At 50.7% G+C, this 116109-nt stretch overlaps 3 protein-coding genes across 7 annotated transcripts; all 3 read right to left on the bottom strand.

The window, feature by feature from the left end:
* Positions 1 to 16455: 16455 nt before the first annotated feature.
* On the bottom strand, positions 16456 to 48173 carry CACNG7 (calcium voltage-gated channel auxiliary subunit gamma 7). 2 transcript variants are annotated; one of them, XM_033224407.1, is made up of 6 exons: positions 47261 to 48173; positions 43987 to 44211; positions 42420 to 42506; positions 41545 to 41685; positions 18546 to 18691; positions 16456 to 18125 (listed from the first exon to the last, which is right to left on the bottom strand). In XM_033224407.1, the coding sequence occupies exons 2-6, from the start codon at positions 44180 to 44182 to the stop codon at positions 17868 to 17870; spliced, it is 828 nt and encodes a 275-aa protein (XP_033080298.1). In that variant the 5' UTR covers positions 44183 to 44211; positions 47261 to 48173; the 3' UTR covers positions 16456 to 17867. The 2 variants fall into 2 exon arrangements, with proteins under 2 accessions (XP_033080298.1, XP_033080299.1); XM_033224408.1 differs by lacking the exon at positions 18546 to 18691 and having other exon boundaries at positions 16487 to 18125.
* Positions 48174 to 49135: 962 nt separating this feature from the next.
* On the bottom strand, positions 49136 to 79423 carry PRKCG (protein kinase C gamma). 3 transcript variants are annotated; one of them, XM_033224406.1, is made up of 19 exons: positions 79326 to 79423; positions 74442 to 74549; positions 73912 to 73943; positions 72866 to 72948; positions 67345 to 67456; positions 67077 to 67208; positions 65587 to 65743; positions 64775 to 64909; positions 64343 to 64430; positions 64027 to 64056; positions 59648 to 59800; positions 59129 to 59317; positions 57490 to 57581; positions 57334 to 57396; positions 57065 to 57203; positions 54028 to 54108; positions 52093 to 52200; positions 50341 to 50481; positions 49138 to 50090 (listed from the first exon to the last, which is right to left on the bottom strand). In XM_033224406.1, exons 5-19 carry the CDS (start codon positions 67355 to 67357, stop codon positions 49902 to 49904), a joined length of 1710 nt encoding a protein of 569 aa, XP_033080297.1. In that variant the 5' UTR covers positions 67358 to 67456; positions 72866 to 72948; positions 73912 to 73943; positions 74442 to 74549; positions 79326 to 79423; the 3' UTR covers positions 49138 to 49901. The 3 variants fall into 3 exon arrangements, with proteins under 3 accessions (XP_033080295.1, XP_033080297.1, XP_033080296.1); XM_033224404.1 differs by lacking the exon at positions 79326 to 79423 and having other exon boundaries at positions 49136 to 50090; positions 74442 to 75951; XM_033224405.1 differs by lacking the exons at positions 72866 to 72948; positions 73912 to 73943; positions 74442 to 74549; positions 79326 to 79423 and adding an exon at positions 71286 to 71662.
* A 5011-nt stretch (positions 79424 to 84434) lies between these two features.
* MYADM (myeloid associated differentiation marker) lies at positions 84435 to 92735 on the bottom strand. 2 transcript variants are annotated; one of them, XM_033224403.1, is made up of 3 exons: positions 92529 to 92735; positions 88861 to 88944; positions 84435 to 85733 (listed from the first exon to the last, which is right to left on the bottom strand). In XM_033224403.1, exon 3 carries the CDS (start codon positions 85729 to 85731, stop codon positions 84763 to 84765), a length of 969 nt encoding a protein of 322 aa, XP_033080294.1. In that variant the 5' UTR covers positions 85732 to 85733; positions 88861 to 88944; positions 92529 to 92735; the 3' UTR covers positions 84435 to 84762. The 2 variants fall into 2 exon arrangements, with proteins under 2 accessions (XP_033080294.1, XP_033080293.1); XM_033224402.1 differs by lacking the exon at positions 92529 to 92735 and adding an exon at positions 90999 to 91142.
* Between the last annotated feature and the right edge of the window lie 23374 nt (positions 92736 to 116109).

Here is a 116109-nt window from a genome sequence, read left to right as displayed (position 1 = left end):
AAAAAACAAAACAAAAACCAGAACCTAGGTACCAGTACAGGGTGACCTTGGTCTCCTGGTTGCTTCCCAATCTCCACTGCCCCCCACCAGCTGGCCTCAGACTGGGGCTGCTCCGAGAAGGGGCTGTGGAAAAAGGTTGTCTATGGGGGGTGTCTCCATGGCAACTGGGCCTAGTGCCCCACACGTTGTGTTCCCTCCCCCACCTCAACTCCCGTCTGCCCACACACAGCCCTTCCTCAGGCCACAGTTCAGCAGCCCGCTGGACAGGGCATCCCCCAGCCTCCCGGCCTGGGCGCCGGCCCCTTCCTCTCTTTTCTGTCCGCATGCCGAGTTTCCTCTCTTCTTGATCTCTTGGCCTCTTCTCCCCGAATTGGTGCCCCCTCACTACCAGCACGGCCACCTACCCTGTCTTAACAGATTTCTGCTTTCAATGAGGGTAAGCCCGTGACCCCAGGGCCCTAACAGCCTGGGATAAGAGGGGAAGGGAAGAGGAGGGAAAGGAGGGAAATTCTCCTTCCGTCCAAAAAAAAAAAGATTTGAAGATCTTTTCATTTTGTCAATTTGGGGGACAGTCTGGTTTTAGGGACTGTTAGTCCATCGCTCAGCAGCTGCCAGGGAGAAGAGAGCAGGGGACCCTCAATTCTAAAGCTTCCGGGTATGAGGGGATCACTGTCCTTTCTCCTTAGGAAGGGGACCAGCTCTTTTCTCCAGAATTCGTGGAGGGGGGGGTCACAGAACATTAATTCTACCTCCACCCACCTCCGATTAATAAAAAGATCTGTCTCACCTCTGTTAACGACAGGTCAACTCTCCGATGCACGGAGGAGGGGACGTCGAGCCCCCCCGTTGGCACCCCCCCCAGAAAAACCTTTTGGCTCCCAATTCTCGCTGCTTCCCCCTCCCCCAGCAGTGAGGGACCCAGGCGTCCGACCTGGTTGGGGGGGGTGGAGATGAGGAGGCGTATGGGGAATGGGGGTGCTGAGGCCAGGCTGGGGCTGAGGGGCAGCTCTGAGCCTGGGCCCCAAGGGAGTGAGGGTCGGGATATATATATATATATATTAAAAAAAAAAAAAAGGTGAGGAGACAATTTGGTTCTCGTGTCGCTGGGTAAAGTGCGGAGCTGGAGGACGAGAGGGAGGGAGTAGGGAGGGAGGGGGAGGGGAGATGCTGAGGGATGGGGAGCCTCGGAGAGGAGATGGATGGGGGAAGGGAAAGGGGGGGGCAGGGTCGAGTGGCAGAAGGAAGCCGGAGAAGAAGAGAGAGATCCAGAGAGGGAGGGAGAGAGACAGAGAGAGACGAGGAGAAACAGAAAGAGAGAGACCCAGAGACCGCGAAACAGAAATGGGGGAGGGAGAAATTTGGGGGAGGCAGCGGCTGGGCGCCGAAGGAAGTTGGAGAGATACACACAGAGAAATATCCAGAGAGAGAAGGGGACAGGGACAGAGACCCAGAGAGAGAAACCCAGGGGCTGGGGGGAGGGGCTGGGGGAGGGGCTGGGGTAAGTTGGTGGGTGGGGGGTCAGGATCTGGGAAACAGAAGGGAAGAAGAGAGAGGGAGAGAGTCATCCAGAGAGGAGGGAGGAGAGACAGATGGGGAGAGACAGACAGAAAGAGAGAGACTGAGAGGATGGGGGAGAGCGGGGGGGAGAGGGAACGAAATGGAGAGCGGGGAGGGAGAGAAATTGGGGAGAGGGGCAAGGTCTTGCTAGAGAGAAGGACGCTTTAAAGAGAGAAAAAGGTGCGGAGAGGGAGTGGGGGAGCAAGATAGTAAACGAAAGAAATTGAGGGTGGAAGGGCCTGGATGGCAGAAGGTACCTGGGGAAAGAAAGGCAGGTGCAGGAGAAGAAGAGGGAGACCCAGAGGGAGACAGACGGAAAGGGACTGAGACAGGAAGAGAGAGAGACCCAGAGAAACAGAGGCAGACACAGAGACTGGGGAGGCACCCGAAGGAAGCCCGGAGAAAATAACGGAAGAGGGGTCAGGCTGAGATGCCCCGAGGAGGTCAGAGATGAAGGATACCCCTGCCCCCGCCCCCTCCCGCGTCCCCGGCCCCGGATCCCTGCCCCCTCCCCCATTCCAATGCCACCACCCCCACCCCCACTAGCCTCCATCTCTCTTCAGCATCGCTTGCCGCCGCCACCGCCTCTTCCTGTCGTCATAGCAACAGGATCCAGGCGCCCAGCCAAGGCTGGCAGCGGCGGCCGGAAATGAGGGGAGGGCCTTTTCAAAAGGACCCCAGGAATGCGCCCCTTTCCCAAAATCCAAGGGAAAGCGCAACTTCCCGGGGTCTTCCCACCGCTCGTCCTCCAAGTGGCAAGGGCAAAGATGCCCCGCCACCACCCCAAATAAAACAATATTAAACTTACAACGTTAACAAGCCTTGTGACTTTCACCAACAAATTTTTTTCTTTTCTCTTCTCATCCCCCTCCCCTCCCCTAGCTCAAACCTGATGGGGAAGAAGGGTTAAAGTCAGATGCCCCCTACATGGGGCTAGGGCTGGGAAAGAGAGTAGAATGCCAGAAGCTTGGGTGCAAATATATCTTAAAGAAACCCGTCGTGGACTGGGTAGGGGTCTATGCAACAGTTTTGAGAAGCATGGATCTGTCCGTTCTAGAACTAGCTAGTAGGTTGAGGGAGTGGAAAAATTGGAGGTGGAGAGTCTGAGATGAGAGTCTGAAAGTTTAGTCTTGGGTCCAAATTTCACGGATGCCCCCGAGGCATCGTGTGACCTTGGACAAAACACTTCTTCTCCTCTAAACTCAGTTGCTCTTGGTTATAAAGGGCACAGAAGCTGCCTCCCACCAAGTGAGACCGTGGAAGGGAAGTGGGCTTGCACGTGGCTCTAGGCAAGCCGTTTACTCAAGACCCGATCTTCATACAAATGTTATCAGAAACTAAGAACTAGCCCCATGGCTGATTGGAGGCTGTTGGCAAGCCTCACTGTCTTACAGAAATCCTACAGAATCTTCGCAGTGTGAGCACCAATGTTCCTATATTATCCATGAGTAACCTGAGGCTCTGAGACAATAGGGGATTATGGGGGAGGAGGGCAGCCAACAATAGGTGAAATTCATAGTCATGTAACCCAACACACCTTTACTGCTCCTTCCTGGGCTGGCAGAAACAGAAATTCCCTACATCTATTTATCTAGTGTTTGCTCCTGCTGGTCCCTTCCTTTGGAGGGGTGATATCTTTCAGTACCCAGCATCTCACATTCCTACTGAAATTTCTTTAGGTCATTTCACTTAATTCTCACCCCGCCCATGGGAGAAAGTTGAGACATGCATTCCAACACTCCTGGTTTAGAAGCAAAGAAACAGCCCCCAAGGGAAGGGGCCTGGAATGAAATTCGTTTGAGGAAAGTTGTTTATTTTCTGCTCTGTTGCTGGAGGGTGGGGGGGAGATACATCAGCAAACAATGGTGATAACCAATATAAACTGGACATTTAGGCCGGGTGCAGTGGCTCACGCCTATAATCCCAGCACTTTGGGAGGCCGAGGCGGGTGGATCACCTGAGGTCAGGAGTTCAAGACCAGCCTGACCAACATGGTGAAACCCTGCCTCTACTAAAAATACAAAATTAGCCGGGCAAGGTGGTGCACGCTTGTAATCCCAGCTACTTGGGAGGCTGAGGCAGGAGAATCGCTTGAACCGGGGCGGGGGGCGTTGGAGGTTGCGGTGAGCTGAGATCGAACCCTTACACTCCAGCCTGAGCAACAAGAGTGAAACTCTGTCTCAAAAAAATAAAAATAAAAATAAACAAACTGGACATTTAATATTACAGACTTTAAGGAGCCTGAGGGCACTGGTCCCATCTTCAAAAGAAGTGGGTTCTCTTAGCAGCCCCCACTTTAAAAATGTGAAAACTGAGGTTGAGAGGTCAGTTGTATTGGAGGAAACTGGTCAGGACATCAAATTCCAGAGCCTGTGCTGATATAACTGCACTGGTGAGAACGACTATGAAGATAATTTTTTAAAGCCAGGGTTTCTCAACCTCAACATTCTCAACATTTGAGATGGATAATTTTGTGTGGTGGAGGCTGTCCTGTGCATTGTGGAATGTTGAGCAGTACTCCTCGCCTCTATCCACTAGATGCCAATAGCACCTCCAAATAGCACCCTAAAAATAGCATTTGGGGACAACCAAAAATGTCTCCAAACATTGCTCAATGTCCCTTGGGGAACAAAATCTCCCCTGGTTGAGAACTATTAAATTATACGAATTAGCAACTGGGGGGAACTTCTTTATTTTATTTTAAATGAAAATATATTTCCTAGTCAAATCAATATAGGCTCATGGTTTAAAAAAGAAAAAAATCAAATGGTACACAACAGATTATAATAAAAATAATGTAGCCTATTCCACCTCAAATCCTGTTCCTTATTGGAAAAATCTATTAACATTCTTGCTTTTGTTTTTGTTTTTTGAGACGGAGTCTCACTCTGTCACCAGGCTGGAGTGCAATGGCGCAATCTCGGCTCACTGCAACCTCTGCCTCCCAGGTTCAAGCAATTCTTGCGCCTCAGCCTACCGAGTAGCTGGGATTACAGGCACGCAGCAACATGCCCAGCTAATTTTTACATTTTCAGTAGAGATGGGGTTTCACCATGTTGGCCAGGATGGTCTTGAACTCCTGACCTCGTGATCCACCAGCCTCGGCCTCCCAAAGTCTTGGGATTACAGGCATGAGCCACCATGCCCAGTCATCTATTAATACTCTTAGCTATATCTTATCTTACTTGCCTTGACATCCCTAAATAATGATTTTCTTTTGGATGTATCAAAATTATACATTATGTATAGATTTTTTTTCTCTAATAGATAACAAATTAATTCATGCAGCCCTCACTTTTCCTTCCCTTCTTCCTCAAGTGTTAGTTCTTCTTTTTTTTTTGAGACGGAGTCTCGCTCTGTCGCCCAGGCTGGAGCACAGTGGCACCATCTTGGCTCACTGAAAGCTCCGCCTCCCAGGTCCACACCATTCTCCTGCCTCAGGCTCCCGAGTAACTGGGACTACAGGCACCCACCACCACGCCTGGCTAATTTTTTTTTGTATTTTTAGTAGAGATGGGGTTTTACCGTGTTAGTTAGGGTGGTCTCGATCTCCTGACCTTGTGATCTGCCCGCCTCGGCCTCCCAAAGTGCTGGGATTACAGGCGTGAGCCACCGCGCCCGGCCAAGTGTTAATTCTTCTATTGGTAATTTTGTGACACTAAGTCATGCATGATTACATCATGATTTATTTCAACAACTAAAGAGTATATCTCTTTTTTTCACAGCTTTATTGAGATCGAATTCACATATCATGCAATTCACCCACTTAAAGTGTACAATTCAACGACTTTTAGTTGTATAGAGCTGTGCAATCATCAACTTCAGATCACTTTTAGAACATTTTCATTAGTCCAAGGAGAGACTACATACTCCTTACCCTTCGTCCCCAATCTAAGCACCCACACCCCAGCTCTAGGGAATCACTAATGCACTTTCTGTCTGTATAGATTTTCCTATTCTAGACATTTCACAAAAATTGAATCATACAACGTATGGTTCTTTGTGTCTGGCTGCTTTCAGGCTAAGTAAGTAATGTCTTCAAGGTTCATCCATGTTGTAGCATGAGTCAGTACTTCATTCCATTTTATGGCAGAATAATATTCCATGGTATAGAGGGAGATACCACATTTTATTAATCCATTCGTGAATGAACATTTGAGTTTTTTCCACATTTTGGCTACTATGAATAATGCTACTGTGCACATTTGTGTGCACATTTTTGTGTGGACATATGTTTTCATATCTCTTGGGCACATACCTAGCAGTGAACTTGTGGAATGAATTTAAGGAATGAGATAGTATCTCTTGACTTCATTTTGAAAGATGGGAGTATTGCTGGGTGCGGTGGCTCATGCTTCTAATCCCAGCATTTTGGGAGGCCGAGGTGGGCAGATCACCTAAAGTCACGAGTTTGAGACCAGGCTGGCCAACATGGTGAAACCCTGTCTCTACTAAAAATGTAAAAATTAGCTGGGCACGGTGGTACATGCCTGTAATCCCAGCTATGTGGGAGGCTGAGGCAGGAGAATCGCTTGAACCTAGGAGGCAGAGGTTGCAGTGAGCCGAGATCATACCACTGCACTCCAGCCTAGGCAACAAGAGTGAAACTCTGTCTCAAAAAAAAAAATAAAAGAGATGGGAGTATTGAACCCACTGATCATTCCTTCACTTCATGGAAGGCCCCTTCAGAAGGGGTGTCACAGAAGAAGCAAGTTGTGAACTTTTATAAGATCTCATTTTTACATTTGCTCATATATTCATTTTACATCAGCCAAGGCCTCTGCTGGGCTTGACCCAGAGACCTAAAGCCTGCAGACTTAAAGGTAGGTTTGCTAATCCCTTCCCTTGAGAAGGTCCTCGGTCCTCACTTCCAACTGTGATCAGCAGAATTTTAAAATAATCTCCAAGATTCCCACCCCCTGGTGTACAGCCCTGAGAGAATCTCCTTCCCTTGAGTGTGGACAAGACCTGCCACTAGGAGGTGATGCTGTTCCCATGATTATGTGACATTATATGGCAAGGTATGGGGATTTTGTAAATATAATTAAGGTCCCTAATCAGTTGACTTAATTAAAAAGAAATTATCCCAGGTGGACCTGACCTAATCAGGTGATCTCTTAGGAAAGGATCAAGACATCAGAAAGAACCAAAGCAAAGGAGATTCTCCTGAGAACCTTGAGGAAGCAAACTGTCTTATCATGGCAAAGACCTGAGAGTGAGTGGCTACTGCTAACTAGAAAACAGAGACCTCAGTCAAACAACTACAAGGAATTCTGCTCAACCTGTGGGAGGTTGGAAATGGCTGTCTCCCTAGCCAAATCCCCAGCAGAGGACACAGCCAGCCGGCATGTTAACTTCAGCCTTGTGAGACCCAGAACTCGCCAGGTGCAGTGATTCACGCCTGTAATCCCACCACTTTGGGAGGCCAAGGCAGATGGATCACTTGAGGTCAGGGGTTCGAGAACAGCCTGGTCAACATGGTGAAACCCCCGTCTCTACTAAAAATACAAAAATTAGCCTGGCGTGGTGCCGCACACCTGTAATCCCAGCTCCCTGGGAGGCTAAGGCAGAAGAATCACTTAAACCTGGGAGGCGGAGGTTGCAGTGAGCCGGGATTGTGCCACTGTATTCCAGCCTGGGCAACAGAGCAAGATTCCATCTCCCAAAAAATAATAATAAAATAAAATAGGCCGGGCGCGGTGGCTCAAGCCTGTAATCCCAGCACTTTGGGAGGCCGAGACGGGCGGATCACAAGGTCAGAAGATCGAGACCATCCTGGCTAATACGGTGAAACCCCGTCTCTACTAAAGAATACAAAAAACTAGCCGGGCGACGAGGCGGGCGCCTGTAGTCCCAGCTACTCGGGAGGCTGAGGCAGGAGAATGGCGTAAACCTGGGAGGTGGAGCTTGCAGTGAGCTGAGATCCGGCCACCGCACTCCAGCCTGGGCGACAGAGCCAGACTCCGTCTCAAAAAAATAAAATAAAATAAAATAAAATAAAATTCTCCTATGTCTCCTTATTGCCCTTGGGAGCAAATCTAAGCTCCTTACCTGTGTCCTTTTGCTAAGAGCACCAGTCTCATCGTATGCCACCCCCATTGCTGCCTCCGGCAGACTGAAGTTGTCTTCCCTACCGTTCCCAGCTCCTTCCTGTGCTGAGGGTTTCCTGGGCGGTCTCCTTCCATGGAATCCCCTTCCATCTCTCAGTCATATGGCAAACCCTCTATCCACTCGTTTTTTCTGAGACAGGATCTTGCTCTGTCATCCAGGCTGGAGTGTAGTGGCAAAATCTTGGCTCACTGCAGCCCTGACTTCCCAGGCTCAAGCCATCCTCCCACCTCAGTCTCCCCAGTAGCTGAGACCACAGGCAAGCACCACCATGCCCGGCTATTTTTTTTTTTTTTTTTTTTTTTTTTTTTTTTTGCATTTTTGGTAGAGATGGGGTCTCATCATGTTGCCCAGGCTGGTCTCAAACTCCTGAGCTCAAGTGATCCTCCCACCTCAGCCACCCAAAGTGCTGGGATTACAGAGCCACTGCACCTGGCACTATCCACTCTTGAGATTCAGCTTACACACTCCTTCCTCCAGGAAGCCCTCTCTGACCTCCCAAGCCTGCATCAGGGTCTACATCAGTGCTTCCACCCTGCCTGCACTGGCTCCCTTAAGCCACGGCAACGCGACTTTGTGATTGACATGCGGTCGGTCTTCTCTGCACTAGTGCAGGAGCTGTTCAAGGACAGGCACGGGTCTGATTTACTTCTGTGTCCCCTAGATCCCAGCTTAGCTCTGATGGACAGGAGCCCTCGGTCCAGGGTTGCTGAACAAATGAATGAATGAACGAATGAACGAATAAACAAATAAATGAAGGAGTCACGGAATGAGTGTATACATATTCTAGGGTCTCCACCCTCTGTGCAGCCAGTTCCAACCTCTTGTCCCTATCCAACCCTTCTCCTTGCCTCATATCCTGAGTGTGTGGTTTTTCCCAGGTGCTCGAGTGTTTCTCATCAACAACAGCTGGGGCCTTTGTGTTTCCTCAAGAGGAACAGAGTGGTGGTGGCATGTCTTCCTGCTGTACCAGGAAGCGTCGATCAGCGTTTCTTAAACGTCCTCATTCAGGGTGAAGTGGAAATATTCCAACGCTGGGGAGCCAGGTGGCCCGAGTTCCAGCTCCAGCTCTTCTTTGCCTCCCCGAGGAACCCGGAGCCAAACCTTGGTTCTCTCTGCACCTCCCTTCTCTCGTTCTCTCATCTGTAGAAGGGGAGGAGGGATACAGTTAGTGATCTCTCTATTGTTGAGATTGTGATTCAAAATCACACATCCAAGGCATTCTGGAAGAGCTAACGGGATGTCAGTGAAGCCTCTGAAATTATGTACAAAATAGTGTGAGTATGAGTATTTTTTTTCTGGGGGTCCATAGCTTTTATCTGTCTCTCAAAGAGGTCCCTATTCTCCTGCAAATTATCATAGCTGGCAGAGCGCGGTGGCTCATGCCTGTAATCCCAGCACTTCGAGAAGCTGAGGCGGGAGGATTGCTTGAGCCCAGCCTGGGCAACATAGTGAGACCCCCGACTCTACAAAAAAAAAAAAAATATATATATATATATATATATATATTTTGAGACAGAGTTTCGCTCTTATTGCCCAGGCTGGAGTGCAATCTCAGCTCACTGCAGCCTCCGCCTCCCGGGTTCAAGTGATTCTCCTGCCTCAGGTTCCTGAGTAGCTGGGATTACAGGCGTCCGCCACCATATCTGGCTGATTTTTTGTATTTTTAGTAGAGGTGGGGTTTCACCGTGTTGGCCAGGCTGGTCTCGAATTCCTGACCTCAGGTGATCCACCCACCTCGGCCTCCCAAAGTGCTAGGATTACAGGCATGAGCCACCATACCTGGCCAAAAAATAATTCTTTTTTTTTTTTTTTTTGAGGCAGAGTCTCGCTCTGTCGCTTTAAGTAGTGCAGTGGCGCGATCTCGGCTCACTGCAAGCTCCGCCTCCCGGGTTCACACCATTCTCCTGCCTCAGCCTCCCGAGTAGCTGGGACTAGAGGAGCCCATTACCACGCCCAGCTAATTTTTTATATTTTTAGTAGAGACAGGGTTTCACCATGTTAGTCAGGATGGTCTCGATCTTCTGATCTCGTGATTCACCCGCCTCGGCCTCCCAAAGTGCAGGGATTACAGGTGTGAGCCACCGCGCCCGGCCAAAAAATAATTCTTAAAAAATTAACCAGGAGTGTAGTCCTAGCTCCTCAGGAAGCTGAGGTGGGAGGACGCCTTGAGCTCAGGAGGTTGAGGCTGCAGTGAGCCAAGGTCATGCCACTACACTCCATCCACCCCAAGAGACAGAGACCCTGTCTCAAAATAAAAATTAAAAAAAGAGTCACAGCTTATGAATCAATTTAGGAAAAATCTCATTTGTGTCCATAAAAATTAAGGCAAAAAAGAAACAAAAAAGAAATATCTTTTTTTTTTTTTAAGACCTGTTGCCCAGACTGGAGTACAATGGCATGATCTTGGCTCACTGCAACCTCCACCTCCTGGGTTCAAATGATTCTCCTCCTGCCACAGCCTCCCAAGTAGCTGGGGTTACAGGTGCCCGCCACCACGCTCAGCTAATTTTTTGTGTGTTTTTAGTAGAGACAGGGTTTCACCATGTTGGTCAGGCTGGTCTCGAACTCCTGACCTCATGATCCACCTGCCTTGGCCTCCCAAAGTGCTGGGATTACAGACGTGAGCCACCGCGCCCAGCCGCAAAAGAAATATCTTCATAAAGATATTTCTATTTGTTGATTTCTAGATAAAAGTCTGGCACAGGCTTTCTCAATCACCGTGGCACTAGTCGCATCGGAGACCAGGTGATTCTTTGCCATGGGTGGCCGTCATGCACATTGCAGGGTCTATTCCAGCATCTTGCTAGGTTCCCGTAGCACCTCACTCCCCACAACACTGAGTTGTGACATCCAAAAATATCTCTGGACATTGCCAAATGCAACCTGGGAGCAACATGACTTCCCGTTGTGAGCCACTGTCCTAGAGGAAGAAAGTGGGAACAGTCTCTCCCTCTGGGATATGAGGCTGGAATGGAGAAGAGTGAAAAGAAAGCTACTTTCTTTTTCTTTTTTTTTTTTTCTGAGACGGAGTTTCATTCTTGTTGCCCAGGTGGGACCTCTGCTCACTGTAACCTCTGCCTCCCAGGGTTCAAGCAATTCTCCTGCCTCAGCCTCCCAAATTGCTGGGATTATAGGCATGCGCCACCATGCCCGGCTAATTTTGTATTTTTAGTAGAGACTATGTCATGGGATTTCACCATGTTGGCCAGGCTGGTCTTGAACTCCTTACCTCAAATGATCCACCTGCCTTCGCCTCCCAAAGTGCTGGGATTACGTGAGCCACTATGCCCGGCCAAAAGCTACTCTCTTTATACCCTTCTCTGATGCTGAAACTTTTAAATCATGACTGAGTATTAAATTTCAGGGCTAGGCATGGTTACTCTTGTAACCCCAGCACTTTGGGAGGCCAAGGCGGGCAGATCACCTGAGGTCAGGAGTTTGAGACCAACCTGGCCAACATGGCGAAACCCCATCTCTACTGAAAATACAAAAATGAGCCCGGCATGGTAGCACACACCTGTAATCCCAGCTACTCGGGAGGCTGAGACAGGAGAATCACTCAAACCTGGGAGGTGGAGGTTGTAGTGAGCAGAGATCGTGCCATTGCACTCTAGCCTGGGTGAAAAGAGTGAAACTCCATCTCAAGTAAATTAAGCAATTTATTATAGAAATAGAAAAAAAATTGAGATAGAAAAAAATTAAAAATTAAGAAGAATAAATACATAAATAAATAAATTCATAATTAAAATGAGTATATTGTTCAAATAAATTACCTCTCACAATGGACCACTACATAGTCATTAGAGGAATTAGGTAAATCTTACTAACTCTGTGACATACAGCATCGGCATTTAAACCTTTGAATGCAGGATCCCTCCATACACTTAATTGTAGAGAGCTGGTGGCTCACACTTGTAATCCCAACACTTCGGGAGACCAAGGTGAGACAGTCATTTGAGGCTGTGGGTTTGAGACTCCATCTTTACAAAAAAAAACAATTAAAATACTAGCTGGGCATGATGGTGCGCACCTGCGGTCTTTGCTACTCAGGAGGCTGAGATGGGAGGATTTCTTGAACCTGAGAGTTCAAGGTTGCAGTGAGCTATGATAGCACCACTGCACTTCAGCTTGGGCAGCAGAGCAAGACCTTGTCTCTAAAAATAAAAGAAAAAGAAAATTGTAGGGGACCCCGAAGAGCTTTTTACATTTGTGCTATGTCTATTGATATTTTGCATATTTGCAATTCAAACTGAGAAAAAAAATCCAAAATACGTATTTAAGTAAAATAATCAACTTATTGTATATTTACATAAGCAACTTATTTTAATAAAAATAACTATAGTTTCCAAAATAAAAAAATTATGTAATGGTATTGGTTTATATTTTTTAAAATCGATTTAACATTTGACTCAACAGAAGAAAGTCAGTCTCTTGTGTGCTTCTGCATTCAATCGTGTTCTTATTTCTTGTGAAACCTCCAGACTCTATACACTCATGAGAGAATAAGAACAAAAAAAAGGAAAATATCTTAGTATTACGACAAAAACGCCTTTGACCTTGTGAACTTCCTAAATGGGTCTCAGGAACGTCCCGGCTCCCTGCGACACACTTTGAGAAACACTGGTATGTAGTATCGTCCTGTAAATCACTGTGGTCTGAGGGGGGCAATATAGGGTAGGGTGGAAGCACTTAGGTAGACCCTGATGCAGGCTTGGAAGCTCAGGAAAGGCTTCCTGGTAGAAGGAGCATGTAAGTTGAATCTCAAGAGTGGACAGAACCCAGCACTGTGGCTCATGCCTGCAATCCCAGCACTTTGGGAGGCTCAGGTCAGGGATTGCTCGAGCTCAGGAGTTTGAGACCAGCCTGGGCAACATGACGAGACCCCGTCTCTACCAAACACACACAGAAACAAAATAGCCAGGCATGGTTGTGCTTGCCTGTGGTCTCAGCTACTGGGGAGGCTGAGGTGGGAGGATGGCTTGAGCCTGGGAAGTCAAGGCTGCAGTGAGCCAAGATTTTGCCACTACACTCCAGCCTGGATGACAGAGCAAGACCCTGTCTCAGACAGAAAAAACGAGTGGATAGGGAGTTTGCCATATGGCTGAGAGATGGAAGGGGATTCCATGGAAGGAGACCGCCCAGGAAACCCTCAGCACAGGAAGGAGCTGGGAACGGTAGGGAAGACAACTTCAGTCTGCCGGAGGCAGCAATGGGGGTGGCATACGATGAGACTGGTGCTCTTAGCAAAAGGACACAGGTGAGGAGCTTAGATTTGCTCCTAAGGGCAATAGGGAGCTATAGGTCCTTGATAAATAAATGGAACCAGTTGGCTTCAATATACACAGAGGGCCGGGCATGGTGGCCCACACCTGTAATCCCAGCACACTGGGAGGCCAAGGAGGGCAGATCAACTGAGATCAGGAGTTCGAGACCAGCCTGGCCAACATGGTGAAACCCTGTCTCTACTAAAAATACAAAATTAGCCAGGAGTGGTGGCGTGTACCTGTAATCCCAGTTACTCTGGGGGCTGAGGCAGGAGAATCGCTTTAACACAGGAGGTGGAGGTTGGAGTGAGCCGAGATCATGCCACTGCTCTCCGCCTGGGCAACAGAGCAAAATTCGTTAAAAAAAAAAAAAAAAAAAGGCCGGGCGCGGTGGCTCAAGCCTGTAATCCCAGCACTTTGGGAGGCCGAGACGGCCGGATCACGAGGTCAGGAGGTCGAGACCATCCTGGCTAACACGGTGAAACCCCGTCTCTACTAAAAAAATACAAAAAATTAGCCAGGCGAGATGGCGGGTGCCTGTAGTCCCAGCTACTGGGGAGGCTGAGGCAGGAGAATGGCGTAAACCCGGGAGGCGGAGCTTGCAGTGAGCTGAGATCCGGCCACTGCACTCCAGCCTGGACGACAGAGGGAGACTCCGTCTCAAAAAAAAAAAAAAAAAAAAAAAAAAAAAAAAAAAAGCTGGGCACGGTGGCTCACGCCTGTAATCCCAGCACTTTGGGAGGCCAAGGAAGGCAGTATATGTACACACACACACAAAGGTATACAGCTTAGTGGGTAAGTATTGGAGACACAAGAGACTCTCAGGATTCGAACTTTAGCTTGACCACTTACTAGCTGTGTGACCAGGAGACAGCTAATTACCCTCTCTGTGTCTCAAGATCTCATTTATAAAATGAGAATGATTCTAAGAGTACCAAACCTCCTGGGGTTATAGAATGTAAAAGGCTTAGGACTGAAACACACAATGGCTGGCATGTAAGCACTCAATAAATTATGCAATTAATTTATGCAAACAATTGTTATTAAGCAGGCTTGGAAAACAGTCGAGTTATATAACATACTAAACGAGCCCCATCATGCATTCTCATTTGAAACTGGAAGGCACCGAACTATGTGCATTACATGATAAATGTATACAATAAAAATGTGTGTACCACATACTCATCCGTATGTGGATTTAAACACATGCATATATGCTTGACTATGCATAGAGTATTCCTGAAATTAAAAACTAATAATACCTCAGGGAGAGGAGGATTTCAGAATGTTAGGACATCCTGACTCACTTTGGATAAATAAAGGTGGAACTTTTTCACAGCATTTCTTTAAAACAAAACAAAAAACTCACCAATCCTGAACTGTGGGATTGCATTCCATTTTCAAAGTTTAATAAACAAAAGAACTAGCTTGATTTTTTAAAAGAACACAAACCTTAGGATTTTAGGTTGTTAACTTTCCCATAGTGTTAGCAAATATCTAGCATTTGCATCACCGCAGCCCATCCTGCAGGCAAGGCAGACAGCACCAATTGAGCAGCACGGCAGACAGCACCAATCAATGGCGACATTCTTTCCCACCAAGCAGATGCTCAGAATCCTTCTAATACTGGGCTCCAAGCAACCAGTACGAATCGCTTAGTTTTGACAACGAAGCTGAAACATGATTTGCAATCCCAAATCTCAAGCAAGACCTCCAGAAATTTGTGAAATTATTGAAAATGACTCAGAATAGTTCCCTCCGGGAGTCCAGTCCTGCTGACTGAGAACTTTCCCGCTAACTTACCCCCACCAACCTCCCTATTCCAGAGGGATTTGGAATCCTTCTAAACCAACCACTGCCCTCGGTATTTTTTATTTTTATTTTTTTACAGAAAAAAAAAAAAAAAACAAAAACAAACAAACGGAAAGCCCCAGAGATTAAAAGATTTGCTCAAGGTCACAGAATGAGTTTGCACCAAATCCATAGTAGTAAATTATAGCAGCTAAGAGTGTGGGCTCTGAGGTCAGAGAGGCCCGGCATGAATTCTCCTCTGCATCTTACCAGGTGGGTGGCCTCACTTCCCCGAGCCTCCGTTACTTCATCTACAAAATGGGGCTAATTGGAATGCCTGATTCACAGGATGGTTGCAAGGATTCAATCAGCTAATAAATCGAAGGTGCTTAGTGCAGGCCGGGTAGGGTGGCTCATTGCCTGTAATTCTAGCACTTTGGGAGGCCAAGGCAGGAGGATCCCTTGAGCCCAGGAGTTCAAGACCAACCTGGGCAACACAGGGAGATCCTGTCTATTTTTTTTTTTATGTGCTTAGTGCAGTGTCTGATACCCTAATGATGACCTGATAAATGTGTCTATGGTTGTTAACAGTTGTGACTGTAATAGCAAAAATCGTTTTGATGGATCCTTAAGAGGCCAAATCTAGACAAGGCAAAGAAGGGAAAATCTGGCACAGTGTTTCCTTTACAATACGCTGCAAGAATAAGCTTATCAAACATTTAGGCTGTTCTCAGTCTCTCAGTATAGTGGGTGAGACTGCAGATCACGGCACCCACTTTCTAAGCCTGCCTCCTTCACCTGCAAAAATGGGGTGATAATTCCTACATAACAGGGCTGCTGTGAATGTCTAATGAGATCACGTAAGGAAGGAAGGCGTCTGGCTCACGGTAAGTGTGCAGTAAATGGTAGCAGTCATTTCTCAAGAGAGGGACTGAGCCAAGCATTGGGAAAACCCACCACTTCCTGGTGCAAGGGGGAGGAAGCCTGAGCTTCAGAACCAGATACTTGGTTTTATTATGATTATTATTTTGAGATGGAGTCTCATTCTGTCGCCCAGGCTGGAGTGCAGTGGCGAGATCTCGGCTCACTGCAGCCTCCACCTCCCAGGTTCAAGTGATTCTCTGCTTCAGCCTCCCGAGTAACTGGGATTACAGGCGTGAGCCACCGCACCCGACTAATTTTTTTGTGTTTTTAAGTAGAGACGGCGTTTCGCCATATTGGCCAGGCTGATCTCGAACTCCTGACCTCAAGTGATCCGCCCGGCTTGACCTCCCAAAGTGCTGGGATTACAAGCGTGAGTCACCGCACCTGGCCTAAACTTGGTTTTAGCAAATGGCTCTGCCAGTTTCCACCTGCGTGATCTTGGATACGTCACTTCACCTCTCTGGACCTATCTGCAAAATGAGGCCAATAAATTGACCGTGCAGGTTTGGGAGGAAAGTTAAAAGAAGTAAGGCATGTCGAAGGAAGGCGAGTCATAGCAACAGTACTCTATGTGGTCATAAGAATATCAGGAGAAAGTGTTTATTGATCCTGACCAGTATCATTTACGGTCCTGCATGCTTTACACGGACTGAAGTATAAAGCGCTGTCGTTGATAATTATAAGTCATTTAACAACGACCCATCTAATGTTATTCTGCAGTACTTTAGGCCTGCAACCCTAGAAGCAGAGACCTGGACTAAGGCCCCTGTATTCAATCCCTTCCCTCTGGGCAGGCGGAGACGTGTTTGAAATAAAGTTTATTGAAGTTTCTGTCGATATTTACATATGATACACGGTAAATAACAGAGCCAGGCCCCCCACCCCACCCTGTCCCCACCCCAGTGCCCCCCTCCCCCCAGCCTCGTTAAAAATCGCTGCGTAAAGTCAGGTTAACTGCGGCGGGTCCCCCTCCCCCCTCCCCCCTCCCCCCTCTGATGCAAACTAAAAGCCCCCGTCCCTCCCCTGCCCCCCTCCCCCCACCCCGGGGGCCATTCCGGTTCCGTGTACAGCACTGTGCTACCTCGCCCCTCTTTCCCTAATAAGGAGGGGTGGGCGAGTTCCTGGTGACCTCCTCTCCCCCCAAAATCTGTCCAACGGGGCGGACGGGCCCTTGAAAGAGGCCAGAGTTGGGGTTCTGAGGGGGTAAGAGGGACGTCAATGAGGAGGAGAGCCAGAAAATGGAAGACTTAGAGGTTTTGGGGGGGGTGTCGACCCCCGCTACTGCCCCTCCCTCCCTCGACGGGGCCTCGAGGGGGGAGAGGCTGGCACAGGTGTGGAGATGGCGTGTGGGAATTCCCTCCACCCTAGGGTCCCCATTCTGGCCGTCTGGTGTGCGCCTAGGACGGAATGCACCCAGCGGCTTGGGACGAGCAGGTGGAGGCAGGAAAGGAGAGAAAAAGGAGGAAGACGAAAAAGAAGCCAAGAATAGCTGAGAAAGCAAGAAGATCCTTTAGACAAGAGCCCCCTAAAAGGCAGGTAACCTTCAGGAAGCAGAAAAGAGCCCAGCCGGTGAGAAATAACGGGACCTTCCAGGGAAGTCGGGGAGATGGGGAGGGAAGGGCTGGGTTAACCGTACCCGTGGCTTCCAGCCCCCTTCCCTACGCCACCCCGGGGCTGCGGGTGGAGCAAGCCGGCCCTCCCACTGCACCGGAGGACCCAGCAGGTCAGGAGGTGAGATTAGGCAAGGAAAAAGGAAGCCCAGGGCAGAAGGGAGAAGAGGATGGTCGGCATTCCCAGCGGCTGCCCGAACCTGTTCTCCAGCCCAGAGCCCCTGCAGTGAGGTCGGAGGCTGGGGAGCTCAGGGGAGCTGGGCGCCTGCACTGCCGCGGGCTGCTCCCAGCGCAGAGCTGGTGGAGAGAGGGAGGAGCTAATTTTCTTGGAGAGGAGGGGCCAGATGAAAGGGGCGGGGCAACGAAGGGGAGGAGTCATTTGTGAGGGAGAGGGACCAATGAAAAGGAGAGATCCGGAAAAGGGGGCGCGGCCATTGAAATATGGGAGGGTGTGGGCGGAGCCATTGGGGAGAGGGCGGGGTCTAAAGCTGGCGCAGCCTCCTCCGAGTGGGACCGAGGAGTACCGAGGACGGAAGGGGGCGCTGCATTGCAGGGAGACCCCCGAGGACAAGGAGGAGGAGGAGGCATGGGGAGCTCCGAGGGGCGGGCCTCAGCAGGGCGAGGTGGAGATGTGCAGGTGGTCCGGGTACTTGATGGCGGGAGGGTAGTTCTGCGTCATTTGGATGGACACGTCGCTGGAGATGTCGGAGGGGCTCCGACCGCGGCGCCACGCCTCGGGCTGCAGGAACTGGCCCGAGTAGTCGGAGCAGTCGCTGAGACGCGGGCGGTAGAAGGCCGGGTGTGGACGGTACATCTCCTCCTCCGCGTAGCGCTTGGTGAACAGGTACACGGACATCACGCCGGCCCCCTGCGGCAAGGCAAGGTCAGAGTCCCAGGGGCGCCCCCCCGCGCATCCCCGGACCCGGACTCATCTCCTCTCACTCCAGGACTCAGAGTCCCCACCCCAAGCCCCTTCCTATCCCAGGACCCAGGATCAGGACTCCAGCCCTCTCTTTCCCCAGGACCTCAGGAGTCCAAGCCCTCGGGTTGGCCCCTCCCTCAAGACCCAGGAGTCCCAGTCTCCAGACCCCTCCTCCCCCAGGATCCCAAAAGTTGGAGCTCTCAGACCCCTCTTCCTCCAGGACCCAGGGGTTAGACCCTCAGCTACCACCTCCCTCTGACGCCAGAGTCTGCATCTCCAGCCTCTCCTTCCTCCTGGACTCAGGAACCAGGCCCCCAAGACCTCTGTCCATTCAGAACTCTAGAGTCTAGGTCCCAGGGACATCACCTCTTTGAGTAGGAAGGAGGAAGCGGCGAAGGCAAAAGACCACCCGTAGCGATAATGAAAATACTGCTCAGAGCTGCTGGGCCTGTTCATGACCTCGTCGTTGATGCTGGAGATGTAAAGAACCAAGCCCACCACCAAGGAGAGGCCTAGGGGAGCAGAGGGGGCGCCCTCGTCCATTAGAAGTGGGCCCCTTTTCCCAGTCCCAGCCCCACCTCACTGTCTTTCCCTCCTCCCCATTCTGTCCTGGACTAACTTCGCGGAAGCCCCTTGTGTGCTGGGCCTTGGTTGGGTGCAGGGAGCCCAGAGATGAATCAACAACCACCTCCCCTTTTACCCCCTAAATCTGCCATCCAGGAGCTCACAATGCAATTGGAGAAGGAAGATGGGAACACACTGATCAAGTCACATAGAAGGTGATAGGTGCTACAAGGAAGTAGCACGGAGCTCTGTGGGACTCGGGAAGGGGCGCCAAACCCGCCCGGGGCAGGGGCAAGAGAAACGAAGGAAAGATTCCTTTGTTCAAGTCTTAATTTCTTTTTTCTTTTTTTTTTTGAAACGGAGTCTCACTCTGTGGCCCGGGCTGGAGTGCAGTGGCCCAATCTCGGCGCACTGCAGCCTTCAACCTCCCGGGTTCAAGTGATTCTCCTGCCTCAGCCTCCCAAGTAACTGGGATTATAGGCGCCCGCTACCATGCCCGACTAATTTTTTTTTTTGTATTTTTAGTAGAGACGGGGTTTCACCATGTTGGCCAGGCTGGTCTCGAACTCCTGACCTCAGGTGATCCGCCCCCCCTCGGCCTCCCAAATGCTAAGATTACAGGCGTGATCAAGTCTTAAGGATGAGGCCCAGGGAAGAATAAGGGCATACTGGCAGAGCGCACAGCATGGGCAAAGGTTTGGGAAGGAGGGAAAATAGAGCTGGTCCACCCATGTAGCTGTAACATGAGCTGTAGCCACAAGAAATGAGGTTAGAGAAAGGGGAAGGTATAGCCATGGTGAGCCTCGAATGCCCGGCCCAGGAGCTGGACATTGACATCAAAGGTACTAGGGAGCTACACAAACTTTGTAGCAGAGGAAGGACAGGGCCAGATCCCAGTGTTAGAAGAACCCTTGGGGGCTGGTTGGTGCTGGGAACAGACTGGAGGGAGACATATTCCAGGGGGAAGAGGATGAGGCCTGAGCTGAGGCTGTGTGGATAATAATTGCAACAATAGCAATAATAATAGCAACGACTTATATAGGTCTTGGTTTGTGCCAGGCACTGTTCTCAGTGTTGAATATATATAAATTCATTCAAACTTCACAACACCTCTTTGAAGGAGGTACATTTTTAACACCGTTTACAATTGAGGAAATAGAGCATATGGACAGTGTGCAGAGGAGAGGTCCGATCTGAGAATTTCTAAGAGGCGATTATCATTTTCTCCAGATGAAATTTCCTCTAAACAGTAACCATGCCAAGAGTGGCTTAAGGAGGCTACAAAGTTCCCTGCCTTAAATGTATCTAACTAATCCCTATCAACCTCTTCCCCTAGAATCCTACAAATAAACATTCTGTGTGCAGCACACACAGAATAAGCCCAAATTCCTTCCATTGTCTACAGCAGTGGTCGGCAAACCGTGGTCCATGGACAAAACCCAGCTCACCCCCTCATTTTGTATGGTCCCCACCAGCTAAGAATGGCTTTCACATAAGTAAATGATGTTAAAAATCAAAACAAGACTGGTATTTTGTGGCACATAAAAAGTATATGAATTTCCTTTGGCAGTGCCTCAAAAAGTTAAAGATAGAATTCTCATAGGACCCAGCAATTCCACTCCTAGGTATGTACCCAAGAGAAGTGGAAACATATGTTCATACAAAAACTCATACACGGATGTTTGTAACAGTGTTATGCGTAATAGCCAAAAAGCGGCAACAGCCCAAATGCCCATCAGCTGATGAATGGGTAAACAAAATGTGGTATATCCATATACAGGAATACTATTCAGCCAAAAAAGGGAACGATGTACTGATTCATGCTACCATAGGGATGAACCTAGAAAGCAAGCTAAGTAAAAGAAGCCAGATGCAAAATATCACATATTGTGTGATTCCATTTATATGCAATGTCCAGAATAGGCAAATCCACAGAGACGGAAAGTAGATTAGTGGTTGCCAGGGAATAGGAGGGAGGGGGAAATTGTGTCTGGCTGCTAAGGTATGTGAGGTTTCTTTTGAGAATAATGAAAATGTTGTGAAATTAGCTCATGGAGATGGTTGCACAACCTTGTGAATGTACTAAAAATCACTGAATTATATGAAATTTATAGTATGTGAATTACATCTCAATTTTTTGGGGGAAAGGGGGGGTTTGAAACAGAGTCTTGCTTTGTCACCCAGGCTGGAGTGCAGTGGTGCAATCTCAGCTCACTGCAACCTCCACCTCCTGGACTCAAGTGATGCTCCTGCCTCAGTCTCCTGAGTAGCTGGGATTGCAGACACCTGCCACCATGCCTGGCTAATTTTTGTATTTTTAGTAGAGACAGGGCTTCACAATGTTGACCAGGCTGGTCTCAAACTCCTGACCTCAAGTGATCTGCCCACCTTGGCCTCTCAAAGTGCTAGGATTACAGGTGTGAGCCACCATGCCTGGCCTTTTTTGTTTTGTTTTGTTTTGAAGACAGGGTCTTGCTCTGTCGCCCAGGCTGGAGAGCACTGGGGCAATCATGGCTCACTGCAGCCTTCACCTCCCAGGCTCAAGTGATCCTCCCACCTCAGCCTCCCTAGTAGCTGGGACTATAGGTGCACACCACCATGCCCGGCTAATTTTTTGTAGTTTTTGCAGAGACAGGGTTTTGCCATGTTCCCCAGGCTGGTCTTGAACTCCTGTTCTCAAGTGATCTGCCCACCTCATCTCCCAGAGTGCTGGAATTACAGGTGTGAGCCACTGTGCCTGGCCTTACATCTCACAAGGCTGAGCAGTTGCAAGAGAGACTGGGTGGCCAATAAAGCTGAAGATATTTATTATTTGGCTTTTTACAGAAAACTTCGCTGACCTTTTAGACTACAGTACATAAACAATCTGGTATCTGCCCACACCATCTCTGATCAGTTTCTCCTTGTTTCTTCTTCTTTTTTTTTTTTTTTTTTTTTTTTGAGACGGAATCTCGCTCTGTCGCCAGGCTGGAGTGCAGTGGCCGGATCTCAGCTCACTGCAAGCTCCGCCTCCCGGGTTCACGCCATTCTCCTGCTTCAGCCTCCCGAGTAGCTGGGACTACAGGCGCTGCCACCTCGCCCGGCTAGTTTTTTGTATTTTAAGTAGAGACGGGGTTTCACCATGTTAGCCAGGATAGTCACGATCTCCTGACCTTGTGATCTGCCCGTCTCAGCCTCCCAAAGGGCTGGGATTACAGGCTTGAGCCACCGCGCCCGGCCTGTTTCTTCTTCTTAGACCACCAAAGTTTCTTTACTTATTTTTTTTTCTTTTTGAGACAGGGTCTTGCTCTGTTGTCCAGGCAAGAGTGCATTGGTGCGATCATAGCTCACTGCAGCCTCCACCTCCCTGGCTCAAGCGATCCTCACACCTCAGCCTCATGAGTAGCTGGTACAACAGGCATGCACCACCATGCCTGGCTAACTTTTGTATTTTTTTGTAGAGACAGGGTCTCCCCATGTTGCCCAGGCTAGTCTCGAACTCCTGGGCTCAAGCAGTTCTTCCACCTTGGCCTCCCAAAGTGCTGGGATTACAAGCGTGAGCCACCACACTCAGCCTAGAACACCTAACTTTCTTTTTCTTCTTTGCACTCCTCAAGCTCACTTCTGCCTCAGGGCCTTTGGTCTTGCTGTTCCTTCTACCCCAAATGCTCTTCCCACAGATTTCCCCATGTCTGTCTCTGTCACTTAGATCTCTCTTCACTTGTTGCCTCTTTAGAAAGACCTTCTATAGACGGGGCGCAGTGGCTCACACCTGTAATCCCAGCACTTTGGGAGGCCCAGGTGAAAGGATCACTTGAGGCCAGGGGTTTGAGACCAGCCTGGCCACCATGGTGAAACCTCGTCTCTACTAAAAATACAAAAATTAGCCGGGTGCGATGGCACACACCTGTAATCCCAGCTACTGGGGAGGCAGAGGCAGGAGGATTGCTTGAACCCGGGAAGCAGAGGTTGCAGTGAGTCAAGATCGTGCCACTGTACTCCAGCCTGGGCAACAAGAGCAAAACTCCGTGAAGGAAGGAAGGAAGGAAGGAGGGAGGGAAGGAGGGAAGGAGGGAGGGAGGGAGGGAGGGGAGGGGTCTTTTATGATCTCCCTGTTGAAAAAAGTATATTTCCCTCACTCAAAATTTGAGAAATGCAGATGAAAAATATGACGAGCTACCACTTCTCATCAACCAGGTAGTCAGAAGTTTAAAAGCTTCACAGCACACTCTTTTGGGGAGGCTGAGAGAATGGACGTTCTTCTGCATTGCTGGTGGGAATGCCAAACAGCGCCGCCACGTGAAAGGGGATTTAGTAGCATCTAACAAAATCACACACGGAGGCCGGGCGCGGTGGCTCACGCCTGTAATCCCAGCACTTTGGGAGGCCGAGGCGGCTGGATCACGAGGTTGGGAGATCGAGATCGTCCTGGCTAACACGGTGAAAAACCCCATCTCTACTCTAATTTTCTCTAAAAATACAGAAAATTAGCAGGGCGAGGTGGCAGGTGCCTGTGGTTCCAGCTACTCGGGAAGCTGAGGCAGGAGAATGGCGTGAACCTGGGAGGTGGAGCTTGCAGTGAGCTGAGATTGCGCCACTGCACTCCAGCCTGGGAGAGAGCGAGACTCTGTCTCAAAAAAAAGAAAAGAAAAGAAAAGAAAAAGAATGGAGGCTGGGCACAGTGGCTCACACCTGGAATCTCAGCACTTTGGGAGGCCAAGGTGGGCAGATCACTTGAGGTCAGCAGCTCGAGACTAGCCTGGACAACATAGTGAGACCCCATCTCTACTAAAAATAAATAATTAGTTCCTGTTGTCTTAGCTACTTGGGAGGCTCAGGAGGGAGGATCCCTTCAGCCTAGGAGTTCAAGGCTGCAGTGAGCTATGATTGCACCACTGCACTCCAGCCTGGGTGACAGAGCGAGACTGTCTCAAAAAATTAAATTAAGTTAGGCCGGGCACGATGGCTCACGCCTATAATCTCAGCATTTTGGGAGGCTGAGGTGGGCGGATCACTTCAGGTCAGGAGTTTGAGACCAGCCTGGCCAACATGGTGAAACCTAGTCTCTACTAAAAATACAAAAATTAGCCAGGCGTGGTGGTGGATGCCTGTAATCCCAGCTACTCAGGAGGCTGAGGCACAAGAATTGCTTGAACCTGGGAGGCGGAGCTTGCAGTGAGCCGAGATCGCACCACTGCACTCCAGCCTGGGTGACAGAGTGAGACTGTCTCCAAAAAAAAAAGAAAAAAAAACTAAATTACAAACAAAATAAGATAAAATACACGAGTCCACACTGATATATTTAAAATAAGAAAAAAGAGAAAGTTCTTTTCAGTAGCACACCAATTTATCCATGTAGGTGGAATAACAGAGTTAGAAGAAAACACCATTCTGCAATCCTAGTAGTAATGTTAGATTCAGGCAAGAGTCACGAGTGGATGCTCCATCGCTGGATGACAGAAACTCCCCACAGATCTATTAATTATTACAGAGATAAAAAGCTTCCTTTATGCTGAAAGAACCTGGCAGATACTGCCTTAACCAAGCGATCGAAGTTAACATCACCAGCAACAGGGCAGACCGACACCACGGGCCTCCGGAGAAGAGAGCTGAGCAAGCCACTACCTCCTTTATGTCGTGTTCCTGCTGAGAATGTGTAACCTGAATCCACTCATGAGGACAGTGAGACACTCTACAGCCCAACTGGCTGCACGCTTCAAAAACATCAACATGAAAGATTGAAAAAGAGAAAAAAAAAGGAAGCAGAGCTCCATAAAAAATGAAAGGTTCACATGGTATCCTCCACGTACTAAAAAAAAAAAATGAAAGGAGACTAAAGAGACACAATAGGGAAATGCAAAGCGTGATCTTAGATTGGATCCTGAATCAGGAAAAAGTGACAGTTAAAAAGATAGCATTGGGCCGGGCATGGTGGTTCACGCCTATAATCCCAGCACTTTGGGAGGCCAAGGTGGGTGGATCACTTGAGGTCAGGAGTTTGAGATCAGCCTGGCCAACATGGTGAAACCCTGTCTCTACCAAAAATACAAAAATTAGCCGGGTGTGATGGCGCATGCCTGTCTGTAGTCCCAGCTACTTGAGAGACTGAGGCAGGAGAATCGCTTGAACCCAGGAGGTGGAGGTTGCAATGAGTCAAGATTGCACACTGCAGTCCAGCCTGGATGACAGAGCAAGACTGTCTCAAAAACAAAACAAAACAAAACAAAAAACAAAAAGGCTGGGCGTGGTGGCTCACACATGTAATCCCAGCACTTTGGGAGGCCGAGGCAGATGGATCACCTGAGGTCAGGAGTTCGAGACCAGCCTGACCAACATGGTGAAATCCCGTCTCTACTAAAGATACAAAAAAATTAGCTGGGCGTGGTGGTGGGTGCCTGTAATCCTGGCTACTCTGGAGGCTGAGGCAGGAGAATCACTTGAACCCAGGAGGCGCTGAGGTTGCAGTGAGCCAAGATTGCGCCATTGCACTCCAGTCTGGATGACAAGAGTGAAACTCCAATTCAAAAAAAAAAAAAAAAGACAGTATTGGAGAGTAGGAGTGGTGGCTCATGCCTATAATCTCAGCATTTTGGGAGGCCGAGGTAAGTGGATCACTTGAGCTCAGGAGTTTGAGACCAGCCTGACCTACATGGTGAAACCCTGTCTCTACTAAAAACACAAAAATTAGCCAGGCTTGGTGGCATGAGCCTGTAGTTCCAGCTATTCGGGAGGCTGAGGCAGAAGGGAGAGGTTGCAGTGAACCAAGATTGAGCCACTGCGCTCCAGCCTGGGTGACAAAGCAAGACTGTCTCAAAAAAAAAAAAAAATTTCGCATCAGTGAAATTTAAATATAGGACTAGGTATTAGCTATAGTATTTTATAGACCTTAAACTTCCTGAATTTGATTATTGTACTGTGGTTAGGTAAGACGATGCCCTTGTTCTTAGGGAATACTTGCTGAACTAGTGAAGTGTTTGCAACTTATATTCAAGTGGTTGTACCAATGTGTGTATATATATATTTTTTGTGCACACATATGTATATATTTGTGTGTGTATATATATAACATGTGTATACATATGTATATATGTATATGTAATATGTGTATACATATATGTGTATATAGATCATATATGGAGCGAGAGAGAGACAGAAAGGCACATGTGGTAAACTGTTGAAAAACTGGGCTAGGTGAAGGATATAAGAGTTCATTGTATTATTTTTGCAAGCATTCTGTAATGTTAAAATTTTTCCAAAATAAAAAGTTTAAAATATGAGTATCCCAAACCAGAGATTTTTTTTTTCAAAGTGCTAAAGTATTACCTGCACACTAGCATTTCATTTCGTTATTTATTTATTGAGATGAGGTCTTGCTGTATGACCCAGGCTAGAGTGCAATGGCATGATCATGGCTCACTGCAGCCTCAAACTCCTCAAGCAATCCTCCTGCCTCAGCCTCTGGAGTAGCTGGGACAACAGGTATGTGCCACCACACCTGGCTAACTTTTTTGTTTTGTTTTCCTTTTTTTGTTTTTGGAGAGACAGGGTCTCAATATGTTGACCAGGCTGGTCTCAAACTCTCAGGCTCAAACAATCCTCTAGCCTCGGAATCCCAAAGTGCTAGGATTACAGGCGTGAGCCACTGTGCCTGGCCTTGCTTTTACATTGTAAAAAGAAAAACGTACCTTTTCCACGGGGAGCTCTGATGGACACCACTTTTACCAAGGGTTCGAGCTGGTACCACTCACAGTGTGACAACCTGACATTATTTGCTCCCTGGAGTAATGGGATACAAAGTACACGGCGGCACCTCTGGCTTTTCTTGCCCATGATGTTTAACGTGAATGTTATTGAGCCTCTAGTCTAGACAGAACTTCCAGGTTATAGAAAATACAAGGAAAGAGGAACAAATGAAATGTTACCATGAAGAAACAAATAAATTCAAGATGCGGCTGGAAGCAGTGGCTGACGACTGTCATCCCAGCACTTTGGGAGGCCGAGGCGGGCGGATCACCTGAGGTCGGGACTTCGAGACCAGCCTGACTAACATGGAGAAACCCCACCTCTACTAAAAATACAAAATTAACTGGGCGTGGTGGTGCAGGCCTGTAATCCCAGCTACTCGGGGGGCTGAGGCACAAGAATTGCTTGAACCCAGGAGGCGGAGTTTGCAATGAGCTGAGATCGCGCCATTGCCCTCTAGCCTGGGTGACAGAGCGAGACTCTGTATCAAAAATAAATAAATAAATAAAAATAAAAATAAAATGAATTAAACAATAAATCCAAGATGCAGGACATTCACCAGGATACCCTGTCCCTCAGTCTTCAGAAAACGATGACATGGACCAAGCTAATGACACTCAAACCAGTGATCAACTCTAATATCTCAAAAAAAGAGACAATCAGACATTCCGTGTCTCCTGATGTAATAGACACAACAGGATGTGAATAGCACCACCTATCTGTAAAGTGTTCTTGCCAAAAAAAAAAAAAATCAAACCTGCATCCATCTAAGCTTCCTTTAGATCTTGGCTTACAAGAAAACACAGGAATAGGCTGGTGCATTGGTTCACACCTGTAATCTCAGCACTTTGGGAGGCTGAGGCGGGCAGATCACCTGAGGAGTTTGAGACCAGCCTGTCCAAAACATGATGAACCCCCCTCTCTATTAAAAATGCAAAAATTAGTTAGGTGTGGTGTTGGGCACCTATAGTCCCAGCTACTTGGGAGGCTAAGGCAGGAGAATTGCATGAACCTGGGAGGCAGAGGTTGCAGTGAGCTGAGACCTCACCACTGCACTCCAGCCTGGCAATAGAGTGACAGTCCATCTAAAAAAAAAAAAAAATTAGCCAGGCGTGGGGGTGGGCACCTGTAATCCCAGCTACTCAGGAGGCTGAGGCTGGAGAATCACTTGAACCCAGGAGGTAGAGGTTACAGTGAGCCAAGGTTGAGCCACTGCACTCCAGCCTGGGCGACAGAGTGAGACTGTATCAAAAAAAGAAAAGGCCGGACTCAGTGAGTCATGCCTGTAATCCCAGCACTTTGGGAGGCTGAGGTGGGTAGATCACCTGAGGTCAGGAGTTTGAGATCAGCCTGGCCAACATGGCAAAACCCCGTCCCTACTAAAAATACAAAAATTAGCCGGGTGTGATGGCAGGTGCCTGTAAACCCAGCTACTCGGGAGGCTGTGGCCAGAGAATCGCTTTAACCTGGGAGGCGGAGGTTGCGGTGATCTGAGATTGCACCATTGCATTTCAGCCTGGGCGACAAGATCGGAACTCCGTCTCAAAAAAAAAAAAAAAAAAGAGAGAGAGAGAGAAAAGAAATAAAACATCGGAAGAGATGAACATATTAAACCACAACAGAGGATTCCATTGGAAAACTCTGCAATGTGGGAATTCCACACAACAAAAATCCAAATTTCTCAAAAAAATTAATGGCAAGAAAAAAATAGGAGAGGGACCGTTTTCGGTTGAAAGAGGCTTCAGAGATCTACCAACTCAATGTACATGTAGAACTTGGATCTGATTTGCAACAAATGAACTATGAAAAGGCATTTATGAGGCCAGTAGGGAAGAGTGAGCATTAACTAGATATAATAGGAAGTGAATATTCTTATTTGCTTCGGCTTGATCATGGCATTGTGGTATAGTAAATAAAAGACTACTTATAACTCAGAGATACTGAAATATCTGTGAATAAAATGATGTCTGAGACTGACTTTAAAATAATGTAGTGAAATGCAGAAGAGGACATGGCAATATGACTAAAAACAGATTTGCCATATGTTGGTAATTGTTGAAACTGAGTACAGGATCCATGAATTTCATTATACTATTCTTTCTCTATTTTATTTCAATTTTTATTTATTTATTTTTTTCATACAGGGTCTTATTCTGTTGCCCAGGCTGGAGTGCAGTGGCACCATCATAGCTCAGCATAGCCTCCATCTCCAGGGTTCAAAGTGATTCTTCCACCTCAGTCTCCAGAGGAGCTAATACTACAGGCTCGAGCCACTGTGCTTGGCTTTTAAAAAATATTTTAATAATGAGAAATATTTAAAAAGTCAGTGTTGGCCGGGTGCAGTGGCTCACGCCTGTAATCCCAGCACTTTGGGAGTCCCAGGCAGGCGGATCAGGAGGTCAGCAGATCGAGACCATCCTGGCTAACACGGTGAAACCCCGTCTCTACTAAAAATACAAAAAAAAAAAAAATTAGCCGGGCGTAGTGGCGGGCGCCTGTAGTCCCAGCTATTCAGGAGGCTGAGGCAGGAGAATGGCATGAATCCGGGAGGCAGAGCTTGCAGTGAGCCAAGGTCGGGCCACTGCACACCAGCCTGGGCGACAGAACGAGACTCCGTCTCAAAAAAAAAAAAAAAAAAAAAAAAAGTCAATATTGTAAAAACAAATAGTAGTGGAATTAGGTTTTTTTTTTTTTTTTTTAGACAGAGTTTTACTCTGTCACCTAGGCTGGATGCAGTGGTGTGATCTTAGCTCGCTGCAACCTCCGCCTCCCGAGTTCAAGCCTTTCTCCTGCCTCAGCTTCCTGAGTAGCCGGGATTACAGGCACCCACCACCACGCCCAGCTAACTTTTTTGTATTTTAATAGAGACAGGGTTTCACCATGTTGGTCAGACTGGTTTCAAACACCTGACCTCAAATGATCCGCCCAGCTCGGCCTCCCAAAGTGCTGGGATTATAGGCGTGAGCCACTGCGCCCAGCCAAGAGACTTATTAACTAAATGTCACGCATGGACCTAGATTGAATCCTGGTTCTGGGGAAAGAGTTATAAAAGACATTCTTGAAATAGCCAGACAGTTTAAAAATGTATTAAATTATATTATGGAATTATACAATTTCTAGGTCTGATAATGTTGTTGTAGTTATGTAGAAGAATGTCATTATTCTTCTATTTATTTAGAGACAAGATCTGGCTCTGTTGCCCAGGCTGGAGTGTAGTAGCATTATCTCAGCTTATGGCAACCTCCACCTCCTGGGCTCAAGCCATCCTCCCAGCTCACCCTCCCGTGTAGCTGGGACTGCAGGCGCATACCCCATGCCCAGCTGACTTTTGTATTTTTTGGAGAGACGGGATTTTGCCACGTTGCCCAGGCTGGTTTTGAACTCCTGAGCTCGAGGGATCTGCCCACCTCGGCCTCCCAAAATGAGGCCACACCACCTGACCCTTAAAGGACGCATACTAACACTTAATTTTAGAGATGAACTATCAACATATCTGCAATTTACTTTCAAATGCTAAAGCCAAAAAAATCTGTGTGGGGTGTGTTTAAAAAGTGAGGTGGTGCCGGGCACAGTGGCTCATACCTGTAATCCCAGCACTTTGGGTGGCTGAGGAGGGAAGATCACCTGAGGTCAGGAGTTCAAGACCAGCCTGGTCAACACGGTGAAACCCTATCTCTACTAAAAATACAAAAATTGGCTGGGTGTGGTGGCTCAGGCCTATAATTTCAGCACTTTGGGAGGCCTAGGTAGGCAGATCACGAGGTCAGGAGTTCGAGACCATCCTGGCTAACACAATGAAACCCCGTCTCTACTAAAAATACAGAAAATTAATGGGGCATGGTGGCGGGCACCTGTAATCCCAGCTACTCGGGAGGCTGAGGTAGGAAATATCTTGTGCACCTGGGAGGCAGAGGTTGCAGTGAGTTGAGATTGAGCCACTGCACTCCAGCCTGGGCAACAGAGTGAGACTCCGTCTCAAAAAAAAAAAAATTAGCCAGGTGTGGTGGTGCCCACCTGTAGTCCTAGGTACTCGGGAGGTTGAGGCAGGAGAATCGCTTGAACCCAGGAGGTGGAGGTTGCAGTGAGCAGTGATGGCGCCTTTGCACTCCTGCCTGGGTGACAGAGTGAGACTCTGTCTCAAAAAAAAAAAAAAAAAAGATAGAGAGATAGAGAGAAAAACATTCAGGTCGGTGGGATAATATCATAACCCCTCCCCATCACTCTCCTTCTCCTAACTTGCTTTTTTTTTTTTTTTTTGTAGCATGTAGCACCATCTAACATTATGTTATCTATTTGTTACTTTTTTATTAGACAACTCCTCCATCCCCAGTTGGATGCTAGGAACTCCATGATGCTAGAAACGAATCCACCTTGTTCTTTATTATTCTCCAGCAACTAGTCAATACTGTTTGAATGAATGCATATACTTGCCATGCAGCTGGAACATCTAGAAAAGCTCATTCACTCTATTTCCCACCATTCCTCTATCCCTTCCAATAATTAACTCTTCCTTGATCTGAACTTCCATAACACTTTCAGCTTCTAGTATTCCACAATGTTGAGATGCAGTAAGCGAGTGATTATAGGCCAGATGTGGTGGTTCAGGCCTGGCATCCCAGCACTTTGGGAGGCCAAGGAGGGCGGATCACTTGAGACCAGCCTGGCCAACATGGTGAAACCCTGTCTCTACTAAAAATACAAAAATTAGCCAGGCGTGGTGGCGGGCTCCTGTAATCCCAGCTACTCAGGAGGCTGAGGCAGGAGAATCGCTTGAAGCTGGGAGGTAGAGGTTGCAGTGAGCTGAGATTATGCTACTGCACTCCAGCCTGGGTGACAGAGTGAGACTCCATCTCAAAAAATAGAAACAAAAAAAAAAGAGAGTGATCATGAAGCATTACATGGTGAAAACGCACCGAGATTGGTCTTGAAATATGAGCAGGTTTATAGGAAAGGAAGATTGAAGGAAGCCCAGAAGTCACACTCACTGCAGTGCCTAACGCAAATGCAGGGGAATCAGCTTCATTCCTCTTTTCCTCTCTCTCTCCCCCTTTTTCTCTCTCATCATCAGGGATGGTCACTGAAGGACAATCAAATTATGTCTGTTTTACTTCCTGAATTCCTCATAAATCTAACCCCCTTTTTGCCTCCCCAAGTCCCCTGCCCCAGATCAGACCTTATTCTCTCTCTCTCTTTTTTTTTTAGATGGAGTCTCACTGTGTCACCCAGGTTGGAGTGGTGTAATGGCGCCATCTCAGCTCACTGCAACCTCTGCCTCCTGGGTTCAAGTGATTCTCCTGCCTCAACCTCCTGAGTAGCTGAGATTACAGACATGTGCCACCACACCCGGCTAATTTTTGTATTTTTAGTGGAGATGGGGTTTCACCATGTTGGCCAGGCTGGTTTTGAACCCCTGATTTCATGATCCGCCAACCTTGGCCTCCCAAAGTGCTGGGATTACAGGCGTGAGCTACCGTGCCCGGCCTTCAGGCCTTATTCTGCATGTTTGTACCATTGTTCCAAAATCCTCATCTCCCTTTCTGAAATCCAAAGCAGACTCTCTCCCTCCAGGCTCAGAACTCTTCCCTGGTTCCTCATTGTCCTCAGGAGAAACAACTCAGCCTGCCGTTCCAGGCTGTCTGTGATCTTGTTCCTGCTGACAACACCTGCCTCATAGTTCACTCCAACCCCAGACTTAAGGCCCAAGTTTCATGTTACAGCTCTAAATAACAAACATTCTGCCAGGTGCGGTGGCTCATGCCTGTAATCTCAGCACTTTGGGAGGCTGAGGTGGGCAGATCCCTTGAGGTCAGGAGTTTAAGACCAGCCTGGCCAACATGGTGAAACCCCATCTCTACAAAACTACGAAAAAAATTAGCCAGGTGTGGTGGTGCACAACTGTAATCCCAACTACTCGGGAGGCTGAGGCATGAGAATCGCTTGAACCCAAGAGGTGAAGGTAGCAGTGAGCCAACATTGTGCCATTGCACTCCAGCCTGGGCAACAGACCAAGAGGCAGATTTCCCCTGCCTCAATAAATAAATAAATAAATAAATAAATAAATAAATACCAGTCTCTATAAGCAGAGTCAAGACCAGGGTCTGATGGGAAAGAAAGAAATATTTCCACTGAGGAAAATATTTTGTTTTCTCTTTTCTTTGTAGTAAGTCATTCTTTTTTTTTTTTTTTTCTTTTTTTTGAGACGGAGTCTTGCTCTGTCGCCCAGGCTGGAGTGCAGTGGCCGGATCTCAGCTCACTGCAAGCTCCACCTCCCGGGTTCACGCCATTCTCCTGCCTCAGCCTCCGGGGTAGCTGGGACTACAGGCGCCTGCCACCTCGCCCGGCTAGTTTTTTTTGTATTTTTTAGTAGAGACGGGGTTTCACCGTGTTAGCCAGGATGGTCTCGATCTCCTGACCTCATGATCCACCCGTCTCGGCCTCCCAAAGTGCTGGGATTACAGGCTTGAGCCACCGCACCCGGCCCTGTAGTAAGTCATTCTTATCATTCCTTTTTTTTTCTGGCCATTTTGCATTAGCCCTGGTTCTCCAAAAATAACCTTTTTTTTCCTTTCTCTTTTTCTCCCTCCCTTCCCCCTTTCTATCTCTGCAATCCAACTCTCTTACTCTCTTCCCACCCCCTCAACTTCATCTGCTTTGTAATTCTTAAAGCACAGCAGGCAAGAGTCACCTACATTCCAAGCTGAATAGAACCATCCTGGCTTGAAAGCAACTGGGTTTCAGGACCATGGACAGGTGCGCTGGCGTCGACCTCTGTCTTAGCTGCCTGCTTTCTTTCTTTCGCGTGTGTGTGTGTGGTGTGTGTGTGTGTGTGTGTGTGTGTGTGTGTGTGTTCGTTTGTTTTCCCAGGCTGGAGTGCAATGGTGCAATCTCGGCTCACTGCAACCTCCGCTTCCCAGGTTCAAGCGATTCTCCTGTCTCAGTCTCCCAAGTAGCTGGGATTACAGGCGCCTGCCACCACGCCTGGCTAATTTTTGTGTTTTTAGTAGAGACGGGATTTCACCACGTTGACCAGGCTGGTCTCGAACTCCTAACCTCAGGTGACCTGCCTGCGTTGGCCTCCCAGTGTTCTGGGATTACAGGCATGATGAGCCACGGTGCCTGGCCTGTCCTAGCTCCTCTCGAGGGCCTTATCGCATGCTGTGAATTCCGTCTCCAAACCAGGCTCCTTTCTTTCTGGACTTGAAAATTTCCCCCTGACCCTTTCGGCATCAACTTAGCTGTCACCTTTTCTTGGAAGCCCTCCCTGGTCTCTCTCACCCTCCCCACAGCACCCTACTATGTCAGGTTAATGCATCATCCCTTTTCTCAGAATACCCAGGACTGTCACTCATCCATTCTGCCCTCACTCATTCTGGAAATAGTTCAGTTTGCACTTCATACAAACAACACTTCTAGGCTCCAAGATACAAACAAGAACATGTTTGAAAAGGTCTCAGCCCGCTGGGCCGCAGTGGCTCATGCCTGTAATCCCAGAACTTTGGGAGGCTGAGGTGGGTGGATCACTTGAGGTCAGGAATTTGAGACCAACCTGGCCAACATGGCGACACCCCGTCTCTACTAAATATACAAAAATTAGCCAGGCATGGTGGCGGGCTCCTGTAATCCCAGCTACACGAGAGGCTAAGGCAGGAGATCGCGCCACTGTACTCCAGCCTGGGTAACAAAGCGAGACTCTGTCTCAAAAAAAAGAAAAGAAAAGAAAAGAAGAAAGGAAAGAAAAGGTCTCAGCATCCCCCTCACTCTTCTTTTTTCTGAGACAGAGTCTTGCTCTGTAAACCAAACTAGAGTGCAGCGGCATGATTTCCACTCACTGCAGCCTTCATCTTCCAGGTTCAAGTGATTCTCCTGCCTCAGCCTCCCAAGTAGCTGGGACTACAGGGGCCCACGACCATGGCCAGCCAATTTTTGTATTTTTAGTAGAGATAGGGTTTCATCATGTTGGCCAGGCTGGTCTCGAACTCCTGACCTCAAATGATCCACCCACCTTGGCCTCCCAAAGTGCTGGGATTACAGGTGTGAGCCACCATGCCTGGCCTATCTCAGCCCTTTTGAAGATTACATTCTTGTACAAAAAGACAGAAAACAAGTGTCACAACAGTAGCAATAAATGCTATTAAAAAATAAATAAAGCATGTGATAGTACAGCCCGGGTAAGGGAACACTAGGTGCTGTTGTCAGAGAAAGCAACTCTGAAGAGAAAAAAGTTTGAGGCTTCTGAGAATCAGGGTCAGATGGAGTTGGAGGTGGGGAAGGGACTTCCAAGCAGGGAAGAATAATGAGTGTACCAAGTCCTGAGGTGAGGCTGTGATTAGCATTTTCAAGGAGAAGAATGAGGCCAATGTGGCTGAACTTATAAGCAATGCGGAGAGTGCTAGTGTGTGAGGAGATGAGGTCAGAGATCTGAGCAGTAGCCAAATCATAGAAGACCTTGGAGGCCAGACTGAGGCATTTGGGTGTATTCTAAGTGTGATGGGAATCTATTGAAGGAATTTAAGAAAAAGTGTGAAAAGCTTTGACTGACAGGTAGTCAAGAGCTGTTCTGTGAGTGAGTGCATCTGAGTTATACATGAGGATTTAATTGTGTCTTTTGTGCCAAGGACAGGGCCTGGTATACAGGATATTTGAAGACTGAATGAATTAACATATGCACAGATCATGTTTAACGATCAGGGGCTAATGGGGGACACGCATGCACATGCCTCTTATGACCTGGAAAAAAATCAATGCCTGTCTAGCTTCCTCCCACTTCTACCAACCACATGCAGTCAGTCATCTGATTCTATTGATTCTTCCATCAATATCTCTCTCTCACATGGCCATCCAATTGCCTTTTCCTCACATCTCCAGCCCCAGCACAGACCTTGTCTGCTACGGCCTGAGCCACTACACAAGCCTCCTCAGTTTGTACATTTCCAGTCTCTTTCCCTCTAGTCCATCCCCAGCACAGGTCCCTGTGAGACATTTAATGGCCAGCTGTGACCCTATCCCTCCTGCCCTAGTCCTTCCACTGGTTTCTCTAGAATTGAATGCCAGCTCCACCAATGACCAGAGCTGGGACAACTGCACCAATGACCAGACTCGGGCAACTCCACCAATGACCAGCCTGGGGCAACTCCACCAATGACCAGAGCTGGGACAACTGCACCAATGACCAGACTCGGGCAACTCCACCAATGACCAGACCTGGGGCAGCTCCACCAATGACCAGACTCAGGCAGCTCCACCAATGACCAGCCTGGGGCAACTCCACCAATGACCAGACTCAGGCAGCTCCACCACTGACCAGACCTGGGGAAACTCCACCAATGACCAGACCTGGGGCAACTCCACCAATGACCAGACTCAGGCAGCTCCACCAATGACCAGAACTGGGGCAACTCCACCAATGACCAGACCTGGGGCAGCTCCACCAATGACCAGCCCAGGGCAGCTCCACCAATGACCAGACCTGGGGCAACTCCACCAATGACCAGACTCAGGCAGCTCCACCAATGACCAGACCTGGGGCAACTCCACCAATGACCAGACTCAGGCAGCTCCACCAATGACCAGACCTGGGGAAACTCCACCAATGACCAGACCTGGGGCAACTCCACCAATGACCAGACCTGGGGCAGCTCCACCAATGACCAGCCCAGGACAGCTCCACCAATGACCAGACCTGGGGCAACTCCACCAATGACCAGACTCAGGCAGCTCCACCAATGACCAGACCTGGGGAAACTCCACTAATGACCAGGCCTAGGTCAGCTCCACCAATGACCAGACCTGGGGAAACTCCACCAATGACCAGGCCTGGGGAAACTCCACCAATGACCAGACCTGGGGCAGCTCCACCAATGACCAAGCCTGGGGCAACTCCACCAATGACCAGCCTGGGGCAGCTCCACCAATGACCAGGCCTGGGGCAACTCCACCAATGACCAGACCTGGGGCAGCTCCACCAATGACCAGGCCTGAGGACAACTCCATCAATGACCAGGCCTGGGGCAGCTCCACCAATGACCAGCCTGGGGCAGCTCCACCAATGACCAGACCTGAGGACAACTCCACCAATGACGAGACCTGGGGCAACTCCACCAATGACCAGGCCTGAGGACAACTCCATCAATGACCAGGCCTGGGGCGGCTCCACGAATGACCAGCCTGGGGCAGCTCCACCAATGACCAGACCTGAGGACAACTCCACCAATGACCAGCCTGGGGCAACTCCACCAATGACCAGACTCGGGCAACTCCACCAATGACCAGACCTGGGGCAACTTCACCAATGACCAGGCCTGAGGACAACTCCACCAATGACCAGGCCTGGGGCAGCTCCACCAATGACCAGCCTGGGGCAGCTCCACCAGTGACCAGCCTGGGGCAGCTCCACCAATGACCAGCCTGGGGCAGCTCCACCAATGACCAGACCTGGGGAAACTCCACCAATGACCAGGCCTGAGGCAATCCCTGTCTTTCTCTCTCTGAGCCCTGGTTTCCTCATTGGGAACAGGAGGCAGTCACACCAGGCTATTCCATTCCAAGTCCCAAGGCATTGGTACTATTTCCGTCCTTAACCTCTCATTTTAAATCTCCTCCTTTTTTATGCTTTTAACCTTAGTGGGCAGCATAATCCACGGTGAGGAGCCGGGGTTGGAATATTGCTTGCCTTATGGAACAACGTAACCTCTGCATGCTTCTGTTTTCCCAATGGTAAAATGGGGATGTTAATGGCACCTGCCTTACAGGGTGAATAAAAATAAATACCTTAATATGTATAAAGCTCCTAGAACTGTCTGGACCCCCAAAAAAGTTGGTTGTTGTGAGCTGACATTTGGCCAGAAGGGAAAAAAATTAAAAAATAAAAATAAGGGCAAAGTGCGGTGGCTCAGCCTGCAGTTCCAGCACTTTGGGAGGCTGAGGGTGACCTGAGGTCAGGAGTTCAAGACTATCCTGGCTAACACGGTGAAACCCCATCTCTACTAAAAATACAAAAAATTAGCTGGGTGTGGTGGCACATGCCTCTAATCCCAGCCACTCGGGAGGCTGAGGCAGGAGAATCGCTTGAACCTGGGATGCAGAGGTTGCAATGAGCTGAGATTGCACCACTGCACTCCAACCTGGGCGACAAGAGCGAAACTCCATCTCAAAAAAATAAAAAATAAAAAAGTAAAATAAAAATTTAAAAGTTAGGCCGGGCACGGTGGCTCATGCCTGTAATCCCAGTACTTTGGGAGGCCGAGGTGGCGGATCACAAGGTCAGGAGATCGAGACCATCCTGGCTAACACGGTGAAACCCCGTCTCTACTAAAAAATGCAAAAAACTAGCCAGGCGAGGTGGCGGGCGCCTGTAGTGCCAGCTACTCGGGAGGCTAAGGCAGGAGAATGGCATAAACCCGTGAGGCGGAGCTTGCAGTGAGCTGAGATCCGGCCACTGCACTCAAGCCTGGGCGACAGAGCAAGACTCCATCTCAAAAAAAAAAAAAAAAAAAAATTAAAAAGTTGGTTGTGCCGGGCGCGGTGGCTCAAGCCTGTAATCCCAGCACTTTGGGAGGCCGAGACGGGTGGATCACGAGGTCAGGAGATCGAGACCATCCTGGCTAACACGGTGAAACCCCATCTCTACTAAAAAATACAAAAAACTAGCTGGGCGAGGTGGCGGGCGCCTGTAGTCCCAGCTACTCGGGAGGCTGAGGCAGGAGAATGGCGTAAACCCGGGAGGCAGAGCTTGCAGTGAGCTGAGATCCGGCCACTGCACTCCAGCCTGGGCAACAGAGCGAGACTCTGTCTCAAAAAAATAAATAAATAAAAAATTTAAAAAGTTGGTTGTTACTACTAGCACTATTACTACTATCACCACCACCACCACCACCACCACCACCGCTAGTACTACTACTATTATTACTATGTTTATTTATTTACTTAAAACAACAAGTGTTGAGCACTTATTGTTACAGTCAGGCGCTGGGTCAGATGCTTTACATTCATGATCTAAATCAGGGGTTGGCAAATGACGACCTGGCCCACTGTCTGCTTTTGTATGGTTTGTGAGCTAAGCATGATTTTTACCTATTATTCTTCCTTTGATTTAAAAAAACAAAAATTTAAATAAATTAAATTTAAAAATTTGACTTAAAAAATCAAAAGAAGAAGAATGTTTCATGCACATGAAAATTACATTGAACTGAAATTTCAGAGTCCACGAGTAGTCACTGGAACATAGCCACTCCCATTTGCTTAACCTGGCAGCTTTTGCAGTACAGTGGCCAAGTTGCCTCCCAGCAGAGCTGAATAGTTGCATCGGAGAACCTATGGCTCACATAGCCTAAAGTATTTGCTATCGGGCCCTAAGTGGAAAAAGCTTGCCAACCACTGACCGAGATTTGTCCCCTCAATAACTCCACAAAAGAAGGCTTTGGTTCAAACCGTGAGTAAGTGGTAGAGGCAAGATTTGAACCCAGTTCTTTCTAGGTTCACAACACGTGGCCTTCAGCCACTACAGCCCACAAGCTTGGCAGCACATGCCTGGATACCTTGGGGTGGAGTGCATAGGTCATAGCCTGTGAAATGAATGCTAGGAAGGAATTCAGGCAGTTGGATTCAATCTCTTCCAAATTACTCTGTTGTTACCCTAGAGACGTGACTTCCAGCCTGCCTGCACCACTGATCCTCAGCGTGACCTTGGGCTGTCAGTTCCTGGTGCAGTGGGTGGTATAAGCATGGATTTAGGAATCAGAATACCCTAGATTCCAATCCCAGTTCTGCCATTGACGAGCTATGTCGCCTCTTCAAGCCCGTTTCCGTTCCTGTGAACCGCAAACAATGGGACTTTCCTTACAATGATTTTGACGGGTTGAATAAAAATCCCCATGCTATCTACTCTTGCCCCACTTTTTCTCTCTAGGCCACTAATTTCCCATTTGAAAAATGATGAGACCTTTCCGCTCTGACACCCTAGGATCGTGATATTCTCCACGTCTTATTTTAGCTCAGTGTCTGGCTCCACATGCTGTGATTCAAGTTTGCACAGAGGTTGCACCCTGCCTTCCCTGGAAAAGGTCTCTTTAGGTTAGGTTGAAGGCATGGGGGAGGTTAAACCCAGAGGAGGCTGGGTGAGGAGCAGAGACTGGAGGAGGGGATACTGGATCAGGCACTTTGGATCTCAGTTGCTTAGTTGGAGAATCCCTTTTCAACTATTTGCACAGCCACTGAAAAGAGGGTTGAGGGCCGGCCCCAGGGGACAGAATGGAGACGAGACATGCAGTGGGGTTTGTTCATAAACCATCAACTGAATTACAAGGATCTGATTTGAGTTTAACTAAATTATGTTGAATTCATTTGAATTGAACTGAAGAATTGAGTCACAATAAATTGGGGTTAGCTGGGTTGGATGGATGGAGTTAAATGTACTCGAGCTGAGTTGATTTGGGCTGATTTTAGCTGAATTGGACTGAATTGGATTGGACTCAGTTGAAATCTGGAGGAGATTAACACTCAAGAAAAAGGTTTTAGGCCAGGCATGGTGGCTCATGCCTGTAATTCCAGCACTTTGGGAGGCTAAGGCAGGAGGATCACTTGAGGCCTGGAGTTCAAGACCAGCCTGACCAACTGGCAAAACCCTGTCTCTACTAAAAATACAAAAATTAGCTGGGCGTGGTGGCGCACGCCTGTAATCCCAGCTATTCGGGAAGCTGAGACAGGAGAATCACTTGAACCTGGGAGGCAGAGGTTGCAATGGGTCGAGATCACGCTACTGGGCTCCAGCCTGGGCAACAGAGGGAGACTCCGTCTCAAATAAAAAAAAAAAAGAAAGAAAGAAAGAAAGAAAGGCCAGCCACAGTGGCTCACGCCTGTAATCCCAGCACTTTGGGAGGCCGAGGCGAGCAGATCATCTGCAGTCGGGAGTTCAAGACAGCCTGACTAACATGAAGAAACCCCGTCTCTACTAAAAAAAATAGAAAATTAGCCGGGTGTGGTGGTGCGTGCCTGTAATCCCAGCTACTTGGGAGGCTGAGGCAGGAGAATTGCTTGAACCCAGGAGGCAGAGGTTGTGGTGAGTGCAGATCATGCCACTGCACTCCAGCCTGGGCAACAAGAGCGAAACTCTGTCTCAAAAAAAAAAGGAAGAAAGAAAAAAGAAGGCTTTACTGGAACTCTGGACGGGAACTCTGAACTCAAGTCCTCTGGAAATAGTTTATGTTGGTATCTTGGGCAAGTCTCTGCAATTCTGGGCGTTGGAACCCCCGTTTTATCAAGTGAGTGCTAATAATAACTCCTAGGTAGTGATGTTAGGAGATGGGTGTGATTTCACATATGCAAAAGAGGCTTGTGCCTCAAAAGAAGAAAAAAAAAATAACCATAAACAAATATTGAACTCTAGCTAATCACATGTATGATGATGTAAGTAGGGTGAAGTGTACTGATGCTTGAAAGTTACTCTGAAATGCTTCTAGACAATAAGGTAGATTGATGGATGGTTGGACATATAGACAGATGGACAGACACAAGATCATGCAAGTCTAGTGATCTGTTAATGTTTGACTCTAAGTGGTGGCTACATGGGTGTTCGCTATAAAATTCTTTGGACTTTTCCATTTATTTGAAAAAATTTAAAATAAAATATTGCACAGAAAATAAGGAGTCTTTTAAACTGTTAATTGCAGTTTATCAGCAGTGGTTAAAAATACAGCCTCCGGAGGCGAATTGCGTGAGTTTCACTCCCAGCTCTGCCTCTCACTAGTTGTATGGCCCTGAGCAAATGACTTCATCCCTCTGAGTGTCTGTTTCCATATCTGTAAAATGGGCTATTAATAGGATTTACCTCACAAGGTTGTTGTGAGTATCAGAACAGAGCCTGGTACCTAATTAGCACCCAATTAGCCCTCGCTATAATGTGGTCCTCTAAAGGACGCTTTGCAGTGGGCACTGCTATTTCCATTGCACATAGAAGGAAAGTGGTGCTCAGAGAGGCTCTGTAACTTCTCCCAGGCCACACAGCAAGGAAGTGGCTAAGTGGAAAAGGAACCACAGGTCCCTGGAACTAGAAATGGTCCCCCAGCCCACAAGTCCTTAGGCTCACCCGATAGTATGAAGAAGATGCCAGAGACGAAAGCCAGAATGGTCCTCTGCGGGCGGATGTGGCCGATGTTGCTGATGACGAAGGCCGTGAACACGAGAAAGAGGCTGACCATGGGGAAGGGGGTAGCCGTGCGCACTGTCTCTGGGGAGGGGATGGGGAGAGACAGGGGTGAGGAGGGAATCTCCAGTGGGACACTTCCCCATTCCTTGACCTCTGCCGTCACCACCTCTGCCTTTTTGTTTGGCTCCTCCCTTTCCCCACTGACTCCTCCCCTTCCCCTGATATTTCCTCGGCAGACACAGGCCTGCCACGCCCCCTCACACAGGCCACACCTCCTTGGGCTTAACTCCGCCCCCTTTCTGATTAACTGCTCCTCACCAACCGGACCTCACCCTTTCAACCTTGCCCTTTCTCCTTACCTAACCACTCTGCCTTGCCTTCTTTCTTTCTTCCTTTTTTTTTTTTTTTTTCTCACTCTGTTGTCCAGGCTGGAGTGCAGTGGCGAAATCTCGGCTCACTGCAAGCTCCATCTCCCAGATTCAAGCAATTCTTCTGCCTCAGCCTCCTGAGTAGCTGGGACTACAGGCGCGCGCCACCACGCCCAGCTAATCTTTGTATTTTTAGTAGAGACAAGGTTTCACCATGTTGTCCAGGCTGGTCTCGAACTCCTGAACTCAGATGATCCACCTGCCTCAACCTCCCAAAGTGCTGGGATTACAGGTGTGAGCCACCACGCCTGACTCATTCTGCCTTCTTTCAAGCCTCCCCTCCTTCCCTTGGACCCCACCATTTCCCTAGTCCTGCCCCCTCCCAGGACTCCAGGACTCGACTGTGATCTTGCTCTCTTGTGCCTAAGCACCCCCACATCCCCTCACTCAAAATATTCTCCGTGTTTTCCGTCACCAAGTTGATCTCTGGTTCAAGAAAATATTCTGAGGCCACACAGCGACCTTTCTCCCGACCTGGGGGGAAGAGAAACAGACGGGCCTGGATGAGAGGCTCCTAAGCTCTAGAGAGGCTGTGGGGGTGGGGGTGGGGGCAGGATGGATAGAGGGGAGACCCCAGGTTGGGGGTGCAAGGCCTAGCCCAAGGATTACAAGCCGTACTACTCCAGGGGTGTTGGGAAAGGGGGGTGGGTGGATGTCTGTCTGGGATTCCTCTTTCTTTTCTCTTCTTTTTTTTTTTGAAATGGAGTCTCGCTCTGTTGCCCAGGCTGGAGTGCAGTGGCACGATCTTGGCTCACCACAACCTCTGCCTCCTGGGTTCAAGTGATTCTCCTGCCTCAGCCTCCTGAGTAGCTGGGACTACAGGCACATGCCAATATGCCCAGCTAATTTTTGTATTTTTAGTAGAGATGGGGTTTCACTATGTTGGCCAGGCTAGTCTCAAACTCCTGACCTTGTGATCTGCCCGTCCTGGCCCCCCAAAGTGCTGGGATTACAGGCGTGAGCCACTGCACCTGGCCCGGGACTCCTCTTTCTGGCTGCCCTAGAGACTCCTGGTTGGAGGAGGACAAGGCTAGAATTCTAGGTCCTAAACAACAAAAGATCTGTAGATCGGAACTCACGGTCCCTAAAGAGGACGAGGTCTGGGGAGCCAGGATTCTTACAATGAATGGGTCTTTGTGGTCCCTGGGAGGTATAGTTTTTGTTGTTGTTGTTTGTTTGTTTTTTTGTTTTTTGTTTTTAGAGATAGGGTTTTGCTCTGTCACCCAGGCTAGGGTGCAGCAGCACCATCATAGCTCACTGCAGCCTCGAACTCCTGGACATAAGCAATCCTCCTGCCTCAGCCTCCTGAATAACTGGAACTACAGGTGCACACCACCAGTCAGAGCTAGGCAGAGTGAGATGGAGTCTCACTCTGTCACCTAGGCTGGAGTGCAGTGTCAGTGGCGTGATCTCGGCTCACTGCAACCTCCACCTCCTGGATTCAAGCGATTCTCCTGCCTCAGCCTCCCAAGCAGCTGGGATTACAGGGGTGCGCCACCACGTACAGCTAATTTTTGTATTTTTAGTAGAGATGGGGTTTCACCATGTTGGCCAGGCTGGTCTCAAACTCCTGAGCTCAAGGGACACTCCTGCCTTGGCCTCCCAAAGTGCTGGGATTACAGGCGTGAGCCACCGTGCCCGTCCCATGCATTTTTTTTTTTAATCTTGCCCATTCAGCACTGAAATTGTACAGTGGACAAGTTCTAAACCTAGACTACAAACTTTAAGGAAGGACTCCAGAATTCCTTAGGGGTTAGGGACCTGGAGCACTGGGGCTCCTAGATCCAGGAATAAAGGGCTAGTCATTGGAACTCCACGTAGAAATTTGAACTTCCGGTAGAGAATCAGGATCCATTTCTGGATTTCTGGAACCCAATGGATGGGCCTATGGCTAAGACTCTCAGACCCCAGGCAAGGCAGAAACTGTTGAGTGGAAGACAGGTGAGGGCTGTACCTGCAAAGAAGCAGACTCTCCAGAGGCCGGCGTGCAGGGCCATCTTGACCTCGGTGGTCTGGTTCTGCGGTAGCACTGTGCCCTCTTCCATGTACAGCCAGTAGTCAGTGCTGACCGCGATGCCCACCAGGAGCAGGCCACACGCACCAAACACGCTGCTCAACAGGGTCAGGGCGCGGCTGCTGCAGTGACTCATCCTCAGAGGCAGGGGGCGCCCTGCGGGGCCTGTGAGAGGGAAGCTGCAGTGCAGAGCTCCATGGGACCGACCAGAGTGCTTGACCCCATGCAGCAACCCGGGATGCTGGGTCCTAGCCAGAGACACCGACTCCCAAATGGAACTCTCTCAGATCTGACCTCTGTGGCCTGACCCATGACCCCAACCCTAGACTCTGACCAGAGACACCAACTATTGAGCCTCAGCCTCAGGACTGGGCTCCCCAAACCTGCTGCCTGTGCTCTGGCTCCAGATCCAGATCCCAACCCCAGAATTAGATTTCTGATCCTAACTTTCAGCCCAGGCCCAGAGATTGAATCTTGGCTCCAACCATGTTTGGACCTGGGTCCCAAATATTGTGACTCTGAGCAGAAATTCTAATTTGAGATTCTGAACCCCAGAACCAGGTCTCCCCGCCTAAACCTAACCTCACCTGCTGACCTGAGACCCTAACTTAGAAATCAGATGCCACCAGAGTCCCTAACCTTGAGTGTGGGTCAGTGAGTCAGAAACTATTAGGCCAATCAATGATTTCACCTCTAGGACCTGGCATCCCACAGCCCTGTCTCTGTGCGCCGATCGAAGCCCCCAGTTGTGAACATCAGACTCCAACAAGAATCAATAACCTGAACTCTGAGCCAGGACTTAGATCCCAGAGTACAGGGCACTGGGCTTGAACCCTGGATGCTCTACAACTTGAGCTGGCCAGAAACTCTAACCCAGGCTACCCAGTCTTAACTCCCTGCCCTAACCTGATACCCTGAAACATTTTCTTGCACCCTGTCTCTGAACTGCACCAGAAATCCCCAAAGTGGGTCACTAACCAAGGATCTCTAACCCCATAACAGGACTTCACACTCTTGACCTCTGCCCTATCTAAGACTTTGAGCAGAGGCCCCCATTTAAGTTTAGGCTCTTGGATTTGTATCTTGAGCCTAACACCCAATTCTAACACCAAGAACTTGACTCGTGACCTTCTAACTCTGATCCTGTGCATTGACCTCATTTGATACCCCAATCTGAGATGACATCTCACAACCCAGATCCTAGTGCCAGAATGGTAATTCCAACCTCCCACATCTAGGCAGGCCCCTGGACCTGGAATGCTGGAACATCTTCACAGGCTGCTGAGTCCCAGGACATTGGAACCCAGAGACATAGCACCAGAATCTCGATTAGAGATTCCAGAATGTCAAAACCAGGAGATGGGGCTGGGTGAGGTGGCTCACACCTGTAATTCCAGCACTTTGGGAGGCTGAGGTGGGTGGATCACTTGAGGTCAGGAGTTCGAGACCAGCCTGGCCAACGTGGTGAAACCTTGTCTCTACTAAAAATGCAAAAATTAGCTGGGCACAGTGGCTCACATCTATAATTCCAGCTACTTGGGAGGCTGAGGCAGGAGAATAGCTTGAACCCAGGAGGCGAGGTTGCAGTGAGCCGAGATGGCGCCACTGCACTTCAGCCTGGGTGACAGAGTGAAAGTCCATCTCAAAAGAAAGAAAAAAAAAAATCATGAATGAGCTGGGAACCCACCACCACCACCACCACCAATCCAGCATCCTAATCAGAGCACCCCAGTCAAACATCGGACTCTTATCCTTCCAACTAGGATTCAGTGCCCTGAACTCTAAAATCCCAAGCAGGAGTCCCAAAACCGCCTCCCCTAACCCTTCCCACCAGAGGTTCTGGACCTCGGTTTCCCATGCTGGGACTATCCAATCACAGATCCTCTTCAACATCCAGCATGGAGCCCCGATTTCATAACACTAGACTCCAAACAGGAGATCCCCAGTTCATATCCGTGGCCTCCCCAATTCCACTTAGGAACCTAGAAATTCCAACGAGGGAGCTCCTCAACCCAGAGCTCAAGGACTTGAAATTCCTTACCCACGATTCTCCCCGACCCCTGCAAGAGTTTTCCCCAAGCCACACAATCCCATCATTTGGGGGTCTCTACTTGGGACCCTCAGCCTGTATCAACCAGAGACCGCTACATCCCTGAATACCCGGGATATTTTCAACTCTGAAGCTTGAGTCCCCTAAACACTGTCCCCAACAAAGTAATCAAGACATAAAACTCCACTTTCCTTAACCAGAATTCTTCTAGCCTTGCAATTCTGCTCCACCTGAATAAAGACTCTGGAGTCTGAGGCAACCCTCTCTCCTCCCCGCTCCACCCCGCACTCCCAGCCTCCAGATCCCCCCTCCTTCCCCCCCAGCCTCTTGGAGGCCTCCGAGATCCAGAGTCTGGGAAGGCTCTGGCCAGCTTTTCCTCCCATCCCCCGCCCGGCGGCTCAGGGGCTTGACCACGAGCTGCCTGGTCCTCTGGCAGCCCTGTGGGCTCGGAAACTGGCACCATTACCCCGGCCACCCTGGTTGCCTCCGTCCCAGGTAGCCGATCTCAGCTTCTCCCTTTCGCCCCTCTGACTCCCAGCTGGGACCTCGTCCCCCCTCCACATTCTTGCACCCCGTTTTAAAACCCAATCTTGCTCCAATTCCTCCTCACTCTCACTGGCCCGCCCAGATCTCCTTATTCCTCCAGGCTTTCCTCCTTTGGGACCCTCCCCCTAGGCCTGGAGCCTCCTCTTCTCCCTCTTTCTCCCACCGTTTCCCGGATCCAGGCATTTGAATCTCTGGGGTCCCATTCTGCAAGTCCTAAGCCCAAACTCCATCTCCCTTCCATCTCTAGGAAGACCGTAACTCCGCCTTTCTGGGGACCCCTTCCCAGACCCACACCCTGCTCTGGCCGGGCCCGGGTCCTCCGCCCTCGCCCCGGACCGCCTTCCTCAAGGACCCGGCCTCTGCCGTCCCCAGCCCACGGTCGCTGCGACTCGGACACGAAGCGTGCAGTTTCCCACTCCGGGACCCTCGGACCCCGTCCTCCTGGATCGCCAGGCCCAGGTGTCCCTGCACCCCCATAGCCGCCCGAATTCGGGCGTCCCGACTGCCAGGATCCCACCACCCCTGGAGCCCCTCGGGTCCCTTGTCGCCCCAAACCCGGCTCGCAGACACCTCGAGGGGCGCCCCTTCTTCCTCCCAGGACCCTCCTCTAGCGCTCACCTCGCTCAGGGCTGGGCGGACGCTCCGGGCCGCGGGCCCCGCAGCCGCATGACCGGCCCCGCGGCTTCCCCCGGCCGCCGCCGCCGCCGCCACCGGGGTCGCCGGTGCCCGCGCCCCCCGCCCCCGCCCCGGAGCCCGGCGTCCCGGCCCCCTCCCGGCCTCCCACCCCCCACCCCCCGCGCCCGCGGCCTCACTCGGCGGACGGAGCCGGGAGCAGGAACCGGCGGCCGCTCATTGGCTACTGCGGAGGAGGGGAGGGGCGGGGAGGGAAGGGGGGAGGGATGCAGCGAGGGAGGGAGATGGGCCTTGAGGATGGGGGAAGCAGAGAGGGAGAGAGAATAGAAACAGAGGCAGAGAGCCCGAGAGGGGCAGAGGCACAAAGAGAGACAGGGCAGAGAGAGAAAGTCACGCCGAGACCTTGAGGCCGAGAAATCCAGGAACTCAGGTCTGGAGACTGAAGGAGACACAGAGACAGAGAGAGACAAGGAGGGAGAGAGACAGAGTTTAAGACCACCCCTCACCACCTAGGCGCAGAGATTCTGAGGCCCGGGAAGTGGAGAGGTCAGAGACCAGAAAGAGACAGAAAGAGACAGGGGGAAGCCCAGAGGCCTGGGGCTGAAAGATGCTGAGACCCAGAGACCTTGAGCTTGGAGAGACAGAGGCAGAGAGAGAAAGAGAGAGAGAGAGAGAGAGAGAGAGACTCTGAGAAGGAGAGACAGCAGGGACAATCCTGGGGGTCCCCTGACGAGGACTGGGGCTCTAGCCAGGCCTGGGGCGGAGCCTGGGGTCTGGACGACTGCAGGAAGCGGGAGGGGGCGTCCCGGGCCGGGGTCTCTACAGCAGCGGGCGGGCGCAGAGCGGAGTCGGGTCCTGCAGCCGCCGCGGAGCCGGGAGCCGGGCCAGCCCACCCCCCCCCCCCGCCGTGATGTCAGCGGGGCCACTCTTAAAGGGGCAGGCCGCCCGCCGAGGGTCGGAGCGGGGGCTGGGGCCTGCGGGCACGGGATGGGGGTGTCGCGGCGGTGATGGGGGAGAGAGGGGAAGCCCCAGCATCCAGCTGGACCGGGGCATGGAAACCTAGGAGCCTGCAGGGAAGAAGAAGTGCCCGGGTCCGCAAGGAAGCCTGCGAAGCTTTGGGGCTCAGTCCCCTCCAAACACACAGACAAGGCACTCCGCTCCGCTGGTCCGGCCCTGTCCGGAGACTACATTTCCCATCAGCCCTGGCGGCGAGGAGCCGCACTTGGGGGAAGGGTCTGCCGCGAGGCCTGCTGGGAAATGTAGTGCATCTGCACCGTCCCCGGCACTTCCCAGACTCGCAAGTGGGTCAAGGGAAAGAGGCCCAGAAGGTGCGTCTGCCTGCCGTGTGCCTCCGTCACCGATCCCTAGGCTCACGGGTTCTGGCTGGTTTTGGTTGCTCTGGAGTGGGGGTCTCTTCCTCTGATCAGGTCTCTACGTCTCTCAAGAGGAGGCGAAACTGTCATCTCCCCTCTTGGGAAGGACTTCTCCCCAGTGTCTGAACCTGGGTGTGCATGTGAGCTTGCGTGGCTGCTGTGGTGAACACGGACGCGCTGGGTCTCTGAGCCAGGGTCGCTACCTGGCACTCTCAGTGATCTCCGTGCCCCCCCGCCCCCCCCCCCCCCCCGCACTGTGCACTGTCCACGTTGGTGCCCTCTGTGATATTTTCTCTTCCTCTCTGTCCGGGTCTCCTGCCTGTGTGTGTGCGCGCTTCTCTGCTTGCTCCCTTGCTGTGGGTGTCTCCCCTCTCACTTTGTAGGTCTCCATGCTTTCCTTCTCTGTTTGTTTCTATGGACAGTCACTGTCCCGCCTCCACACCCCCTTCATTCTCCAAGCTTACAAGAAAATATCCAAACACTTCAGCATCAGCATCCCAAATTTATTCTCCAGCAGCTGTGGCGGGGTGGGAGAGGCTAAGGGAAAAGGAGGAGAGGAGGAGAGTCCCAGAGAGTGGCAGGCACTGGGGAGGGTTGGGGTGGGTCCGAGCCAGACAGGAGCCATGCACAGCAGGCGAGCTGCGGGGAGCAGTGATGGCTTCGGGATGGGGAAGTCTAGAACAAAAGCTGATTGGGAGCCGCTGGGGGAAGAATCCTCCATATATCCCAGAAATCCCCAGAGCACAGCAGCGGGACGTACTGGAGGAGGGGGGCATGCCTCCCACTCATCTAGAACTGGGGTGGAGGCGGGGGGCGGGGGGGCCTCAGAGCCTGAGGGTTGTTCTGGAACCTGAGTCTGGAACAGCCAACCCTGTGAGGCTATTTCCCCAGGGGCGGGGTCTGAGGGGAGGCATAGAACTACCAAGATGGAGTCTCGAACCCCATGGAGTTGGGGATGGTTGGTGGTGTGGTGGTGTCTCTGGACCCGATTGGGGCAGAGTCCAGAATGCTAAGGTCGGGGAGAATATCGGGCTCCGCTCAAGTCTTGAACGCGGGACGGCTGTAGAGGCTGTATGGAGTTTAGAAGGCCAGGAACGCTCGGGAGGGGCGTCTAGAACCCTCGGGGGCAGAGCCGGAATGCTGGGGTGCAGGATCTAGAATGGGGCAGGAGGTGTTGAAGTGGGGGGTGAAGTGGGGGCTGCTGCCGGCACGGCGGAGGGGGCGTTGGAGACACCTAGTGGCGGCGGGTGAGATTACATGACGGGCACAGGCACTGGGCTGGTGGGGCTGCGGGCATCCGGATGCACGAAGTCGGGGTTCACGTAGGTAAACCCCTGGAAATCGGCCTGGTCGATGCTGGCCAGGACTAGGCGGTCTGGAGGGGTTAGCGCTGGCGCCGCCCGCGTGAAGAACTTGTCAAAGTTCTCGCCGCTGCGGCCACACTGTGGGAGACGTCGGGGAGGGAAAGTTAAGCAGCTCCGAGGGTTCCTCGGGTGCCCCTCTGTGTACCCCGGTCTCATCTCCTGCCTCGTGCAGAATCTCTATGCATGCTTCATGGTCTCTGCACCTCCCTTTGTGGGGGGCAGGAGGGCTCTGCAGAGGGAGCCCCACCCCCACATACAGGTATATTGAGGCCCACGGGAACCCCACCCCATCAGGGACCAAGTTTTTGTTGCCTGGAGGGTGACTGACCGGGCGGGGTCTGAAAGGAGGCGGGATCTCCAATCGTTCCAGCCGTTCCCAGTCAATCCAGCGGAAAAAGCCATGTGCACGGATGGTAGGTTCCCCATCAGGCCCTGAGCCCAGGCGCTTCCCTGGGTGCTTGGTCAGGAACTGTGGGAAACACAGAGAGAGACAGACAGATAGACAGACAGACAGACAGAGTCCCAGACAGGGAGACCCAGAGAATGAGGAAGAAATAGACAGAGACAGGCAGATGGAGGAACCAAGAGACACAGGCATGAGACCCAGAGAGATAAGAAAGCCAGGGGAAACAGGCAAAGGGAGGGAAGAAGGGAAAAGAAAGGGGAGAGAAAGGGGGGGGAGGAGGAGGGGGAGGAGGAGGAGGAGGAAGAAGAAGAAGAAGGAGGAGGAGGAGGAAGGAAGGAAGAAGGAAGAAGAAGAAGAGAGACAGAGGCAGAGAGAGACAGAGAGAAGAGAGGAAGAGGGACAGAGAGAGAGGAGGAGAGACAGAGTGAGAGTGAGAGAGAGCGAGAGCGAGACAGAGAGAGAGAGAGGAGAGAGAGAGAGAGAGGAAGAGGGAGGATACATGACAATGGGAGTAGACGAAATTCATACCCAGAGACCCAGGGACACAGAACAAATCAGGGTGTGAGGTTGTGAGGGGCAGAGAACCCAAGAAAGAGGAAAGATATGGGGAGGATCCCAGAGGGAGAAGGAAAGGAAGAGAATGAAGGAGATGGAGAAGGGGAGAGGGAAAGAGGGTAGGGGGAGAAAGGGAAGAGGAGAGGGAAGAGGAGAGAGAGGGGTAGGGGGAGGGAGGGAAGGGGAGAGGAGACAAGGGGAAGATGGAAGGAATGGGGAAAAGAGGTTGCAGACCCAGAGAAAGGGGGAAATAGAAATTCAGAGGGTAGTATAGAGACCCCAGGTGAGAAGGCAGAAACTCAGAGAAGGGAGGAGACAGAGGAGACCCAGGGGACAGAGATTCGGAGAGACAGAAGGATAGAGACCCAGGAAACACACACCCAGAGGGAGGAATAAAGACCAAATGTGGGGACAGAGACCCAGAGAGAGGGGAGGACAGAAAGCCAGCAGGAGAGGACGGTGAGATGCAGTACGTGTATGAGAGCAGACACAGGAGGGAACAGAGACGGGGAGGTGGGGGGGTTGGACAAAGGCCCGAAAGTGTAGATGGAGATACAGAAGGAGACAAAGAGAAAAGGAAGAAACACAGAGAGCCCCATCGTATGCAGATGGAGGGGAGGTATGAGGCAGAAACCAGAGAAAGACCGTCAGGGAGATACAGAGAGAGCAGCTAGACGCAGAAGGTGCTGAGATGGGCTGAAAATCTGCTATGGGCCAGATGCTTTCTTCTGTGTCAACTCCATAACCCCTGAAGAGAGTTAAGCTCACAAAGTTTTGGTGAGTCACCCAAGATCCCACAGGAAGAAAAGCTGCAGAAGTTGGGTTTACCTGACCCACCCAGTTCTGGAAAGACAGACCCTGGACTTTCAGCACTTCCTGCAAGCAGGGAGCTGGGGAGTGGGTGTCACAGAGAAGGATGGGACAGAGGCCATCTCCAGGCCTGGTGGCAAGAGGGCCATAAACCATTGTTCTAACAAAACCTGTGTATTATATCAACTTTTCCAACAGATGGAAATAAAGTGACTTCAGGAATGAGAGCCTTTTTCTAATAGGCACAGAGACAGCAATGGGGTGTGTGGATTGTGAGCCCAGAGAAGCTGGGAGTCAGGGGGCTCTCACCCCCTTGCAGATGGCCACGGCTTCCCGAGAAAGCGACTTGGGGTAGGTGACAGTTTGTTCCATGATGGCCTGAAACAGCTCCTCTTCATCCTCCCCATCGAAGGGAGGCTAGGAAAGTGGAGGGGATAGAGAGTCAGAGACTTGCCCAACTGCCTTTCCTCAAACCTTCCACACCCTCCTCACCCCACCGTGAACATACCTGACCCATCACTCCCCACATACACACCCGACCACACCCTCAGGAAAGACCGAACCAAACCACCAAAGCGTGATCTCTCTCCTTCTCGGGTTCTCTCATTTCCTATCTCAGATGCCTCAGCTCTGTGCATCTCTGTACTATTCTGCCTCTCTTTATCTGCTATGTAAATCGGCAGGGTGCTAATTATGCAACATGTCAGTTAAATAGAAGAGAGGAAAAACCACAGGAAACACTCTAAAAGCATTCTCCTGGTTGGATGAGTGGTTCGCAGTCTTCTGAGGTTACAAAAAAGTGATACCAAGGCATTCTTCTTTTTCTTTCCTTTTCTTTTCCTTTTTTTTTTTTTTAAGTAGAGACGGGGTTTCACCATATTGGCCAGGCTGGTCTCAAACTCCTGACCTCAAGTGATCTGCCCACTTCGGCCTCCCAAAGAGCTGGGATTACAGGTGTGAGCCACCATGCCCGGCCAAATTTTTTTTTAACTTCTAACTAAAATTTAGCATTCCCTTCAGTTATGAATGCAGGCAGCAGCAGTGCTTGTGGCTTCATTATCAATAGAAATCACAGGTATTTTCTCATCACATGAGAGTTGCAGATATTTCAAATTATTAGTCATTGCTACTTCAAAATTACTGTGAGAGTTCCTTTTCACTTTATTACCATTAGAACCTACTACTTAATGAATTAATAAGAAACTGCACATATGTCCATATTCCAATTTAAAATTTTTTTTTTTTTTTTTTTTTGAGGCGGAGTCTCGCTCTGTTGCCCGGACTGGAGTGCAGTGGCCGGATCTCAGCTCACTGCAAGCTCCGCCTCCCAGGTTTACGCCATTCTCCTGCCTCAGCCTCCCAAGTAGCTGGGACTACAGGCGCCCGCCATCTCGCCCGGCTAGTTTTTGTATTTTTAGTAGAGACGGGGTTTCACCGTGTTAGCCAGGATGGTCTCGATCTCCTGACCTCGCGATCCGCCCGTCTCGGCCTCCCAAAGTGCTGGGATTACAGGCTTGAGCCACCGCGCCCGGCCTCCCAATTTAAAATATTTAGAAAACTGTATACATTTAATTTAGTTGGTTGTTAGATTCAATTAAATTTTAAAAGTTTTGGTGACTATCTTCCAAAATAATTGATTTCTTTTGTTTTTTTGTTTGTTCTTTTGAGATGGGGTCTTGCTCTGTTGCCTGGGCTGGAACACAGTGGCATACTCATAGTTTAGTGTAACCTCGAATTCTTGGGGTCAAGTGACCCTCCTGCCTCAGCCTCCGCAGTAACTGGGACTATAGGTGCCCGTTACCATAGACAGCTAAGAAGATGATCACGAGGGTGGCACCCAATCTTTTTTAGCTTTAGTACACTCAGCAATCCAGGAATCCAATCAAGCTGATTTAGAATGTATGTAATTGTCTAAGCTCACACAGCCAGTAAGTGGCAAAGTGAGGATTTGAACGTTGGTTTTCTGTGTATGTATTATTCTATTTTGTGCACTGGAAAACATGCTTCTGACAAGGGATCCACAGGCTTAACCAGACTGCTACTTTAGCATCTAGGGAGAAAGAATCCATGGTACAAACAAAACAAAACAAAAAACCTGGTCTACAGTAAGACAACACTTCAGAACCATGGACAGCGCTATTCGGGCACAACCTTCCAGGCTCCTTTCTAACCCGCTCCTCCTGAGATCCAGGTGCCCCACTCTGCCTCTTTTAGCCAAGCCAGCTTCTCCCCACCTTCCCTTACCTGTCCTGCCAACATCTCATAGAGCAGAACTCCAAAGGACCACCAATCGACAGACTTCCCATAGGGCTGGTAGGCAATGATCTGGGGGAGGCGGAAGGCAGGTAATCACGATGCATTCTTTAAGAAGCCTAGGACCCCTCTGGCCTCAACCCCTGGGAGCGCTACCCACTTTAAGTGCTTTCAGCACAAGCTCTTCCCACTCTGAATATTTATTTCGTCGGGTGATTTTTTTTTTTTTTTTGAGATGAAGTCTCGCTCTGTCGCCCAGGCTGGAGTTCAGTGGTGTGATCTCAGCTCACTGCAAGCTCTGCCTCCCAGGTTCAAGCGATTCTCCTGCCTCAGCCTCCCCAGTAGCTGGGACCACAGGCACCTGCCACCACTCCCAGCTAATTTTTTTGTACTTTTAGTAGAGATGGGGTTTCACCGTGTTAGCCAGGATGGTCTCAATCTCCTGACGTCGTGATCCGCCCGCCCCAGCCTCCCAACGTGCTGGGATTACAGGTGTGAGCCACCGCGCCCGGCTTGTCAGGTGATTTTTTGTTTCATTTTGTTTTTTTGACAGGATCTCACTCTGTTGCCCAGGCTAGAGTGCAGTGGTGTTATCACAGCTCACTGCAGCCTCAACTTCCCAGACTCAGGTAATTCTTCTACCTCAGCCTCCCAAGGAGGTGGGCTACAGGTGTGTACTACCACACCTGGCTAATTTTTGCACTTTTAGTGGAGAGAGGACCTCACTATATTGCCCAGGCTGGTCTCGAACTCCCGGACTCAAGCAATCTGTCTGCCTCAGCCTCCCAAAGTGCTGAGATTATAGGAGTGAGCCACCAGGCCCAGCCTCCACTCTGAATATTCTGGCCAGGGATCTACCTTTTGGAATATTCTGGAAACAAAGTATACCTACTTCAAACATTCATTTAGCCTCAAATAGAAACACTACCTAAGGGCCAAGTCACTAGTTGCAACCACTTAGAATATTTGTGTCAGAGTCAGGAATATGTGTGTAGTTTTTTGTTTTTTGTTTTTTTTTTCTTATTTTCTTTGAGACAGAGTCTTGCTCTGTCACCCAGGCTGGAGAGCAGTGGCAGGATCTCAGCTCACTGCAACCTCTGCTTCCTGGTTTCAAGAAATTCTCCTGCCTCAGGCTCCTGAATAGCTGGGATTACAGGCACCCACCACCACGCCCAGCTAATTTTTGTATTTAGTAGAGACAGGGTTTCACCATGTTGGCCAGTCTGGTCTTGAACTCCTGACCTCATGATCCACCCGCCTCAGCCTCCCAAAATGCTGGGATTATAGGCGTTAGCCATCACGCCCGGCTATGTGTGTAGTTTTCAAATTTTCTTTACTTTTTTCCTTTGTGAGATGGAGTCTCACTCTGTAGCCCAGGCTGCAGTGCAGTGGTGCAATCTTGGCTCACTGCAACCTCCACCTCCTGGGTTCAAGTGATTCTCCTGCCTCAGCCTCCTGAATAGCTGGGATGACAGGCACACATCACCACGTCCAGCTAATTTTTGTATTTTTAGTAGAGACAGAGTTTCACCATGTTGGCCAGGCTGTTCTTGAACTCCTGACCTCAACTGATCTGCCTGCCTCAGCTTCCCAAAGTGCTGGGATTACAGGCATAAGCCACCATGCCTGGCCTCAGTTTTCAAATTTTCTTTTTTTTTTTTTGAGACGGAGTCTCGCTCTGTCGCCCGGGCTGGAGTGCAGTGGCCGGATCTCAGCTCACTGCAAGCTCCGCCTCCCGGGTTCACGCCATTCTCCTGCCTCAGCCTCCCGAGTAGCTGGGACTACAGGCGCCCGCCACCTCGCCCAGCTAGTTTTTTGTATTTTTTAGTAGAGACGGGGTTTCACCATGTTAGCCAGGATGGTCTCGATCTTCTGACCTCGTGATCCGCCCGTCTCGGCCTCCCAAAGTGCTGGGATTACAGGCTTGAGCCACCGCGCCCGGCCAGTTTTCAAATTTTCTACAGATGATTCTGATTACCAGCCAGGTTTTGTGATCACTGACATTGATTATTTGGGCACAAGTCAGGCACGTCCTCCCAAGTAGCTGGGACTACAGGCATGTGCTTTATCCATCTATATGTACATTCAGAACATCAGCCCCTCCCCTTTAACAAAGTCAGGTAATACCCCACCCACTTAAAATTAAAATACTCATAGGACAGCATCTGCTGTCCCAGAACCTTAGGGATCTCACCCTGCCCTTTTTCTTTTCTTTTTTTGTTTTTTTTTTTGAGACAGGGTCTCACTCTTGCCCAAACTGGAGTGCAGTGGTGTGATCTCAGCTCACTGCAACCTCCACCTCCCGAGTTCAAGCAATTCTCCTGCCTCAGCCTCCCAAGCAGCTGGGATTACAGGCACTCACCACCACACCTGGCTAATTTTTGTATTTTTAGTAGAGACGGGGTTTTACCATGTTAGTCAAGCTGGTCTCAAACTCCTGACCTCAAGTGATCCACCCGCTTCAGCCTCCTAAAGTGCTGCGATTACAGGTGTGAGCCACCGCGCCTGACTGATCCTGCCCTCTTAAAAAATGCAGTACAGAAGTCCAACCCACTTAGATCAGAGAACCACGTACAACACTTAGGAAATAAGCTTCCATCCAACTGAATACTCCAGGGAGAGCCCTGCCCAGTTAAGAGTATTCAGGACATAGTCCGGACATGTTCAGTGTTGGCAGGGGACAGACCACACCCACTCAGAGTACACTAGAAATCATTTGCACCTTGTCAGAAGGGTCCAGGATCAGGCCCTACTCCGAATTCCTACAAGCTGCTCCCTCTCTCCTGGCACGTTCACCCACAGGTGCCGCCCACCTTACCTATTTAGAGACCCAGCTGGGCCCACCTGGCAGGCTCAGTGCACAAGCTCACCTGTGCTGGAGGCTGGAGGAACGCCTGGCTGGGTAAGAAGGCCACAACTCACGACAAGGCCCGAGGGTCAGGCCTCCCCCCGCGATGAATATGGGACCATCAGCCACACCCCTCTAAGGGATCTCAAAGCGTGGCCAGACCGGCAGGGTTGGGGTTACCTCCGGGGCTATGTAGTCCGGGGTCCCGCAGAAGGTGCGGGTTGTCGTCCCGGGGAAGACGTTCTCCTTACACATGCCGAAGTCAGTGATCTTGATGTGTCCCTCAGCATCCAGCATCACATTGTCCAGCTTCAGGTCCCTGGACGAAGCGGGGCGGGTAGGGTAGGAATTGCAAGAAGGATTGAGTTCAGCAGTCTGGAGCCGCATATTCAAATCCCTCCCCTTCCAGGGGCGTGATTTCCTCCGTGGAAAGTCCTGAGGCTGCTCACCTGTAGATGATGCCCTGATTGTGAAGGAAGAAGAGGCCGATGGCGATTTCTGCTGCGTAGAACCTGGAGGACGGGGTGGGTGAGGACGTCAGAGGGTCAGTGGCTGGACCCTGCCCCCTTCCGCCACCCGTCCCTTCTCTGTTGGCCGAGACTCACGCTGCATGGGGCTCCTTAAACTTGCCCAGCTGTTGAATGTGGTACATCAAGTCTCCCCCCGTGACGTACTCCATCACGAAATACAGGCGGTCCTGCGGAGGAGTGCATGGGCTTAGAGGCGGGACTCATCCACCCAGGGTAGGAGAAGTTCTTTCCTGATCACTCAGGACAGACGTGGAAGGTTCCGGATGTACCCAACCAGAAACCAGAGCACCTAGCCACATCCCTGGAAGGGCCCTAAGGTGCTAACCCTGCTACCTCAGAATCTCCACCCGTCAGACCACCCCCAACTATCAGACCACCTGTTCTGGCCCCGCCTTCTCAGAATGAAGACTGAAGCCCACCTTTCGCTCGAAATCCGGGGACACCAAAATCTCTTTCCATAGCCACTCACACACATATGCAATTCTGGCTTCATACCAAGGCTCAGAGTTGCGGCCGGGTGTGGTGGTTCACACCTGTAATCCTAGCACTTTGGGAGGCCGAAGCGGGATCACGTGAGGTCAGGAGTTCGAGACCAGCTTGACCAACACGGTGAAACCCCGGTCTCTACTAAAAATACCAAAAATTACCCGGGCGCAGTGGCGGATGCCTGTAATCGACAGAATTGCTTAAACCTGGGAGGCGGAGGTTGCAGTGAGCCAAGATCGCGCCATTGCACTCCAGCCTGGGGGACAAGAGCGAAAATACGTCTCAAAAAAAAAAAAAAAAAAGGGAATCAAAGTTGCTCATATAGAAATTTTAATCCAGGTAGCTAGCCACGTTCACTCAGAGTCCCTGGAAGTAAAGTCACGCCCTCTCAAAATCCTGCAGGTTCTGACTCTGTTCTTACGTCGCAATCCTAGGGAAATGCCCTGTTTCTGATGTGTCCTTCAGTCAGAATCCAAAAGTGATGACCCCGTCACTCGGAGCCCAATTCTGGGCAGGCCCACTAGGAAGGCACTTTCCTCCACTGTGCTCCTTTGCTCAAAATTCCAGAGCACTGGCTACACCCAATTAAGACCAAGCTCCCCAGGGGAACAGGCATCTGGCCACTCCCCCCAGGAGCCCATCCAGCTGGCCACGCCCCCAAGGAGCTCAGCCGCTTCACCCTCGCAGGATCCATCCACCTGGCCACGCCCCCGAGGAACCCACCGCCTGGCCACGCCCCCTAGGAGCTCATCCGCCCGGCCACGCCCTTCGAAGAATCTACCTGCCTGGACACGCTCATTCATAATGTCATCTGCCTGGCCACGCCGCACAAGGAGCCAATCTGCCTGGCCACGCCTATTAATGATCCATCGCCTGACAAAGCCCGCCCCTCCAAACCCCCGAAAGAGTTCATCCGCCTGACCACGCCCCGCGAGGAGCCCCACTGATTGACCACGCCCACCGAGGACCCCTCCACCTGGCCACGCCCCCGATTAGTCCCATCGCCTGGCCACGCCCCTCGAGGGGCCCATATGCCTGGCCATGGCCCCAGAGGAGCCCGTCTCCCTGGCCACGCCCCCTGAGGAGCCCATCCTCCTGGCCTCGCCCACTCAGAGTACAAGGTTCTGTTGCCTCGCCCTAAACTCAGAATCCCGACGCAGATGCCGGATCTGTCCAGAACTGGATGAGGCAGGGCCCTGAGGCCAGCCTCCGCCCTCTCCATCCTTACCGGGGTCTGGAAGGTGGAGTGGAGTTGGGTGAGGAAGTGGGGCCGGCCGCCAGGACCCCGGCCCCCCAGGGCCAGCACGCGTTTCTCCACCAGCGTGCAGTCCACGTCGTCGTCCTGGACGATCACGTCCTTTTTCAGGATTTTGATGGCGTAGAGCTCATCAGAGCCCCTGCGCTCGGCCAGCATCACCTATGCACACAGTTCCAAAAGGGCCAGTCCATGCTGGGAACCCAGTGGTACAGGACCTGCCCCCTCCCTTTCAGGGACGCAGGGAAACGGGATCCCAGGTCCTCCCTCCATCTCTTAAGGGACTGACAGCCCTGACTTGCCGCCCGCCCCCTCAGGGAGAGTGTCCGCATCTGTAAACCTCTCCTCTCCTGGAACCTGAACAGCCCAACCTAACCATATTTGAAGATGCAGGAGCCCAGTGTCTTCCCAGCCCTACTTCCTCCCTAAGAACTAGAAATCTGACCTCCCCGCAGACATCCTCCCTTTCCCCCGGAACCCCAGGAATCCAACCTTCCCAAAACTGCCTTTTCCTAGAACCATGAGGAAGCTGAAGTCGGAGATGTGCAGACGTCCTGGGCTTGCCCCGAAGAAGCAGCGCTTGGGGTCGGTGGGACTAGGGGAAGGGGAGGGGATGGGAGAGGAAGAGGGGCCCATCCGCACCCGCTGTGGAAACGAGAAAGTGCCAGAGGCAGTTAGACCTTATACAGCGATAAGGAGATGCCCCCAAGAGAGACAGCACCCAAGAAAGAAAAGGATGAGACTAGCTAGAGAGAGGAAAATGGCCACCCTCCTGCTCCATCCTTGGCTTAATTTTCTCTGACTCCCATAGCCTGGAGGGTTTATTTATTATTTAACACTTAGCTCTCTCTCTCTCTCTCTTTTTTTTTTTTTTAGTAGATGGCTTATATGCTATCTCCAGAAAACCCTGCTATCATTTCCATTTTACAGAAGAGGAAATTAGCCCAGAGACGTTAAGTAACTTGCCCCAAGTCACACAGCGGGTAAAGAGCAGAGCTAGAAACGAAACCCAAGCAGTTCAGCTCTAGAGTCTGGTTGCTCTTAGCCTCTAAGCCAGAATCGCCTAGAGGGTTTGGTAGATTGCTCGGTCCCAATGCCAGATTTTCTAACTCTATAAATCTGGGGTGGGACCTGAGAATTGGTATGCGTAAAAAGCTTCTGGGTGACATGGGTGCTGCCAGTCCAGGGAGCACTCCTGGCTTTCAGCTAAGGTCCCTACTCTACCTTTTCCTGCCTTGGCCCCCCAGGGAGGGGGCCCACGACTAAGCTGCTGTCACAGCTTCCACACTTGTCCCTCCACATGGACGGCTGCCCTTTCTAATGCATTCTCTACTCAGCAGGCACAGGAGCCAATTTAAAAATAAATAAACCAGGTCATGTCTCCCTTATGCTTGTAAACCCTTTAACTTCTCTCTCTGTGTTAAGATTTTGTTCCATGTGACTTGCAGAGCCAGGCTGTGACTGACCCTGCAGGTTGTTCTCTCTCCTGGGGGCTCCATGATCTAGCCACCCTGGCCTGACACACACTGTCCTCCCTCCCTTCTCGCGGCCTCTGGATATGCTGTCAGGTCTTCCTGTAAAGCTTTCCCCTCCCCTTCCCTCCTAGTTGCCTCCCAAACACCCTTTAGACCTTGACTCAAGCATCACTTCATAGAGGCCACGCCTGACTTTTTAAACTGGGTCAGATGCCTCTTACCACCCCTTGGACACCATGGACAGCACCTTCCTGGCACTTTTATTCTTAGTAATTTACATCTATCTGTGTGACTATCTGCTTTCCGCCTGTGAGCTCCCTAAGGCAGGGGTCTGCTTTGTTCGCTAAGACACAGTAACTCTGGCTACATCATTGAGGCTACATAAATACTTGTTGAGGGCCAGGTGTGGTGGCTCACACCTATAATCCCAGCACTTTGGGAGGCTGAGGTGGGCAGATCACCTGAGGTCAGGAGTTCAAGACCAGCCTGGCCAACATGGTGAAGCCCCATCTCTACTAGAAATATAAAAATTAGTAGGACATGGTGACACATGCCTGTAGACCCAGCTACTTGGGAGGCCGAGGCAGGAGAATCGCTTGAACCCAGGAGGCGGAGGTTGCAGTGAGCCGAGATCGCGCTACTGCATTCCAGACTGGGCAACACAGCGAGACTCTGTCTCAAATAAATAATACAGAATAATAATAATAATAATAATAATAATAATAATAAGGGCTGTTTCTGTTTGCTGTGTTGTTAGCCCCGTACCTAGCTCAAGGTTTGGCACATAGTTGGTGTTCACTGGTAATATTAAGCGGTGCCTGCTGAACTGTGGGAGAGCACTGTGAACCACAACAGGCACACATTCCCTGCCTCTAGGCCTTTGCCCACCGTGTGCCCTGCTGGGTTTCTTGGGTTTGCACGGGAGGATCATCCCCGCTGATCTCAAAAGACTCTACCTCTTTGGCTCAGAATTTCCTCCCGCTGGTACCCTTGTCTCCTGCAGAGCCTGTTCTCAGACTTAACTTTGCAAAAGGATCACCTGAGGAATTAATTTAGTATGCAGACATTTGAGGCATCAGAGAGACCCTCACTCAGTAGGTCTGCAGAAAGGCCGGGGAATATGCTTTTACAAGCAAGCACTCTAGGAATTCTGATGCAGATGAACCCCCACACAGAACATTAAAAACTCTGGTGAAAGTTTCTGTAAGAGTCCAGGGAAGACTATAGCATGTTGTTGCTGTTGTTGCTGTTGTTGAATCTTGAAGATTCTTGTCTTTCTTTTTTTTTTTTTTTTTTTTTTTTTTGGGATAGTGTCTCCCTCTGTCACCCAGGCTGGACTGCAGTGGAGCGATCTTGGCTCACTACAACCTCCGCTTCCCGGAATCCAGCAATTCTCCTGCCTCAGCCTCCCGAGTAGCTGGAATTACAGGCACCTACCATCACACCTGGCTAATTTTTGTACTTTTAGTAGAGATGGGGTTTTGCCATGTTGGCCAGGCTGGTCTCAAACTCCTGAACTCAGGTGATCTGCCCGCCTTGGCCTCCCAAAGTTCTGGGATCATAGACATAAGCCACGACGCCAAGCCTATCATATGCTTATATATTTTGTTTGATATCTTCCTCCCGGTGTAAATCCCATGAGGAAAGGAACTTTTTTTGTTTGTTTGTTCTTTCCCTGCTCTCTCTATATCCCCAGTGAGTAGAGCCACGCCTTGCACACAGAGATGCTCTGGAAAGTATTTTTTGAAAGGGTAAATGAGGCAGAGAGCATTACTTCCTTCTGCCTGAAAATCTGGTCTCTCCTTTGGGAAATCCCGGCCTTCCACCAGGTCTCATCTCTCTGGGAAGCTTTCTCTGACTCAGGCTGTGCCAGGGACGCCCCAGTGCCTGAGGCTATCTCCATTACAGCAGCATTGCTCCTTGTTGTGAATGTCTGGGTTTGTAACTTTGTCCTCCACTAGAAGAGGAGCTCCCCCAGGGAATGGCCTGATTCTATTCCCAGAACAGGGTCTGGCTTATGACACCCTAGAAAATGGGTATTCGTCTGGGCGTGGTTGCTCACGCCTCTAATCTCAGCACTTTGGGAGGCCAAGGTGGGCGGATCACTTGAGGTCAGGAGTTCCAGACCAGCCTGGTCAACCTGTTGAAACCCCATCTCGGCCGGGCGCGGTGGCTCAAGCCTGTAATCCCAGCACTTTGGGAGGCCGAGACGGGCGGATCACGAGGTCAGGAGATCGAGACCATCCTGGCTAACCCGGTGAAACCCTGTCTCTACTAAAAAATACAAAAACCTAGCCGGGCGAGGAGGTGGGCGCCTGTAGTCCCAGCTACTCAGGAGGCTGAGGCAGGAGAATGGCGTGAACCCGGGAGGCGGAGCTTGCAGTGAGCTGAGATCGGCCACTGCACTCCAGCCTGGGTGACAGAGCTAGACTCTGTCTCAAGGAAAAAAAAAAAAAAAAAAAAAAAAAAAAAAAAACCCCATCTCTACTAAAAATACAAAAATTAGCCAGGTGTGGTGGTGCGCTCCTGAAATCCCAGCTACTCGGGAGGCTGAGGCAGGAGAATCACTTGAATCTGGGAGGCGGAGGTTGCAGTGAGCCGAGACTGCACTACTGCACTTCAACCTGGGTGACAAAGCAAGACTCTGTCTCAAAAAAAAAAAAAAAAAAAAGGCATTCGATGAGTGAATGAATGGAGAGATTAAGGTCATTATGCTTGATAGATTTTTTAAAACTCAAGAATCAGCCGGGCGTGGCTCACGCCTGTAATCCCAGCACTTTGGGAGGCCAAGGCAGGCGGATCACCTGAGGTCAGGAGTTTGAGGTCAGCCTGGCCAACATGGCGAAATCCCGTCTCTACTAAAAATACAAAAAACTTAGCCGGGTGTGGTGGCAGTCACCTGTAATCCCAGCTACTCAGGAGGCTGAGGCAAGGGAGTTGCTTGAACCTGGGAGTTGGAGGTTGCAGTGAGCCGAGATTGCACCATTGCACTCCCGCGTGGGCGATAGAGCAGGACTCCGACTCCAAAAAAAAAAAAAAAAGCACCTCAAGAATATCAATTCAGGTGTCACCTCCTCAGGGAAGTCCTCCCTGACCACCCTCCCCGAGGCTGTGTTAATGCCTCCTCTAGGCCTCTTCAGTGCCCTGGGCTACCTCTAATTTAGCACATCTTCCTGTATTTTAAGTATCTGTGACTGTGTCCCTACCTTGGGGAGTTGCTTGAGGGTCAGATTCACCTCTGGATCCTGGATTATTCAGCAAGCACAAGACAGACCTAGCGCAAATGTGTGCTCAACTCGTGTGTGTGGAATTGAAGACAGAAGTCAGAGGAGGGATAAGAAATCAGAGACGCAGGCTGAAACTGCCTCCATTCAATGCCTTGGTTGTTCTACTCACCTCATACAATTCCAGGGGGTAGTTACAAGCCTGGGAGAAAAGAAAGAGAGAGTCAGGGTCCCAGGAGAGGCAAGGGATCGCCCTAGAGCAGGGGCTGGGGGCCCCTAGTACCCTCAAGCCATGGCAATGGATAGGAACTACAATTCCCAACAGACCTTGGGGCTCGAGTCCCCTAGAAGAGCAGAGGAGGGAGTCCTAGGGTCTTCTGGGAACTGTAGTCCCAGGACCAGCAGGCACTCAAGGGTGGAAGGAAAGGCCAGCTCTGAACTATGGGAGGCTGGGCTGGGCTCCCCTGAGGAAGCCGGGGTCTGGGTACCTCAAACTTCTGGAGGAGGCTGCAGTTGTCAGCATCGGCCACCGGCACATTGTAATACTCGCCCTCCTCCTGGTTCAGTAACTTGTACCTGACATACAGACGGAGACCAGAGGCGGGCAGCGGGGACGGGGCACCCATGGGAGAGGCAAAGACATTGGAAGGGAGGAAAGAGACACAGAGAGACAGACACAGAGATGGAAGAGAGAAAGAGTGAGATAAAAAGAGAGGGAGAAGGAGAAAGGGAGGGGAGAAGGAGAGAAGAAGAGATACAGAGAGAGAGAGAGACAGAGGGGTGTGTGTGTGTGTGCGTGTGTGTGCGCGTATGTGTGCTGGGAGGTGGAGGGAAGGACAGTGGCCTGGAGGAGAGAGACCACACACAGATGGAGATGGTAATATTGCACTCCATCCCCAGGCCCCAGCCCTGCTCCTCACCAGCCATCCACTGGCGCCTTGAGCAGCTCCGAGACGCCAAAGGACATGGCACCCATGAAGTCGTTGCGGGAGGTCCGGTCCCAGTCCCACACCTCCACGCTGAGCCGGCGCTCCACATCCCCAGGCTTCAGGTTGCTGCAGGAAGGTGGGGTGAATGGGGTGTGGGGCCAAGCTCATGGCTCCCTTCGGTTCCCCATCCTTGGTGCTGGAGGTGGGGGCAAACCCAGCCAGCTGGGGTTCCTCTCCTGCTTTGTCTGTCTCCAACCTCTGACCTTCCCAGTGGGGCTCTCTCTCCAGCTAGGGCTTTGGGGCCTGAAGTAAACCTAGAGAGCTCTTCCTCTCCCTTCCTCCTGCATTCTCCGCCCCTTCCCATCCCTGTCTCTTGTCTCTTGAGATCTCTCTCTCTCTTGAGTCTCTGCACCTTTCTCTCCTCTCTGGGTCTCTGTCACTCTCTTTCTGTCAACTGACCTCTGTCTCCCTGCCATCCCTCGTCTTCTTCCCTCCCTCTCCCTCTGTGTCTCTCTTTGGGTTTCTGCCTCTTCTGAGGCTCTCTCTTCTCTCTCTCATCCCTGTCTAACTCTAAAGTTGGGGGCTTCAATGGAGACTAATTATACAGTGGTTTGGCTGTCTCTGTTTCTGTATCTCCATTCCACTCCCTCAATCGCTCTATTCCTTTTTCCCACCATCTTCTTCTGCCCTTTTCTGGGTTCCCTCTATCCTAACCCCTCCCATCAGCTGCTCTCTGGGGGCCACTAGGACCCTCAGAGCATTCTCTGTCAACGATCATTGCCTTCCCTGCACCCCAGACTCACAACACAAAGGTCTCATTCCACACAGGGTTTAGCGTGGCTTTCACCGTTCGGGTTTTCTGTTTCGTCAGATTCCGAGGGTCTGGGATGAGCTTCAGTTTCACATAGGGATCAGAGAGACCATTGGGGTCCATAGGAATAAGGTTACGGGCCTCGCCAACTAAACGGGAAGTGAGGAAGAGTGTGATGGGTTAGAGATCCAGGAAGGGGCTCCCAGCCCTCCTCCAGTCAGCAATCAAGAGTTTCAAGCTCTCAGTCTCATTTCTCATGACTTCTTACCTCTCCAGTACCCAGAAGAGACGGCATAGAGCCCTTTCCCCAAACAGTGACCCCGAAATCAGACCAGAGCCCTTCTCTCCATTAGGAACCAGAGTTTGGACCCTGGCCATGTCACCAATACTGAACCTCAGGCTACCTCAGAACCAGGTACTCACCCTTCTCAAGATGCTTATACCCAGAAAGCCATTGCTGGGTGCAGTGTCTCACACCTGTAATCCCAGCACTTTGGGAGGCCGAGGCAGACAGATCACCTGAGGTCAGGAGTTCGAGACCAGCCTGGCCAGCACGGTGAAACCCCGTCTCTACTAAAAATACAAAAATTAGCTGGGCGCAGTGACACATGCCAGTAGTCCCAGCTACTTAGGAGGCTGAGGCAGGAGAATTGCTTGAATCTGAGAGGCGGAGGCTGCAGTGAGCCGAGAGCACCCTACTGCACTCCAGCCTGGGCAACAGAGTGAGATCCCGTCTCAAACAACAACAACAACAACAAAAATAGCCGGATGTGGTGGCGGGCACCTGTAATCCCAGTTACTCGGGAGGCTGAGGCAGGAGAATCCCTTGAACCTGGGAGTCAGAGGTTGCAGTGAGCCAAGATTGCACCACTGCACTCCAGCCTGGACGACACAGCAAGATTCCTCTTAATAAACATAAAACAAAAACAAGAAAGAAAGCCATTGGCCAGACGCGGTGGCTCACACCTGTAATCCTAGCACTTTGGGAGGCCGAGGCGAGCAGATCACCTGAAGTCAGGAGTTCAAGACCAGCCTGGCTAACATGGTGAAACCCCGTTTCTACTAAAAATACAAAAACTTAGCAGGGCATGGTGGCGGGCGCCTGCAATCCCAGCTACTCGGGAGGCTGAGGCAGGACAATCGCTTGAACCCGGGAGGCGGAGGTTGCAGTGAGCTGAGATCGCTGCTCCAGCTTGGGCAACAACAGCGAAACTCTGCCCCCCTCAAAAAAAACAAAGAAAGTCAAAGTCATTAACAGGCTCTGAAAATTGCAAGAGGCCAGGCTGGTGGGGGAGCTTTGAGCCAAAAGGGGCATGGCGGGGTGTGCAGGGCCTTTGGGGTAGGGTCGGAAGTGTGGGCGTGACCATTGAGAGAGGCGTGGCCCCATCTTTGGGGTGGGGCTGGGCCAGCACAAGTGCCTTGGGTCAACCTCGCCTCACACTTGGGGAAGGGGCGGGGCAAGGCGAGGGGGCGGGACCTCACCCGTTATGTGGATCTCATCTGCAGTGGGAGCCCGGATCTCTAGCTGCAGGCGCCCGCGGCGCTCGGTGTGGTCCACACCGCACAGGGAGGGCACGCTACGCACACAGCGCCGGTGCACGTTCATCTCGCAGCCTGCGGGAGAAAGCTGCGGGTAGCACCTCAGGCCCCGCCCCCAAGCCAAGCCTCCACCCCCCACCCCATCCCGGGCATTTCCCAGAACCCAGACCCGGCGCTTTGGAAGGGCCCTGGCAACGCCCAGTTCACTCACAGGAGCATTTCATGCCCTGGTGCACAAGCCCGTACAGGAGGGAGCCACAGTGGTCGCAGAAGGTAGGGCTGCTGTAGCTATGCAGGCGGAACTTGTGCTTGTTCCGGGGGTCCTGGGAGCAGAGAAGACTGGCTTAGGGGGCGTTGGGAGGGTCCTAAAACCCCAGGGGAGGGGTCCTTTTATCTTTTCCTCCTGCCTTACTCTCTAGGTCATCCTGAGGCTCCATCTCCTTCTCTCCAAATACCAATAATCATTGAACACCTGCTGTGTGCCCAGGGACCGTTCTTGGTGTGGGGACCCAGCATTAAACAAATGAAAAAAAAACCTCTTTGTCACATGGAGTTTACTTCCTAGTGGAGGGAGACAGAATGTAAACATGGTAAATAAATAAAACATATAGTTTGATGGTTGGTAATGGGTGCTCTGGAGAAAAATGAGTCAGGGATGGGGACCACCAGAAGTTGGGGGATTGAAATTTTAAATACGGTGGTCCTGGCCGGGCGTGGTGGCTCATGCCTGTAATCCCAGCACTTTGGGAGGCCGAGGTGGGCGGATTGCCTTGAGCTCAGGAATTCGGGACCAGGCTGGGTAACATGGCAAAACACTGTCTCTACTAAAAATACAAAAATTAGCCGGACATGGTGGTGCACGCCTGTAATCCCAGCTACTCAGGAGGCTGAGGCATGAGAATCACTTGAATCTAGGAGGCTGAGGTTGCAGTGAGCCAAGACTATGCCACTGCACTCCAGCCTGGGCAACAGAGCAAGATTCTGGCTCAAAAAAACAAAACAAACAGTGTGTGGTGGGGAGGCCTCGCTGACAAAATGATATCTGGGCAGAACATGAAGGAGGCAGGAGCTTCCAACATCCCATAGTTCCCATCCCCCCAACTCCCACAAGTTATTATTTGAGGACTTGTGGGCCACCCTGAACCCCAGCTCATTCACTGGCAGCTTCTGCCAGTGTCCACATGGTATGCTTTCTCTGAGCTCCAGGTGGAATGGAGAATATGACCCCTCAGTTATAACAGGAACCCAGCAGGCCTAAATAAAATAATTGGTGTACAAAACACAGCTGTGCCTACCACGTTAGATGCTCCCAATACTATTACTCTTCCTGTGGTTATTATTAGGGATTTTATTGCAGTTCCTACATAGCCCTGAATTTAAGTTAAGAGCTAGGCCACTTCTCAGTTGTGTGATTTGGGGCAAGTTCGTTCCTAATTTTGAGCCTCAGCATCCTCCTCTGTCAAGTGGAAATAAATAATCTATATTTTGAAGCAATGCTAAATTTTCAGAGTTCCTTAAGCACGAAGGCAGGACATCAGTGAATCTGCTGCTTTTCCCCTGCCACCCTCTACCCCTGGGACAATATCTGCTTGTTAAATAACTTGATTCTAAGAATCCATTAAAAGGATTATCACAGGGTGAAAATTTAGGCCATTCTTGGATTTTCATTTATGTTAGCGGGGTTTCTAGTTTGAATATATATTTGGGTAGAGGAGGGTGTTGGCAGTTTCCAGGATGCCTTTCAATGTGCTGAGCTTTTAAATATCTTCCACTGACCCTAACTCAAAGGGTTCCTGCCGCACTAAATAAGATGCTGTGTATGAAGGCTCTCAGCAGGGTGCCTGACACACAAGCCATCCACAGACAGAGGCTGCTGTTCTTATTCTCAAAAGTGAACGTCGCTGTTAAAAATGAGACAGCACGGAGGCCCTGGTTACATACATCAGAGTTCAAATCTTGCTTCTACCCCCTACCCAGCTAGGTGGCCTCACCATGCCTGCCCCTTTTCAAAGCCTCAAGTTTACCGTCTGAAAAGTGGGGCCATGTGCCCTCCCTGAGGACTAAATGAAATCATACTTGCCAAACCCTTAGCACATCTTAAGCTCTTAATCCATGTTCTTTTTTTTTTGAGATGGAGTCTCACTCTGTCGCCCAGACTGGAGTGCAGTGGTGCGATTGCCGTTCACTGCAACCTCTGCCTCCCAGGTTCAAGCTATACTCCTGCCTCGGCCTCCCAAGTAGCTGGGACTACAGGCTTATGCCACCAAGCCCGGCTAATGTTTTGTATTTTTGGTGGAGACGGGGTTTCACCATGTTAGCCAGGATGGTCTCAATCTCCTGACCTCGTGATCCACCTGCCTCAGCCTCCCAAAGAGTTGGGATTACAGGCGTGAGCCATCGTGCCCGGCCGAGGTATGTTATCTTGTTTTATTTTGTTTTGTTTTGTTTTTGGTTTTTTTGAGACAGAGTTTTGCTCTTGCTGCCCAGGCTGGAGTGCAAGGGTGCAATCTCAGCTCACCACAACCTCTGCCTCCTGGGTTCAAGTGATTCTCCTGTGTCAGCCTCCTGAGTAGCTGGGATTACAGGTGAGCACCACCACGCCCAGCTAATTTTGTATTTTTAGTAGAGACGGGGTTTCTCCATGTTGGTCAGGCTGAACTCGAACTCCCAACCTCAGGTAATCCGCCCACCTCGACCTCCCAAAGTGCTGGGATTACAGGCATGAGCCACTGCGCCTGGCCTGCATGTTACTTTTAAGAAGATCAGCTGCTGGCAATGAATCACTTGAACCCCGGAGGTGAAGGCTGCAGTGAGCAGTGATCGCACATTGCACTCCAGCCTGGGCAACAGAGTGAGACCCTGTCTCAGTAGTAAACAAAACAAAACAAAACAAAAAAACCAAGTGCTGCAGAGGAAAGATCTCCTCCTCACTATTCACTTGTTTCCTCATTGGTCGTAATAATAATTTTAACAATAACAAAAAATAATATTTTGGCTCTTGCTATGTGTCAGAAATCATCCCAAATGTCTGACTCACTAAATCTTCAAAACAATCCATAGTGAGCATAATTATTATCTCCACTTTACAGACAAGGGATTCCAGAAGTGCAGAGAGGTAAATTAACTCAGGAAATGTCACAGAACCAAAAATGGTGGAGCTGGGATTCCAACCAGATAGGGACAGGAAAAAGACCTAACTTAACCACATAAGCTGTTGTGTGGATCCAATCCTCTACTGTATACAAAATACTTGAGGCCAGGTGCAGTGGCTCATGCCTGTAATCCCATCATTTTGGGAGGGTGAAGCAGGAGGATCGAGTGAGACCAGGAGTTGAAGACCAGCCTGGGCAATATAGTGAGTGAGACTCCATCTCTACAAAAACATTTTTTTAAATTAGCTAGGCGTTGTGGCTTGTGCCTGTACTCCCAGCGACTTGGGAAGCTGGGGCAGGAGGAGAAATTGAGCCTGGAGAATTCAAGGCTGCAGTGAGCTATATCCCATCACTGTACTCCAGTCTAGGTAACAGAGCAGGACCCTGTCTCAAAAAAACCCAAAAATCAGCTGGGTGCAGTGGCTCATGCCTGTAATCCCAGCAGTTTGGGAGGCCAAGGTGGGTGGATCACCTGAGGTCAGGAGTTCAAGACCAGCTTGACCAACATGGTGAAACCCTGTCTCTACTGAAAATATAAAAATCAGCCGGGCATGGTGGCACGTGCCTGTTCTAGTCCTAGCTCCTCGGGAAACTGAGGCATGAGAATCGCTTGAACCTGGGAGGTGGAGGTTTCACTGAGCTGAGATCGCACCAGTGCACTCCAGCCGGGCGACAGAGTGAGACTCCATCTAAAAAATACCCCAAAAGCAAACAAAAAACAAAAACAAAAAAATCTTTTTTTCTTTTTTCTTTTTTTTTTTTTTCCGAGACAAAGTCTTGCTCTGTCGCCCAGGCTGGAGTGCAGTGGCGTGATCTTGGCTCACTGCAACCTCCGCCACTCAGGTTCAAGCAATTCTGCCTCAGCCTCCGAGTAGCTGGGATTACAGGCGAAAAACCAAAAAGATCTTGATGAGTGTACCCAACAAGGACTGGATACATCAGACTTAGTCTGGTGTTGGTGGCGGAGGTGAGTGAATGAGGCGGGTCATCAATCACATACACGTGCTGGTAGACAGTGGTGTTCAATATATGTTCTATGAAGTCACATCTTCTATGTAGACTTCTGTTATTTTCGGCTGATAAGCTGGTAGAACGCCTCATGGACTTCTGTGGATCTCTCTCTCTCTCTGCCTCTCCATCTGTACATCATAAAGCTGTCTCCGATCTTGTGTCAAACCCTGAGCGAAACTCTGAACCCACCTGACTTCAAAACAAGCCAGGAAATGTCCAGATGTATGCTGTCCCACTCGGTGGCCACTAACTACATGTGGCTGTTTAAATTTAAGTCAATGTGGCCAGGCGCGGTGGCTCACGCCTATAATCCCAGCCCTTTGGGAGGCTGAGGTGGGTGGATCATGAGGTCAGGAATTCGAGACCAGCCTGGCCAACATGGTGAAACCCCATCTCTACTAAAAAAACAAAAAAATTAGCCAGGCGTGGCAGCGCGTGCCTGTAGTCCCAGCTACTCAGGAGGCTGAGGCAGGAGAATCGCTTGAACCCAGGAAACAGAGGTGGCACTGAGTCGAGACTGCGCCACTGCACTCCAGCTTGGGCAACCAAGCAAGACTCCATCTCAAAAAATAAAAATAAAATAAAAAATAAATGTAAGTCAATTCAAATGACATGAAATGGCATTTCTATTCCTCAGCCACAGTCACCCTGTTTCAAGCGCTCACGGGCTACGTGGAGCTGGTGGCTGCCTATTGGATAGTGCATGTACAGAATGCTTCCGTCACTGTAGACAGTTCTGTTCGTCAGTGCTACATCATCAGCCCCATTTTAGAGGGGAGGAAACTGAGGCTCAGAGATTAAGCAGAAAAGGGAACGGGGATGGGCACTCAGGGTTGACTGGTCTTGTGAGCCTCTGATGGAGAGAGAGGGGTTGGGGAGAGGCTGTGTGTCTCTGTGTGCTGCACATCTGTGATGACAGGGGCATCTGTACGTGCACGCACATGTGTGCAAGTGTACTGTGGGACTTCCCTGGGTCTCTTCTCAGCATCTCCTAAGCTGTTGTCTGTATCCTCCATTTTCTATTTTAGTCTCTCTCTCCAGGTGTCTTTGTCTCCGTCTCTTGGATTTTCTCTGTCCATCTTTTGGTGCCTCCAAATTCCCCTCTTTCTCCCTGGTTCTTTCTCTGCTCCCTCTCTCTCTCTGCCTCATCTTCAATCTCTCCTGGGTCTCTGTCTTTTTCTGTGACTCTGTTCCTCTTCCTGAGATTGCCTCTGTCTTATGTTGGGATCTCCGCACCTGCATTGGTATTTTTCTCTGTGTGCTCCTCAGCTCTCAATTTTTAAAGCCCTTCATCCCTGGATCACACAGCCCACCCCCAGCAGTGCCCATCTTCAGTCTCCTCACCCCGGCCTCCTCTCTGTCCCCCACCTGTGTCCCCAGCCTGTCAGTCCCCCTCGCATTCCCCCTTTCCAGGCCAAGGGCAAGGAATCTGGGCCAGATAGCTCCCCCTATCTCTCCAGCCCCCCTCCCCTCCCAGCCATAAAAATAGCAGGAGAAATTGGGACGGACGCCGAGGGGGTGAGGGCGGGGGCGCGGCCGAGGAGGAGAACCAGGTGTCCGGGCACTCACGTCCGTCTGGGGGCCCTTCCCAGCGCCTGGACACTCGAAGGTCACAAATTCGTGGCATCGTCGATGAACCACAAAGCTGCAGACTAAAGGTGAAAATCATAGAGACACAGATGGAGGCATGGATCGATCTAGAGGGAGACCCCAGTGGACAGAAAATTGGAAAGAGAGAGCAGAACTCGGAAACAGAGAAAACCAGAAAGAGAGGGAGCTCAACACAGAGAGTCCAACAGAGAGAAAATAGGAGGCCAGAGAGAGAAGCAGGAGACAGAAACCCAAGAGATAGGTTCAGAGGCAGAAACAGAGACGCAGAGACTCACAGAGAGACACAGAGCACAGAGCCCAGGGAAGGGAGATGGAAAAAGAGAGAAAGAAAATAAGATCCCATTGACAAACAGACACAGGCCCACGGACCGAGATCAGAAAGCGAGGAGAGAGGCAGACAGATTCAAAGAGCAAAAACCGAAATATCTTCAGGCGCAGTCCAGGAAGCAGCAACTTGGGCAGAAGTGAGTCTGGGGGCGCTGTGCCGGCCCGCCCCCCACCCTGACTCACTCTGTTCTCAGCAGTAGCAGCTGGTGCTCAAGGACTCGCCCCCCTCTCCCGCCCCCCAGAACTGCCGGCCCCGCCCGGCCCCCACTCGCCCATCGGTGACCCCACCCGGCCTGCCCCTGCCTAGGACGGCTGGTGTTGTCATGGCGACAGCAGTCTGGGGTGGGGGGGCTCTGACTTTGCATCTCCAGCCCCCTCCCCCTTCCCCCCTTCAGCTCCCCTTTTCCAAATCTCCCTGTTCCCATGGCAACAGATTCTCCAAATATCTGTCCCCACCTGGAGCCGGCCGAGGGAGGGGCCCCCAGCACCACCTCCGCGGTGGCCCCACCATCAGAGCTCCCTCCCCACCACAGGCTGTGTGTCTGCCACACCCCCCGCCCCGGGCTCCCCCGCGCCTCTCTGGGGACCAGAGAACACGTGTGTCAAGCAGCCTCAGCTGTGAGGGCCCAGCCTCCACCCGCCTGAGGGTCCCAGGAGCCCTGGTCCCCAGTTCTTACCTTGACATTGCAGGCCTTGCTTTCCGATACCCCTGGAAAAGTCAGGGATCCTAGGTCAGTGCAGAAGGGGGTACCTGGACCCCCAACCTCTGAGAGCCACAGGGGGCCTGCGCTCTCTGACCTTCCTCCCGCAGGGTCCAGGTGTCCAAGCCCCGGCCGCCTCCTCTTTTTAGAACCCAGACATTTTGGCCCCCAGCCCTTCTTCCCTTAGACCGGAGTTCAGCCCCCGGTTTCTTCCTCCTTCAGATCCAGGAATCCAGGCTCCCAGCCCCCCAGCCCCTTCCTCCCTCATACCCAAGACTCCAGGACCTCCGTCCTCCAGCCTCCTCCTCCCTCAGACCCAGGACTCTAGGAACCAGCCTCTTCCTTCCTCAAACCCAGGAGTCGAGGCTCCCAGCGTTCCCCGGCCATCCTAGAACCTGGGAGTCGGGGCTACAGCCCCCTCCTTCTTCCTTCCAAAGGGGTCGGCGTGACAGGAGTCTGCACCCCTAGTCCCCTCCTCCCCCAGTCCCCGAGCCCCCTTCCCTCACCAGATGAAGTCGGTGCAGTGGCTGCAGAAGGTGGGCTGCTTGAAGAAGCGAGCGGTGAACTTGTGGCTCTTGACTTCGTGGACCACCTTCTGCCTCAGAGCCCCCTTTCTGCAAAACAGGGGCCGGGGTCCTCCCTCTGAATCGCCTCCGCCGGGGCCCAGACCAGCCATGGCCCCAGAAACGTAGCAGGGACCAGGATCCTGCCTTTCTTGGGGGAAACAGGTGGAAGGGAAAGGAGCCGGAGACTCGAAGGATCAAAGGAGCCACAGGGAAATTCCGAGGTGGGCAGGAGAGGAGCAAGGCACCTCCAGGTGCGGAGCGCGCCAGGCAGGGAGCGGCACTCCCGAGTGCGCCGGCTCCGCCAGGGGGAGCGGGCGAGTGGGGAGGAAGAGCCAAAGGCACGGCGCCGGGAGCCGGAGGCACGGGCGGCGGCGGTGGGAGCTCCAGCTCCGGCACCTGCTGAAATGTGGGAGCCCCGGGTAGGGGGAGGCGTTGCCAGGACGACAGAGAGGGCGGGGTTTCGGCTTAAAGGCGCTCCCCTCCCGGAGACACGGGACAAATGTCCTCCCTCCCTGCCCCCTACACGTGCACACACCCACTCCGGGGGCTGGCTGGAGGGAGGGGCATCCTCTGAGCCTGGCTTCCCCCCACTACCCTGCAATCTGTCATCCTGCCCCGTGTTCCTCCCCCACTAGAGTGCCTCGTGTGTCCTGTGGGCGCCCTGGGGTCCCTGTGTCTGACCCTGCCCCTCTCCTTCCTTCAACAAACTTTATGCTCCACGCTAGGGGTCCAGCAGCGGACAGGGAGGCTGCTGGGGTTCTCGCTTTCTCCGATGCCGGCTGAGTCTTTATTTCTCCCCCTGGCTTCTCCATTATTTGTGTGGCTCTCTCTGACCGCGAGTACCTTTCTTGTGACCCCTGTCCCTCTCCCTCTATTCCTGGAGCGACCTTTCTCGATGTGTCTCTCTTTCTGCCTCTCAGTGGATCTGTTTTCTTTTCCCTGTCTCCGAGAAATGCTGTTTCTATTTCTTTCTATTTCTCTCTTTCCTCGGCTGTGTGTCTCCATCTGTATCTGTCGCCATCTCTGGGTCTTGGTGTCGTGGTCCTTCTCGGGGTCTGACTGTGAGTCAGTCTCCCTCTGTTTCTCCCTGTATGTCTGATAAATTCTTCCGCCTCTGTCTCCCTGAGTCTGTTCCTTTCCCTGTCTTTATTTGTCTCTCTGGCTCTGTAAATCTCTTTTCTCTCTAAGGCTGCGACTCTGTCTCTCCCTCCCTCTGCGACTTGATCTCTTTGGGAGTTCATCTCTGTCTTCCTCTCTGGGGTCGCTCTCTAAATGCTTGCCCCTGTCTCTCCCTCTCTCTCCTCACCTCCACCCCTGTCTTTACAAATGCCTTTGTCTCTGTCTCTCTGCCTTCCTCCGGCTCTGCAACTCGTCTCTGTTTTTGTTTGTCTCTTCCGATATCTCTCTGGTTCCATCTGTTTCTCTGTGCCTGTCCCTCTCTGGCTCTGTGGATCTCTCTCTCTCTCTCTGACGCTAAGGGGGTCTCTCTCCTGTCTATGACTCAGTCTCTCTCCCTCCTCTCTTCTCTATCTCTGTCCCTGTCCCTTTCTCTCTGATCCAATCTCTATTTGTCTCTCTGGCTCTGTGAATCTCTTTCTGTTTCTGGGGATCTCCCCGTCCCTCTGTGTCTGTGAGTCACTCTCTCTGTGTCTCTGGCTCTCTGAATCTATTTGTTTCTCTGATTCTCTGAATCTCTCTGTGTCTCTGTCTCTATGAATGTCTATGTCTCTGTGACTCTGAATCTCTCTGTGTCTCTGGCTCTATGAATGTCTCTCTATGTCTCTGTGACTCTGAATCTCTGTGTCTCTGGCTCTATGAATGTCTCTCTATGTCTCTGTGACTCTGAATCTCTGTGTCTCTGTCTCTATGAATGTCTATGTCTCTGTGACTCTGAATCTCTCTGTGTCTCTGGCTCTATGAATGTCTCTCTATGTCTCTGTGACTCTGAATCTCTGTGTCTCTGGCTCTATGAATGTCTGTCTATGTCTCTCTGACTCTCTGTGTCTCTCGCTCTATGAATGTCTCTCTGACTCTCTGAATCTCTCTGTGTCTCTGGCTCTACGAATCCTCTGTTTGTCTCTTTGGCTCTGTGAATCTGTAATTCAGGCTCTCTGAATCTCTCTGTATGTCTCTCTGAATCTCTGTCTCTGGCTCTCTGAATCTCTCTGTATGTCTCTCTGAATCTCTGTCTCTGGCTCTCTGAATCTCTCTGTATGTCTCTATGAATCTCTCTGTCTCTGGCTCTCTGAATCTCTGTCTCTGGCTCTCTGAATCTCTCTGTATGTCTCTATGAATCTCTCTGTCTCTGGCTCTCTGAATCTCTGTCTCTGGCTCTCTGAATCTCTCTGTATGTCTCTCTGAATCTCTGTCTCTGTATGTCTCTCTGAATCTCTGTCTCTGGCTCTCTGAATCTCTCTGTATGTCTCTCTGAATCTCTGTCTCTGTATGTCTCTCTGAATCTCTGTCTCTGGCTCTCTGAATCTCTGTCTCTGGCTCTCTGAATCTCTGTCTCTGGCTCTCTGAATCTCTCTGTATGTCTCTATGAATCTCTCTGTATGTCTCTCTGAATCTCTGTCTCTGGCTCTCTGAATCTCTCTGTATGTCTCTATGAATCTCTCTGTCTCTGGCTCTCTGAATCTCTGGCTCTGGCTCTCTGAATCTCTGGCTCTGGCTCTCTGAATCTCTCTGTCTCTGGCTCTCTGAATCTCTCTGTATGTCTCTCTGAATCTCTGTCTCTGGCTCTCTGAATCTCTCTGTATGTCTCTATGAATCTCTCTGTATGTCTCTCTGAATCTCTGTCTCTGGCTCTCTGAATCTCTCTGTATGTCTCTATGAATCTCTCTGTCTCTGGCTCTCTGAATCTCTGGCTCTGGCTCTCTGAATCTCTCTGTCTCTGGCTCTCTGAATCTCTCTGTATGTCTCTCTGAATCTCTGTCTCTGGCTCTCTGAATCTCTGTCTCTGGCTCTCTGAATCTCTCTGTATGTCTCTATGAATCTCTCTCTCTGGCTCTCGAATCTCTGTCTCTGGCTCTCTGAATCTCTCTGTATCTCTCTGAATCTCTGTCTCTGGCTCTCTGAATCTCTCTGTATGTCTCTGAATCTCTGTCTCTGGCTCTCTGAATCTCTCTGTATGTCTCTCTGAATCTCTCTGTATGTCTCTCTGAATCTCTGTCTCTGGCTCTCTGAATCTCTCTGTATGTCTCTCTGAATCTCTGTCTCTGGCTCTCTGAATCTCTCTGTATGTCTCTCTGAATCTCTGTCTCTGGCTCTCTGAATCTCTCTGTATGTCTCTCTGAATCTCTCTGTATGTCTCTCTGAATCTCTCTGTATGTCTCTCTGAATCTCTCTGTCTCTGGCTCTCTGAATCTCTGTCTCTGGCTCTCTGAATCTCTCTGTATGTCTCTCTGAATCTCTCTGTATGTCTCTCTGAATCTCTGTCTCTGTCTCTCTGAATCTCTGTCTCTGGCTCTCTGAATCTCTCTGTATGTCTCTCTGAATCTCTCTGTATGTCTCTGAATCTCTCTGTCTCTGTCTCTCTGAATCTCTGTCTCTCTCTCTGTATGTCTCTCTGAATCTCTCTGTATGTCTCTCTGAATCTCTCTGTCTCTGTCTCTCTGAATCTCTGTCTCTGGCTCTCTGAATCTCTCTGTATGTCTCTCTGAATCTCTCTGTATGTCTCTCTGAATCTCTGTCTCTGGCTCTCTGAATCTCTGTCTCTGGCTCTCTGAATCTCTCTGTATGTCTCTATGAATCTCTCTGTATGTCTCTCTGAATCTCTCTGTATGTCTCTCTGAATCTCTCTGTCTCTGGCTCTCTGAATCTCTCTGTCTCTGTCTCTCTGAATCTCTGTCTCTGGCTCTCTGAATCTCTGTCTCTGGCTCTCTGAATCTCTCTGTATGTCTCTCTGAGTCTCTGTCTCTGGCTCTCTGAATCTCTCTGTATGTCTCTCTGAATCTCTGTATGTCTCTCTGAATCTCTCTGTATGTCTCTCTGAATCTCTCTGTATGTCTCTCTGAATCTCTCTGTCTCTGTCTCTCTGAATCTCTGTCTCTGGCTCTCTGAATCTCTCTGTATGTCTCTCTGAATCTCTCTGTATGTCTCTCTGAATCTCTGTCTCTGTCTCTCTGAATCTCTGTCTCTGGCTCTCTGAATCTCTCTGTATGTCTCTCTGAATCTCTCTGTATGTCTCTCTGAATCTCTGTCTATGTCTCTCTGAATCTCTCTTCTATGGCTCTAGAATCTCTCTGTATGTCTCTATGAATCTCTCTGTATGTCTCTCTGAATCTCTCTGTATGTCTCTATGAATCTCTCTGTCTCTGTATGTCTCTCTGAATCTCTCTGTATGTCTCTCTGAATCTCTGGCTCTGGCTCTCTGAATCTCTCTCGAGGGTCTCTAGATAGAGACTTCCCTCTGTGTCGCTGTGATTCAGTCTCTCTCCCTCGTCCCTTTTCTGTGTCTGTGTCTCTGTTTCTGTCTGTTCCCTTCTCTGACCCACTCCACGTGTCTATCTGGCCCTGTGAGTCTCTCTCCATCTCTGAGGTCTCTCCCTCGCTCCCTGCGTATCTGTGATTCAGTCTCTCTCCCTCCTCTCTTTTCTATGCCTCTGTCCTCTGCCCTCTTCTCTAACCCACTCTTCGAGTCTCTCCGGCCCTGTGAATCCCTCTGTGTCTGAGGGCTCTCCCTCCCTCTGAGTGTCTCTGTGATTCAATCCCTGTCTTTCTCTCTCTAGATCTCAATGGCTCTGGCATCCTCTCTGTGCGCCTCCTCTCAGGAAGGGGGTCTCTCCGAGGGCCGGCGCGGTCAGTCTCTTCCGGCCTCCCCACCTCTTGGTCGCTCTACCCGCGTCCCCGCCTCTCTCTGGTCTAGCTCTGCGCCTCCCCGGCTCGGGAGCGCTTCCCAGTCTCCGCTCCCGGGAGACGGGCTCTGTTGCCAGGGGCAACCACGGCCCGCCCCGGGCTGCGGGCGCAGTGCCTTCTGGGACTGGTAGTCCGAGTCTGCGGACCAGCCACTCTCGGGACGGGCCGAGAACTCAGTCTCCCCGCGTGCCCCGCGAGGCTGGGCGGGACGCTGCGGCGGCGCCTGGGAGGGACTCTGGACGTCCAGCATATCTTCTCTGGGACTTTTTAGGGGTTCGGGGCGGGTTTCCTGGGATTCCCAAAGCCGAATGGAAGGTGGGGGGATCCGAGTCCTCTTGTGACCACTCTCCCTAAATGTGGAGACCAGTGACCTTCCAGCCACCTCCAGGTGACCTAGGACGAAGGATAGGCGGCGGGAATGGCCCCGAAACTGACCTAGGAATCCCACCACGTTCTAGTCCAGTGCCCTTGGGTTCTTTACCGAGTTAACCAACGTATCACCCCAGAGTTCTATAGCTATTCTCTCGGGTGCTTTCCAGAAGGGATTCAGGCATGGGATGGGAGAGAAGGGTGGGCGAGGCGTCCTTTAAGAAGACAGCGATGGAGTGGGCTGGAGCTCGAAAGTGGACGCTGCGGAAATGAAAAGGAGGCCTTTAGAGTGTGTGCCCCAGCTGGCCCTTCCTTCTCCCCTTCCACGGGAACCCTTCCCTCCCTTTCGGTGTCTCTCCCCAATTGCTTTTGAGGATGTAAATGCAGATGGGGGGTGTGCGATCATCGAATTTTCTTTAAAACTTTTTGTTGTTGTTGTTGTTGTCTTAATAGAGACGAAGTCTTGCTGTGTTGCCCAGGCTGGTCTTGAACTCCTGGGCTTAAGCGATCCTCCCACCTTATCCTCCCAGTGTTGGGACTACAGGCGTGAGCCTCCGCGGCAGCTGATCATGGAATTTTTTTTTCAGACGGAGTCTCGCTCTGTCTCCCAGGCTGGAATGCAGTGTGGCATGATCTCGCCTCATTACAACCTCCGCCTCCCAGGTTCAAGCGATTCTCCTGCCTCAGCCTCATGAGTAGCTGGAACTACAGGCACCTGCCATCACACCTGGCTAATTTTTGTATTTTTAGTAAAGATGGGGTGTCACCATGTTGGCCAGGATGGTCTTGATCTCCTAACCTCGTGATCCACCCGCCTCGACCTCCCAAAGCGCTGGGATTACAGACGTGAGCCACCCACCCAGCCTGATCAGGGAGTTTTATAGGGCTTATATATATTTGTGTATTTGTGATTCTCCGGAGGTCGGGGAAAAATGTGTGGGCGGAGGATTACCTAGGTGCCCAGGCAAGAGACTGAAGGCACAAACTGTTTCAGTATAATGAAGAAAATAGTTAGAATAAGAATAGTCATAATACAAATTAGATATAGAGATGATCATGGACAACTATCAATCATTATTATAAATATTATTAATCATTAGCTTTTAACATTACTCTTTGTTGCATTACTAATGTAACCTAGGAATAACCGGCAGGTATAGGGTCAGGTGCGGAAGGGACATTGTGAGAAGTGACCTAGAAGGCAAGAGGTGAGCCTTCTGTCACGCCCGCATAAGGGCCGCTTGAGGGCTGCTTGGTCAAGCAATACCGCCAGTGTCTGGGAAAGCACCTGTTACTTAGCAGACTGCGAAAGGGAGTCTCCTTTCCTTGGAGGAGTCAGGGCACGCTCTGCTCCACCAGCTTCTTGTGGAAGGCTGGATATGATCCAGGCCTGCCCGCAGTCATCCAGAGGCCTAAACCCCTCCCTGTGGTGCTGTACTTCAGTGGTCACCCTCCTTGTCCACTTTCATGCTCCTCCCTTACTCCTGGTTCCTCTTTGAAGTTCGTAGTAGATAGCGGTAGAAGAAATAGTGAGAGTCTTAAAGTCTTTGATCTTTCTTATAAGTGCATAGAAGAAAACACTGACGTATGCTGCCTACTCTCTCTGCTTCGGCTATCTAAAAGGGAAGGGGCCCCTATCCTGTAATCACATGACTTGCTTCACCTTGTGACCCACTTAGAAGAGCCACCTTCCTTACCCTGCCCCCTTGTCTTGTATGCGATAAGTATCAGCGCACCCAGGCGTTAGGGGCCACTACCGGTCTCCGTGTCTTGATGGTAGTGGTCCCCTGGGCCCAGCTGCTTTCTCTTTTATCTCTTTGTCTAGTGCCTTTATTTATTACAATCTCTCATCTCCGCACACGGGGAGAACACCTGCTAAGCCCCGTAGGGATGGACCCTACAGAAATGGACAAGATGGCCTTCTGTGGGACAGAGATTGGTTGCAGTAGTTCATTTGATCTTTATGAAGGTCTTCTGTTGACCAGGTATATTCAGAGGCTTAGATTGGAGGGTAAGGAGGGAGCTGATAGTGGGAACATAGGTGGGATCAGATCATGAAGGCCAGACCCAGGGGCTTTGACAGTGCCTATAGGCAATACGGCATGGGTTACGGAAGGGAAGGGCAGGATCAGATCTGCATGAGGAAGAATCCCCCTGGATCCAGGGTGGGATGGTGGAGGAGGAGGCTGGGGCAATAGCTCAGATGAAACAAAGTGGAACTTGAGCTGGGCCAGGAACCTGGAGAAGAGGGCGGTGGAAATGGTATTTAGGAGGAAGAAACAGACAGTGTTTGATGAGGGACTGAGGAGAGGGGGGAAGGTACTACCATATGCTTGGGTTCTCAGCTCTGAGAGGCTATTACTGAAATGGGGAGCCTGGGAGGAAGAGGTGATTTGGGAGGAAAGCTCCTTCACTCAAATGGGGACATTGTATTTGTGAGGTGCTCAGGGGACGGACTCTGAGGAGGGCGAAGTCTAGTTCATTTCTATCCCACCCAGCCCTCCTGGTTTGAGGAAGTCATTTAGAAGACCCTGACTCAGCTAGTATCTTCTGATGAGGCCAAGGTTGTCTTGGCCCCAACCCCATTCTCCCACTAGGCCCAAGAATCTGGCCCTTGCCCTTTTCCGAGAACCCTCCCCATTTATTTATTTTTTTGGTAGAGACGGGCTTTCACCATGTTGGCCAGGCTGGTCTCAAACTCCTGACCTCAAGTAATCTGCCCACCTTGGGCTCCCAAAGTGCTGGGATTACAGGCGTGAGCCACCGTGCTTGGCCGCCCTCCCCATTAATAAAGTACAAGTCCTTCTTTTATCTTTATATTGATAGTTAAAGGAAAAAGAACATGATGGATACGGGAATGGGGGAAGGGACAAGGGTTCTATGATTAACAACAGGAACTGATAGGAACCAAAAGCTCCAGGGAATTAAAAAAAAATAAAATATATATTTATACATTTATATATATATATATATATCACGTTATGCATGTGAGTCCCAGACAAGCAGGAAGCAGCAGCAGGAAGCAGCTAGCACACAGAAACACCCGTGCGTGTGCGCTACACATTCAAGCAAAGCCATTCCTCTAGCTAGGACGGCAGCAATCCCCACCCTCCCACCTATGGGCAAAAGAGAACAGCTGAAAAGAAATTTCCCTCTTTAAGGGCCACTCAGTAATTTTTGTCCTCATGACCAGGAAAAAGAAAGAAAAACAAAACAAAACAAAAAAGGCTGATCTTGCCTTGAAAGCGGGCAGTGGCCATTTTCTTCTCTTTGCCAAAGCAGGACACGTTATTTTTAACACAGAGGGCTACATCCCTGTCCCTCACAAATACTTCAGACAGTTGTCTTCAACATCCTGTGGTTCTTTGTCCGACTCCTTTTTTTTTTTTTTTGAGATGGAGTCTCGCTCTGTCGCCCAGGCTGGAGCGCAGTGGCGCCATCTTGACTTACGGCAACCTCCACCTCCTGAATTGAAGGGATTCTCCTGTCTCAGTCCCCCAAGTAGCTGGGATTACAGGCGTGTGCCACCACGCCTGGCTAATTTTTGTATTTTTAGCAGAGACGTGGTTTCACCATATTGGCCAGGCTGGTCTTGAACTCCTGACCTCAGGTAATTGCCTGCCTTGGCCTCCCAAAGTGCTGGGATTACAGGCATGAGCTACCACGCCCGGCCCCGACTTTTTTTTTTTTTGATACCACAGAGAATAGTTGGGATGAAAGGCATCCAGCCCCTGCTTCCTTTCAGGCGGCCTCTAGGCAGTGGGTGTTCTGTAAGCCTGGCAAAAATTCTGGAGCCAATCTCTGGCAAGACTGAGTGCCAGGCGAGGCCTAGGGCCCCAGGGTCTGTGCTTAAAGCCTCCTGCCCATTGGAAATTACTGACCTCCAAATATATATATATATAAAAATATATATACACACATATATATGTATATATATATTTTTTAACTTAAAGGGGAAGTCCACTGCACATCTTCCTCCACTGGGAGAAAGGGGACCCAATCCCCAGCTACCCACTCCCCACCCCCCAAACACACACACACACACACACACGTACACACTGACTAAGGCACAGCGAGGGCGGGCAGGCATGCTTTGGCAATGGGGCCCCTTGCGGAGCTGTGGCATGGACGGCTGCAAGGGGTGTGGATGTGTGAGCTCAGCACCTTTGGAGGTGGGTGGAGGCCGGAAGAGAAAGAAGCCTCAGGGCTCCCAAGGACATAGGAGAAGGTGGTTGGGAAACAGGCAGTTAAGAAAGCCAACAGGAAACCCATAAAAGAGATAAAAAAAAAAACAGAGTGAAGAGGCCGGGCGCGGTGGCTCAAGCCTGTAATCCCAGCACTTTAGAAGGCCGAGACGGGCGGATCACGAGGTCAGGAGATCGAGACCATCCTGGCGAACACAGTGAAACCCCGTCTCTACTAAAAATACAAAAAACTAGCCGGGCGCGGTGGCGGGCGCCTGTAGTCCCAGCTACTCGGGAGGCTGAGGCAGGAGAATGGCGTAAACCCGGGAGGCGGAGCTTGCAGTGAGGCCACTGCACTCCAGCCTGGGCGATAGAGCAAGACTCCGCCTAAAAAAAAAAAAAAAAAAAACAGAGTGAAGAAAGAAACAGGCTGGGTGCGGCAGCTCACACCTGTCCTCCCAGCTACTTGGTAGGCTGAGGCAGGAGAATCGCTTGAACCCGGGAGGCGGGGGTTGCAGTGAGCCAAGACTGAACCACTGCACTCCAGCCTGGGCCACAGAGTGAGACTCCGTCTTAAAAAAAAGAAAAGAAAAAGAGAAACAGCTCAGGGGTGAAAACAGGATGTGGGCAACACAACAACACAGGAAGGAAACAGCAAGAGGAAAGGGAAGGAAGAAGATGCATCCAAGAACTAGAGTGCAAGGAACTGGGAAGGAAAGAAAAAGGTGGGAGGGAGGGGAGACAGGAAGAGGAAAACATAGGAAAGGCAGAGGCAAGAAGTACTCCATAAAGAAAACTCGGGCAAGAAGAACGAAGAGGTTGGAGAGGGAATGGAGCCTCTTGGGAGAGTCTTAGACCTTGACAAAAACCAGGCGGGCAGAGTGCACCAGGTCAGCCACATACGCCAGTAGGTTGATGGCTGTCAAGATGGCCACAGCCAGTCGGCGGTCCCAGGCACACACGTAGTAGGCATGGCTGCGGCTGCAGCTTACATCTCTTGAGCGCCGAGGCTGGCCACCATACTTCTCATCGAACTGGTAGAGGGGCCAGAGAACAAGGGCAGTGGCATAGAGGAGGACAGACAGCAAGGCCAGCCCCGACAGGAAGCTGGGGAAGGGGATGGGCAGTACATTGGTGCACTCCCCCAGGTTCAGCAGGATGGCGATGGCCGCTAGGATGAAGCAGATGGCGTACACCGCCACGCACCACTCCAGGGCCGGCTGGTGCTGGTACAGGTAGGTGTCACTGATGAACGCGAAGATGATGCAGGCCACGAAGGTCTCCAGCACCTTCAGCAGCCCGGGCACGGTGGCCATGTAGCCAGTGATCTCGCCGGGCCGGGCCCGGGTCCAGGCCACTTCGGTGGCATAAGCCACACAAGCGATGCAGGAGAAGAAGGTGGCGGCGATGGCGTGGTCCCGGGAACGGCCGTGGGACAGGAACTGGACGTAGGTGGTGGGATAGATGATGGAGGCGGAGAGGCAGAAGAGGGCCGCATAGCAGGCAAAGGTGATGGGGAAGTTGCGCCAAGACAGGGGGAAGCGAGCCTGGAGCCCGCACAGCTCCACAATGAGGATGATCAGGGTCACCGAGAAGCAGAAGCACCAGGTGAACATAGACCAGTTGCCCATGGACCCTATCCAGGCGCCAACGCTAGCCACCAGCGAGAAGGCCACGCAGGTAGACACCAGCTGTAGCAGGCGAAGGAGACCCAGGGGCTGTGTCAGGGCCCGAGGGGACCCCACAATCGTGGGGGACCCCAGGCCCGAGGACGACGTCGTGGTGGTTGTGATGGTAGTGCGGGTTACCGTCACTGGCATGGCTGCAAAAAGGGGAAAGACAGCGTCCTTACAAGGTCACAAACATAGGAATCCAGGTCCCTTAGCCATTGCCTACCGCAGGGACAAATTAATATGAGCTCTAGTTAGGGAGTTCCCAAGATGTGGGGCTTCGGGTTTTCTTTCTTGTTTCCTTTTCTTTTCTTTTTTCTTTTGAGACAGAGTCTTGCTCTGTGGCCCAGGCTGGAGTGCAGTGGCACAATCTCGGCTCACTACAACCTCCGCTACTCAGGTTCAAGTGATTCTCCTGACTCAGCCTCCCGAGTAGCTGAGATTACAGACACGTGCCACCACGCCCGGCTAATTTTTATTTCTAGTAGAGACAGGGTTTTGCCATGTTGGCCAGGCTGGTCTCGAACTCCTGACCTCAGGTGATCCGTTGGCCTTGGCCTCCCAAAGTGCTGGGATTACAGGCATGAGCCACTGCGCCCAGCCTTGGGTTTTCAAATGGGGACTGTCCTCGGCATACAGGGATGAGCCTGTCCCCTCCAGCTCTAGGCTCACTCCTCCCCTACCCGTATCAGAACACAGGAGTCTAGGCCCCTATTTTCCTCCTTCCCAAGATATTCTCTCTTTCGAGACCTAACTACTGTATAACTACCCTGTTTGCTTCCCACTCCAGATACCAGGCTTCTCTCTTTCCCTCCTTCCCTCAGGGACTCAGTAACTCAGCCATTTAGCACTCTGTACTCTACAGCACCATCCCTCTGGCCAGGCGTGGGAGTGGCTCATGCCTGTAATCCCAGCACTCCAGGAGGCTGAGGCAGGAGGACTGCTTGAGCCCAGGAGTTGGAGACCAGCCTGGGCAACCTAAGGAGACCTCATTTACCAAAAAAAAAAAAAATTAAAAATTAAAAATTAGCTGTGGTGGGAGGATTGCTTGAGCCTGGGAGGTCGAGCCTGCAGTGAGCTATAATGCACCACTGCACTCCAGCCTGGGCAGTGCAGCCGGGGACAGTGAGACCCTGACTAAAAAAAAAAAAAAAAAAATTAAAATTACAAATAGGCTGGGTGCGGTTGCTCATGCCTGTAATCCCAGCACTTTGGGAGGCCAAGGTATGTGGATCACTTGAGGTCAGGAGTTGGAGACCAGCCTGGCCAACATGGTGACACTCGGTCTCTACCAAAAATGCAAAAATTATCTGGGCATGGTGGCATGCACCTGCAATCCCAGTTACTCGGGAGACTGAGGCAGGAGAATCACTTGAACCCGGGAGGCGGAGGTTGCAGTGAGCCGAGATCGCACCACTGCACTCCAACCTGGGGAACAGAGCCAGACTCTGCCTTAAAAAATAAAATAAAATAATCTGGCGCGGTGGCTCATGCCTGTAATCCCAGCACTTTGGGAGGCCCAGGTAGGTGGATCACTTAAGGCCAGGAGTTCAAGACCAGCCTGGCCAACGTGGTGAAATCCTGTCTCTACTAAAAATACAAAAATTAGCTGGGTGTGGTGGTGGGCACCTGCAATCTCAACTACTCAGGAGACTGAGGCAAGAGAATTACTTGAACCCAGGAGGTGGAGGTTGCAGTGAGCCGAGACTGCACCACTGCACTCCAGCCCGGGCGACATGAGTGAAACTCCATCTCAAAAAAAAATAATAATAATAAAAATAAATTAAAATAATAATAATAATAATAAAGCATCCTCCTTCTGCCTCCTGCCACAACCCAAGAGTCAGGACAAAACACTTGTCTTCCACGGGCTCTGAAAACCCCATCTCTCAACTTCCTTTTCTTTCAGTATTCAGAGCTCTGCACCCAGACCCTGTGAGCAAACTTCCTTCTTCCATTGAACCGTGACCTAGACATTTCCAGCCTCTAAACGGCCCAACCTCCCCAGGCTTCCATTCTCAGGGACCCACATCTAATAAGAGCTCCAACCTCCCAATAAAGGATATCTTCTTATAGAATCCCAGCCGTGGAAAACCAAGAGATCTCCCCTCCCTTCTGGCAAGGAGCCTAAACTCTCAGCGGCCCCCTCCTCTCCCTACCCCCAACCTTGGAGATTAGGACCTTCACTCTTAGTCTAACTCCCACCTGAGATTTAGGACTGGAGTACTGCAACCCAAAAAAGTTTGGTTTCAGCCTCCCCCTCCCCACTCCCGCACACTGAGTCCATCCACCTCCACCTTCTCTTCCCAAAACCCAGCCAGCTGGTCCCCCAGCTTCTGGGAAATTCAGTTCCCCAGATTTCCAACTGTCCAGTAGGAACCCCAGGCCCTTCCACTGAACTCTCTAGGCCTCACAATCCTGTTTGTTTGTTTTACTTTTTTTTTTAAACGGAGTCGCTCTGTCACCCAGGATGCAGTACAATGGTGCAATCTGGATTCAGTGCAACCTCCGCCTCCTGGATTCAAGCGATTCTCCTGCCTCAGCCTCCTGAGTAGCTGGGATTACAGGCTTCCACCACCAAGCCCGGCTAATTTTTGTATTTTTAGTAGAGAAGGGGTTTCGCCATGTTGGCCAGGCTAGTCTCAAACTCCTGACCTCAAGTGATCCGCCCGCCTTGGCCTCCCAAAGTGATGGGATTACAGGCGTGAGCCACCGTGCCTGGCCATCACAGTCCTGTCATAAGGGTTCAGACCTCTGGCCCTGGGCCCTCAAACTGAAGGATCCCAGATGCCCCAGACTCCAGAAAACCAACTTGTTGCTTTTGTCCTTGCAAAATCTACAGCTTTCACCTCCTTGTCCTAACGGCCCTAAGGAATCAAGTGCCCGTCCTCTTAGAAACCAGGTGCCCAGTTCTTTCCTCAGGGTGTAAACTAGTCTCATTGCAGCCACACCACTAAACCCAAGGCCTCTCCTAGCCCACAGGAAAGTAACTTCCTCCTTTCAGATTCAGGCACATTGCAGGGCAGTAGCACAGGCCTTAACTTCTTCCTGGCAGTCCCAGCACAGCAGCTCCCTAAGACAAGGGAGCCAGGGCCTGGCCATGCTTCTTCCTCAAATATCTCAGTGTCTGGGACCCTATTCCTTGGAGCCCAAGCTTCCCGGTCTTTCTGCCAGGATCTAGGAGTCCAGGCCCCAATCCTTCCTCCCTCGGGCCCAGGAGTCCAGGCCCCCAGTCCCTCCTCCCTCAGACCCAGGAGTCCAAGCCCACTGCCCACTCACCAGCGGTCTTAGCAGAGGAACCCACGGAGAAAGATCTGGTGGTGGAGACGGATTAAGCCACACCTGAACAGGCTGTAAGAGCACCTGAGGAGGAGGGAGGCCGTTAGCGTCCGTTTGGACAGGCTCCTCCCTCCCGGGATCCGCTGCCCCGCGGGGACAGGAACGTGGCATGGAGCCGAGCAGGGACCTGGCTGTGACCCAGGGTGAGCCCCGCCCCCTTCCCCTCCCGTTCAGTAAACTGGGCTGCGGTGGATGGAAGCCAGCGAAAGTGCACGCCCCGCGGGCCGGCGTGGGCGCGCGTGTGATCTTAACCCCGCGGGGGCGGGGGGACTGGGGTGCAGGCGGCAGTGGTTAGAGAACCCTGGGCGGCGGCTGCGGGGGCGGAAGGCCCAGCCAGAGCCGGAGTCTCCGCGCCTTATAAGGGCTTCGAGTCGACCCAGGCATCTGGAATGTGTCAGGGACCAGGAGGCGGTGCCCAGACCCCCGCCCGCCTCCGGGGCTGCCCGCACTCTCCCGGATTTCCGGGGGGTGGGGACCCCGACTCCCAGGCCCTAGTAGGAGAGGGGTGGAGGCCCGTATTTCTGGATCCCTATAAACATGGGCTGAGAGCCCTCCGAGAGCATCTCTAAGACCGGAGTGGGCAGGAACCCGGGCCTCTGACGGACTCAGGCTCCGGGCCGGAAACTGCACGCGGTGCTGGAGTCAGGCCCGAGGCCCAGACACGCCTCCCACGGTCTCCCTGATCGCCATTCGGGGCTTGCGGGAGCACCTGGGAGCATTCGGGGCTTGCGGGAGCTTCGGAGCTTGCGGGAGCACCTCCTCGCCCTCACGACCCCCCAGAACCCGGGAAGGAGAAGGAAATCGGGACGGGCTCAGCGTCCCGTGCTCTAGAAGGCGGGCTACTGCCCCGTCCCAAGCAGGAGAGGAGGACGAGCGAGGGCGTCACTCATTCAGTCTCCCGCGGAAGGTGGGCTAGCCGCGGAGGGGGCGCGCCGAGGGGAGGGGAGGGGAGGGGAGGGGTCCACCCCGCCCTTAGGGCCTCCAGCCATCGCCCGAGATCATAGCTCAGGAATGCGCAGCCAGCGCCTGGAGGGTGTGAAAACACCCCTCCGGAGTTCCTCGCAGAGCACCGGACTCCCCGGGCCACACCCAGCCCCTCAGTGTCCTCCCTCGTCCACTCCAGACGCCACACCCATCGCTCACGCTCAGAATCGGGCCCCGGAACCCCAGCCTCGGCTCTCGGCACCCAGAGATGCGGGACGCAGCCCTGTCCTCTCCTCCTTTCCCAGCTCCTTCTGCACTTTGGGAGCACGGGGCTGGATCTTAACACCCCTCCCTCGGCCTTTCAGGAGCCCAAAGTTCCGATGCTGTCTGTCCCCCGGATGGGGAGGGGTCAGTAATTCTGAATTCCTTCCATTCTCATTCCCAAACCCAGGACACCTAAACCCAAGCTCTTCCCTTCCTAAAGGACCTCCACGTACCAGATTCCAGCCTCCAACTAGGGCACCTACGAGTCCCCATCTCTCTACTCCCGCAGACCCAGCCCCTCCTCCCTCAGACGCAGGAGTCCAGGACCAGCCCCTCCTCCCTCTGACCCAGGAGTCCAGACCCCCAGCCCTTCCTCCCTCAGACCCAGGGGTCCAGATCCCCAGCCCCTCCTCCCTCTGACCCAGGAGTCCAGGCCCCCAGCCCCTCCTCCCTCAGACCCAGGAGTCCAGACCCCCAGCCCCTCCTCCCTCTGACCCAGGAGTCCAGACCCCCAGCCCCTCCTCCCTCTGACCCAGGAGTCCAGACCCCCAGCCCCTCCTCCCTCTGACTCAGGAGTCCAGGCCCCCAGCCCCTCCTCCCTCAGACCCAGGAGTCCAGACCCCTAGCCCCTCCTCCCTCTGACCCAGGAGTCCAGACCCCCAGCCCTTCCTCCCTTAGACCCAGGAGTCCAGGTCCCCTTCCCCACTCTTGCAGACGTATGACCTCCACAGTCCGGGTCCTCAGCCCTCTCCTCTGCAGAACCCCCAAAATCCTGGCCCAGCCCTAATCTTTCTAGGGACCCAGATATTCTGAGACTCAGTCCATTCCTCCCTCTGGCCATAAGGACCCTGGACTGTTCCTCACGCCCTCTGGGGTCCCCACAACCTCACCTCAGGCAACCAGTGGCGGCTGCGGCTGAAGCAAAGACGACAGCTGCAGCTGGAAGGGTCTGAGGGCTGGGTGGGGTTGGCGGGCTGGGGAGCCAGGGCAGGCGGGACGGGGGCGGGGCCGGGGCGGGGCGCAGCTCTGGCTAGGGCGGTGGACAGGGACTTCCCCGAGCCTGGGCTATCCCAGCCCCGCCCTGAGGCGGGGCCAAGAGCGGACCACGGCCCCGGGTAAAAAGTAACGCGGAGCTCCGGCCCCACCCCAGTGAACAGGGTGGAGAGCTGAGGTCACCGTTGCCGTGGTGACAAAACAGGAAGACACAACAGCTGGCGGCGTGGAGACTCCTGGGGGCTGCCCTCCTCGACACAGCCCTAGAGGAGTCTCCAGGGCAGGCCAGGGAAAACCGTTACCACAGAAACCCGCATGTTTAGGGTTTGTTTAGTACAGAGCCCCCCAGCTCAGGTCCCCACCCCCGTCTCACCCCACTCCTTTCTCCCGCTCCCTTCCTGCCCCCTCCTTCGAGGTCTGTTCCGCCCCCACCCCTGTCTTGCTGGATGAAAGCTTAGATACCTGGGTCGCAGCGGATTGGGGGACCAGGCCTCTCAGTTTAATGGGGTTTGTGGGCTAGGATCTCTGTCTCTTGGAGCCCTGAGGGACAGCAGAATTGAGAGCAGTATTCCTGGGCTTTAGGTGGTTCTGGGCTACGATCCCTGACTGCTGGGTCTCCCTCAAGAAACAGAGGCTAGATTCCCGTATTTAAGAATCTTGAAGGGGTAGCAAAATGCTCCCCTAGTACCCACTGGCACCGGGCGCCGCAGGGTAAGGGACTCGGCTGGACGCGGGTCTCAGATATCACAGTGGATAGGGGTGGGGTGTGTTGGGGGCAAAATTCCCGGGAGCTAGCGCGGTGGGAGTTGGGGACCCGGATTCCTGGGCCGCACAGGATGCCTAGGTTGAGGCCGAGATTCTTGACTCAAAAGAACAATCGGGCCCGGGCGCGGTGGGTCACGCCTGTAATCCCAGCACTTAGGGAGGCTGAGGAGGGAGGATCCCTTGAGCCCAGGAGTTCAAGACCAGCCTGGGCAACATGGGGAGACCCTGCTCTATTAAAAATAAGTAAATAATAATAATAATAGAACCATGAAAGCTCAGACTCTTGGATTTTCAGAGCAGGTGTTGCAAGCCTAGCCGCCTGGGTCTGGAAGGCAGAGATATTTTTGGCCTACATTCCTGACTCCTGGATGGAGGGAGGGACTCAGAATTTTAATGAGGATGGGGCTGGAGCTGGGGCTGGGGGCTCTGGATTCCTGGATCCTGCAAGAGGGGAAGGGATCCAAGGGGCTGGTGGGCCCGAAGCTCCAGGGCAGGGAAGGGCTGCCGGGTGCGTTTTTAAAAGGCGGCTGCGCGGCCCTAAAACGGACTGCTGGAGCCGAAAGAAAAAGAGGGAGCTGAGGGTCGGGATGTCGGGCTCCCGGGGAGGGGCAGGGCGGGGACCCGGGACGCCTGAGTCCCTCCCTCCGGCCGCGCTCACTTACCGCGCTCTGCAGTTGTCCCGGGCGCGGCCTGGCTGGCGGCGGCCGCTGGGCGGGGCCTGGTGGCGGCTGCGGCTGCTCAGCGACGCTGAGCTAACGGGGCGCGTCTGGCGCTGCCGCCGCTGGGCACCTTCCAGGGCCGACAGCTGAAGAGGCTTTGAGGCCGAGACCAGGAATGGAAGCCGCGCGAGTGGCGAAGGGAGCAGTAGGAAGGGGTCCGGGAGCTGGGGATCCAGGTCTACGCGTCCTACGGAGCGGGGAGGGGCCGGAGGGAGACCTGCAGGAAGGGGGGTCTGCAGGAGTGGAGAGGGGGTTGGGCAGAGGAAGGTAGAGCCTGTGAGCGCACTTTTTGTGCCTCTGCAAAGGGAAGGGGGCACAGACCCTCTTTGTCATTCTGGACCCTGCATAAGGGAGGGAGGCCTCAATGCGTCCAGATCAGGCCTTGTCCAAGGAGGGAGGGCTGTGGACGGATAGGGAGTCGGGACATGGTGTTAGTTGGAGACTCCCCTGGCACGCCTCTAGGTTCCACTCACAGGCCTCCTTGACCCCAAGTGTAGCAGTAAATCTTTCCCCCTTCCTGCCTAAATCAGTCACTGCCTGACCCCATAGTGACACACTCGAGGTACCCCAAACGGCCCAGAGGTGGTCTCCACTTACACAACTTACTGTGTTATTCCTTGTGGTGGCAGCGGTTCCCCTGTAGACACTAGGGCCCCTCAACGTCGGGGTTCAGGGTAGCAGGAACAGGAAGCAAATATTTGAAGAGTGAAGGCGGGTCGCAGTGGCTCACCTCTGTCATCCTAAGCACCTTGGGAGGCCAAGGCCCGCAGATCACCCCTGAGGTCGGGAGTTTGAGACCAGCGTGGCCAACATGATGAAACCCCATCTCCATTAAAAATACAAAAAAATTAATCAAGCCTGATGGCACCTCCTGTAGTTCCAGCTACTCAGGAGGCTGAGACAGGAGAATGGCTTGAACCCGGGAGGTGGAGGTTGCAGTGAGCCAAGATTGTGCCACTGCACTCCAGCCTGGGTGACTGAGACTGTCTCAAAACAAAAAATAACAACAAAACAAAAATTTGAAGAGTGAGTCATCGGGTGTGGTCCTAAGAAATGGCACTCTTGGCTGATGCAGCAGCTCATGTCTCTGATTCCAGCACATTGGGAGGCCGAGGTGGGTGGATCATCTGAGGTCAGGAGTTCGAGACCAGCCTCTCCAACATGGTGAAACCGTCTCTACTAAAAATACAAAAAATTAGCCGGACGTGGTGGCAGGCGCCTGTAATCCCAGCTACTTGGGAGGCTGAGGCAGGAGAATCACTTGAACCCAGGAGGCAGAGGTTGCGGTGAGCAGAGATCACACCATTGCACTTCAGCCTGGGCAACAAGAGTGAAACTCCATCTCAAAAAAAAAAAAAAGAAAAGAAAAAGAAAGAAAGAAAAATAAAAGAAAGAAATGGCACTCTTGAGTTCCCAGGTCTTTGTGATCTGGGATCATTTGGGACGTGCCCCTGGTTCAGAGGGGTTACCTGTGCCATAAACAGCACCCTGACCCCAAAGATGATGACTCCAAACTGGCCCTGTAACCCAGTCTCAAACAGGCTGTGCCTCTGTTCCATGAGGCTGGCTGCTTTGTAACGGGCTACATACACTGCCCCCCACTAACTTCCTAATATGTGGAGCTCCTTGATCAGAAGCAATACTGTGCAGGGTAACATGAGGGTGAATAGGGCCATTCAGTGCAGACACAGATGCTGCTGTTGGCAGAAGTGCAAAGGGCAAGAAAAGCAAATAACAAGCCCAGAGTTGTTTATTCGAGGGCGGAAACTCCCTGCCCAGTCTAGGATGAAAGGGCCCCAGTGTAATCCTCACGGCCCCAGGTATTTGGCTTTTTGGTCTTCCTAGGAAACTGTATCACACTGGAGGCTCAGCACTTGCTACTGCCAGCTAGGTAGGCATTCATCAGTGACGTAGCTGTTGTCGTCCACCTCGGCCACTTTGTTCTGAGCTCATGGAGCAAGCCCTGAGGACGCCAGGGGAAAGAGGCTGATCCAGAGCCACAGAGTGGTCATCCGATCTACCACATGGCATCATAGCATTCTCTGTAATAGAGGTTTTAGGGGGAGAGTTCACTTGGGATAAAGATTACGAACTGGTTTCCACTCCCAACACGTCTGACACCACCAACGTGTGCGTTTTTTCTTGTCTTTCTTTTGAGACGGAGTCTCGCTTTTGTCATCCTGGCTGGAGTGCAATGATGTGATCTTAGCTTATTACAACTTCTGCCTCCCAGGTTGAAGCGATTCTCCTGCCTCAGCCTCCGGAGTAGCTGGGATTACAGGTGCCCGCCACCACGCCTGGCTTTTTTTTTTTTTTGTATTTTTAGTAGAGGTGGGGTTTTCACCATATTGGTCAGGCTGGTCTTGAACTCCTGACCTCAGGTGATGTGCCCATCTCAGCCTTCCAAAGTGCTGGGATTACAGGCATGAGCCACTGCGCCCAGCCACCTGGCTACATTTCTGGGACTATCCTCTAACAACAGAGAAGTTGGTTTGGTTTTTTTTTTTTAAATCTCATGTCAATTCTTCTTTTTTTTTTTTTTAGATGGAGTCTCACTCTGTCACCCAGGCTGGAGTGCGGTGGTGCAATCTCTGTTCACTGCAACCTCTGCCTCCTGGGTTCAACTGATTCTCCTGCCGCAGCCTCTCGAGTAGCTGGGATTACAGTCATGGGCCACCACGCCCAGCTAATTTCATATTTTTGGTAGAGACGGGGTTTCACCATGTTAGCCAGGCTGGTCTTGAACTTCTGACCTCAGGTGATCCGCCTGCCTCGGCCTCTCAAAGTGCTGGGATTACAGGCATGAGCCACCGTGCCCGGCTGTCAATTCTTCTTTTCCTCTTTTTCATCTCTAAAGACATTCTTCTCATAACCTTACTGTTGCTATTACAATTCTTCTTCTCTTTTCGATAGTCAGTGTTCCCACTCAAAGAATATTTTGTTGGATTTAAAATACACACACACACATATCATATATATGCATATCTATATGTGTGTGCATTTATTATCTCACTGTTTCTGTGGCGCTTGGCACAGTTTAGCTGGGTTCTCTGTGAGGCTGTAATCAAGGTATTGGCCAGGACTGAGTTTTGGGTTTTTTTTTTTTTTGAGATGGAGTCTCCCCTTGTTGCCCAGGTTGGAGTGCGGTAGCCCGATCTCAGCTCACTGCAACCTCTGCCTGACGGGTTCAAGCGATTGTCCTGCCTCATCCTCCTGAGTAGCTGGGATCACAGGTGCATGCCACCACACCCGGCTAATTTTTATATTTTTAGTAGAGATAGGGTTTCGCCACATTGGTCAGGCTGGTCTTGAACTCCTGACCTCAAGTGATCTGCACACCTTGGCTTCCCAAAGTGCTGGGATTACAGGTGTGAGCCACCATGCCCGACCCAGCACTGAGTTTTGATCTGGAGGCTCAAATGGGAAAGAATCTGCTTCCAAATTGACTCAGCTTGCTGCAGAATTTATTTCCTTGTGACTTTAGAACTCATCAGGGGCGGGGCAGAGTGGTTCATACCCGTAACCCCAGCAGTTTGGAAGGCCAAAGCAGGCAGATTGTTTTGAGCTCAGGAGACCAGACTGGGCAACGTGGCAAAACGACGTCTCTATAAAAATACAAAAATTACCCAGGTGTTAGTGGTACATACCTGCAGTCCCAGCTACTGGGGAGACTAAGACTGGAGAATCCCTTGAGCCTGGGAAGCAGAGATTGGAGTGAGCCGAGATCGCACCACTGCATTCCAGCCCCTGGATGACAGAGTAAAACCCTGTCTCAAAAAAAAAAAGGAATTCAGCCGGGCGCGGTGGCTCACGCCTGTAATCCCAGTACTTTGGGAGGCCCAGACAGGCGGATCACGAGGTCAGGAGATCAAGACCATCCTGGCTAACAGGGTGAAACCCCATCTCTATTAAAAATACAAAAAATTGGCCGGGCACAGTGGCTCAAGCCTGTAATCCCAGCACTTTGGGAGGCTGAGACGGGCGGATCACGAGGTCAGGAGATCCAGACCATCCTGACTAACACAGTGAAACCCCGTCTCTACTAAAAATACAAAAAAAAAAAAAAAAAATTGGCCGGGCGCGGTGGCTCAAGCCTGTAATCCCAGCACTTTGGGAGGCTGAGACGGGCGAATCACAAGGTCAGGAGATCGAGACCATCCTGGCTAACCCGGTGAAACCCCGTCTCTACTAAAAAAGTATAAAAAACTAGCCGGGCGAGGTGGTGGGCGCCTGTGGTCCCAGCTACTCGGGAGGCTGAGGCAGGAGAATGGCGTAAACCCGGGAGGCGGAGCTTGCAGTGAGCTGAGATCCGGCCACTGCACTCCAGCCCGGGCGACAGAGCGAGACTCCGCCTCAAAACAAACAAACAAAAAAATACAAAAAAAACTAGCCGGGCGAGGTGGCGGGCGCCTGTAATCCCAGCTACTCAGGAGGCTGAGGCAGGAGAATGGCATAAACCCGGGAGGCAGAGCTTGCAGTGAGCTGAGATCCGGCCACTGCACTCCAGCCCGGGCGACAGAGCGAGACTCCATCTCAAAAAAAAATAATTAAAATTAAAAAACTCATCAACTCATCAGTGCGTACTCCTTCAAAGTCAGCGATGAGAGACTCTAGGGTGTGTCAGCTAGCAAGAAATCTACAACATATAAGCACCACCTTTGCCATGCCGTATTGGTTAGAAGAAAGTAACATGCCTCCCACATTCAAGGGATGGGGATGATACAAGTGTAGAACGTTTCTTTTTAGGAGGAAGAAAATTTTCTGGAGACATAAAGTAGTGATTGGCCAGGCGCAGTGATTCAGGCCTGTTATCCCAGCACTTTGTGAGGTTGAGGCAGGCGGATCACTTGAGGCCAGGAGTTCAAGACCAGCCTGGCCAACATGGTGAAACCCTGTCTCTACTAAAAATACAAAAATTAGCCAGGCATGGTGGTGCGCGCCTGTAATCCCAGCTACTCTGGAGGCTGAGGCAGAAGAATTACTTGAACCTGGGAGGCAGAGTTTGCAGTGACCCGAGATCACGCCACTGCATTCCAGCCTGGGCGACAGAGTGCCTGAGACTCTGTCTCAAAAAACAAACAAACAAAAAATAATAACCACCTAGCAGCAAAGCCTGTGAATGCATTTCTGCTTCCTTTTTTTTCTTTTTTCAACAGGGTCTCACTCTGTCGCCCAGGCTGGAGTAGTGCAGGGCAGATCACCTGAGGTCGGGAGTTTGAGGCCAGCCCGACCAACATGGAGAAACCGCGTCTCTACCAAAAATACAAAATTAGCTGAGTATGGTGGCGCCTGCCTGTAATCCCAGCTACTCGTGAGGCTGAGGTGGGAGAATCGCTTGAACCCAGGAGGCGGAGGTTTCAGTGAGCCGAGATCGCGCCATTGCACTCCAGCCTGGGCAACAAGAGAGAAACTCTGTCTCAAGATAATAATAATAATAATAATAATAATAATAATAATAAAATTTAAAATTCGGTTTCTCAGTCTCACTAGCCAGGTTTCAAGTGCTCTTTGTGGCTATGGCGCGGGTAGCACAGCCTTCATTTTGTGTGGCCTCCTTAGGCTCAGAATAGAGCTCTGTGTTTTGGAGTGTGTCAGCCTGTATTAGCATTCAGACTCCAGCAGTAGAGTAAAAAATAATACAACGTGAACAACTGGGGTTTATTCTAGAAATGCCAAAATGGGTTTTTTTGTTTCTGTTTTTGTTTTTTGAGACAGAGTCTCTCTGGGTCTCCTAGGCTGGAATGCAGTGGCATGATCACAGCTCACTACAGCCTCAACCTCCCAGCCTCAAGCGATCCTCCCACCGTAGCCTCCTGAGTAGCTGGGACTACAGGTGTGTACCACCATGCCCAGCATGGTGTTTTTTTGTAGAGGCAAGGTTTTGCCATGTTGCCCAGGCTGGTCTTGAACTCCCGGGCTCAAGCAATTTTCCTGCCTCAGTTTCCCAAAATGCTGGGATAAGGGCATAAGCCACTGCACCCAGCCCAGAATGGTTAATATTCAAAAAACATTAATGCACCTTTATCATATTAACAAAGTAAAAAAAAAATCAGCATGATCATCTTATACGTGCTAAAAGAGTGTCTGACAAAATTTAGTATTGATGTTTTTGGGTTTTGGTTGGTTTTTTTTTTTTTTTTTTTGAGACAGAGTCTTGCTCTGTCACCCAGGCTGGAGTACAGCAGCGTAATCTTGGCTCACTGCATCCTACACCTCCCGAATTCAAGCGATTCTCCTGTTTCAGCCTCCTGAGTAGCTGGGATTACAGGCACTGGCCACCATGCCCAGCTAAATTTTTTTTTTTTTTGAGACGGAGTCTCACTGTGTTGCCCAGGCTGGAGTGCAGTGGCGTGATCTTGGCTCACTGCATCCTACACCTCCCGAATTCAAGCGATTCTCCTGTTTCAGCCTCCTGAGTAGCTGGGATTACAGGCACTGGCCACCATGCCCAGCTAATTTTTTTTTTTTTTTGAGACGGAGTCTCACTGTGTTGCCCAGGCTGGAGTGCAGTGGCGTGATCTTGGCTCACTGCAAACTCTGCCTCCTGGGTTAAAGCCATTCTCCTGCCTCAGCCTTCTGAGCAGCTGGGACTACAGGCACACGCCACCACGCCCGGCTAATTTTTTGTATTTTTAGTAGAGATGGGTTTCACTGTGTTAGTCAGGATGGTTTCAATCTCCTGACCTCGTGATTCGCCTGTCTTGGCCTCCCAAAGTGCTGGGATTACAGGCATGAGCCACTGTGCCCAGCCCCAGCTAAATTTTTTGTATTTTTAGTAGAGACAGGGTTTCACCATATTGGCCAGGCTGGTCTCAAACTCCTGACCTTGTGATCCGCCTGCCTCGGCCTTCCGAAGGGCTGGGATTACAGGCGTGAGCCACCTCAGCTGGCCCTGTGAATTTTTTTTTAGAAAAACACTGAATAGTTGGACGTGGTCATGTACACCTGTGGTCCCAGCTACTTGGGAGGCTGAGGTAGGAGGATCTCTTTAGCCCATGGGTTTGATTCTGCCGTGAGCTATGATTGCACCACTGCACTCAAGCCTGGGCAACAGGGTGAGACTCTGTCTTAAAAAAAGAAAGAAAGGCCGGGCATGGTGGCTCAAGCCCGTAATCCCAGCACTTTGGGAGGCCGAGACGGGCGGATCACGAGGTCAGGAGATCGAGACCATCCTGGCTAACATGGTGAAACCCCGTCTCTACTAAAAAATACAGAAAATTAGCTGGGAGAGGTGGCGGGCGCCTGTAGTCCCAGCTGTTCGGGAGGCTGAGGCAGGAGAATTGTGTAAACCCGGGAGGCGGAGCTTGCAGTGAGCTGAGATCTGGCCACTGCACTCCAGCCTGGGCGACAGAGCGAGACTCCATCTCAAAAAAAAGAAAGAAAAATTAAAGTACAGTGGCAAGGGCAAAAGTGTCACTGGTCAATGTCAGGAGGGCAGTGCCCAGTGGTGGTGGTGGCAATGGGGGCTTCCCCACTGGGGTGTGGCCGCATCTGACATTAGGAACATTCTTGCTGCTGTCTATTCTTGGCTTCCTGCCACATTCCTGAGCCTGATTCCGTAGCCTTTCCATGCATCCTTTGCGGTTTTTTTTTTTTTTTTTTTTTTTTAGACAGAGTCTCGTTCTGTCACCCAGGCTGGAGTGCAATGGCACGATCTCAGCTCACTGCAACCTCTGCCTCCTGGGTTCAAGCAATTCTCCTGCCTCAGTCTCCTGAGTAGCTGGGATTACAGGAATGCACCACCATGCCCGGCTAAATTTTTTTTGTATTTTTAATAGAGACGGAGTTTTACCATGTTGGCCAGGCTGGTCTCAAACTCCTGACCTCAGATGATCCACCCTCCCCAGCCTCCCAAGAGTGCTGGGATTATAGGCGTGAACCACCGCACTCGGTTCTTTTGCTTTTACTCAAAGTCCTTCAACACATTCCTCCTGTTTCTTGGATCCAGAGACGACGTCTGTGGTCTGCAAACAAGAGCCACCACAGCCAGAGGCTCTCCCTGCTGCATGGCAAGAGACCCTCAGGAATTCCCCTTCATGTAGCCCAAAAGGAGGTTTCATGTTCATGAAATGATTTGCATTTTCCTCGTGATGCAGATTGGATTAACAGATGGTGACTTTTGTCATCCTTAAGCAAAATAGACTGAAGTCTTCTGTTTTGAAGACGTAGGCTGCATTTTTGGGGGAACGAGGAAGGAAATCTATTTGATTTGTAAAACTCCCCTGCTGAATGTACTTCTCAGACTGGAAATAGATCAAGACTCCATCTTATAGGGGACTGGTGAGATGAACAATGGCAGATTCAATAATGCAACCGTGTCTGTGTCTTTTTAAAAGGATGAGGAAGATCTGTTTACCTAAATGAAAAGCTTTCTAGGAGGTAGTCCTAAGTGAAAAAGGCAAGATGCAAAATGATGCATGGGGATGCAATCTTACAGGTGAGAAAACACAAAAATAAGGATATTTATATGGTTTACCTATTTGTCCCCTCCAAATCTCATGTAGAAAATTGATCCTGGGCTGGGCATGGTGGCTCACACCTGTCATCTCAGCACTTTGGGAGGCCAAGGTGGGTGGGTCACCTGTGGTCAGGAGTTCGAGATCAGCCTGGCCAACATGGCGAAATCCCCTTTCTACTAAAAATACAAAAATTAGCTGGGTGTGGTGGCGAGCACCTGTAATCCCAGGTACTCAGGAGGCTGAGGCAAGAGAATCACTTGAGCCTGGGAGGCGGAGGTTGCAGTGAGCCGAGATTGTGCCACTGCACTGCAGCCTGGGCAACAAAGTGAGAATCTGTCTCAAGAAAAAAGAAAATTTATTCAGAATGTTGGAGGCCTGTGGCCTTGTGGGAGGTGTTTGCATCATGGGGGCCCATCTTGCATGAAGAGCTTGGCGCTTTTCTCAGGGTAATGAGTGAATTCTTGCTCTATTTGTTCCCATGAGAGCCGACTGTTAAAACGAGCCTGCCTGCAGGACAGCTCATGCCTGTAATCCCAGCACTTTGGGAAGCCAAAGCAGGAGGATTGCTTGAAGCCAATAGTTCAAGACCAGCCTGGGCAACGTAGCAAGACCCTGTCGCTACAAAAAAATTTGGCACCTGACCTGTACAATTTTTCTATTTTAGACATATTGGTTGGGCGCAGTGGCTCACGCCTGTAATCCCAGCACTTTGGGAGGCCGAGGTGGGCTGATCACCTGAGGTCGGGAGTTCGAGACCGGCCTGACCAACATGGAGAAACCCTATCTCTGCTAAAAATACAAAATTAGCAGGGCATGGTGGCGCATGCCTGTAATTCCAGCTACTCAGGAGGCTGAGGCAGGAGAATCTCTTGAACCCGGGAGGCGGAGGTTATGATGAGCCGAGATCACGCCACTGCACTCCAGCCTGGGCAACAAGAGCAAAACTCCATCTCAAAAAAAATAAATAAATAAACATATTAATGTATTAGCTGTATAAAATTATATCAGACTGGGCATGGTGGCTCACACCTGTAATCTCAGCACTTTGGGAGACCAAGGCAGGGGATCACCTGAGGTCAGCAGTTTGAGACCAGCCTGGCCAACATGGTGAAACCCCATTTCTACTAAAAATACAATAAATTAGCCGGGCACGGTGGAGGCGCCTGTAATCCCAGCTACTTGGGAGGCTGAGGCAGGAGAATTGCTTGAACTGGGGAGGCAGAGGTTGCAGTGAGCTGAGATCATGCCATTGCATTGCAGCCTGAACAGAAAACGAAACTCAGTCTCAAAAAAAAAAAAAAAATTATATCTATATTACATGATTCAATGCATTTAAAATTCTTAGAATAGGCCGGGCGTGGTGGCTTATGCCTGTAATCCCAGCACTTTGGGAGGCTGAGGCGGGTGGATCACTGGAGGTCAGGAGTTCAAGATCAGCCTGGCCAACATAGTGAAATCCCTTCTCTACTAAAAATACAAAATTTAGCCAGGCGTGGTGGTGGGCGCCTGTAATCCCAGCTACTTGAGAGGCTGAGGCACAAGAATGTCTTGAACCTGGGAGACAGAGGTTGCAGTAAGCCTCAGCTGCTGCAGTCCAGCCTGGGCAACACAGTGAAACTCTGTCTCAAAAAAATAAAAGTAAAAGTAAAATTCTTATAATAATGCCTTATATCAGTACGTATATATTCACACATTTGTATGTGTGCATGTATATATATATATGCCATGGATATTTCCAAAAAGACACAGAAGACATCAATAAGAACAGAAGGGGAGGAACGCTGGGAAATGGGAAAACTGGGATGGATGAGAAGCTTACAGTCTGCCCGGAAATATATTACCAAGTCAAAACACATCACTGTTGATGTATTTTATTACAGGGTCTCACCCTGTTGCCAGGCTAGAATGCAGTGGTATGATCACGGCTCACTGCAGCCTTGACCTCCTAAGTCCGAGAGATCCTCCTACCTTAGCCTCCTGAGTAGCTGGGACCACAGCTGTCTCCCTTGGCTAGGGTTTTATTTATTTATTTATTTACTTACTTATTTTTTAGAGACAGAGTCTCGCTCTGTCACCCAGACCAGAGTGCAGTGGCACAATCTCCGCTCACTACAACCTCCGCCTCCCAGGTTCAAGCGATTCTCCTGCCTCAGCCTCCTGAGAAGCTTGGACTACAGGAGCACGCCGCCACGCCCAGCTAATTTTGTTTGTATTTTTAGCAGAAATGGGGTTTCACTATGTTGGCCAGGCTGGTCTCAAACTCCTGACCTTGTGATCTGCCCACCTTGGCCTCCTAAAGTGCTGGGATTACAGGCATGAGCCACCACGCCTGGCGGGATTTATTTATTTTAATTTTTTTGAGACAGAGTCTCGCACTGTCGCCCAGGCTGGAGTGCAGTGGCGTGATCTCGGCTCACTGCAACCTCTGCCTCCCAGGCTCAGACCATTCTCTTTGCCTTAGCCTCCCAAGTAGCTGGGATTACAGATGCCTGCCACCGCGCTCAGCTAATTTTTTTTTTTTTGTATTTTTAGTAGAGACAGGGTTTCACTATGTTGGCCAGGCTGGTCTTGGACTACTGACCTTGTGATCCGCCCGCCTCGGCCTCCCAAAGTGCTGGAATTACAGGCGCAAGCCACCGCGCCTAGCCAGGTTTTATTTTTTTATATTTTATTTTATACATTGTAGAGACAGGGGTCTCCCTATGTTGTTCAAGCTGGTCTCGAACTCCTGGCCTCAAGTGATTCTCCTGCCTCGACCTCTCAAAGCTCTGGTATTATAGGTGTGAGGTACTGCACCTGGCCTGTGTAATTTTCTTATTTTAGACATATTAATATATTAGCAATATAAAATTATATTTATATTACATGACTCAATGCACGTGAAATACTTAAAACAATGTCTTATATCAGCACACAGATATATATATGTATATACACACACATTTATATGTGCATATATATATCTGTGTGTGTGTATATATGCAATGGATATTTCCAGAAAGATACAGAAGAAATCAGTAAAAACAGAAAGGGAGAAACACTGGGCAACTGGAAAACAGGGGTGGCTGAGGAGGCTTGCGTCTACCCTGAAATATATTACCAAGTCAAAACACATCACTATGTATGTATGTATTTAAATGAGGTATTTATACTCTTTCGGGCAAGGAGCCCAGTGATAACAAATGGCTGTAGATGCTTTTCTCTGTCAAGCTTCGAGGAGAAGATGAGATGGAGCCCAGCCCTGGGCCAAGGTCTCCAGCCCCATTTCACAGATGTAAATAGCAGGTGTCCCCCACACAGTCTGAACACTTGGAGGCCAAGATTGATTTCTCCCAGGGCCCACCATCCTAAAGCATGGATTGATTTAGTGCCTCTTGCTGGGAAGCAAAATTCTGGGAGCCACGGTGGGATCCTCCCTCCCTCCCTGCAGGAGACTGGGGCCCTTTCAGGCAGCAACTTAGACCAGTCAACCTCTGCCTTAGGCCAGGCGCGGTGGCTCACGCCTGTAATCGCAACACTTTGGGAGGCTGTGGCGGGCAGATCATCTGAGGTCAAGAGTTCAAAACCATCCTGGCCGACATGGTGAAACCCTATCTCTACTAAAAATACAAAAATTAGCTGGGCGTGGTGGTGGGTGCCCGTAGTCCCAGCTACTCCGGAGGCCAAGGCAGGAGAATCCCTTGAACCTGGGAGACAGAGGTTACAGGTCTGATATTGCACCACTGTATCCAGCCTGGGCGACGGAGTGAGACCCTGTCTCAAAAAGAAAAAAAACAAAACACACACAAAAAAACAAAAAACAACCTCTGCCTGCCCTTAGGGCCTAGCATGGGTCCCTGCACACAGGACGCTTCTATAAAAATAGCTCATTTCAGGTAATCTAGGGCAGAACCCAGGCTTTTACCACTTGTGGTTTCTCTTTCTAAATGTGTAGTTAAAAGCTGCAGGCCAGACCTGGTGCATGGTGGCTCATGCCTGGAATCCCGACACTTTGGGAGGCTGAGGTGGGAAAATCACTTGAGGTCAGGAGTTTGAGACCAGCTTTGCCAATATAGCAAGACCCTGCCTCTAAAAAAAAAAATTTTTTTTTCAATTAGCCAGGCAAGGTGGTTGTGCCTATAGTCCCAGCTACTCAGGAGGCTGAGGCAAGAGGATCACTTGAGCCCAGGAGTGCGAGGCTGCAGTGAGCTGTGACTGCACCACTGCACTCCAGCCTGGGCAAATTGAGCAAGATCCCCATCTTTAAAAAAAAAAAAAAAAAAAAAAGACCGGGCACAGTGGCTGACGCCTGTAATCCCATTACTTTGGGAGGCTGAGGTGGGTGGATCACCTGAGGTCGGGAGTTCGAGACCAGCCTGACCAACATGGAGAAACTCCATCTCTACTAAAAATACAGAATTAGCTGGGCGTGGTGGCGCATGCCTGTAATCCCAGCTACTCAGGAGGCTGAGGCAGGAGAATCGCTTGAACCTGGGAGGCAGAGGTTGCAGTGAGCTGAGATCGTGCCATTGCACCCCAGCCTGGGCAACGAGAGCGAAACTCCATCACAAAAAAACAAAAAAGAAGAAGAGGAAGAAAAATAAGAAGAAACCAAAACACATACACAAACAAAATAACAGGTGCAGGACAGTTAAACAAAAACAGCTCAAGAGCTGTGCCCTGCAGGGCGCATTCATGTGAGGGTGCCCCCTAGAGGTCTCTGAGGGTAGAATGCATTCATCCTAAATGGGTGTAAGAGGGTCATTTTTCTTCATCCAAAGCAAATTTCCTACTGTATGTTATGCCCAGGGGACATGGCCAGTGAACAAAACATGCAAACATTATTGCTGCTGCTCTGTTCACACATGCAAGAGAGACAATGAGTCAGCAAACACGCACATAAGTTGTTTTTGTATAGCAAAATGTACCAGAACATAAAAAGATATAGGGGACTGGTGGCCAGGCGCGGTGGCTCATGCCTGTCATCCCAGCACTGTGGGAGGCTGAGGCAGGTGGATCACCTGAGGTCAGGAGTTGAGACCAGCCTGGGTGACATGGCGAAACCCCGTCTCTACTAAAAAATACAAAAGTCCCAGCTACTCAGGAGGCTGAGGCAGGGGAATTGCTTAAACCTGGGAGGTGGAGGTTGCAGTGAGCCAAGATCGCCCTACTGTAATACAGCCTGGGTGACAGGTGGAAACTTCATTTCATAATAATAATAATAAGACTGGGCACGGTGGCTCACGCCCTGTAATCCCAGCACTTTGGGAGGCCGAGGTGGGCAGATAACGAGGTCAGGAGTTCGAGACCAGTCTGACCAACATGGTGAAGCCCCGTCTCTACTAAAACTACAAAAATGAGTCGGGCATAGTGGTGCCCGCCTGTAATCCCAGCTACTCAGGAAGCTGAGGCAGGAGAATGCCATGAACCTGGGAGGTGGAGGTTGCAGTGAGCTGAGATCACGCCACTGCACTCCAACCTGGGCAAATAATAATAATTATAATTTAATTTTATTATTATTATAATAATCTCAAATAATAATAATAATAATGGCTCAAGCTAATAAAAGAAGGTCTGTCAATGTACCTGTATCACCTTCTCTGGTGCATTATTTTAAAAAAAATAGATATAGGGGACTGGGGTGAGCTACTTTAGATGGAGCGGTCAGGGAAAGGCCTTTTGAGGGGAGGACTCTGAGCTACTGGCTGAAGGATAAGACAGAACCACCACCCAAAGCATCTAAGAAAGGCTGCCGGTCCAGACACAGGCGCCTTGAGTGGTACACAATACGTGTGCTCATCCAAAAGCAATGAGGCTAGTGCCGCTGAATTCAGAGTGATTGAGAAACTGCGGTAGGAAATGAGGCAGATAATGTGGTATTGTCACAACCGTCGAAATGCAGGCTGATGACACAGAATACTACAGATTTCAGAAACAGATGCGCTCGATCTGTGCACAAAGTCACATTGCTTTTTTCCAGTCGAGAACAGACATTTTTGTGGAGCTGTGTTCGGTCCACGACCCCAACCTTATGCCATACCCCAAATACATTTCTAGATGGTTCACGTGTCTAACTGTGAAAGATAAAACTATAAATATTCAAGAGCAAGGCATTGGGAAATATCTCGGGGATATCAGCATTGGCAAGGATTTCTTTTTTTCTTTTCTTTTTTTTTTCTTTTTTTTTTTTTTTGAGACAGAGTCTCACTCTGTTGCCCAGGCTGGAGTGCAGTGGCATGATCTCAGCTCACTGCCAGCCTCTGCTTCCTGGGTGCAAGCGATTCTCCTGCCTCAGCCTCCCAAGTAGATGAGACTACAGGTGCCGGCCATCATGCCCGGCTAATTTTTATATTTTTAGTAGTGATGGGGTTTCACCATGTTGGCCAGGCTGATCTCAAACTCCTGACATCAAGTGATCCACCCGCCTTGGCCTCCCAAAGTCCTGGGATTACAGGCGAGAGCCACCGCACCTGGCCAGTAGTGATTTTTTGTAAATAGACAAATGAAAAGTGTATGTGTTGGCCAGGCTCAGTGGCTCATGCCTGTAATCCCTGCACTTTGGGAGGCCGAGGCAGGTGGATCACGAGGTCAGGAGATCAAGACCATCCTGCCAACACGGTGAAACCCCTTCTCTACTAAAATACAAAAGATTAGCCAGGCGTGGTGGTGGGCGCCTGTAATCCCAGCTACTTGGCAGGCTGAGGCAGGAGAATCGCTTGAACCCGGGAGGTGGAGTTTGCAGTGAGCCGAGATCATGCCACTGCACTCCAGCCTGTCCACAGAGCAAGACTCTGTCTCAAAAAAAAAATAAAAAAGAAGAAGAAAAAGAAAAAAGAAAAGTGTATGTATTTATGGTGTACAACATAATGTATTGCTACATGTATACATTGTGGGGTGGCTAAATCAAACTGTTTAACACGTGCATTACCTCATATACTTATTTTTTTGTGGTTTGAGCACTTACAATCTACTGTCAGTGGTTTTCAAGATATGGTTCATTTTTTTTTTTTTTTTTTTTTTTGAGACGGAGTCTCTCTATTGCCCAGGCTGGAGTGCAATGGCACGACCTTGGCTCACTGCAATCTCTGCCTCAAAGGTTCAAGTGATTCTCCTGCCTCAGCCTCCTGAGTAGCTGGGATTACAGGCATGCACCACCACGCCCAGCTAATTTTTTTTTTTTGGTAGAAATGGGGTTTCATCATGTTGGTCAGGCTGGTCTCGAACTCCTGACCTCATGATCCGTCTGCCTTGGCCTCCCAAAGTGCTGAGATTACAGGCGTGGGCCACCATGCCCTGCCAAATATGGTTCATTATTATTAATTCTAGTCTTGTTCCATGGATCTCAAAACTTATGTCTCCTGTGTATCCGAAGCTTTGTATCTTTTTGTATTGTTTTGTTTTTTGAGACAAGGTCTCACTTTGTCACCCAGGCTGGAGGGCAGTGGTGTGATCATGGCTCACTACAGCCTTGAACTCCCTGTGTTCGAGGGATCCTCCCACCTCAGCCTCCCGAGTACCTGGGATTGCAGGTGCACACCACTACGCCCAGCTAATTTTGTATTTTTTGTAGAGATGGGGTTTTGCCATGTTGCCCAGGCTGATCTCAAACTCCTGAGCTCAAGCAATCCTCCCACCTTGACCTCCCAAAGTGCTGGGATTACAGGTGTGAGCCACTGTTCCTCGCCTGAAACATTGTATTCTCTCACTAAGAACTTCCCATTCCCTGGCCTGGCGCGGTGGCTAACACCTGTAATCCCAGCACTTTGGGAGGCTGAGGTGGGCGGATCTCCTGAGGTTGGGAGTTCGAAACCAGCCCGGCCAACATGGTGAAACTCTACTAAAAATACAAAAATTAGCTGGGCATGGTGGTGCATGCCTGTAATCCCAGCTACTCGGGAGGCTGAGGCAGGAGAATCGCTTGAACCCGGGAGACGGAGGTTGCAGTGATCCGAGATCATGCCATTGCACTCCAGCCTGGGCAACAAGAAGGAAATCCTGGCTGGGCTCGGTGGCTCACGCTTGTAATCCCAGCACTTTGGGAGGCCGAGGCAGGCGGGTCATGAAATCAAGAGTTCAAGACCAGCCTGGCCAACTCCATCTCAAAAAAGAACTTCCCATTCTCTCTCTTCCCCTCCACCCCCAGACTCCCTCCAGCCCCTGGGAACCCCCAGTCTACTCTACTTCTATGAGTGCCACGTTTTCAGATGCCACATATGAGTGCCATCATGCAGTATTTGTCTTTCTGTGCTTGACTGACTTTACTTACCATGTGTCCTCCAGGTTCATCCATGCTGTTCCAAATGACAAGATTTTCTTTCTTTTTTTTTTTTTTAGACGGAGCCTAACTATCACCCAGGCCAGCGGGTAGTGGTGTGATCTCAGCTCACCACACCCTCCACCTCCTGGGTTCAAGCGATTCTCCTGCCTCAGCCTCCTGAGTAGCTGGGACTACAGGCGTGAGCCACCACGCCCGGCTAATTTTTGTATTTTTAGTAGAGACAGGGTTTCACTATGTTGGCCAGGCTGGTCTCGAACTCTTGACTTCATGACCCGCCCGCCTCGGCCTCCCAAAGTGCTGGGATTACAAGTGTGAGCCAGCGAGCCCAGCCAGGGTTTCCTTCTTTTTTAAGGCTGCTAGTATTCCATTGTGCGTACCCACCCCGTTTTATTGGCGAGTTCATCCACTGGTGGACGCCTAGGTGGATTCCACATCTTGACGACTGTGAGTGGTGCTCCCATAAACACAAAAGTGCAGGTGTCTCTTGCACATACTGATTTCATTTCCTCTGGAAACTACCCAGCAGTGGGATCGCTGGATCATACGGTATTTCTATTTTTAATTTTTTGAGGAAGCTGTGGTGGTAACCTCTAAGCTGAGAACTGCAGAATGAGGAGGAGGGGTGACCTGAAGATCCTAAGGAAGCCTGGATGTTACAACACAGGGAAGGGTTAGCCTAACAGCCCTGCGTAAAGGCGTCCTTTCTGGTGTATGAAAAACAGCAAAGCGGCTAATGGGGTGGATCAGAGAGGGAGGGCTGAGGAACCTGGAGGTAGGAAGGAAAGCAGCCAAGGCTAACAGGAGCCAGATCATGGCTCCTGTTAAATGTAAAGAATCTGGCTTTTGTTCAAAGTGGAAAAGGAAGCAATTAGGGGTTGTTAGGATTGGAAATGACACAATCCGGTTTCTGTTTTTAAAAGAATCTTGCTGGGTGGAGGAAAGATACCAACTTGGTGAGGATGTCAAGTGAAAAGGGGACAGAAGACAGGGTCCTTGGGAAAGACGCTGGTGGTCTTGCCTGGGTGGTAGCAGGAGAGATGAAACTACACTAGCTAACTGGGGAAATTCCCTCATTCGGCAAGTATCCTAGAGTGCGTTGTGCCCTGGTACAGACAGGCACTGGAGAGAGGGCCATGAAGAAAATTAAGTCCTCTTGGCTGGGCATGGTGGCTCATGCCTGTAATCCCAGCATTTTGGGAGGCTGAGGTGGGAGGATCACTTGAGCTCAGGTATTCAAGACCAGCCTGGGCAACATGGCAAAACCCCCGTCTCTACTAAAAATACAAAAAATTAGCTGAGCGTGGTGGCACGCGCCTGTAGTCCCAGCTACTCGGGAGGCTGAAGCAGGAGAATTGCTTGAACCCAGGAGGCAGAGGGTTGCAGTGAGCCGAGATCACACCACTGCACACTCCAACCTGGGTGACAGAGCAAGACTGTCTCAAAAAAAGAAGAAGAAGAAAGAAGAAAGAAGAAGAAGAAGAAAGAAGAAGAAGAAGAAAGAAGAAAGAAGAAGAAGAAAAAGAAGAGAAGAAGAAGAGAAGAAAAGAAGAAGAAGAAGAAGAAGAAGAAGAAAGAAGAGAAGAAAAGAAGAAAAAGAAGAAAGAAGAAGAAGAAGGAAGAAGAAGAAAAGAAGAAGAAAGGAAAAGAAGAAAGAAGAAGAAGAAAGAAGAAGAAGAAAGAAGAAGAAGAAAGAAGAAGAAGAAAGGAAGAAGAAGAAAGAAGAAGAAAGGAAGAAGAAGAAGAAGATAGAAGAAGAAGAAAGAAGAAGAAGAAGAGAAGAAGAGAAGAAGAAGGAAGAAGAAAGAAGAAGAAGAAGGAAGAAGAAAGAAGAAGAAGAAGGAAGAAAAAGAAGAAGAAGAAGGAAGAAGAAAGAAGAAGAGAAAGAAGAAGAAGAAGAAAAAGAAAGAAGAAGAAGAAGAAGAAAAAGAAGAAGAAGAAGAAGAAAAGAAGAAAAGAAGAAGAAGAAGAAAAGAAGAAGAAAGAAGAAGAAGAAGAAGAAGAAGAAGAAAGAAGAAAAGAAAGAAGAGAAGAAGAAGAGAAGAGAAGAAGAAGAGAAGAAGAAAGAAGAAGAAAAAAAGAAGAAGAAGAAGAGAAGAAGAAGAAAGAAGAAGAAAGAAGAAGAAGAGAGAAAGAAGAAGAAGAAAGAAGAAGAAAGAAGAAGAAGAAGAAAAGAAGACGAAGAAGAAAGAAGAAGAAAGAAGAAAGAAGAAGAAAGAAGAAGAAAGAAGAAGAAGAAGAAGAAAGAAGAAGAAGGAAGAAGAAGAAAGAAGAAGGAAGAAGAAGAAGAAAGAAGAAAGAAGAAAGAAGAAGAAGAAGAAGAACAAAGTCCCCTTAGCCAGGCACGGTGGCTCATGCCTGTAATCCCAGCACTTTGGGAGGCCAAGGTGGCAGTTCACCTGAAGCCAGGAGTTTGAAACCAGCCTGGTCAACGTGACAAGACCCTGTCTCTACAAAAAAAAATTACAAACATTAGCTGGGCATGGTGGCATGTGCCTGTGGTCCCAGCTACTCAGGAAGTTGAAGCGAAAGGATTGCTTGAACCCAGGGAAGTGGAAGCCGCAGTGAGCCGTGATCACATCACTGCCCTCCAGCCTGGGTGACAGAGCCAGACCCTGTCTTAAAAACAAAAAAGTGCCTGTCCTCATAGTGTTCCTGCACTAAAAGGGAAGACGAATAATTACCCACAGGAACACACAGACATGTCACACTATGTCAGACAGTGACGTGTGTGATAAAGAAAAAAAGCTGGGCATGGGAGCAGGAGTAACCAATGCAATTCTAGGAGAGGCGACGAGAGAAAGCCTCTCCAGAGACGGTGCTTGATCTGGGGCCCGAATGCCTCCAAGGAGAGCGTCTCTGGTGGAGGGAATAGCAGATCCGGATGCCTGGAGGTGGGAGTGTGTTTTGCCTGTTCTAAAAAGAGTAAAATGAACCTTGTGCTGGAGGAGAGTGAACGAGGGGAAGAGGAGTAAAACATGAGATCTGTCAGCCGGCAGCGTTTGGAGAGACACATTGGGGAAACAGATCCCCAAGGACCGGGTTATGGAGCCCAGCTGGGCTCTCCATGAATACCTGGGAGACATGGGGCGCATGAGTAAACAGCTGTCACTCGGGTTGTCCACTGTGAGGTTCCTCTACATCTGGCAAGCTCTGAGCACACACGGTGTTTCTGAGAAATATAAGCCTGTATACAGTAGATCCTTGAACAACAAGGGTCCAAACTGCGTGGGTCCACTTATCCAGGGGTTTTCTTCCTCCTCTGCCACCCCCGAGACAGCCAGACCAACCCCTCCTCTTCCTCCTCCTCCTCCTCAGCCTACTCAACCTGAAGATGATGAAGATGAAGACCTTCATGATGATCTACTTCTACTTAATCAACAGTGAATATGCTACTTTCTCCTTCTTTGAGATGGAGTCTCATTCTGTGGCCCAGGCTGGAGTGCAGTGGCACGATCTTGGCTCACTGCAACCTCCGCCTCCCAGGTTCAAGCTATTCTCCTGCCTCAGCCTCCTGAGTAGCTGGGATTACAGGCGCACGCCACCACACCTGGCTAATTTTTGTATTTTTAGTAGAAATGGGGTTTTACCATGTTGATCAGGCTGGTCTCGAATTCCTGACCTCGTGATCTGCCCACTTCGGCCTCCCAAAGTTGTGAGATTATAGGCGTAAGCCACTGCTCCCAACCCCAGACTGATTTTCTTGATAACATTTTCTTTTCTCTAGCTTCCTTTCTTGAAAGAATATAGTATATTATACACATAACGTCAACTTTTTTTTTTTTTTAGATAGGGTCTGACTCTATCGCCCAAACTGGAGTGCAGTGGCACAATCTCGGCTCACTGCCACCTCCACCTCCTGGGTTCAAGCAATTTGGGGCCTCAGCCTCCCAAGTAGCTGGGATTACAGGTGAATGTGACCGTGTCTGGCTAAATTTTTTTATATTTTTTTTTAGTAGAGGGTCTTACCATGTTTCACAGGCTGGTCTTGAATGCCTGGCCTCAGTGGTCTGCCCGCCTCGGCCTCCCAAAGTGCTGGGGTTATAGGTGTGAGCCACTACACCCGGCCTGTTTTTTCTTTTTTCTTTTTTTGTTTTATTTATTATTATTTTTTTTGAGACAGAGTTTCGCTCTGTCGCCCAGGCTGGAGTGCAGTGGCGCAATCTTGGCTCACTGCAAGCTCCGCCTCCCGGGTTCACGCCATTCTCCTGCCTCAGCCTCCCGAGTAGCTGGGACTACAGGCGCTGCCACCTCGCCCGGCTAATTTTTTGTATTTTTAATAGAGACGGGGTTTCACCGTGTTAGCCAGGATGGTCTCGATCTCCTGACCTCATGATCTGCCCGCCTCGACCTCCCACAGTGCTGGGATTACAGGCATAAGACACCGTGTCTGGACTTTTTCTTTTTTTTTTAATTTGATTTTCTCCTAGAGCCTTCGGATAAGACCTACCATTCTTTTATTTTGTTATTTGTTTATTTATTTATTGTACTTTAATGTCACTAGGGAAAGTATTTGAGTCACAGAGCACCAAAGCATGTTAGCAGCGAAGAATTCATATGAATCTGCCCCAGAGAATGCTTGTATGAGTCTGCAGCAACTTCAATTTTTGCCTCTTCAGAAGAAAGAATTCAACTGAGGGGAATAAGGCAGGAGAGAGCAAGGCAAGTTTTAGAGCAGGAGAGAAAGTTTATTAAAAAGCTTCAGAACAGGAACAAGCCGGGTGCGGTGGCTCACGCCTGCAATTCCAGCACTTTGGGAGACCCAGGCGGGCGGATCACAAGATCAAGAGTTTGAGACCAGCCTGACCAATATGGTGAAACCCCGTCTCTACTAGAAATACAAAAATGAGTTAGCTGTGCCGTGGTGGCGGGCACCTGTAGTCCCAGCTACTCGGGAGGCTGAGGCAGGAGAATCGCTGAACTCTGGAGGCGGAGGTTGCAGTGAGCCAAGATCACACCATTGCACTCCAGTCTGGGCAAAAGAGCAAGACTCCTCCAAAAAAAGAAAGAATGAAAGGAAGGAAGGAAGGAGGGAGGGAGGGAGTGAAGGAAGGGAGGAGGGAGAGAGGGAGTGAAGGAAGGGAGGAGGGAGGGAGGGAGGGAGGGAAGGAAGGAAGGAAGGAAGGAAGGAAGGAAGGAAGGAAGGAGAGAGGAAGGGAGGGAGGAAAGGAAGGAAGGAAGGAGAGAGAGGAAGGGAGGGAGGAAAGAAAGGAAGAAAGGAAGGAAGGAAGGAAAGAGAGAGAGAGGAAGAGAGGGAGGGAGGGAGGGCCGGGCACGGTGTCTCATGCCTGTAATCCCAGCACTTTGGGAAGCCGAGCTGGGCGGATCACGAGGTCAGGAGCTCGAGACCAGCCTGGCCAACATAGTGGAATCCTGTCTCTACTTAAAACGCAAAAAATCAGCTGGGCGTGGTGGTGGGTGCCTGTAATTCCAGCTACTTGGGAGCCTGAGGCAGGAGAATCGCTTGAAGCTGGGAGGCAGAGGTTGTAGTGAGCCAAGATCATGCCATTGCACTCCATCCTGGTAGGCAGTGCGAGACTCCATCTCAAAAAAAAAAAAGAAAGAAGAAAGGAAGGAAGGAAGGAAAGGAAGGAAGGAAGGAAGGAAGGAAGGAAGGAAGGAAGGAAGGAAGGAAACACTTGAGAGAGGGCCAAGCAGGAGACTTGAAAAGCAAGTGCCGGCTGGGCGCAGTGGCTCAAGCCTGTAATCCCAGCACTTTGGGAGGCTGAGACGGGTGGATCATGAGGTCAGGAGATCGAGACCATCTTGGCTAACACGGTGAAACCTCGTCTCTACTAAAAATACAAAAATTAGCCAGGTGAGGTGGCGGGCGCCTGTAGTCCCAGCTACTCAGGAGGCTGAGGCAGGAGAATGGCATAAACCCGGGAGGCGGAGCTTGCAGTGAGCTGAGATCTGGCCACTCCAGCCCGGGCGACAGAGCGAGACTCCACCTCAAAAAAAAAAAAAAAAAAAGAAAAGCAAGTGCCAGCCAGGCTGGTGGCTCACACCTGTAACCCCAGCACTTTGGGAGGCCGATGCAGGCGGATCACCTGAGGTCAGGAGTTCCAGACCAGCCTGGCCAACATGGCGAAACCCCATCTCTCCTAAAAATACAAAAATTAGCTGGGTGTGGTGGTGGGTGCCTGTAATCCCAGCTACTCAGGAGGCTGGGGCAGGAGAATCTCTTGAACCCGGGAGGTGGAGGTTGCAGTGAGCTGAGATTACACCATTGCACTCCAGCCTGGGCGACAGGGCAAGACTCCATCTCCAATAAAGAAGAAGAAAAAAAACTTTATATTGATAACCTGGATTTGTCTGCCTCATTCTTTACTTTCTTAACTCCATCTGCATTTGGGAGCTGCTTTGCACATAGGGCCCGTTCACAGGATGGGGAGGCTGGTTACACAGCAAAAGGTATCGGGGCGCGCTCTTGCGCAGGTTGCTTCTCCTCTGCTTCCTCCTTTGTGGACCGAAACTGATGACAATACACACCTCATGGGCTGTTGAGTGATTACACAACTTAATGCATGTAAAGGGCTCAGATCATTGCCTAACACAATGTTATTGTGCTCAGTATCTAACTCAGATAGTATCTGCTCAATAAATGTTGGCTGTTGTGGTTATATGCAATTATTCCAAAATCTGAAAAATCAGAAATTGGAAACACTTCTGGCCCCAAGCATTTTGGATAAAGGATACTCTTACATATATACTAAAATACTATTTACTTCAAACTTTCCTTAAAATACATGTTTTTCGGCCTGGGCAACATAGTGAGACCCCATCTCTATAAAAAGATACAAAGATTAGT

Source organism: Trachypithecus francoisi, unplaced genomic scaffold (genome assembly GCF_009764315.1).
Source record: "Trachypithecus francoisi isolate TF-2019V2 unplaced genomic scaffold, Tfra_2.0 Lachesis_group12, whole genome shotgun sequence".
NCBI lineage: Eukaryota > Metazoa > Chordata > Mammalia > Primates > Cercopithecidae > Trachypithecus > Trachypithecus francoisi.
This window is presented reverse-complemented; position numbering and strand designations above follow the sequence as displayed.

Excerpts from the sequence above, each read along its gene's own strand:
- CACNG7 (XM_033224407.1), bottom strand. The coding sequence starts at position 44,182 with ATGAGTCACTGCAGCAGCCGCGCCCTGACCCTGTTGAGCAGCGTGTTT. Across the intron at positions 41,686-42,419 it reads AAACACGGAGAATATTTTGA|AGACAGTGCGCACGGCTACC; the intron begins GTGAGGGGATGT and ends TCCCCTCCCCAG. Across the intron at positions 18,126-18,545 it reads CCTCCTTCCTACTCAAAGAG|GGGGCCGGCGTGATGTCCGT; the intron begins GTGATGTCCCTG and ends GCCTTGCCGCAG.
- PRKCG (XM_033224404.1), bottom strand. The coding sequence starts at position 74,611 with ATGGCTGGTCTGGGCCCCGGCGGAGGCGATTCAGAGGGAGGACCCCGG. Across the intron at positions 67,457-72,865 it reads GGAAGGGCCCCCAGACGGAC|GACCCCCGGAACAAGCACAA; the intron begins GTGAGTGCCCGG and ends CTCTGCTCCCAG. Across the intron at positions 52,201-54,027 it reads ATGAGATGTTGGCAGGACAG|CCTCCCTTCGATGGGGAGGA; the intron begins GTAAGGGAAGGT and ends CCACTTTCCTAG.
- MYADM (XM_033224403.1), bottom strand. The coding sequence starts at position 85,731 with ATGCCAGTGACGGTAACCCGCACTACCATCACAACCACCACGACGTCG.